The sequence below is a fragment of the Thalassophryne amazonica genome, chromosome 23, assembly GCF_902500255.1.
Source record: "Thalassophryne amazonica chromosome 23, fThaAma1.1, whole genome shotgun sequence".
NCBI classification, from domain to species: Eukaryota; Metazoa; Chordata; class Actinopteri; order Batrachoidiformes; family Batrachoididae; genus Thalassophryne; species Thalassophryne amazonica.
Genome location: NC_047125.1, coordinates 17,617,948 through 17,739,843, shown reverse-complemented (window position 1 = coordinate 17,739,843; position 121,896 = coordinate 17,617,948). Strand labels below are relative to the sequence as shown.

At 40.1% G+C, this 121,896-nt stretch overlaps 1 protein-coding gene across 2 annotated transcripts; it reads left to right on the top strand.

The window, feature by feature from the left end:
- The first annotated feature begins 266 nt into the window (after nt 1-266).
- On the top strand, nt 267-61,610 carry LOC117505139 (inactive ubiquitin carboxyl-terminal hydrolase 53). Of its 2 annotated transcripts, XM_034164687.1 has the most exons (17): nt 267-585; nt 14,682-15,283; nt 19,875-19,967; nt 20,046-20,180; nt 20,939-21,049; nt 24,343-24,425; nt 24,677-24,761; nt 25,683-25,829; nt 29,070-29,219; nt 31,681-31,849; nt 39,063-39,206; nt 40,018-40,164; nt 48,350-49,121; nt 49,837-49,895; nt 59,740-59,812; nt 59,888-60,606; nt 60,697-61,610. In XM_034164687.1, exons 2-17 carry the CDS (start codon nt 15,143-15,145, stop codon nt 60,771-60,773), a joined length of 3,105 nt encoding a protein of 1,034 aa, XP_034020578.1. In that variant the 5' UTR covers nt 267-585; nt 14,682-15,142; the 3' UTR covers nt 60,774-61,610. The 2 variants fall into 2 exon arrangements, with proteins under 2 accessions (XP_034020578.1, XP_034020579.1); XM_034164688.1 differs by lacking the exon at nt 267-585 and having other exon boundaries at nt 14,671-15,283.
- Nucleotides 61,611-121,896: the final 60,286 nt, after the last annotated feature.

The following is a 121,896-nucleotide window of genomic DNA, read 5'->3' as shown; positions in this document are numbered from 1 at the left end:
TTCTTAAAAGTCCATTTATTTGACATTAAATAGATGACGCAGCCTCCTCGCGCCATGCATGCATTTATTTAGCAGTAACACAGTTGTAAAGTGAGCACTGTGGTGGGCTGGAAACCGCAGCCCCCTGCAACATAATCAAGACCCGTGCAGGCGGCTGCCAGCAGCTTGGCGCTGTGCGTGTGGCACACTGCAGTAAATACAGCGTGGGGAGAGCCGAGGGGCGGGGCTTCGCATGGCACCGCTCTCATCCAGTATTTCAGGTGGCCGATTGAAGCAGAGCTCAGTGCCGCCGCGCTTCACTCCAAACCGGAATCCGTCGCGACGATTCCCGCTTCCACAAGGGGATTTATCAAGTAAACCGTGGACAGCAGCGCGCAGATAACACTTTTAAAATCTTTTGGTTCGCTTTTAGCTTCCAGCGGTTCTACAATAATTACCTTTTCACCACCCCCATTCGTCCGGGGTTTTTTTTTGTCCTGTTGAGCACTGCTTCGAAACTCTCACCGAGAATAGAAAATCTAACTTTTTTTTTTTTTTTTGCCAACACTGGAGGATTAAAAAGAAACCGCTTTTGGACTTTTCGAGGTGAGTGTCTCATGATGTGACTGAAGTTTAGTTTTTGAAACTTTAGATAGTTGTTTTTTGTTGTGGTTTGTAAAGGGAAAAAAAAATCGTGGGGCGGAAGCTTCACCTGAAACTCAGGTAAAACTCGGAAGTTCGGTAGGCCAACAGCCTCACGAAGCGTAAAGGTGTTGCTTCTGTCATTTAAGACCGTGTTTCCCCCCTCTTATTTAATTAGCAAACGAATTTGGTGTGGCATTCAGTTTCTCATTTAATATTGAACTGTGTTCGGATAACAAGGTCACGTTCAAAAACAGCAGCTAAACTGACACGAACCTGTTTTTTTTTGTTGTTTTTGAGTGGGGGCGGGGGTGTTGTTGCAGCCGATTTGTTGTTTACACCAACAGAAATGCTACAGTAATTTTAGGTACACTCGGTGTAGCTTTTCAGAACATTGTGAAACATCATATTTCTAAGAATGGAAAAGATTCCCACTTTGGCTAATAATAATGCATAATTATTTTCAAGTATTATGCTTTTTTTTTTTTGTAGCTTACATTTAAAGGACAAGCTCACTGTTTGTTTTTACAACAATATTCTCGATACTCACCCCAGGTGAAGTCACCCCAATCCAGCTGTCCATGCTTATTATTATTATTATTATTATTATTATATTTTTTAATAATTAAGAATGACTAGATTAAAGTGAGGGACCTGCCACTGTAATGTATAGAACTGGGCTTTTTAACTGACAGTTACATTCGTCTACCTTAAAAACATCATCTCACAAACAAAACTTGAGTAAGAACAGTGTATTATGCTGCTGGTGTGTATAAATAATTTATGACATGAACATGTCAGAATTGAAATATTGCGTTACTAGAGTGGGGTGACTTCGCCTGGGGTGAGTTCTCAATGGGGTGACTCATCTACAGAGAATGTTGTTCAGCTCTTAATGAACATAAACTGCATTGTTCATAACCTTAAAACTGCATTGTATACGTCTTAATGTGTTTTTTGTGTTTTTACGGTTACTTCCACGTAGATTTCTGGTGGATTATTGTATTTATTCGCAGTCTACTTAAGATACTGATGTAAACAAGCTGACTGGAGACAATGTTGAAGACCAACACAGGGTCGGTACCCCACGTGAACTGGTATAAAAATGCACTGAGCTTGGTTGTATTTCTTTTTAATGTTATACCACTGTCATGTCTATAATTACAAAAGAAACAATATCAGAGGTGAGCAGAGCACTCAGACTTGATTGCGAACAGTGTTTCATTATAACTGCAAGAAAAAAAACACTGATTAGTGTTTATATATATATATATATATATATATATATATATATATATATATATATATATATATATATATATATATATATATATATATAAGCTAGTGTATAACTTAATTAATTCCTTCTGGAAAATAGAAAAAAAAACATCTTGCATTTGTTTTTGAATTGTGATATTTGGACCCTTCAAGTTAGATTTTCTATGAACTCATTGAATGAAACAAGAGGGGAAAATGCTTTTATCAAAACTGTACTGTTTGAAAGTTGGCAAAATGTGTAGACGACCTTAAGTAACAATGAAATTTTGGTAACTTTAGCCAATAATGTTGACATTGGCTTTATATTGTTTAAGAGATGCAGGCGAATCAGTCTGTTGAAATGTTAGCAGCTGCTTCCAAATTTTCCTTTCTTGCATTTTGAAAATGCATAAGTATTTTTTATATTATTTATTTATTCTTATCTTGCGTAACATTGTGTCCCCTTTAGAGATGTAAACTTTTTGCACCAGCCCTCTTATGTTTTCCAGTGTTTATTGCTATTGTGTAATTTTTGCAGACCCTTTGTATAATGGGACAAAACATTCAGCAGTTTATAGAGTTCCTTCAGAACTTGCTGGCAGGTGGTAATCCTTGTGGACCCAGTGAACTGGTTTCTCTAACTGGCTCCGTCAGACCCCAGCAAGACCTCATGTTCCGTAAGCACTGCCATGATGAAGCAGTGAGATCATCAGCGGTTGCAAAATGCCTTGCGGACGTTGCGCGCCGTCATACTTGCATGTTGCTGTGGAACCTTACCACCAGGATGGTGAGGTAAATATGGAGGCATGTCGAAGAACCGGTTTTGATAAGAAGTTTGTTTTTGTTTTCTAGGCGATGGCGAGTCTTAGTTCCGAGCTTTTTTTTTGTTGTTGTTGTGAGCAGAAAAAACTAAAAACATCATATTTCAATACTTTCTGAGAAGCAGGTTTTTTTATAAACTTTGAAATCCTATTAAGTGTAGGATTCTGCAACGTGCGCTTTTGTTTTCATGTCCTCTGCAGGAGAGAATAAGGAATAATGATTTAGTGGTTGTGGTGTGGATGACCCGGGAGTTTCAGCCGAGGTTGAGCACTGTGACCGTGCACAAACCCCCAAAGCAGGAAGCCCACACAGGAAACGGCGGCTGTACTGCTGCCCAAAGGCGTAAGCCGTGTCTGACTGTGTAGTCTCAACAGATAGGTGCAACTTGCATTCACCATTAAAAAGCCATTAATACTTGATGTTGCCTTTTTTGGGGTTTCATGAGCCTAAATTTTGCTTTAATGCTGTTTTTCTCCCACACCACTATGTTTGCATTACACCAGCTAATAATACCTCAAGCAGAAGGGAGAAAACATGTGAAATTTGCTTGTTCAACTTCTTTTACACAGAAGTTGACATTTTGTTTCTGTAGCAACAGTAATTATTTTTAAAAGCCACCAGTTTCTGTCTTCCAGCAACTCTAGCATTCAAGGTTAGAGAGTATTTAAAATATAATAGCCTGTGTCTAAAAAAAAGTCTTTGACAACTGGCATGTTGGGTCGGAATGGGGGAATGTTTTCAGTAAAATGGTACTCATTTAAATTTTCATGTGAAATATACAGTGTTTTCAAAAAGTTAAATGTTACAATTTTATAAATGTAGTGTTTATTTTTTCTTTTTCTTAATCAATGGGCCAACTAATTATCAAATTATATATTTATATTTTTTTTTTAAAAGAAGGTTATAAAGCTATTGGGCTATTGAAGAATAACAGACGGCTATATTTTTCTACAAAATTAGAAAGTGTCTATATATTTGGTGCATAGCTGTATCGTCAATAAGAACACTTATTTTATTAAAATTGTTTTGCAGACATATGTAGTTATAAACCTAATATTCAAAATTTAAAGATGATGTTAGAAGCCACCTGGTATCAGAAGAAATATGTTTTTATTTTTCAACTTTTACATATTTAGATTAGATAAGAGGGAGCTTTATTAATCCCTTGAGAAGACTCCCTCAGGGAAATTGGGGTTCTAGCAACTTGCATAGCAGCACACAGGGTAAGAAGCACACAGAGTATCAAAAGTAGAAGTAAAAAATAAAATGCAAAATATAAATACCAGATACTGGCTACTACTTTTCCTCTCTTTCCCGCCCCCTGTCTTCCTGTTAGTCCTCCTCCCTCGAGTGAAGGGTGTATCTGTAATATTTCTAAGTATGTTCCTAATTGTATTGCTGGTTGTTCTTGGATAGCACATGTCTTGGCTGCTATAATACTGTGGTGAGGTATTGTACAAGTTCCATCTTACATATTGAGTTGGTGTGACTCAATTCACCACTCTTTGATTCATCAGATCCTCTTGTTATTACTGCGTAACGGAACAATTTGAGTCATTGTTAAATACGTTACTATCAACAGATCACAAACTGATAAATGATGGCATCATGCTCGCTGCCTTCACACAAAGATGCCCACATCACACTGACTCAGGCGGCTCCGTCAAGCTGCTGATGTGTGGCATGCTTTATGGGGGGGAGTTCTAAAAGTTTGAACATTTTGCCTTTGAACAGAAAGAAGAGATCTTTGTTTTTTAAAAAGCAAAGCAGGACATCCTGACCCCTTGCAGCAAAATTTGTACAGAGTTAAATAAGTGCTTTGACTTGTCTTGCCCTGCATTTGCAAAACGGTCTCAATTTGGTGATCCTGAAAAAAACACTTTGTCAATATCGTCCCAGCTTTTTTTCATTTGAGGTTGAAGATATCAAAAATGATAAAATGCACATAACAGATATGAATGGAAAGAGGGACAAACTGTCAGGGACTTTGTCTGCATAAGTGCTTGTGCTATTAGAATGTGGTTTGTGTTATATTGAATGCTGTTTAATAATGCATATAAGCTCAAATGTTAAGCAGATTTCACATCTTTCATTTCAAATTAATATTGCCATAAGAAAGATCTTCTCCATGTTTGAGAAAACAACCAGCCACCATTTGGACATGAGGCAAGGTAACATTGTGACTAAATGTAACCTTCAGCAGGTGTTGACACCGTATTTTTCATGTCCAATTGGATAATGACACAGATTTATTAAAGTTGCATTGGCCCTTGTGTCTTTATGATGGAGATCTTTGAAGTGCTTTAGTTTAATCATAATAAACAACTAGATTTGCAAGAAATATGAAGTGCAGCACCATCTACTGGTACAGTTCCACCAAATTTGGCACTGTGGTTCTAATGGAGGCCATCCATACACATGTTAAATTTCATGCCATTCTGTTATCCCGTTAATGGGAAAACCCATCATAAATTAAATAGATGTGCACATGGTCAAAGTCAAAGCTATGGAAATTGCAAACAGAGGAACGTAATTTAATGTTTTAATGTTAATACAATCCAACAACGCACCCATGTGCCTGAAATGGTGTAGGCAGAAGCAAAAGCTTATAAATGCCCACCCCTTTAACCAAAAAGTAAAAATATACCTATAAATTAATCACTGAACTAAAATTTGAAACTCAGAATAGGCTCACTATATCGATCACAGCGGTATGTTTTCCTGTGGTTGAACTTGACCCCAAGGATCGAAGGTTATTTGCCTCAACATGGTTTTTGTTCATTATAGCATCACCTAGTGTTTTTTACCAGCCATTTGTTTGGATATGGTGACTTTTTCCTGACATCTACCAGTCCTGTAAATTTCACACTTCAACTCCACCTGGTTTGTACTGCCCAGTCACTGTTTTCTACCTAGAAAAAAAAAATCACAAAAACAATAAGGTCCTACTAAGGACCCTATTAATGTGCTTATTTAAAAGGTCAACAGAAGCTAAGAGGCTCTGTGTGCGTGTGTCATAAAGCAAGCATCTCCTGTTTGAAGCTTATTCGCTGTGACAAGTCTGTGTCCCAAAGGCAGTTTTTCTTCTTCTGTAAACTCTGCCGTTCCAATTCAGTTGCATGTCAAGGAACTGTGCATTGCTTTATATTGATGTCAATCTAATGGTTGAAATTGCTGTGAAATTGCTTTTAATATGTGTTCAAAAAAAGAATGGCCTAAAAACACGAAATTCACTTGAACATGCAGACAATACTGTTGTCTGCATTGTTAAATACAGTGGAGGGAAAACTATGGATTGTGTTTTCTCTTAAAAAATCATTACACTGAATTGAATTACACATTCAGTTTTAGAAGAGGAAGTATGGATTACAAGATGAACAGTGATGATTTTTGACTCAGAAGTAGTACATTCCTGACACAAACACACACAAACCATTTAAAATAGAATTGATACTGTTTTAATAAGAAATCTATCTCTAACTCAGATTGTAATGTAATGGGAATACTCATTGAATAAGTTATAGATGTATGTAGTATAGGCCTAATAAGAAAAGACAGAAGGTTCTGTGGACTGTAATGTGTGCAGATAACATTAGGATGTGAGAGGAGAGCATGTTGAGTCTGGCTTGGAGACATGGAGATACACTCTGGAGAGAAGGTGAATGAAAGTCAGTAGGGTGAAGATGGGGTGTGTGTGTGTGTGAATGAGAGGGGGCATGTGGGATAGTACAGTTATTGGCTTGAGGTGGTTATTTTTGAGTAACGAGGATGGGCTGGTTTAGGTATGAACATATCACAGGCACAGTACAGATCAGACGGTTTGGAGAGAGGTGAGAGTGGGATTGTTTGGACATGTGCAGAGGACCCAAGGTATATAGGGAGAAAGATGCTGATGATGGAGCTATAAGACAGGGGGTTGGTGTGACAGAGGTCGATGCAGTGGACAGTGAGATGAGACTGATGAGCCGCTGTAGTTTACTATGTTCTGCCATTAATTTCAGTAGACTGCACTGATGTTATTTATTGGGTTGTGCTGGTTATAACTGGAACTGCCAAAGATTACTTGCAATGGCTAAAAGCGTAACGTTCGGGGAAATCAACGCTATTTAGTTGTATAGGTCCATATATCAATAAATAAACTGCTTAAACCTAGCAAATGCATTGAAAAGCGGTGTTGGCATATTAGCTATTAGCATCTGTTCTAGTGCATTTTCATTGAGTTCACAGCAGTTGCGATCCTGACATTGACTGAAAAGAACACTAACAAAAAACAATACGTTTGTTCAAACGTTGCCACTTTTTATTTTTTGAAAGACTTCACAAACATTTGATGTTTGGGTTTTTTGTGGGACGAGTGAAACCTAATGTTCAGCATGGCCGTATTCCATGCTGATCAATGCATTTGCTTGCATTGAAATGTCATTCCAGTCCTACTTTTAAATTGGGGGCAAAAATTAAACTAGATGTGGCACTTTTTTTTTTAAAGTGTCAATGATAGGGTGACCATGTTTTGATTACCAAAGACCAGGACACAATCTGGCAATGAGACACTCAATGATACTTGAGGTTTACTCAAAGATGAAAAACAATGAAAACCCGGACATTTTCATCACTTCATAAAAAAAAAAAAAAAAAAACCCAGGACGGCCAGGACAAGACGTGAAAACAGGATTATTTGGTCACCTGAGATAATAACTAAAGAATCTGTTGTTTTAAAGAAAACGTGCGTTTGTTGAGATCACAAAATGCTACCCGTTGCCCTTTACCAAGAACATTTTGCTTTTAAAATGTCACTGACATGAAGTCAGCAACTGCCAATTTCTCTGAGACGAGGGGCCAGTTTAACATAATGGAAGTTGGCGGTTTTTCATGTGGAGTACTATAATGCAATTGATTTTCTCAAACCCGAGGTGGGGAGAAGCCGTATTTACTCGGACGTTGTCAACCGTGTCACTATATAAAGCATCCATTAGTTCATTCGAACTTATTTATGTTAAGTCATCTGGACACGGGAATTTGTGGAGAAAAATTTGATTTAAACAGCTGCTATCAGGATATGATGCAAATTTTACATTTATTTATTTATTTTTACTTCCACCAATGTAGTTGGAGGAGGTTATGTTTTCGCCCCGTTTGTTTGTTTCTTTGTTTTTGAACAGCCTGGAGACCACAGTTTTTCATATATTGCTAGGAAGTTTTTTGATTGAAGATTCATATTTTGATAAGCAAGATTTCAAAGTTAAAGTCAGGAAAACTTTAAAAAATGGCAAAATCCCCATCTTTAACATTGAATGAATTTTCAAAAATTCATAACACTGTCAAAAAATGATCAAACTTTTTTATATTTGAGAGCTTTATGTAGGATGGTGTCCTTTATCGACTGACAAAGTTTGATCTGGATCTGATCCAGATGACACATTTTGTGGCCTCTTATATTTAACATTGAAAACACTAGTTAATGTATATTTTACATTATATCATAATCAAACATGCCCCAATCACTCTCATATGTGAAAGAAAGGTGCAGGCTGGCACTCACACTCACCTGACAAAGTGACAAATCTGATCCACATTGTGGATTTTGTGGACACTTAAATTTGATATTGAAAAGCCTATTTGGTGTAAATTTTGCATTATATTTCAATCATTTTTCAGTCATGGATTTACCTATACCACCAAAATTGGATGGAGGTTCCAATTTTATGCCTGTTTGTCTATCTTCCAGTTGTCAGCTGGAAACCAAGTGCCAAAAAGCAAAGAGAAATTGTGCATAGTAGACCTGCCACAAAAAATTATTTTGAAAATCGGCTAGTCACAGATTATTTTTGCGGTTAGTTGACTAATCGGCTCAAACATAAATTCAGACTTATCACACCAGCCTGCGGCTGTTTTTGTCCTTGAATGTTGCTATTGTTTATTATATCATTTAATTAATTATTTTACTATGTTATTGTTGGCAATATTGTTTTCATATATTCATGCCAATCAAGCAAATTGAAATTGAGCAAGAGACTGAACTCATCGGTTGTATCATATTTCTTTTCCATCATTGTGGTGAAGTGAGATCAGTCTCATGTCAGTCACCAGCATCTTCAAGATTGCTTCAGTCAGAATATTTGCTTGCAGAGGTATGCAAAAACATTAGCGTTATCATTTTCCTATTCAGACATGACATCGCTGTTATAACTTTACAGCAAACACATAATGTATGCTAAGGCTAAAGAAATGATCATCGTTAATATTAATGTTTACAGCTATAAGCAAGTATCTCAATATAGGCGTTCATGTTAGCAGCTAATTAGCCAATTAGCTTCCCGAGATACTTAGCTTACCGAGACGGCTGTCCCTCGTCAGCATCAGCCACAACGTGTTTCCTTCTCAGATGCTCCTGCTTCGCCATTGTACTGCGGTGGAAGGCACGTTCTGTCTTGCAGATTTTGCATTGCATATTTTTCTCTTTAATTTGGTTTCAAATTTTCCCAAACTTTTGAGCGCGTTGCCAGCTAGTCATGATATTGTTTGGGCATAACTTTTGTGGTGACATCACAGCTGACCCGGATTACCACTACTGCGCATGTACGTCAAGGACAGAAAGGCAGTGGAAGGTGCGGTGGCTTTGAGAGAAAAACAAAGCTTTCGTTTATTAAATTAGTCGCAGACTATTTTGATTGTCGACATAATCGTGACGAGCTGGCTAATCATGGCAGCCCTCGTGCATAGTTGAGATAACTAATGTTCTGTGAAAAGTATCTGGAAAAAGAATTCAGAAACTGAAAAAGTTGAAAAAGTGCATGAACTAAATACATACTCCTGACGTTTGATCATATCTAATTTAGCTTATGAAAAGTCACTTCTAACAGGACTTTGACCTTGAAAATTTTTCCAAAGTAAAATTTTGTAGAATTGTAAGCTAGTGTTGGTGGCTATCATGAAATCTGTTATCATATCTGCTATCATGAAATCATGCCTAATATCGCCCCTTCGCCATGAAATTACGTTCTTCCTTTTTACGGCTTTAATTTTGTCATATCATCATGAAAATTGATACACAGATCAAGCATGACATCCTCTTACAGTTCATAGGGGCGTCGCCCATGGGTGGGGCAAAGTGCTTCAATAGCGCCCCCTTGAAAATTTCAAAAAAGCCCTCCCCATAGGGGTTTTTTTGGAGTAGGGAAATGAAAATTGGTGCACATGTGTGACTTGCGTAGACGTACAAAAAAGTCTCTTGCACCATTGGTCTACTCCCAACAGGAAGTTGACCATTTTGAATTTTCTTGTCATTTTGGCGTGATTTCCATGCGTTGTATTTGAACAAACTCCTCGTAGGGATTTTGTCCACTGCACTTCAAATTTCTTTCCCAGTATCCAGAGATGATACCGATCAAGTTATCAAAAGCTTTTCTCTATGTCAAAGGGTGTGGCTGCTATGGTGCCGCCATTTTGGCCCTTTGCCATGGAACATCAAGTCATGATAACTCCTTCATGCTTTGCCTGATTGACTTGAAACATCACATGTGTGATGACAGTTGGCCCCTGAACACACCTGGCCCCTCTGTTTGTGCTCTGATCGCACCCTAGTGGATGAACCATCAACATGTCATAACTCCTTCATGCATTGTGTGATTTGCTTGAAATTTGAACTGTGGGATGAATGGTTGCCCCTGTATGCACATGCTCACAAGGGGACACGCTGGCCTGGGTAGGCGGTCGCGCGGCCCGTATATGACTGCTTACAGTCTTTTTTTTTTTTTTTTTTTTTTTTTTTTTTCTCCTTCATTAACCATTTGGCTCCATGCTAACAAATGTCAGGTCTCAGCACCTGGATAAAGGTTTGATGGACCGAGTTCCAGCATATGACAATGTGATGTCATTCATGAAGATGATCACTTTCCATTTTCTCCTTCACTGGCAAAAGTATTAATCTGAAAACAGCCGTTCTTAAGCAGCAGTGGGCTTACAATATTTGCTTTGAAATGCCAGGGAGGTGAATGCAGCCACAACTAGGACGTGTTGTAAAGATGCAGGGTTGCAACATCACTGCGATTTGGGGATTCTTGAAATAACAGGATTGTAAAGTTGTCTGACGGGTTTCGGCTGAAACTTGTGCTCGAGCTAGAGAGTGTTGCAAGAGTGAAGTTTCATTGTTTGTGCAAACTGGGGGCAGAATTTTTTTTTTTTCTCTTCTCATGAGCAACACACAGGTCTGAGGTTTGCTCTCTTGAGATTATTCATTGTGGATGGCTCAAAAAGGGGGATAAATGTATCACACAGGAAAGCCTTGCTCATTTTTACCCAGTTCTGCTTCGTCAACAGTGGAGCACATCAAATTTGCCGTGATTTCAACTTTCCATAAAGTCACAGGAAACTCCTGTTGTTGTTGTTTTAAAATGGCTTAAAATTCCCTCCGATTAAAATCACTCCACACTCACAGGATGGCTGTATTTATCTCTCAGGGCATTAATAAATTTAATATGCGCCACATCTGTTCCAATGGCTCACTGAGCACAAGCATATTCTTTGTGCGACCTCTCAAAGTGTTTGTTGTTCACCAACACTGTCATAGGTGCACAATGCACGCTCACTGCAGGTTTGGACAATTCCACAGCTGTTTGGACTCTTCAGAGTAGGGCTGCCACAAACGACTATTTTGATAGTCGACTAGTCAACGATTATTTTTGCGATTAGTCGACTAGTCGGATCATATGTAATTTCCTAAATTAAAGGCCTGCAGCATTTTCCAAGAAATGTCGAGATGGAAACATGAACATTTCCAAATCAATGCCTATGTCTTAGACTTCATTTACATCAACCATTCAGAAATACAAACAGTGTGGTACTTTTATAGTAAATCTGTGTCAGGTAGGCAGTTCTCAAAAACTGGAAGGAGACAACTGAGGGAAGTCACCAAGACATAACTCTGGAAGAACGTTTGGCTTCTGTGAGTGAAGAAACTGGGAATAGTGCAATTTTTTAAATTTTATCTTCATTTTACATATAGTCTCAACTTTTTCTGATTTGTGGTTGTTTCTGTTGCATTTCTAAAATTACAGAACTGCTTTAAAGAAAAGTGTGAACATTTTAGTGTTTTAAAACTTTGTGGAGCAAACACCAAACTCTTAGAAAGAAGGAAAAAATACCCAGATGTGCAGGCAAACTTTGATATAAACTGAACAGAACAATGCAGGCTGATTTGACTCCCCATATTTTTTGTATAAATAAATCAGAATAAAATAAGAGGTAACTCACTTTGAAATAATTAAAACATATAGCTGCAGCTTATAATAACTTTGAAAAATAACAAAAATTAGCAGCTTGTATCTTTATTCTGACTCATTCATTTTAGTGTGATGAAGTAATTTTTAAGTCATTTTTTTCTCCTTATTAGTTATATTTTGTGCTTGAACACTACATTAAGCTTAAGATTGAACAAATAAATACCTTCAGAAAATAACAGCTCTTAAAGTTCAGAGTTCTCACCTGCTTTTTGTGATCTGTGCATCTGAACATCACAGCGGGTTTTTACCCATGTATGTGCAATTTTTGCTCCGTTAATTTATTTATTCTCATTTTAAAGGATATTTAACTGTTTATTTCATGTTATGATCTCATAAATTCAGTATACGACACGCACATGGTGTGAACAGGACGGTGCCATCAGAACCCCACGAGTAGAGAAAGTGCAGAGAGAAGTAAAGGCAGCTCCATGGTTAGGTTCGTTTTTTTTTTTGTTTTTTTTTTAACATGTTCACTCGGGTTAAAGTTCTCTCTCTCTGCTCCGCACTCGCTGTCTCACCTGCACTGATGGTTCTCAGCAGAATGTAACGTCTTGTGCCTCCGTTCAGGAATCTTCCTCCTCCACCCCTCCCTAGCAGTCTACAATCAGTTGACTCCGCATGCACACACACACGCACACCCGATAGCTCCTTCGGTAAACTGCGCATTTTAAACGGCTTTGAACAAGACGGCCACTGTTTTAATCGGCGTCTTATCCAGATTTGAACGTCCAAATGACGGCAGGACGACTCGCTGCCTAAAACTATGAATTGAGAGAAAAACAAAGACTTAAATAAAATAAACGACTCGTCAAATATTAAATTAGTTGTCGACGGTTTCAATAGTTGACGTAGTCGTGACTAGTCGACGAGTTGTGGCAGCCCTACTTCAAAGTACTTGTGCAGTTGTTGCTTACATGTAAATAAAAATCTTTTGTAAGTATGACCTACAAAAGCAGTGCTACATGGAAATATTTATGCAAACCTGTTTGGTGTCGCAGACCGAACAGTCCGACCCTAAAAATTGGTCCGCCCTGCCTCCACTACACATGCGTCATTTCAGAGCTCTGAGACAGTCTCTTCACCCAAAGCGATCAAATGGATTAATGGGATTATTAACCATCAGATGACAAGATAAAACCTCTTAAATCATTCTAAAGTCAGTTTTAAGCAGAAATGAGGTGGAATGACCGATGTACAGTGAACGCATCAGCTAGCAGCTTGTGTAGCTGCTGCACTCGATTGCTTTCTCCATCTTTTATGATGAAATAATGCTCAATTTATGTGGAAATGATTGTTGTACAAAAGCTTCTGATATCTTTTGCCGAAATAGATGATGACTGGAGTGCAGTTTTAAGCAGAAACGAGGTGATAATTGGTGAACCGTGGCTAAAGACGCATGCGCAGTGAAGGCAGGGGGGGACCGTTCGGTGTGCGACACCCGAACTGAATCTCTTGAGTTGGCTAACAGGCCAATATGTCTGTAAAGTGTCGGTGATATTTCACAATACAAGCAGTGTTCAGTTCAATGGCCAAATGACAGAATAGGAATTGTTGTGAAAGCTTTTTGTGATTTTTAATATGCAGTAATAGTTAAAATAAAGTCTCAGTCTGTTTATAGTATTGAAGGAAACGCTATCAATGTTCACATTTGATCAAGACTGTTTTTTTTACAACCTTAGACTTCTTCATGCACAACATAAGTCAGAGTTGATTAAAATTTTATCTTGCATCAATATCAGCTACGGGCAACAAACTTATTTTTGTAATCTTATTAATCTCATGATTTTTTAAAATGTTTTTATTTGTCATGTTATCCTTTGGTTAATTCAATAAATTAACCACATTCCCTCTGTCAAGAATTTGCCATGCTTTATGACCCCCCACGTGACCCTTAATTGGAGTAAGTGGTTGAAGATGAGTAATTAAATAAATAAGCCATTGTACCAATAATTTTCAATGCCTTTTTTTTTTTTTCATCTAATGGATATAAAACGACACATTAAAAAGGCAGTCATGGAAAAAATATGGAACAATATCTTGCAGGAACGTTTGCCGCCTCTTGACACAAAAACGGTGACAGTAAAATTATAATATTTTATGTAGAGCTACAAGTAGTAATTATTTTACTGTGTGTTAGTTGTTTTGTAAATAAAGTGGTGAACGTGTTTTCTAAACCCAAGATAACATCTTCAAATATCTTCCTTTGTACATAACCCAAAGATATTCAGTTGACTATCAAAGACGGGTAAAGAAAACAAACAGAATATTTGCTTTTTAAAAGCTGAAATCAGTTTAGGGAAAAAAAATACCGCTCAAAACAGTTGGTGACTAGTTCAAATGTTGATATTTAATTGTGGCTCTAATATAGTTGTTCTTTGTTTTCTGTGACTCTTATGACACTTGAAAATTTGTGATGTTGGAGTGTTAATGTGCTGGCTGAGCTTGAGCTTTGTGTGTCTTTGCTGCAAAGGCTGGAAAAGTTAATGTACAAACTTTGTTGTCAAGTGTGGGAAGTGCAGTTTGACATTCAACCTGGAAGAAAACAGGAGGGGAGTTTTTTGGCGGGTTTACACTCTGGTTTCTACATAACCATGTTTTGCAGAACTGTTCCAAAAATGTCCAGTGAATGGATCAGTTAGAAACATGAGTGAAATTGTTATCCAGAATGTGCCGCCTATTTATTAATTTTTCTTTTCATTACAGCTTCACCATTTCAGATACCCAGTACCATGAGATTCCAGGACAGAACTCCACAATGGATAAAAATCAGAGGGATGATTGAGTGCAGCTGACGTTCACAACCATGTGGGAAACCTATTTGCGCATTTTTTTTTTTTTTTTTCTGAAGCCCTTCTGCAGCTTTGTGTAAACCATTAAGACCAAATGATGACTGAGACATGATTGGATTCTAACTCTTTTTTGTGTGTGTGTTTTAAAGTTTTTTTTTTTTTTTTTTTTACTGATTATTTTATAAGAAGCGGATCAAGTAAAAAGACACTGCGTGTGAGCTGAAGAAAATGGACTCGAAGCCCATGTGTGAACAGGCAGACGGTGCAGCTCATGGAATAATGTAACCCCACAGATTTGAGGAGTCTGTTTCAGGACCGAGTCCAAACCCGTCCTGCTGACTGTCCCACTTGTCTAAAGGCAGCCTCCACTACTCAATGGCATGGACCAAGTTCTTCAAGAAGCGGGGCAACCTTGGGAAATCTTACCAACCAGGGAGCATGCTGTCTCTGGCCCCAACCAAAGGACTGTTAAACGAACCAGGCCAGAACAGTTGCTTCCTCAACAGTGCTGTGCAGGTGAGTTCAAACTCACAATCACACCAGGTCCGGTTTCATAAAGCAGTCGAATACTTTAGTCTGCTACACTTACTTGGTCGATTAAGCTTAGTCGCCCAACATTAGCCAATTTACCTCTGTTTCACATAGACAGCTAAACTTGTAGATTAGCTGTCTAATGTTAGTGGACGCTTTTCATGGACATAAGTGGCCTCGCGAGTGCCATTGCCTGGAAACGCCTCCAATGCGCGAGAGTTTTGTTTACTTCTATGTTGGTTGTCTGCTACAACCATGGCCGGAACTGGCCCTTGAGAAGTGCTCCAGGCCTTGGTGTCCTTACACATCTGCAATGGGTTATTCCGGTCCTGGAACACCCACTCCCGCCACGAGGCTCTCCTTCCTTGCTACTCCATCAAGTGGTGGTACATGATAGCCACCATTTTTGGGTATGACGCTGAAGTTTTGTTGACTAAAATAAGATTGGCCTCCTCTGTAGCAGGCTAAAGATTTTAGTCGGCTAACACGAAGCTTTAGCCGACTAACTGCTTTGTGCGATTAACAGCAAAAGATTAGTCAACTAAACAGAATTAGACCGCTTTATGAAAACGGGCCCAAGATCACATCACTGGCAAAGAGAACATTGATTATAGTGGAGCAGACAACTGTAACAATTGTTCATTTCTGGAAACGAGCACCAAAATTGGCACACATAATCTTCAGACATTAGTCTTTTGAAAAATCTTAGGATCCACTTGAATTTTCAATAGGTGGCCAGGTAGGGGTCAATTGAAGAATTGCACAGGGATCAAAATTGAAAAATGTTCCAATCACATTGAAAGCTATACCACATTATGTGTCTGATCACAAAGATTCCAGAAATGTATAGTTTGGGCTATCTATGATAGAATGTTATTGAATGGTGACAAAGGTCAGTTTCAGTTTGTACAGTGGTCAAAAGTTAAAGTTGCTCCAATTTTGGTAAAAAGTGGTGCAAATTATTGGTTGAACTAATAGAATTAATAAATGGAATAGTTTAGACTGTGTTAAATGCTTGGTCTGCAAGGTAAAGGTCAAACAATCTTGATGTCCATTGCATTCTATGACATGTGACATATGCTACCCTGTAAAGTGATAACTAAGCATGACACAAAGTGCAAACTATTCCTTTTTAAAGCCTTATTAACTCAACCAATAATTTGCATCACGTTTTACAATATTTTGAGCAACTTTAACTTCTGACCCCTGTACAAACTAAAGCTGACCTTTTGTTACCATTCTTGCTGTTTTTACCCCATAACTCCATAACATTCAGTCATAGATAGTCCAAACTATACCTTTTTGGAATACCTATGTTCAGACAAATGTGGTATAGCTTTCAATATGATTTGAATATTTTAAATTTTGACCCCTACCTGGCCGCCTATTGAAAATTCAAGTGGATACTCAGTTTTTTCAAGAGTTAAGGAGTATTTGTCCCACATTTGGTGCTTGTATCGCCATTTGAAGGATTCCTCTGTAAATATTCTGTTATCTGCTGCACTACTCAGCCAAAAAGTAATACTGAACTTCTGTACTTAATACGCTGAAACATTGTCAGAACTGTTGGAAATCAGCTTGGTGCTGAATCATTGAGTTTCAGTTTCAGGATTTTTCAAACAAACGTCATTTTGAGTCAGTCTGTTTATTTTTATTATTGTTATTTTTTAATATCTGAATTGATTCCACCAAAAATTGTGTTGGCATTGACAAGTCAATGAACTGGGGTTTCTGTGTAGGCTCTCAGTTGTCCAGGTGGTTTCCATAGTAGAGAAGCTTGAATCTTCGACTGGACTGGGTTGCTTGACGCGAGGACATTTCGCTTCAAATCGCAGAAGCTTCCTCAGCTAAAATTCTTGCTCTGGAAGTCTGACTTCTGTCTGACTCTTGTAGAGAAGAATAAAACAGAAGCCAACAAAAGCTGGAGTTTTAAACCTAACCAGACCCCTCCTAGTGAGAGCCAGACTGCTATAGGCTAGTGACTAAACAATAGCTCTAATTAGCAACTATTGTGCTGTAGTTAGCACACCTCATGGTAATGAGTCATTCACGTCATCAAGGGAGCTATCAGAAAGGCATCCATCCCATCATTAGAGGGACAGCTGTCCTGCCATTAGGTGTGCTAACTACAGAACAATAGTTGCTAATTAGAGCTATTGTTTAGTCACTAGCCTATAGCAGTCTGCCTCTCAGTAGGAGGGGTCTGGTTAGGTTTAAAACTCCAGCTTTTGTTGGCTTCTGTTTTATTCTTCTCTACAAGAGTCAGACAGAAGTCAGACTTCCAGAGCAAGAATTTTAGCTGAGGAAGCTTCTGCGATTTGAAGCGAAACGTCCTCGCGTCAAGCAACCCAGTCCAGTCGAAGATTCAAGCTTCTCTACAATGAACTGGGGTAATTTTTTAATTTCCTGTTCATAGTACACTGAATGCAGGGTGTGCACTTAAAGAAATGTATGTTGCTTATTTCAACTAACAGTTGATAGTGTCCTTGGGCATGAGGACAGCAATGACTGTGGCAAGGTGATATTTGACTCCAGTGACCTTGACCTTTGCCAAAACACACTTTAGGGGCAATTCTGTGGTTCAGTGTCATTCACATATCAAGTTTGGTTGAAGTGTGCCAAAGTAAATGGGAAGGGTGGGAAGAGATACAGAGAAAATAAAATTTTGTCCTTTGATCCCAATGACATTGTCCTTTGCCTAAGCATATACTTTAAGGGCAATTCTGGCATCAACCTACATACTATCAGTGGGCGATATGACGTAAGTTAATAGCATGGTATTTTCAGTGTTTGGATGGTGGCAGTATTGCAGGTTCTGCCTTTAATAATTATCTTATTTGAGCAAGAGTTTAACCCTGACTATTTTCCTTTTCAAATCTGCTCTTTCAAAGTAAAGATTTAGACAAAAGCCATCCTGAATCAAGGATATTTACGGCTTTGTAGCTCACGAAGGCTTAAATGAGCGTACACCCAACGCAAAAGTCTGCTAATTCACACAACACGATCACAGTTTAACCTTTTCCATGACTATATTGTGTCTTCTTGTGAGAATGGCTTTGCCAGTAACATCTGTAAGAAAGTTATTTAACAGATGTTGTGACTCACATGTGGTGCTTAGCATAACAGCAGCAGCTGGGCGGCGGGGGTGGGGGGTGTTAATGGCGTCACACATGTCCTGATGGTCACAGCCTCAGCGCGTCATCAGACTGGAATATGATTTCCAAATGAATGGATATTTGGTGTTTTATTTTTCATTGTTTTGTCAGCAAATGATAAAAAAGCTGTGTTGAGGTTTTTACGCAATCCATATCACCGTGATGACTGTGACACAGGTGTGCTGCCAATTAGAACAGTATATGCACACAGCAGCTTTGGTGGAAACTGTCCCAAGCACCCCAAAGGAGGAGTGAAATGAACAAACACATGCAAACATTTGTCAAAGCTTTGCTCTGCTAAAATATGTGGTCACATTTCAAAGCTTCGTCACCATCTGTCAGCACTTCGCAGCAGTTCATTCATGCGCTTGAAGGTTGCGTTTGACTCGTGGCTGCCGAGTCGGTTCCCTCTTCCAGTCAGCCCGCAGTGGAGTCACTCTCAGGGAGACTCTGACTCACACGGTGACACCACTGATGAACTGTTTGAGGAGGATTGTTACTTTCGGCTTTCTTACCGTCCTGTTACTTTCGGCTTTCTTACCGTCCTGTTTAAATGACCTTGGAGGCTCTGTCCTGAAGCATAAGTTCCATACACCATATGAAATTAACTGAAGCCCCTTTCACACCAGGACTGTGCAGAGTTGCATTGTGCTGGGGTTGTGCTTGGCAGGAATGTGCATAGGGGGAGAAGCTTGGCTCCATGACACTGTTTTTACAAATAAGATTCGGTACATTGGGAAAAAGTGAGAATACATCTTTTCCAGGAGTTAATGGACTTTATTTAATGTACCAGTATTGTAAGAGAACTTGAGGTGAAGGTAGAACTGCAGCCGGCGACCGTGTGAGCGATGGGTCCGTGAGGAGTTAGAGTGGACGTGGAAGCTTGGCCCGCCTCTTCTTCTTTGATGGTTTTGAAGCTTCACTGCCAGCAAAGTTCAGTGGGATGAATAAAATCCAGCAATGCGGATATGTACTGACTAAAGAAAGGAAAAAAAAAAAAAAACCTAAAAGGATTTTTTTTTTTTTTTTTTTTTTTTTGTCGGACTGGCGTAGGGTGTGTACAGTAGCGTACTGTCACATACACTCACATACAGTAGCGAAGTGTTGTCTTCTTGTCAAGCATTGACTTGTGTCCGGTATGTACTTCGAAAGTCAGCAAAAAAATTAAAGATGTTTAATTTTTTGCGTCTCATGGACTCCTTCACATCATTATGCAACTCTACGTTGGCCCGGTGTGAAAGAGCCGTAAGTCTGTATTCATATTCATCAACTAGATTAGCACTCATAATAGGGTGGAGATGATTTTGAATGGGACCACTTGCAGCGTTCATTTTCCACTCCAAAATGTACTGTAACATTTTCAATCTGAGCATCCTATTCCTGGATTTGTTCCTGTAACTGAAGCCTTAAACATTTTCCAGGTACTATGGCACTTGGACATTTTCAGGCGAAGCTTGAGGCAGCTACCTGGGCATTTCTGCCAAGGAGATTCCTGCATTTTTTGTGAACTGAAGGTAAAGTCCAATGAGCAACATATTATTATAATTTTGGCTCTTTGTTGAAAACCATACTGAATGAGTTCTTCTTTTCAGGGAATTTTCTCCCAGTTCCAGCACAGTCGGGAGCGAGCCCTGCCTTCTGACAACCTGCGTCACGCCTTGGCGGAGACCTTTAAGGACGAGCAGCGCTTCCAGCTGGGCTTCATGGACGATGCTGCTGAGTGCTTTGTAAGTTTCTGTGGCAACCAGGGTGTCCTGAGGGAGGGAGGCTGGCGTGCATGTTTGTGCGCTACCACTGCGATGCAGTTCAGGGTAATGCACTGCAACAGACTGTTTGGCGAGGTCACCAAAAGAGCTTCTGTGCCTCCCGTCAACCCCTGCCACATTTCCACCGAGTATCATCGTGATGTATTACATAAGCACCCGAGTTGTTTGAACCTCATGCAGCATTAGTCCTGCTCAGTGTTCTGACTCAGTCATGGTCTTTACACATCACTTCAAATTGTTCTGCACCTGTTTTTTTTGACCTGCAACACCTGGTGATATACAGTTATAACTATTGATTAGCAACTTTGATTTGCACAAACCGTCGTTACATTTGAGGTTAAAGTGCACATGTTTATAGGAAATTCTTAATCCTGCACCCATCTTCACCCTTGAGGATTCATCGTGTAACACGTTGGCAGTGGCATGAATGTACGTCAGGATTTATCCAGTGTCAGATTAACCGGCTGTGAAGCTGCACCCTGTAACCTTCTGCAGCTTTACCTAGCAGACTTAATTTTTTTTTAATAAACTCAAGTGCAGCCACAGGAACAACTTCCTTGTTAAATGTTGTCGGGCCTGTCGCAGCATACTTTGCCCCCTGGAATGTTGATGTTGGAAAAGATGAATTGACATTTCCTTCTTGGTTGTGACACTGCTTTCTTGCAGCAAAGTTGCAAATGCTCTGCGCTGCACATGATGGATGTCTTATTCTCTTGCAGGAGAACATACTTGAGAGGATCCACCTTCACATTGTGTCCGAGGAGACTGATGCCTGCACTTCAAAGATGTGCATCACGCACCAGAAGTTTGCCATGTCATTGTATGAGCAGGTCAGTCGGGGTTAAGAAGTATTAAATACAGTTAGATTATTGCAGATTGTGTGTTTATGTGGTTGGCTTGTTTGTCTCTAATATTATGGCGCTGCTCTACCGTGTCTTTGTTCCAACTGCGTTTACACACCCCACAGTGTTGAGAACCCACAGTTTCCAAACTGGCATTGGGATTAAGCAGCACGGATAGACGGGTTTATGAATCACTGTCTGAGGTAGTAAAAATCCAATCCGTCATGTTCTGCTGCTGGGTCGCCCCAGTGGAATTGGGAAGATGTTTCTAGTCACACTTCTCAAAGCTGCCATGGTAGCAGATAAATGGCATGGCACAAATCCCGCCCTGCCCTGCATCCTTGACTCTTAGCACTGTGTCTGTCCCACTCTGTTTTTATCTGTGATGCATGGTCGGGTGAAACCCAAATATGGTCAGGTCAAGGCATTTTTAATGAGGAGTTTCTTGGTCACCAGAAGGAAGTTGTAAATTCAGTACTTAAATCGTTTGTTTGAAAAATCTGAATTTTTGGAGAGATGAAAAGGAGAGTAGTTAGTTGTATGTCATGTTGCATTTTATTTAAAAGTCAGGGTGATTGGTGGTCCTATGCTTTATAATGTTAACTTTCAGACTTGATCATTTGGTGTAGCAGATAAGAGAATATTTACAGAGGAATCCTTAGACATTGCTCTTTTGAAAAAGCAGGGTGTCCACTTGAATTTACAATAGGCAGCCAGGTTTGACTTACACAGAAGTCAGAATTTAAAAATACTCCAGTCTTATTGAAAGGTATTCCATATTATTTGCCTGATCATAAAGATTTCAACATGGTATAGTTTGGGCAATCTATGACTGAATTCTAGCAAAAATGGTGAGAGAGGTCAATTTCAGTTTGTACAGGGGTCAAAGTTAAAGTTGCTCCAATTTTGGTACAAAAGTGGTGCAAATACTTGATTGAGCTAACAGAATTAATAAATAGAATGGTCTTGACTGCATGGTCTGCGACGTAAAGGTTAAACAATGTCAACGTCCATTGGATTTTATGACGTGGGACATATGTTACCCCAAATATGATAACTAAGTATGACACATGATGCAGACTTTTCCTTTGTGAACCCTTTTAACTCAACCAATAATTTGGATTTTCTTTTTTTTTTTTCCAAAATTAGAGCAGTTCTTAACTTTTGACCCCTGTCCAAACTACAACTGACCTTTGTCACCATTCTTGCTGTTTTTACCCCATAACTCCATAACATTCAGTCACAGATAGTCCAAACTCTACCTTTTAGGAATCTCTGTGATCAGACAAATAATGTGGTGTAGTATCCAATATGATTGGAGCATCTTTTAGATTAAGGCCCCCGTGTAATTCTTCAATTGACCCCTACCTGGTTGCCTCTTGAAAATTCAAGTGGACACCCTGCCGTTTCAAAGGGCAACGTCAAAGGTGTATTTGTGCCAAATTTGGTGCTTGCATCACTATTTGAAGGATTTTTTTAAGTTAACCCACTGCACTAATTAGTGTGTTGCTTTATAAACAGGAATCACACTTTCTGATCTTTTTAAATGCCCTGCTGTCATATTGATGGGTTCCAGGACATTATGTCATCATGCTTGCGTGTGTGGACACAAACTTCTGAACACTATAAATCATTAACAACACATGACCGACACTCGAAACCTTTTCCACAGGCACAGACTTTCAAGTCGATATGGTGATGAGATTTATCTCCAGGAAAGTCTATGCATTGTTCAATACAAAAATGCAAAAGAACATTCTGCGCATATTATACAGGCATGGCTACAGAAGAAGTGGAAAGATACTGGGCTGGCCTGTCCACCTTCCTGACCTGTCCCCATTTGAGAATGTGTGGGGAATTTTTAAATGAAAAAAGCAATTATGACAACCAGATGTGTTTGCAAGAGGAATGGGACAAAATGACACCTAAAACGCATCATTGGTTGTTGTCCTCAATGCCAGAACCTCGACTGGAGACATTAGAACGTAGTAAGTGCTTTAGCATCCCAACCTTTTTGGAATGTTTTGCAGGAATGGATGCATATTAACAAATGAAATGAAGTTGGCCACACAAAAGATGAAATATGTTGGTTCATACTGTCTGCAGTGAAACATAAGTCAAAGTAAAATGTAAGAATTGGTGTCACTGTGGGGTGTTTTTAAATTTGCATATTTCATATGTCTCAACAATTTCTCACTATAGGTACCCTGTGGGGTGTAAATTAAATGATCAGTATTATTTTTTTTTTTGTTGTTGTTTAGGACATACATATCATTGCATATCAATGAGGACAAACCTTATTTATTATTTTTTATGAACAAGTAGCATGGTAAAGTCTGCTTTTTGTGTCAAAGCACGACGGTATGAACGCTAATTTCTAGGCAGTGTAAAGTGCCACTTTTGAGAGGTGATGGACAAGTTGTCTGCCTGAGTTTGTCGCACCGCATTTTAGGGATGTGAATCTTTCAACAACTCACGATTCAATTAGATTCCGATTCTTGGGTGACGATTCGATGCAGAATCGATTTTCGATGCAAAGAGCTCTGAGAAATAGTTATATTACTTAAAAATGTTTATGTTTAAGAAAATGCAGCTTTACAAGGTTAATCAAGTGATTCTAGATGTAAATTTACTTATCTGCTTTGCTCGTTTGGAGTTGGCTGGCAGTTTAGCGAAGCGCTGGTCAGTAGTTGGCAGATACCGCTGCTCCCCTCTTTTAGCTCCGGGTGATGTAGCATGTGGGCTTTTGGATTTGAAGTGCTTCTGAAGTACTTGACTTTCATGTTGCAGATTTTGCACACTGCATAAGTCATGTCAAGCTCCTTCTTACGCAGCAAATAATAAAATCCAAAATGCGCCCAAACATTTGCCTTCAGCAAAGACGGTGCTGGCTGAATTAGCTCTTCGTCCGCCATGCTAAGCTACAGCCACTGAACTCTGCAGCTCACGAGTGTTTGAAGCATGCCGGACCACCCATCTCCCTCGCGGGGACGCTGTAGTACGGAAGCCGTTGCCTGACAAACAGTACACGTAGCGATGATTCTTGGACATTTTGGATAGATTCAGAATCATAATAAATAAGAATCGCGATTTGGACGTGAATCTTTTTTTTTTTTTTTTTTTTTTTTTTTTTACAAACCCATAATATGTTTCAAAGCACCGAAACATCTGAGATCACTCCAGAATATCACCAGTTTACCGAGCCTTACATTTGTAATCCACGTATGAAGAAGGGGGACTTGTTTTGTTATAATAAAAGTTTTTTGTTGTTGTCACTGCAGTCTGTGTGCCGTAGCTGCGGGGCCTCTTCTGACCCACTGCCGTTTACGGAGCTGGTGCATTATGTCTCTACCACCGCACTCTGGTAAAGCACAGGCAACATGAAACTTCCTGAGTTTCTCACATTTCAGCTGTCCTGATCTGCTCTCTTTTCACCGTTTGTGACTTTCTGCACATTTATCACGACTCTGTCCCTTCAATTTTTTGCTGACATTTGACACGGTGCACTTCTCCTCCCTCCCACCCACCTCCACCCGCCATATGACCCAATTTCCATTTTTCTGTCTTATCTCCTTCTTCACTTTGCTCTGGATTTTTTTTTTTTTTCTTTTTCAGTCAACAAACACATCAGCACAAAGATGAGTCTTTTGGGGAGCTCTTACAAGCAGCAAGTGCCATTGGGGACCTGCGGAACTGTCCAGTAAGTTTTTAAATGTGGTCCACTTACAAATCCAGTTGACAATTTAACAAGTCCTGTAGAATTATTTTGGACGCTTCTGTAGAACAGTCTTTACAGTCTGACGAGAGTGACAGCTTTGATTTAAACAAATTTCACATACATTGTGAAACTCAAGGAGTTAGTTGAACTCAAACCATTTGAGGAAACCGATTGCCTTAAACTATTTGAGTTTGCCAACTTAAATAAAATAATTTTTAAAAATTTAATTATTAGTTTTAGTAACTTAACTATTTATAGTTAATTAAACTTATGTAAATTTAATTTGTTTTTCCAATAAAAAAAAAGTGACAAATTTCTGCTTAAAAAAATTTGCATTATATTTTGGACTAGATTTTTTTGATGCATTCTTTGGTTTACTTGTTGACTCTGCGTTTTGTTATGACTGCCCATTCGCTCTTCCCTTGGACGCGAACTCTGGCATGGAAGTCGGACTCTCTAACCAGAAGGCTAAAACCCAGGGCTTTGGCCTTATGATCAGAAAATTCTTTTGAGCTGTTGGGATTGAGGTTTACTAGCTACATCTGCACAGCGATACCTGCTGGCCTCCGTTACATAAACTCAATTAAAATGAGTGAATGGAATGCACTGGAAATACATCACCAACACTTAAATGCCCCAAAACTTTAAATGCACTTAAAGGAACTGAGTTGTTATGACAACAGTTCATTTTTGAGTTAGTTTAATTAATGGAAATGAGTGACTATAACTTTTTTCAAAGTATGTGTGACATTAAGTTAATTATTGTATTAAAATGGAGTGTTCAGTTTAACAGTGTAGGCTTATGGTAACAGTGCTGGTTTCTGAGTTCGTCTACTTGGTAATCAGGTGATATTGTTTGACAGTAGTACTGCAGATTTATTTTCGTGTCTGTTCTTTTGCCAGAGCAACTGTGGCCAGAAGATCAGGATCAGACGGGTCCTTATGAACTCCCCACAGATTGTTACCATCGGTTTTGTCTGGGACTCGGACCAGTCAGACCTGATTGAGGATGTTACCCGGTCACTGGGACCCCTTCTCAGCCTCTCTGGGGTAAGCATAGTCTTCCAATATGAAGGAAATTATTTCTCTAGGTTTGAGGGATTGCTCAAAAATTCATGGATCAGTTATGAAAAATTTTTGTGAATAGGTTGGTCATAGGTCTTCTGACTAAAGTAACTCACCTCTTCATGAAGTGGTGAGTGGTCAGGTCTGGGAACATGCAGTGGAACTGTGAGTCATCACCTTCACCACATTATGGGCATGCTCTGAGTCCTCGGTTGGCAATGACCCTGGCAGACAACCAGGCTGTTCCCATCTCCCAAATGCAGCTATCTATCTGCTGTAGCTAGGTAATGCGCAGGCATCCTCTTGGCCTTTTCAGGTCGGTCGTCAGCTGACATTCAGCCGTTGTAGTTGATGCTCCCACACAGTGCAAGTAGGATGCCTCATTTCAGTTTCTCTAAGTAACAGCTAATTTGGCACAAACACATTCCAGTGGTATCCAAGAGTCTTCTGGAGAGAAATAGTAAAAAAGATATTCACAGTTAGACTGTTTCACAACTATGCAGTAAGCTGGGAGGCACTGGACCTTTGTTCTCTTGAAAAAGTATCGGCATGACCAAAAACCTGTATTCAGTGATCTCATGACTCCATCAGCTCTTCACTTTCACTTCTCTGTTTCATTGATATGAATGTCACTGTTGAGATAAGTGAATCACTCTACATTTAGGTGCATGTCTTGTGACAGAATCCAGGAAATCATTGAAAGCTTGGTCTTGAACCAGGACAGTCGCAAACCCAGACACTCCAACTCTTGTCAGCTTCTCACGTGCTGAAGTCAGGACATCCATTGACCCAACACCCAGGCCATGCAAACATTTAACAGAGTCGGAACCGGAACATGTCCTAGATGAACACAAGAATTCACTGGGAGGAAGTCAGACCGCCTCCAGTCTGCACACACAGCACCACAGTAATTGTGTACAGGCTGGCTCTGATGTCCAGCAGCTTAATGAGGATACTGTGAATTCTCAGTATGTCCCACATCGTAGCCAGTTTAACCTGACTTTTTGAAACACAACACCGCCGGTAATCATGCTTGCTTTCAGTGAGTACTTGAAGAGCTGGGTTGCGGTTGATGGTTGACTTCTTGGGCATGAAGTCATCTGTTTCAGACTGAATCGTGATCCTTGGAAGTACCTTACCAGGGAAAATGAGCAGTTAATACCCCTGTACTTGAGGGAGTCCAGGCAATCACCCTTTCCAGAGAAGGACAACATGTTCTCTCTTTCAGTCTGTTGGGATTATGCCTGTTTCCCAAATGGAAATGAAGATTGTTTGCAACATCAGGAGAACAGCATCTCCAACTACTTGTAGGAGGTCAGCGCCAATACCACAGATCTTTGCTGCTTTATCCAAAGTAGTCGGGAAGGCAGCTATTGTCTTCTTGCAGTTGTGATATGTGATGCCATAGTACTCTTAGTTTGTTGGACTGTAGTGTTTTAGTTCCTCTTTAGCCAGTTAAGGGTCACTGGATCATAGAAGGTACATCATCTGTTCACAGCTGCTTCAACAAATTCTTCCTTCTCTCATCTCACTGCTTTTGTGACTATAGAAGGAGCTCCGAATATCACCCACAGGGCCCACGGAGATGAAATGCCTGTGAATGCACTTCACAATAAAATCCTTTGTTGTGAAACCGAATTAAATAAATGTAGTTCTGCTATTTAAAGTTGGTCTTATCGCTGTAAAATACAGAATGTCCAAACCAGATTTTATTATGTATAAAACCTGATGAAGGTGAGAGGAAAAAAGCATGTTTATTGTTAGCAACAGGAGTTCTGTGAGATCTGTGCAGGGCTTCATGTTTCAAAAGTTCTGCTTTTTCTTTGGCTGGATATTGGATTACAAAACACACAGAAGACTTTTATACTTTGAGTGAAGCTTTTCATCTCTGTGCCTGTGGACACACACAGGTCAGAGTGTCTGAACAATAAAACGGCGTGAAAAATCTGTGTTAAAATAAATCTGGTAAACAGTGCACAGTGTTATTTCTTCTAACTGGAGTTTCACATTGACAGACCTAAAAAGAATGTTTAAATACAAGATCTTTGGAAATTATAAGTGTAAGACTTATCCAAATCAGTTTTGTGGTTCATGATGTTGTGATCATCATAATAATTATTATTATTCTGGAAAAGAACAAGACCAGAATTATTATTATTTATTTTAAATAAGTCATTTGATTTCCTGATATTTTGACTTATTTTTCATTTTTTGACTTGTCATGGGTGAAATTAGAATTTGATTTTAGCACGTCTTCTGGTTGAAAATATAACTATTACAAAACGATTTATTTTTTTGTGCAAATAAACGTACGTGGCGCATGAAGTGGGGGATTTATTTCTCTGTGAGGCGGGGCTGTTGCGTAATCAGTCCAACGCCCAGTTGGTTCACGCCTCTAATCAAAAAGCTCCTGCTGGCCACGGTCAGCTTGTCAAAAACTCCTGCTCATGTGCGTGTTTGAGAGAACATGTGGGATGAGCAGACATCACAGGAGTGGAGAGGAAAAAAATGTTTAGAATTGTATTACACACTGTGGTTGCTGCAGTATTTACTTTCCCACATGTGGCTTTGGTTGTCTTATTTGCACTCAAAAAATTATTTCTTCCTGCATTTATGTACCTGATTAAACTATGTGCAATGTTCACATAAATTGAAACAAACATTTGGCACATTTCCAGTAAATATCCCTCAGTAGCCTGTTTGAATGTGATGACTTTGTTGGCTCAGTTTAGAAGAAGAGGGCCAAATCAGTGCAGTTCAGCTGAGGACAAGCTCTCATGCCTGACACGTTACATAACTTCTCTGATGAAGTTTAGAAATCTTTTTCTTGACTGCTCCCTCTTGAGCTCTTCCATTAGCATGAGAAGAATTTGTCCAGTAATGTGCCAGAAAAGCCTTGATCCATTTGTGAGCATACCATGTGACTCGATTTAACAAAGAAAGTCTTTTGCACATTTGGAGTAAGCACAGAAGTAGAAGAAAGGTTTGTATGTTTTTGCTATTGGACCAGAGCAGCTTAGAAATCAAGCGTTGCCTTTAATGGCGCCGGCTCACTTGTACTTATTGTTGAATCGTGCCCCCTCCTCCAACGCCTCAAACCATATTCCTTATACGCACACGGAGTAACTGATTCCACTGGTTGTCAACATCCTTCACTTGGCTGTATGTTGATTGTAACCGTTGATGGCAATGAGTAATTGGCGTTGTGTGCCCGTGCGGTCGCAGCTTTTCTACAGGGTGACAGACGAGCACGCCAAAAAGGGAGAGCTGCTGCTCGTGGGGATGATCTGCTACACCAGCCGCCACTATTGTGCCTTCGCCTTCCACACCAAGTCCGCAAAGTGGGTCTTCTTTGATGACGCCACAGTGAAAGAGGTGAGAAAGTTATGACGCAAAGCTCTCCCATTGCAGCCCCCCACCGCAGAGGAAAGCACATTGATTTGCCCTTCACGATCCCATGTGTTGATTAGGTTTTATAGCCCTGAAGAAGCAGTTAACCCCCCCATCTCCAGTTGCACTGCAGTTCCACAAAGACTATACTCACAAAGTACTGCAGTAGTGCCACCGGTTAAGTTGACATGTGGCTGAGGCTGCCTAGTTACAAGCTGTGAGGGGAGTTTATTTTCATTTGTCATCTGTTCCCCTTTTGTTTTCTGCACATTTGATTCATTTTGTGAGTGTGTACACACACACACACACGCACACACGAGGCAGAATTTTTGCCTCACACTTTTCTCCAGGACTATGGCGCAGCAGCTGGCTGGCTTTGTGTCAGTCCATCAGCAGCTTGTGCTGCATGTGCAGCCCACCCCCAGTTAAGATGGAGGATCTACTGTTGTCTGCTTCTGCCAAGTCCATACCTGGAAGGAAACTTGGCAGTCTTTCTGCGACTGCCCAAGTTTCATCCACGAAAAGAACTACTGTGGCATGTGACGTACAGAGCAATAAAGCCATTATGCTATTCATCTCACTGCTGAGTAAACTGCAGGTGTTAAAATGTCTCTTAATCAAAGTTTCTCAGGACTTACTGGGTATCTGGATGGGGAATATACAGCCATTTTTACCAGGGATGGTTATGTTGAAGAAAACTTTATGCATATGTTAAACAGTGTTGCGTTTGCCGTTACCATTGCGATATATGGTCATAACGGCTATGGGAAATGCTAACAGCGCTTGATGTGTAGTTTGAAAGGAGCATTCCATTTTGACAAGAAGAAACCTTAAGCTGTCCAGACTTCATTGGGTGGCAATATGCTTTGATCATTCTATCAAGAAAGGGTTGAAAAGGCAGAATGACAAACCTACGTTAAACTTTAGAATGGCTAAATACAGCCATGTTGGCACAACAATATCTGATTTATTCCAGTTTGCTTCACATCCAGAAATCTGGAAATTGCAGCAAATGTTCATTTTGGCTATCTGGTTGAGGCTAATCATTAGCAGTTAATGCTAACTGTTAGGGATGCCACAGCTGTCAACAATGTCAACCACAGTTGGTGCATCTGCATACGTAGTACGCTGAAGTACCATTGCATACACTAATGCTATATGCAGTTTTTTTTTATTTGCCGATGCATCAGATTGACGCAATGACAGGCCTAAGTAACTAGTATGTACAACATCCGATAATTTCCAACAACTTGATTGTCCAACTGTCTGGATTTTGTGAAAATCCCAAACAATTTATTTCTGAAGAGAAAATGACACCAAAAACTTGCAGCTAACATGTCTGAATCCAGATCCACATGTATGACTTGCCCTGCTGCCTGTGTTCCCTCTTGACCTTTTTAACCATCTCTCCCTCTCGTGCTTCCCCCCACCCCATTCCTTTCATCATTTGTTTAATTAAGGAGCACATGAGCATCTGTTAGCCCGCAGCCTGCCTTTGTGGTGCCTTTGTGGCGAGACGCACACCTTTCACAGCTTAGCTAATGTGATTGTACAATTTTGGCCTCAGTTGTTTTCAACATCCAAGACAAATTAAACTGTGCACAAATTTGGGAGCAGTTGCATTGGTGGAATGTTTTGTATCACCGGTCAGGCGTTTTTTTTTTTTTTTTTTCTCTGTTAGACTGTGGTTATAAATAATGTTCCCATGTGGGAACGCAAGCAACCAATCTTGTACAAAGTCCTTTTCTGAATTGATCAAAGCCATTGATTAGCACTGTGAAAATACGTGTGATTAATATAATTATTGGGTCACCCATGAGAAAGTTCTTTATGAAGCCTCTTTTATTTCTCTTAATTCAGTTGATTTGTACAACAAATTTAGTAGACAGGTGCAGTACTGTTCAGACAGTGTGTGGAACAATGTCTGTACCTATAATCATAACAAGCTGCTAAATACTCGTATGACATAACTTTTCACTCTAAGTACATAATTTATTTTCGATGTACATAATTTACATAATACATATGTACATAATTTATTTTTGCAGAAATTAGATTTTATCAGGTTTTTCCCAGTTGTTTTTTTTATTGTTTATTGTGGACTGACCATCGGTATGTGGTGTCATTACCCGGGTCATCTACTGCCAAAAATATTAAGTTTGAAAATGAGGTTTGTAATTCTGTTGTAGTAGTAATAATGTCTAGGCTACTTTTTCCTGGAAGAAGTGTTCCTGCCTTGCATATGAGGTTTTCCTGGTCACCTGTTGTTGAATACAAGAAAAGGACCAACCTTTTTTGTTTTTTCTTTCACCCAGAATTTTTATCCTAAGTATTTACAGAGTATGTACATGTCAGATTATTGTTAGATTTTCAGATTGTTATGTAGTCTTACGTCTGTTAAAATTGCAGCTGTGTTGAGCGCTTCGTGTTCATTCTTCTTCTCCAGATTGGCTCCAAATGGAAAGATGTGGTCTCCAAATGTATCAAAAGTCAATTCCAGCCGCTTCTCCTCTTTTACGCCAATCCAGAGGGGAGTGCAATCATTACAGATGACACCTCGCGACACAGCAGCGGCCGTTCAAACCACAAGAACCCTGTTAATGGTGAAGTGCCAGGTATGACATTTTATCTCCCAGTAAATGTCCCCATGTTGTGTACATTCTCAATTTTGCCTTTTTATTTGTCTCACAAAATTATTTAAAACTGTCAGCTATTACATGAAAAATGGTTTCGTGAATATTATACATATTCCAAACAGTGTTGCCAACTGATTTGGATTACATCCAGTAAGACTGAGTCATCAAATCAAATCAATTTTATTTATATAGCGCCAAATCACAACAAACAGTTGCCCCAAGGCGCTTTATATTGTAAGGCAAAAGCCATACAATAATTACAGAAAAACCCCAACGGTCAAAACGACCCCGTGAGCAAGCACTTGGCGACAGTGGGAAGGAAAAACTCCCTTTTAACGGGAAGAAACCTCCAACAGAACCAGGATCAGGGAGGGGCAGTCTTCTGCTGGGACTGGTTGGGGCTGAGGGAGAGAACCAGGAAAAAGACATGCTGTGGAGGGGAGCAGAGATCAATCACTAATGATTAAATGCAGAGTGGTGCATACAGAGCAAAAAGAGAAAGAAACACTCAGTGCATCATGGGAACCCCCCAGCAGTCTAAGTCTATAGCAGCATAACTAAGGGATGGTTCAGGGTCACCTGATCCAGCCCTAACTATAAGCTTTAGCAAGTAGAGAGGGTGTCTGTCTCCCTGATCTGAATTGGGAGCTGGTTCCACAGGAGAGGAGCCTGAAAGCTGAAGGCTCTGCCTCCCATTCTACTCTTACAAACCCTAGGAACTACAAGTAAGCCTGCAGTCTGAGAGCGATGCGCTCTATTGGGGTGATATGGTACTATGAGGTCCCTAAGATAAGATGGGACCTGATTATTCAAAACCTTATAAGTAAGAAGAAGAATTTTAAATTCTATTCTAGAATTAACAGGAAGCCAATGAAGAGAGGCCAATATGGGTGAAATATGCTCTCTCCTTCTAGTCCCTGTCAGTACTCTAGCTGCAGCATTTTGAATTAACTGAAGGCTTTTCAGGGAACTTTTAGGACAACCTGATAATAATGAATTACAATAGTCCAGCCTAGAGGAAATAAATGCATGAATTAGTTTATCAGCATCACTCTGAGACAAGACCTTTCTAATTTTAGAGCTATTGCGCAAATGCAAAAAAGCAGTCCTACATATTTGCTCAATATGCGCATTGAAGGACATATCCTGATCAAAAATGACTCCAAGATTTCTCACAGTATTACTAGAGGTCAGGGTAATGCCATCCAGAGTAAGGATCTGGTTAGACACCATGTTTCTAAGATTTGTGGGGCCAAGTACAATAACTTCAGTTTTATCTGAATTTAAAAGCAGGAAATTAGAGGTCATCCATGTCTTTGTCTGTAAGACATTCCTGCAGTTTAACTAATTGGTGTGTCTTCTCTGGCTTCATGGATAGATAAAGCTGGGTATCATCTGCGTAACAATGAAAATTTAAGCAATGCTTTCTAATAATACTGCCTAAGGGAAGCATGTATAAAGTGAATAAAATTGGTCCTAGCACAGAACCTTGTGGAACTCCATAATTAACCTTAGTCTGTGAAGAAGACTCCCCATTTACATGAACAAATAGTAATCTATTAGATAAATATGATTCAAACCACCGCAGCGCAGTGCCTTTTAATACCTATTGCATGCTCTAATCTCTGTAATAAAATTTTATGGTCAACAGTATCAAAATTACTAGTCATTACTAGTTAAAGTTAAAGGAATACTCGGCTCAATAGAGCTCTGACTCTTTGTCAGCCTGGCTACAGTGCTGAAAAGAAACCTGGAGTTGTTCTTATTTTCTTCAATTAGTGATGAGTAGTAGGATGTCTTAGCTTTACGGAGGGCTTTTTTTTTTTTATAGAGCAACAGACTCTTTTTCCAGGCTAAGTGAAGATCTTCTAAATTAGTGAGACGCCATTTCCTCTCCAATTTACGGGTTATCTGCTTTAAGCTGTGAGTTTGTGAGTTATACCACAGAGTCAGGCACTTCTGATTTAAGGCTCTCTTTTTCAGAGGAGCTACAGCATCCAAAGTTGTCTTCAATGAGGATGTAAAACTACTGACGAGATAATCTATCTCACTCACAGAGTTTAGGTACCTACTCTGCACCGTGTTGGTATATGGCATTGGAGAACATAACAAAGAAGGAATCATATCCTTAAACCTAGTTACAGCGCTTTCCGAAAGACTTCTACTGTAATGAAACTTATTCCCCACTGCTGGGTAGTCCATCAGAGTAAACGTAAATGTTATTAAAAAATGATCAGACAGAAGGGGGTTTTCAGGGAATACTGTTAAATCTTTAATTTCCATACCATAAGTCAGAACAAGATCTAAAGTATGGCTAAAGTCGTGGGTGGACTCATTTACATTTTGAGCGAAGCCAATTGAGTCTAATAATAGATTAAATGCAGTGTTGAGGCTTTCATTCTCAGCATCTGTGTGGATGTTAAAATTGCCCACTACAATTATCTTATCTGAGCCAAGCACTAAGTCAGACAAAAGGTCTGAAAATTCACAGAGAAACTCACAGTAGCGACCAGGTGGACGATAGATAACAAATAAAACTGGTTTTTGGGACTTCAAATTTGGATGGACAAGACTAAGAGTCAAGCTTTCAAATGAATTAAAGCTCTGTCTGGGTTTTTGATTAATTAATAAGCTGGAGTGGAAGATTGCTGCTAATCCTCCTCCTCGGCCCGTGCTACGAGCATTCTGGCAGTTAGTGTGACTCGGGGGTGTTGACTCAGTTAAACTAACACATTCATCCTGCTGTAACCAGGTTTCTGTAAGGCAGAATAAATCAATATGTTGATCAATTATTATATCATTTACTAACAGGGACTTAGAAGAGAGAGACCTAATGTTTAATAAACCACATTTAACTGTTTTAGTCTGTGGTGCAGGTGAAGGTGCTATATTATTTTTTCTCTTTGAATTTTTATGCTTAAATAGATTTTACTGGTTGTTGGTGGTCTGGGAGCAGGCACCGTCTCTACGGGGATGGGGTATTGGAGAGATGGCAGGGGGAGAGAAGCTGCAGAGAGGTGTGTAAGACTACAACTCTGCTTCCTGGTCCCAACCCTGGATAGTCATGGTTTGGAGGGTTTAATAAAATTGGCCAGATTTCTAGAAATGAGAGCTGCTCCATCCAAAGTGGGATGGATGCCGTCTCTCCTAACAAGACCAGGTTTTCCCCAGAAGGTTTGCCAATTATCTATGAAGCCCACCTCATTTATTGGACATCAATCAGACAGACAGCCAGCAATTCAAGGATAACATGCGGCTAAACATGTCAGTCCCGGTCCAATTGGGGAGGGGCCCAGAGAAAACTACAGAGTCCGACATTGGTTTTGCAAAGTTACACACTGATTCAATGTTAATTTTAGTGACCTCCGATTGGCGTAACTGGGTGTCATTACTGCCGACATGAATTGCAGTCTTACCAAATTTACGCTTAGCCTTAGCCAGCAGTTTCAAATTTCCTTCAGAGTTGCCTGCTCTGGCCCCCGGAAGACAATTGACTTTGGTTGCTGGTGTCGTTAACTTCACATTTCTCAAAACAGAGTCGCCAATAACCAGAGTTTGATCCTCGGTGGGTGTGTCTCCGAGTAGAGAAAAACGGTTAGAGATGTGAACGGGTTGGTGGTGTACAGGGGATTTCTGTGTAGGACTACGCTTCCTCCTCACAGTCACCCAGCCGGCCTGCTTTCCCGGCTGCTCGGGATCTGCTGGGGGACAGCTAATGGCGGCTAAGCTACCTTGGTCCACACCAACTACAGGGGCCTGGCTGGCTGTAGGATTTTCCAAGGTGCGGAGCCGCGTCTCCAATTCGCCCAGCCTGGCCTCCAAAGCTACGAATAAGCTACACTTATTACAAGTACCATTACTGCTAAAGGAGGCCGAGGAATAACTAAACATTTCACACACAGAGCAGAAAAGTGCGGGAGAGACAGGAGAAGCCGCCATGCTAAACCGGCTAAGAGCTAGTAGCTGCGCTAAGCTAGCGGATTCCTAAAAACACACAAAGTGAATAATGTGTAAATAATTTAGAGGTGATTCAGCAGAGGGAGTGCTTTAGTTAAGGCACGTGAAGATTACACTGTGAAACAAATCGTTATCTAGTTTTCTAGGTCAATCTAACTACGCAGATTAAACAGCCAACAGATACATCAAAACACCGCTGTGCTCCGGAACAGGAAGTGATACAATACCGCAGTGAGAGCCAACCACCAGTAGAGGCCTGTCATGGTTGAGTGTTTGCTTTTTGTTGTCAAAATTGGTGGAAGCAGCAGAAAATGGTTTATAAAATAAATGGTTTAATTCTAATTATAAAATGGTTTAATTTGTGTCCATTTTGAAGTTGGTCAAAGAATTGAGATGGGTTTTCTGGTAATACTTAGATTGTGGAGGTCCTGCAACTTATTTATATTGGACATTGGTACATTGTTATGGTTTTAACAAACTTTTTTTCTTGTAACTTCATTTGTTGATTTATTTTTGGTTAAAAGATTTATCCATTGGCTAATTTACCAATAGGTCAAATTATAAATTCTACCAATGATTTTTAACCTTATGTTCAAATATTTTATCATAACAAGTATTATGTGTACAATTTTTTTTTAATCCCAGCAAAAAAGGATATCAATTGACAAAAAAGATAGCCAGTTGGGTGTTTAAAAAAAATTCCTCTTCCTGAAATGATCATGTTCATTACTGGTTAATGTTTATTATTTTCTGATTTCGTCCATTAGTTGTTTGTTCCATAAAATGTGAGAAAATGGTGAAATCTATCAATCGGTGTTGAAAGCTCACGATGGTGTCCTCAAGTATTTTGTTTTGCCCATAACCCAAATTCAGTTCAGTTTGCAAACTTTATGCTGGATCCTCTTCCTGATGCAGCTCATTACATGGAGAGTAGGCAGGGGTGGTCTTTAACTTGGAACCTTCTGCACTGAGCACGCACAACCATTTGGCCTCCACTGACATCAGAAAATTGTTGATTAATTTAATATTTGATTTAATTGTTCTGTCTCTGTCAGGTTGAGATGGCACATTTGCCTGATGGGTCCAATTTAAAATAAAAAAAAACAAAAAAAAATTGGTTCAGGCTCACTTCACAGATCACTGTATTTGCGAGATGTGATGTCGATTTTCTTTAATGTTGTCTGCTATTACTAAAACACGTCGGTGTACCCACGTCGGGTAAAAATAGTTCTGGTCTACACAACTGGAAATTTGGTCATTCTTGGAAAGCTTTCAAAGGCACAAAGGTCTAATGTCTGACTGTTGGTTTCTTTGTTTTGGTGACCTGTAGTACACCCATTCAGTAGCTCCATAAACATGAGACTGTGCATCACTGTACCTTATGGTTTGTTAAACATTGACTGTTTCACACACTTGTCGTTTACTTTAGAGAACACGGACAAACTCGGAGAGAAAAGTCTCTGTTAACTTTTGAGACAGACATTTTCACTGGTTTGGAAAAAAGTTGGGGGTTTTGCACTTTATGTGGTACATTTTCAGACATGCCACCCAGTATACTTTTTCATGTTGTACAGGTTTCTGTTCATAGAGGGAAAACAGTTTGGTTTAAATGGAGGGTGCATGAAACGGCTTATAGAAGGACTTTAGGCTATCTGAACTCATCACCCATCAGGAGTTCACACCCCATTTTAAAGGAATGTACATTTGTTGACCAATATTTGTTTTCTTGACATTGTGACAGTTGACCTGTTAACAAATATATTTGTATTGTAACCGTGGATTTCTGGTGCTCCCTTGGCCAGGTCACTCTTAGCAAAGTGATGGTGGAAGGTCTTCTGATTTGTTTAGAAGAAAACCCACTGCAGACCAGATTAGATTAGATAGAAATTTATTAATCCCTTGGGAAGACTCCCTCAGAGAAATTGAGGTTCCAGCAGCATTGTATAGCAGCACACAGGGTAAGAAGCACACAGTGTCAAAGTGAAAATAATAAACAATTTGCAAATATAAATACCAGAAATACTGCTCACTGCTGGCTTACTGGCTCATATTGCTGTTCCTCTCCTTCCCATCCTCTGTCTTCCTGTTACTCCTGCTTCCCCCGAGTGAGGAGTTGTACAGGAAATTGTATTGCATATCGTTTCCCAAAAGCATTGTGACTTCATAGGCTTATCAAAATTGTTGTGGGTTGAGTACATCCTGAGTTAGTCTTCAGAAGCTCTAAACCTGCAGTAATAACCACAAATTACATTTTTTGTGTGTGTGTGTGTGTGTGTGTGTGTGTGTGTGTGTTGCTTCATTCAGTGAAAGTTTAACATGACCGCTAGTACCCTGAACCGGATGGATTTCAATGAAACGTGGCACACTATAAGATGATGAGAATCTATCATTCTGTTTGAGGTTTTCCAGAAAGGTTTCTGTCATTGTCATGATTGTTTTCAATCTGGGAGCATTATTGAATTGTAAATATTTTGATCAAAATGGGGGAAAAAATGTCCATCATCCTTTTTGGCCAGATCACCAAGCCAGATTTTGTGAATGTTGTTTGAAAAGTGCGATATAAATAAAATAATTATTCAGCACCATGGAGAGCTCTTTATATTTGGTTTAGCAAGAAGTGTATCAATTGTAGAAATGACTTTTAATAACATGTCTATCTATGAATAGCACTGTTTTACCATTTGCATACATTTTAATCTACTTATGTAAACTTACAATTCATGAAATATTTTAATTTAAATTGGTTTTATGAAGACAACTAATTTAAATTGTAACAAACATTAAAAATGTATCTGTTTTTAAATGGGACTTGCAAAATTAAAATCACAGACTGCATTAGTTGGCTTTACAGACAGTAATAAAATTTGTTTGAGTAACATTGCTGCTGTTAGGATTACATCGCGCTGGATTTGTTTGGTTGCTGAGGGTTTTTATCCTCTTTTGAGATCCTCCTCCATCTCTGGAGGTTGGCTGGACCCCAGGTCTGAGCTGTGGCAGCTGCTGACTGCCCACCAGACCTGCCAGGGTGATGGAGCAGACCAGAGGATACTCTGAAACCATCAACAATATTCTGTTTTATTTTCTAGTTTTAATTTATTTGTTTTTTGTTTTTTTCATTGATAGGTGCAGTTTGCCATTGTGGACATCATTACCCTGCAACTTGAATAACAAGATCAGTTGATTTCTTGTTTAATGTAATTTCCTTTTTATGTCGTCTTTTTGTGCAACTTGGCAGTTGAGTCTCCAGTTTCAGTCTTGAAAAATCTGGAACTCAAAAAAGAGAACCTCAGCACTCTGTTAGGCCAAGGCTCTTTCAAACGGAAGACGCCGTCAACCTTGAGCAGGAGCAGCGGACAGAGCAGCAGTGGGCGAGTACCAGGTATGAGACTGCTGTGCCATAAATTAGTTTGTGTGCTAAAACTGGGAAAACAATTTCCCTTTTCACCTCATGAGCTTGTATGTTGTTGGTGTGAATTAATTTCACTTGTTTCTACCACAAATACTTCCAAAGTCTAGAAAATGATCCTGTTTCTTTGTTGAGATTCTCAGTCATCCAAGTCATGGTATCAGAGTAGGTTGAGTTCAGGTCAACTTGACTTGATTAGTTCATTGAAGATGTTCAAAAGCACTTGGATCCTGTTTCTTTGGAGCTTTTTAGTTTCTGAGAACTAGTTTGACAACATTTGGATTGGAATTTCGATCACAATCTTTTCTGGTAGAAACTGCAATTCTACCAGATCACAGCTTCTACTTTGAGGTGTGTGTGTGTGTGTGTGTGTGTGTGTATGAAATTTAAAAGGTGCAGACAGTCATGTTTATTGCCAGGTGACTTTCTAAATTAGTTATGTTTTGGGGCCTGTAAGGTAACGACCTTAACGATATCCCGTCACAACGTGACTGTCTGTTACACACCTGATAGACCGGTCCAGCTGAGACAGTTTCAAGTGTGGTGACAGTAAATGACATTGCAACAATTCTTCAAACTCCAGGCACAAATTCAAAAAGGGATGTGATAAAATTCTCTTTAAATTTATTTTGGTCACTGGATTTTTTTTTTTTTTTTTTTTTTTTTTTTTTTTTTTTTTTGTTTAACTTTAAACCCCGAACCTGTAATTGATACAGTGACCTGTTGTGGTAAATGATCTAACTTTTCACCCCCCCCCCCCCCCCCAAAAAAAAACTCTTAACAGACCGATTCAGCACCGCTGATCCCAAGAGTCACCTCAGAATGATTTCAAGAGAAGTTGCACAGAAAGCAGTAGATTTGCGAGGGATGATTCCAGCCAGAAGAGAACTTGACCGAAGTGGCCAGCGGAGGCCCGAGCTGCACAGCAGAGGTCAGTTTGTCCAGTTTTAGGCTCCGTGATACAGAAAGAAGCCTGTATGCTCCACTAGGCTTTATGTAACTCTCTATTTAGGAGCAATGCGTCAGAAAGGGGATTAAGAGCTGATGTCTGTGCCCACTTTGATCCCACTTGCTCGTATTCACAGTCACTGGTAATGCTCTCTGTGATCCACACAACATTTCCGAACAAAGCATTCTTTCTCCTTTCTCCACCAACTGAGTTTTTGTGGGACATCCTTCTCTGTAAACTGATTTGGACTCCTTTTTACAGTCGAGCACTGTTGGTGCTGTAATAAATGACAAAGCTGGAGGGAAACTCCACTGTGAAAGCAAGCATTAATATAAAAGTGATCTCTTACTGTAATGATTTTGACAAGTTGTGTTTTGTCCAAAGCAGGAGAAATTCTTTAACACACCACTAGAAATGTGCACAGTAGCAAGAAAACATACACAGCAATATTTGAAGTGATTTACGTCTGGTACGTAGTCAGCAAAATCCAACACAGTACAGACTCCACCTCTAGTGGGCTTCCATCCAACAGCAGATACTTGTGTATAGTGTCAGACTGATGGCTGAGAACACGACTTTAACAAAGGCAGTATGTCGCAGTCATTCATGTACTCTCCGCCATAAGATCTGAAATTAAAGATTGGAAAACAAAAAGCAAAATGTAACTTGCGCCGATCTGTAAGTTGCATTTATTTTTGAACATGGTTTTACTGACTTATACAATAAGAAGCAACATGAATTTAATCTACTCATTTAGCTATTTGTAATGCAAACAAAGCGTTTGTGAGCAGAAGCTCATGCGCTAATTAATGTTATTGTATGAGACAAAGAACTCAAAAGTAAACCGCTTCATAACATCACTGAACAGACAAAAATGTCTCTTCAAAGATAAGCATGCGCACATTTACCTCAGTAAACCTAGTTGAACATTTCCTATACATTTTTAAAACATTATATTGAGCCTTATCTTAGCCTAACTGTGCTGAAACATTGTGCCATTCTAAAATGTAGCCATGACTGGTGAAGCAGCAGTTCTCTGAAACAGTCTCTCCAGTCATAGTCACTGAACCTTGTAAACCATTGTGTTTTTGAAGACATCTGCTTTTAGCACAGTAGAAAGGTGGTGAAATTGTAAAGGTGATGATTTAGTTTTATTAAAGGGGTGAGTTTGAGCACAAATCATGCTGGGTTTCATATTTGTACCCTGTCATAAAGTATGACTTTTTATTTATTTATTTGCATTTAACATTGTGTCAGAGCTTTTTTGTATAAATAAGCCTTTTTATTTTCAATAGACTGTGATTAAAGACATGCCAATGCCCGAAAGTATGAGTACTTCTCATAAGTATAACATAGTCTGTCGTCTTGTGGAAGGATTTAACCTTTGAACATTTTTAATATTTGCACAGGTGTGAAAATGTTTTTGGATATTTTAATTTTTTAATTTTTCTTTATCAACTGTGGTTGCACAGTTATTTATACACGTGTGAGCTGCCTCTGTGTGTACACCTTGGGAGACTATTGATTCCTGGTGTCTATAATTTACACCTTCTGCCATCATCTTGTAGCCCCTGCTGATTCAGTGTCCTTTCCTTCACTTTCGGACGTTTTTTGTTTTTGTGTGTGTGTGTGTTGTTTTTTTTTTTTTTTAATTGGGTTAAATGTAGTGTCTGTTTGTAGAGTCTGTTTGCTTGAATAGAACAGTGTAAATAAAAAAGCATTTTTCCCTTCTATTTGAACACAAGAAAATACAATGGTGACAAATTCTAAACATTTGAATTGTAGAACAAAGAAGTTTGTCTTCTGCTATGATGAACTTATTGGTTGAAAAATTCAAAATGTAAATTAATTTTGCCATGGTGGTGGGTCTGAAAAATTAAACCAAGGCTATCATCATCCAGAGGATTTTAGACTTTTAGGAATGAAACAAACATGCAGATCAACTTTAAATCCTGGCTGTTAAATTTGAGCCTCCTTCCTCAATAATGATATAATGATTAAACCATTGATTCTGGTAGCATGAACATAGTAGAAATCTTTCCTAAACAGGAACCTGGCTTGTGGTGATGCAAAATGTTGCTCCTGATGCCTTACTTCCTAATGTACTTTCTTATATATTTATTTTTTTAATGTTTAGTATATAGGTTGATATATACAACCCCTGGCAAAAATTCTGGAATCACCGGCCTCGGAGGATGTTTATTCAGTTGTTTAATTTTGTAGGGAAAAAAAGCAGATCACAGACATGACACAAAACTAAAGTCATTTCAAATGGCAACTTTCTGGCTTTAAGAAACACTATAAGAAATGAGGGAAAAAAAATTGTGGCAGTCAGTGGCAGTGGTTACTTTTTTAGACCAAGCAGAGGGAAAAAAATATGGACTCACTCAATTCTGAGGAAAAAATTATGGAATTGTGAAGAACAAAAGAACGATCCAACACATCACTAGTATTTTGTTGCGCCACCTCTGGCTTTTATAACAGCTTGCAGTCTCTGAGGCATGGACTTAATGAGTGACAAACAGTACTCTTCATCAATCTGGCTCCAACTTTCTCTGATTTGCTGTTGCCAGATCAGCTGTGCAGGTTGGAGCCTTGTCATTGACCATTTTCTTCAACTTCCACCAAAGATTTTCAATTGGATTAAGATCCGGACTATTTACAGGTCATGACATTGACCCTATGTGTCTTTTTGCAAGGAATGTTTTCACAGTTTTTGCTCTATGGCAAGATGCATTATCATCTTGAAAAATGATTTCATCATCCCCAAACATCCTTTCAATTGATGGGATAAGAAAAGTGTCCAAAATATCAACGTAAACTTGTGCATTTATCGATGATGTAATGACAGCCATCTCCCCAGTGCCTTTACCTGACATGCAGCCCCATATTCAATTCAGTTCAATTTTTTTTTATATAGCGCCAAATCACAACAAACAGTTGCCCCAAGGCGCCTTATATTGTAAGGCAAGGCCATATAATAATTATGTAAAACCCCAACGGTCAAAACGACCCCCTGTGAGCAAGCACTTGGCGACAGTGGGAAGGAAAAACTCCCTTTTAACAGGAAGAAAACTCCAGCAGAACAGGCTCAGGGAGGGGCAGTCTTCTGCTGGGACTGGTTGGGGCTGAGGGAGAGAACCAGGAAAAAGACATGCTGTGGAGGGGAGCAGAGATCGATCACTAATGATTAAATGCAGAGTGGTGCATACAGAGCAAAGAGAAAGAAACAGTGCATCGTGGGAAACCCCCAGCAGTCTACGTCTATTAGCAGCATAACTAAGGGATGGTTCAGGGTCACCTGATCCAGCCCTACACTATAGCTTTAGCAAAAGGAAAGTTTTAAGGCCTAATCTTAAAAGTAGAGAGGGTGTCTGTCTCCCTGATCTGAATTGGGAGCTGGTTCCACAGGAGAGGAGCCTGAAAGCTGAAGGCTCTGCCTCCCATTCTACTCTTACAAACCCTAGGAACTACAAGTAAGCCTGCAGTCTGAGAGCGAAGCGCTCTATTGGGGTGATATGGTACTACGAGGTCCCTAAGATAAGATGGGACCTGATTATTCAAAACCTTATAAGTAAGAAGAAGAATTTTAAATTCTATTCTAGAGTTAACAGGAAGCCAATGAAGAGAGGCCAATATGGGTGAAATATGCTCTCTCCTTCTAGTCCCCGTTAGTACTCTAGCTGCAGCATTTTGAATTAACTGAAGGCTTTTTAGGGAACTTTTAGGACAACCTGATAATAATGAATTACAGTAGTCCAGCCTAGAGGAAATAAATGCATGAATTAGTTTTTCAGCATCACTCTGAGACAAGACCTTTCTAATTTTAGAGATATTGCGTAAATGCAAAAAAGCAGTCCTACATATTTGTTTAATATGTGCTTTGAATGACATATCCTGATCAAAAATGACTCCAAGATTTCTCACAGTATTACTAGAGGTCAGGGTAATGCCATCCAGAGTAAGGATCTGATTAGACACCATGTTTCTAAGATTTGTGGGGCCAAGTACAATAACTTCAGTTTTATCTGAGTTTAAAAGCAGGAAATTAGAGGTCATCCATGTCTTTATGTCTGTAAGACAATACTTCAGTTTAGCTAATTGGTGTGTGTCCTCTGGCTTCATGGATAGATAAAGCTGGGTATCATCTGCGTAACAATGAAAATTTAAACAATACCGTCTAATAATACTGCCTAAGGGAAGCATGTATAAAGTGAATAAATTGGTCCAAGCACAGAACCTTGTGGAACTCCATAATTAACTTTAGTCTGTGAAGAAGATTCCCCATTTACATGAACAAATTGTAATCTATTAGACAAATATGATTCAAACCACCGCAGCGCAGTGCCTTTAATACCTATGGCATGCTCTAATCTCTGTAATAACATTTTATGGTCAACAGTATCAAAAGCAGCACTGAGGTCTAACAGAACAAGCACAGAGATGAGTCCACTGTCCGAGGCCATAAGAAGATCATTTGTAACCTTCACTAATGCTGTTTCTGTACTATGATGAATTCTAAAACCTGACTGAAACTCTTCAAATAGACGATTCCTCTGCAGATGATCAGTTAGCTGTTTTACAACTACCCTTTCAAGAATTTTTGAGAGAAAAGGAAGGTTGGAGATTGGCCTATAATTAGCTAAGATAGCTGGGTCAAGTGATGGCTTTTTAAGTAATGGTTTAATTACTGCCACCTTAAAAGCCTGTGGTACATAGCCAACTAACAAAGATAGATTGATCATATTTAAGATCGAAGCATTAAATAATGGTAGGGCTTCCTTGAGCAGCCTGGTAGGAATGGGGTCTAATAGACATGTTGATGGTTTGGAGAAGTAACTAATGAAAATAACTCAGACAGAACAATCGGAGAGAAAGAGTCTAACCAAATACCGGCATCACTGAAAGCAGCCTAAGATAACGATACATCTTTGGGATGGTTATGAGTAATTTTTTCTCTAATAGTTAAAATTTTGTTAGCAAAGAAAGTCATGAAGTCATTACTAGTTAAAGTTAATGGAATACTCAGCTCAATAGAGCTCTGACTCTTTGTCAGCCTGGCTACAGTGCTGAAAAGAAACCTGGGGTTGTTCTTATTTTCGTCAATTAGTGATGAGTAGAAAGATGTCCTAGCTTTACGGAGGGCTTTTTTATAGAGCAACAGACTCTTTTTCCAGGCTAAGTGAAGATCTTCTAAATTAGTGAGACGCCATTTCCTCTCCAACGTACGGGTTATCTGCTTTAAGCTACGAGTTTGTGAGTTATACCACGGAGTCAGGCACTTCTGATTTAAAGCTCTCTCTTTCAGAGGAGCTACAGCATCCAAAGTTGTCTTCAATGAGGATGTAAAACTATTGACGAGATACTCTATCTCACTTACAGAGTTTAGGTAGCTACTCTGCACTGTGTTGGTATATGGCATTAGAGAACAAAGAAGGAATCATATCCTTAAACCTAGTTACAGCGCTTTCTGAAAGACTTCTAGTGTAATGAAACTTATTCCCCACTGTTGGGTAGTCCATCAGAGTAAATGTAAATGTTATTAAGAAATGATCAGACAGAAGGGAGTTTTCAGGGAATACTGTTAGTCTTCTATTTCCATACCATAAGTCAGAACAAGATCTAAGATATGATTAAAGTGGTGGGTGGACTCTATTTACATTTTGAGCAAAGCCAATAGAGTCTAATAATAGATTAAATGCAGTGTTGAGGCTGTCATTCTCAGCATCTGTGTGGATGTTAAAATCGCCCACTATAATTATCTTATCTGAGCTAAGCACTAAGTCAGACAAAAGGTCTGAAAATTCACAGAGAAACTCACAGTAACGACCAAGTGGACGATAGATAATTACAAATAAAACTGGTTTTTGGGACTTCCAATTTGGATGGACAAGACTAAGAGTCAAGCTTTCAAATGAATTAAAGCTCTGTCTGGGTTTTTGATTAATTAATAAGCTGGAATGGAAGATTGCTGCTAATCCTCCTCCCCGGCCCGTGCTACGAGCATTCTGACAGTTAGTTTAAATGAGTCAACACCCCCGAGTCACACTAACATATTCATCCTGCTGTAACCAGGTTTCTGTAAGGCAGAATAAATCAATATGTTGATCAATTATTATATCATTTACCAACAGGGACTTAGAAGAGAGAGACCTAATGTTTAATAGACCACATTTAACTGTTTTAGTCTGTGGTGCAGTTGAAGGTGCTATATTTTTTCTTTTTGAATTTTTATGCTTAAATAGATTTTTGCTGGTTGTTGATGGTCTGGGAGCAGGCACCGTCTCTACAGGGATGGGGTAATGAGGGGATGGCAGGGGGAGAGAAGCTGCAGAGAGGTGTGTAAGACTACAACTCTGCTTCCTGGTCCCAACCCTGGATAGTCATGGTTTGGAGGATTTAAGAAAATTGGCCAGATTTCTAGAAATGAGAGCTGCTCCATCCAAAGTGGGATGGATGCCATCTCTCTTAACAAGACCAGGTTTTCCCCAGAAGCTTTGCCAATTATCTATGAAGCCCACCTCATTTTTTGGACAACACTCAGACAGCCAGCAATTCAGGGAGAACATGCGGCTAAACATGTCACTCCCGGTCTGATTGGGGAGGGGCCCAGAGAAAACTACAGAGTCCGACATTGTTTTTGCAAAGTTACACACCGATTCAATGTTAATTTTAGTGATCTCCGATTGGCGTAACCGGGTGTCATTACTGCCGACGTGAATTACAATCTTACCAAATTTACGCTTAGCCTTAGCCAGCAGTTTCAAATTTCCTTCAATGTCGCCTGCTCTGGCCCCCGGAAGACAATTGACTATGGTTGCTGGTGTCGCTAACTTCACATATCATCAATGACTGTGGAAATTTACATATTCTCTTCAGGCAGTCATCTTTATAAATCCCATTGGAACGGCACCAAACAAAAGTTCCAGCATCATCACCTTGCCCAATGCAGATTCGAGATTCATCACTGAAGATGACTTTCATCCAGTCATCCACAGTCCACGATTGCCTTTCCTTAGCCCATTGTAACCTTGTTTTTTTTCTGTTTAGGTGTTAATGATGGCTTTTGTTTAGCTTTTCTGTATGTAAATCCCATTTCCTTTAGGCGGTTTCTTACAGTTCGGTCACAGACGTTGACTCCAGTTTCCTCCCATTCGTTCCTCATTTGTTTTGTTGTGCATTTTCGATTTTTGAGACATATTGCTTTAAGTTTTCTGTCTTGACGCTTTGATGTCTTCCTTGGTCTACCAGTATGTTTGCCTTTAATAACCTCATGTTGTTTGTATTTGGTCCAGAGTTTAGACACAGCTGACTGTGAACAACCAACATCTTTTGCAACATTGCGTGATTTACCCTCTTTTAAGAGTTTGATAATCCTCTCCTTTGTTTCAATTGACATGTTGGAGCCATGATTCATGTCAGTCCACTTGGTGCAACAGCTCTCCAAGGTGTGATCACTCCTTTTTAGATGCAGACTAACGAGCAGATCTGATTTGATGCAGGTGTTAGTTTTGGGGATGAAAATTTACAGGGTGATTCCATAATTTATTCCTCAGAATTGAGTGATTCCATATTTTTTTTTTTTCCCTCTGCTTGGTCTAAAAAAGTAACCATTACTGACTGCCACAATTTTTTTTTCCTGATTTCTTATAGTGTTTCTTAAAGCCAGAAAGTTGCCATTTGAAATGACTTTAGTTTTGTGTCATGTCTGTGATCTGCTTTTTTTCTACAAAATTAAACAACTGAATGATGAATGAATGAACATCCTCCGAGGCCGGTGATTCCATAATTTTTGCCAGGGGTTGTAGATTCCAGAGTGCTTTAAAAGTAGTTCCTCAAATATTGACTTTAAATGAGCTTAAACCCATTTAAGTGACTGACAGCACTTTAAAAATTGTCATAAAAAGTTCATGTTATTCTACTTGAATCTGGTTTAAACAGTTTACTATTTAGTAGTGTTATTAAAACCAGTTCCAGATGAGCTGAGGTTTGGTTTGAATAAATTTTATTCAACAGTGCAACATTTTTAAAATATTAATGTTCCCTTTTTTCTGGATCAGCAATTACTGATTTTTGAATATTCTGTGATTGTCTGCTATTTGTTTCAGCACTAATCGTAATGACTGGTATTGTTCAAGGTCTTAACAAATTCTGTGTCTAACTTTAGATCCAGGATACGACAGGACCTACTCCCGTTCTGTGTCCCCTCCAGAGAACGGCTTCAAGCAGTACCTGGATACTCGGCTCTACAGCAGTCAAGGAAAAGGCCCCACACGGACTGAGCGACTGCCACACCTTAGCGGGCGGACTTCCCATGATGGCTCTCACTCACACTCAAGGGTTCAAGTGCTACCCAGTGTTCCTAGTAACACCGGTGGCCATCACAGCCGAAGGCTAGACCAGGTCTCCAATGGGTATGATACAGACAGCAGCCAAGAGTCCAGAGAGCGCTCTGGAAGTGTAACGAGCTGCCGCAACAGATCAAATCGTCCATGGAAGCCAATGCGAGAAGCATTAAATGTAGACAGTGTTATAAGTGGCAGGATCGGCGGGAATCCAGTAAGTCGGGAACAAAGACATCCTAGTAGTCAGTCACCCCCTCGTGAACGACATGGAGACAGGGACCTTTTGAGAGAAGACTGGGAAGAACGCAAACCAAAGAGCCTCATGACCATCTATGAAGATGAGCTGAGGCACGAAATTGGTGGCAGCCGGAGCTCTCTGGAGTCAGACTCTCGGGGCGGATACGGTGACAAAGACCGCTCAGAAGGTTCAGCGGCGCTTAAAATCTGCAATGACAAGTGGAAGATACAGCGGACTGAATCTGGATACAAAAGTAGCGACAGAATAAGTAACGGGTCTGCAAATCTGGACTCTCCTGTTGTCGAGAACCTTTCCTACAAGGACCTGCAGCCAATACCCGAGCTGCATCTGGCCAGGTAAAAATTTACACTTTTTTTTTTCACCTTTTCAACCAGCTTGCTCATTATATATTATGGAATCTATGGACCTTTAAATGACCACAAATGTGAGAAAACCAGTAAATCGTATGTACTGTGACATATGGAATATTTGCACAGTTCTCAGTACATGTAGAAGTAATGACTCACCAAAATGTGCGTTCTGGTGTATATTTACTGTTGTGTTGGAATTTTTGTTTGGTGTAAGTTTTTGCTGTGTGGTCCTTGTGTTTAAATGTTGCACTGTCTTTACACGCACCATTAAAAGTGGTGTCGTTTCCAAATATGTAAGCATTACACACTGTTCCAAGAGGCAGTGTCTATTTATCATCATGGCACACAAGTCAAATACAAGGAATGTTGTTACACCTGACTGTCATTGGGTGGCATTGTTTTTCCAGTTTTGGTTGGTTGATCATGACCTTCATTTTTATCTTGTCAGAGAAGAGAGGCCGGCATGTTGCCAATTCCGTGTTTAATTTATTGAAAATAGAACATTTTTTTATGTTTTAAAAACACCATTTTTTTCCACAAATGGATGGTTTACACTGAGTCTAAGTTGGGGTTGATAGCACGTCACACTTGTAAGTTATTACTTATTGGAAAAGACAAAACTGTATGTTGACTTGCAACAGAGGGTCACATTTTGGTACATATTGTTAAATTTTAAAATTGAACTTTTTTCCCCCTGCAGGGATTATGTCCCTCCAAAAAGAAATGATTTGAAGAGTGACACATTGTACTCCACCAGCAGTAAGTAACTATTTCATTTTACATTGACATCTACTGTTTGTAATGTGGAAGTAGGTGGTACTGATGAATTTCACTGTGGTTTTGTTTGTAGAAAAATGTTCAAATTGCATTCAATCTGTCAATTCCATCCTTGGGCCGGTGAATATAGTAACAAGGGCTGGGATGATACACTTTACCTCCCAGTACGAAACCTGGCAAGAGTTATGCAGATAAGAAAAAGTTATTGTTGATAAATGGATATTTGGCCTGTTTTTTTTTTTTTTTGTGTGTTTTTTTTTTTTTTTTTTTTTTTTTTTTTTATTGGAGTTATAAAAGTATCTTTTTTTTTTTTCTGGCATGGTGGGCTTCTGAATAGCCTGGTGGGCTGCCAGGCCGACACTTGCGTAGGTGAAACACTAAACAACAGGGATTAAAGTTCTACATCTGGCAGGCAAATTGACGGATTTCCTCAGTTGGCCTGCCAGAAGGCTATATAGGAGATTGCAATGAGAATTAAAAATAATAATGGTGGGGAGGGGGGAGGTTCTTATTAGATCATTGATTATGAGCTGCAGCTGTGTCTGTTTACTGTTGTAGAGAGTGGTGTTATATCCTGGGCTTGTGAGCTTTTGCCACGGCGGTAGTCCTGTCCCCGACAGGTCAGCACATATCAAACAGGTCAGACCTGTCAAATGCATCTCAGTGTTTGATGCACCGAATCCACTGTTCTGTGCAGCAGCTCCTAGTTGAAAAAAAAAGTTCCCGTCGTCTCTCTGTCTCACAGCGAGCAACGAGCAGCACACCCAAAAGACATTTTTACGCTTTTCAGTCCTGCTCTGACTGTTTTTACTATAGTTCTGCATGAAGTTTACTGGATGAGCCATATAAAATAATTTTACTTAAACTTTTCTGCATAACTAAAGTGAGATGTAAATATCTTTTTCTAACATAATGTCTAAGTTTGGACGTTAAGAGATTTTAATTGGTATTGAATGAAGTAAAAGCTGTGGAAAAGTTAAAATGTGTTTATCTTGAAGTATTTGAATAATGTGTAGGTTAATATGCTGCCGCATGAGAAAAGAGCAGCAATGGTTAGTGAGTGGAATATAATCTTGTTCAGTGTTTTCTGAGGTGCTCAGTCGAAATCGAACACCATGTTGTGCCTCTTCCACGGCAAGGGCCGCTCTGGGCTGAACAGCTGAGTGTCTGGTCAACCCAGACGGCTCCACATTGCTTAAAAAAAGTAAACGAAAGCTTTTTTTTTAAGTCTCCAAAGGGCTACAATAGGACAGCTTGAGTTAATCCTGAATGAGGCGGGTGACAAGTTAGCTTGTGGGAGGCCGCCTAGCTATTTCCAGTCAGGCAGAAAATGCTGTCACTGGGCCCTTTTGAAAGGTGGGATGCAGACGCATTGCAGTTTGCAAACACGGCAGGAATTTTGAAGTTCCAAAGAGCCATGAGGGAAAGTACGGTGGATTTTACATTGTAGTCTTTGCTCTTTTTATCTTGGAGCCAAGAACTGTGACTACCCTTCTCTGTCCGTTGGACATTGTTACGTTTGACTCCGAGTGACCTAATTCATATTAAATCACTCAAAATTATTCATTTACTTACAAGTAATTACAGTGCAAGTGGGTAACAACCTCTGATGGTTCCTGTGAGGTTTATTTTACAGGGTTAAAAAAAAAAAAAAAAGCTGTTGCATATTTAACATTCTACTGTCTGCAAATTGCATTGAGGAGCCGCAGTAAACATCTCCGATGTGACTTTGGCTCGAGTTCAGCAGCGGTAGCCTGGCAGGAGCTGCAGCTCCGGGGGAAGCCTGAGCAGGTTTTCACAGTCCGTTAAATTCAAAAATCGTTCCTGTAGAGGCGATTCTGACAGCAGTTGACTTCTCAACCACGTGCATTCAGGGACAGAACAGTTCCTATATTATTCATGATGAACGTTTGTCCTTGTTGCTCAGACAACTCAAGTGATTAAAAAAAGTAAGCAAAATGCCTGTAATGTTAATAATAGTTTAAAGGTCACAGCTGCCAGGAGACGGGTGGGATTGCTAGAAACTTTAAAGTGTTGTGCAAAGAATAAATCACGCCTTTGTTCTGTTTACCCTGAATGGTTGCGCTGCCCCCATAAACTACGTTGACACTTCAGAGCAACACTCTGAACACTTATTGTTGTTGTATTTACACTTTGTAGATTTTGCACAACTGGTCTTCGTATCAAAGCGCAGACAGCTTTGCTCCCGTGTTTAACACTTATTAACATTGTGTTTGGATTTTGTGTGTTAGCTGACTAAGTGGACTCACACGTCCTCTGAGTTAGTGCATCCAGAGCTGTAATGCCACTGGCTCTGCAGCTAAGAATTTTCATAAACCAGAAAGTATTTGGATATTAAAAAAAAAAAAGACTCAAGATTATTTATTTTTTAAAGTAGTTGAGTAATTTAACATCCGTAATCAATTCTTCAGTTGCCCCTGAACAGGACTGACTTTCATGGGATCAGCATGCATTTTTACCCGAGGCCAAAATATGACCATTGGGTATTGCGAAGACTTGGCGTCTGTCTGTCTGTGCTCAGCATAACTCCAGTCCCTTTAATGCCCAGGTCTTCAAATTCACAGGGAACATTCTTGAGACACAGACCTTGGATAAGTTCAAAGATCGCTAACCTCAACCTATTTTAAGAAGTCAAAAGGTCACATTCTGTTTTATTTTATGCTCATACAGCTGAGGGTATTTTAGCATTGCGTTATACATATGTTTTTACTGTGGCATTTAGTTTTGTTTATTCCTATTTGTTCTACTCCCATTTCGTCTACACTGAAATTCCCATTTCATCCTAGGCAAAATTCCCATTTGGTCTACTCTCATTTGGTCTAAACTCATTTTGACCACTATTCCCATATCGTCTACTACCCAAAAGTGTTGATCTTATAAATAAATCAAAGAGGAGTGATATTGCCACATGAAATTTTCTAATAACATGCTATTGGAGGTGTCAAGTGATTTGCTAAGGTGTGGCTTGCAAACTGATATTTAACATGTGAAATAAATACTGTAAAAACTAATAACGTGTTGTTGTCATTTAAGACATAGACAGTGGAAAATAAACAATAAAATAAAAACTGTGCTTTTAGACAAATGGAGACGACATGGGAAAGCTCTCAAAATAGGGTGTAGATGAAATGGGACATACATACGAAATGGGAAGTTACCTTTAGTTTTAAAGGGGTCTCACAGTGTAAAAAAAATTATTTCCTAGTGGAGGAAGTCTGATATGAAACTCCAACTATAACTAACAGTTATGTTCCTCAATTCTATGATTGCGCATGTCGAAACTACTTTAAGCAAAGATTTTGGACAAAAATTGTTCGATTTACACTTTTGTGAAAGACAGACCCCTCACCAGTTTGAAGATTTTATTTAATTTTTTTTATTAATTAATTTTTCTTTGCATTTCTTTTTTTAAGTGGGGGAGGGGTGCCATAATAATAATAATAATAATAATATTATTATTATTATTATTTTTTTTTTTTGTGGTCTAAAATTTTAGGTTCCTTAAACCTTTGCACAGTAATTTATGTATAGACTAATATAAATTTGGGGTATGCCGGCTGACAGTGAATTGGGTTTGAAAACACTTCCTGTTGCTCTTCTGGCTTTTTTTTTTTTGTTGTTGTTGTAATTGCGCTGTTTATTATTATATTATTATTAGGGCCCGAGTAGGCAACGCCCTACGAGGACCCTGTTGTAATTGCGCTGTTTATTATTATTATTCTCACTTTTGAAATCGAAATTTCGGCCTCTTCACATGCTCAAAAACTCACCAAACTTTCCGGCTGGATCCGAAATTCGATATTTTAGGGGCGTCGCACATGGTCGCAGCGAAATAGCGCCCCCTAGAAATTTTCAAAAACCCGTCAGCATTGTGCTTTTTTCATCGTAGCCTCACGAAATTCGGTTCACATATTTACCATGCCAGGATGCACAAAAAAGTCTCTTACTGTCATGGTGGAATATCGACAGGAAGTCGGCCATTTTGATTTAAAGTTTCGATTTTGAGCAAATTTTTGTCATTTTTGGCCATTTCCACTACTTACATTTGAACGAACTCGTCCTAGGGATTTCATCCGATCTTCTTCAAATTTGGTCAACATCACAACACAATGGTTATCAAAAGATTTTAATTAAGTCAAAAGGCGTGGCTGCTAGGGGTCGTCAAACTTTGGCGAGCTTTTGGGAGCACGCCATTTCACTTCGAACGGCTGTCACGCCCACATACTTCATCGTAGATCCTTCAAACTTGCTGGACATGATGAGGGCTCCACCCTGAACGTCTACATATCTTATGTTCCCACCTCCGCCATAGCGCCCCCCCGGTGGTGGCGGGAAGTGTCCTATTTTTAATTTAAGAGGTCCTGATGTCACATACTTAACCCAATCAACTTCATTCCACTTCTAAAACATGCAGAACAAATTGGTGAACGTAGGCGATGAACGCTGTGAAGTTACAAGTAACGGCGTCCATATGGCGGCGTGCCGAATATTGCCCATTCACCATGAAATTACGTTCTTCCTTCTGACAGCTTTAATTTTGTCACATCATCATGAAAATTGATACACAGGTCAAGCACGACAACCTCTTACAATTCATAGGGGCGTCGCCCATGGGCGGGGCAAAATGCCTCAATAGCGCCCCCTTGAAACTTTCAAAAACCCCTCCCCATAGGGTTTTTTTTGGAGTAGGGAGATGAAAATTGGTACACATGTGTGACTTGCATAGACGTACAAAAAAGTCTCTTGCACCATGGGTCTACTCCAAACAGGAAGTTGGCCATTTTGAATTTTCTTGTCATTTTGGCGTGATTTCCACATGTTGTATTTGAACGAACTCCTCCTAGGGATTTTCTCCAATGTACATCAAATTTCTTCCAGGTCACCCAGAGATGATACTGACCAAACATTATCGAAAGCTTTTCTTTATGTTGAAAGGTGTGGCCGCTATGGCGCCGCCATTTTGACCCTTCGCCATGGAACATCATACTTAAACAGGTACTGAAGTCACATAGTTAACCCCATGAACTTCCTTCCACTTCTAAAACATGCACAACAAGTTGTTGAACGTAGGCGATGATCACCGTGAACTTACGAGTAACGGCTTCTGTGTGGCAGCATACCAAATATCGCCCCTTCGCCATGAAATTACGTTCTTCCTTTTGACGGCTTTAATTTTGTCACATCATCGTGAAAATTGATACACAAGTCAAGCACGACAACCTCTTACAATTCATAGGGGCCTCGCCCATGGGCTGGGCAAAATGCCTCAATACCGCCCCCTTGAATATTTCAAAAACCCCTCCCCATAGGGGTTTTTTTTTTTGGAGTAGGGAGATGAAAATTGGTACACGTGTGACTTGCATAGACGTACAAAAAAGTCTCTTGCACCATCAGTCTACTCCAAACAGGAAGTCGACCATTTTGAATTTTCTTCTCATTTTGCAATGATTTCCACATGTTGTATTTGAACAAACTCCTCCTAGGGATTTCGTCCAATGCACTTCAAATTTCTTTGACAGCATCCAGAGATGACACTGACCAAAAGTTATCGAAAGCTTTTCTCTATGTTGAAGGGTGTGGCCGCTATGGTGCCGCCATTTTGACCCTTTGCCATGGAACATCAAGTCATGATAACTCCTTCATGCTTTGCCTGATTGACTTGAAACTTCACATGTATGATGACGGTTGGCCCCTGAACACACCCAGCCCCTCTGTTTGTACACTGAGCGCCCCCTAGTGGATGAACAATCAACATGTCATAACTCCTTGATGCATTGTGTGATTTGTTTAAAATTTTAACTGTGTGATGAGTGGTTGCCCCTGCATGCACATGCCCACATGTGGTCACAAGAGAACACACTGCCCTGGGTAGGTGGTCGCGCGGAACGAGGGCCCGTATATGACTGCTTGCAGTCCTAGTTTTTTTTTGTTTTTTTTTTTTACTGGCGCATTGTGAAGACCTGCAAATTTCCATGTAAGTAAAATTGATGTTGAGGAATTTTAAGTACTACAGACAGCAGAATGCTAATCTGCGCTTGACAGCCACAGAACTGCAGAGTTGTGTTGTTTCGTTAGCAAACGCTTCAAAGGGCTGTCAGGACATCTTCCACGTACAATTTCTCCAAACCTAGTTAGGTTGCTTTCAAGGTCTGTGTAAGAAATGCATTTGTTACCTCTGGGAGTTTCACAAACTGGCAGTTGGAATAATTGAAATGATGTAAAATCACTTCTGTGTGATTTGTCTTTTTCCTGTGATCGTTTAAGTCACCTGAATAACATTTTTTTTAGGGGATTAAACAGCCTCGCTCCTTGTGGAATCATGGGTCTATTTTCGATTTTTACATCCAAAATCAGGTCTCTGTGTTCAGCGGTGTTTAAAATATGATAATGTACAAGGTTGCACATGAGGCATCAATTATACAAGCTTCTGTTTGCATGCGAGTGCAGTGAAAAATTCACCATAATTAAGTTTCCAGTGCGGCTTTCAGGTGACTTGACTTGGAATGTCAAGAAATTTTTGTGTCACAGTCTGCATGGAATTATGTTGTCATGCTTGCATCGGTATGTGTGGACACAAAATGTCAGCAACAGTAAATCAGTATACCCGATAACTTGCAGGTCAGGTACCCCAGGGAAGTAGATGAACCGATTAGAATTGAGCTGTTGTGTAAATATATTTGCATGTTAATGAGGACAAAGTGGTTATTTATTTTTAAATGGCTGAAACAATAAAGAGCAGACACTTGGTGCTTACAGCATGAGTTGATTAGATTTGAGGTTTGTTTGCTTCATTTACTGTATTTACTGAAGTATAAAGCTTGCATGAATGTGATCCCCCGCACTGGCAAGCAATCCTCCGTGTCATTGCGTAAACTGTGAGGTTGAGAAAATTTTTAAATGTTCAAAATTTCTGCCACGCATAAATTTCGTGCCACTTGCATGAACTAGCCATGAATATTGACACAACGAATTGTGTGCCAATGCGGGGATCAAATTCAAGCAAGTATCAAAGTGACTTAAGTCTTTTTTTTTTTTTTTTTTTTTCCTGTACACAATGAAAATGGTCCACCAAGATAAAAAATAAATATAAAATGTTAAAGTACTCTGTTTCTGATCCGCACCACACAGTGCAGTACCAACCCGAACCACTGGGTGGAAATGGGGCTGTCGGCATACGCTGGTTAATGGTCAAGGTGTGACAGCTGCGCTAATTTATTAGATGTGCGCCAGCATTTTTAATATGGCCGACATACGAAGGCTAAATCGTCAAGGGCCTTACGATCCTCTTGTCTTACATACAGTTTGTACATGTTCAATAAAGCCCCTCTATCAGTCAGTCAATCAAAAACAATATGTTTTATGAGTGGAAGTTGTGCAAATCAAGGAATATTTGCAGATCACCCTGTGTGCATTTGCAGGTATTGAGACAAATTTAACTTCATAGCAAGTTAGCTTCGAGTTAGCGGAAGTTAGCATGCACATGAACACTTGCAAAATGTCTTAAATGACTCCAGAGGTATTGTCAGGTTATAAAAACAGCGTGTTCAGTATTAGAAGTGTTTGTTTCTCACTAGCTTTTACACAATATATGACAGAGGATATGTTTACACAAAAACAAAACGGAGTTTTGCAGCTTGCTACCAGCCTGTGATGTCACCATGCTAACATCCACAAAATGTCTTGTAAAGTTCAGAGGTGCTACTTGGTTCCAAAAACAGCATTTTCATTTTTAAAAGTGTTTATTTTCATTTTTAGAAGTGTTTGTCTCGCTTGCTTTTAAATAATATTTAAGAAACATATCTAAACACGCAAAACAAAGCGATTTTTGAGAGAACAGCCACTGACATCACAGTGCAGCTCTACTATGATTGGCTGCCAAACCAGCCATTCAAAAAAACTGCAACAGCAAAACTGAACAGATTAAAACAGAATGTGACATTTTAATCTCTTAAAATATGTCAATGTTAGCCATCTTTGAACTTGTCAAAGGTCTGTGTCCCAAGAATATTCCCTGTGAATTTGAAGACTCTGGGAGTAATCAGATTGGAGTTATGCTGTGCACAGACGGATGAGTGCAAAGCCTTCACAATACCCGATGGCCATATTTGATGGCCTTGGTATTTATATAGATCTTTCCCAGAAATTAAAGTACAAAACAAAATAGACTACTAATAAAATAATAAATGCTAATAAGAAAAAGTACACCAAAGCAGTGCATAAAAATATATAATCAGATGGGACACACAGTACTTCCATTCTGAGGCTGATAGAAATTGGTTCTTGTGAAGATAAATTTTAACAATAAATACTAGGCGCTTGATACGTTCACCATAGGTGCCCCTGGAAAATAGATGATTACATTTTTGGGTTGTTGGGTACATATATTTGCATACTATTGAGAATTAAGAGGATTTTTAAAAAAAAGGCTTTTTAGGGTGACTTGACGTGAACCAATTATCGTGTGCCTCAATTATATTTTTCTGCCTATTAATTATAGGTTTGTGCTGTTTACTTTGTATAATGGAACAGAACCATATTTTATGTGGTTACTGCCCAAGAAAGTACAAAAGGTGCACAGCAGAACACCTTGAGTCCATTTGTTTTTTTTTGTTTTTTTTTCCCTCCTGGTATTTGCAACAACAGTGATAACAGCATTCCACAGTAATGACTGCTCTGCAGATACGGGCCAGACCCTGAACCAGAGGAATTGAAACCATGTTTTCCATTTAACTCAAATAATTTCAACGGTAACATTCAACAACATGCTCGCCTTGTGTAACATGTCTGCCTGCATAAACCACCTTGTTTTCATATCGTCACGCTTGCTTGCCAACATTCCAGATCAACTGCATCAAGTTGTGCATTGCCACATGGATTTAGTGGCTTAAAGATGCAACAGTGTTGTCGAGGGGATCTGGAGTCGGACCTCGCGTAATCGCATGCCAGCGCAAAGGATTTAGCCCGTAATGCTTTGCGAGAAGGGCAGCATGATGGTTTAGTGGTTCGCGCTGTTGCCTCACAGCGAGAAGGTTATGGGATCGATTCCCAACTGTGGCCTTTCTGTATGGAGTGTGCATGTTCTCCCCGTGTTTTTGTGGGTTTCATACGGATGCTCCGGCTTCCTCCCACGTCTAAAGACAAGCAGATTAGTTGAATTTTAAACTATAAATTGTCCGTAGGTGTGTGTGTGCTGTCCAGGGTGCTCCAGCCCCTCATGACCCCAACTTGGATAAGCAGTTGAAGGTGTGTGTGCACTTTGAGAGAGCACACACATGGAAAAAAAGGATCTGCTGACACATCACAGATGGTCCTCTCACCCACGACACTCTCTCGCTTTCTCGTTTTCATCTGCCCCAGGCCATGGAAATCACACTCACCCTGTCAACTTTACCACCATGCATCCACACACCTGTTTTTAAGCATGTGTTTCTGTTGATTTTTAAAAGGCAGGTGACCGGGTTCACTGAATTTTCATCCGTTCATTCAGTGTGCTTATGGTTTCATTAGTGAGCTAACTGAGTCAGGAAATGAACTCAAATCCCCTTTGAGGGGCCACGTTCTTTAGGTGGATCAGACTGTGCGGTACACAGGGGGCCTGAGGACTCTGTGCCAGACTAGCTACTTTGATACTTCCCCTCTGAGCAGCAGGCAGACGACCCCACCATGACCCCTGTTAGATAACATGGAGATATATACAATATAAAACATTGTAGTTCCAGTAAAAAGAACAACCAAGGTCTACTCGTTACCAAGGTGTAGTTGTGGTAATAACATGAATCATTTACAAGATTTTATTACTGTCCAGGTGAACTTGCAAGAAAGTCCACAGATCTGCAAGACTTGAGACCAAACATCCTGTCCGGTCAACCCCTACAAAGGTAAAACAATGCTTAAAATACCTGTTTTATAAAAATGGTCAATTGGAATACTAATTTTTGTTTGTGTTGTGACAGAAAAAGGGCTTTCAGATACACTCCTGGGATCTTGGAGAGGATCAGTGGCCGAGACAGCGATCAAGAGGAAAATGTGGACAGCCCTGTGAGCCCCAGGCCTCCTTACTTGTCAAAGACCAGCAGCTCTGAGTGGAACAGCTCAGACGACCTTGCTGGTCCCTTTTCTGAACAAGAAGATGCAAGTACTGTTCCCCATGATGACACGTTCTCGCACAATTATCCCCCACGTTTACCCCCCAAGACCTATCTCAACAGTCCGACTGCCTCATCCAACACCCACTCCCAACAGCCGGACACATACAGTGAACCGAGAAGTGGTTTGTCCTCCTGGTCTCGCACCACCCTTCGTAGGTGGATTGAGACCCCCGCTGAGCACAGGCTTTCATCAGATGCCAGCTCTAAGTCAGGGTCATCAGACCAGGAGAGAAACGATCTCTCAGCCAGTGAGAGTGACGAGAGGTTACCCAGTCCAAACCCTTTAAACATTGATGGGATGGACTCCTCTGCTCAGACAGATCGGGTTCTTCCCACCACTTACTTTTCAGTGGATAACTGTATGACGGACACCTACCGGGCCAAATACCACAAAAGGCCCGGCGCGTACGTGATGCCCGACATGAAAGTGGAGGACAATTCTTCATCAGGAGAGAGTGATGTCGAAGAGACCTCGGTACCAGATGTTTCGTCTCCAGAGCCTTCCAAAAACACAACTGAGACAGGTATCTGAAACTGTTACAGACCTGCTCAGTGCTTACCAGACTTTTGTCTTCATTCATTTGTTGATTTAATTCTTTGTTTTTGTTTTTCAGGCTATTCCACCACTAAGACGGTTGCAAAATGGAACCCAGTTACTCCAAAAGGACTTGACGAACATGGTTTCCTTTGATTTTTCGAGAAGAAACCTCATGTGACCCAAGAAGTGGATGCTAGCATCAGCTGTAATGCACTAGGATCGCTCCAGTTTGACTCCTGCAGTGACGCTTACAGTGTCAGAATTGTTGAGATAATGAGTCTTAATGCCAAAGAGACTTCTCCAGCTGTGAATCGCTGCGGTAACGCAGACAAACGTGGCCCGATAGCAGTAGCACCGTGGTGACATAGGCGCTAAAGAGTGACAGAGTCTTATAGATTTTGAACCGAGTTTGAATTTGCACCAGATAGAAGGGCACTTGATGCTGTTTGTTGACTCCATGTTTTGGACTTCAAATGTGGTTCAACTACTGAGGAATGCGTCACAAAACGCCACTTTACCCATGAGAGATTAAGATTCGCTGTATGGATCTTTGTTCAAGCAGTCTTACTGGAATTTCCATATGTGGAGTGTGCTGCTATTTAACAACTGATGGGAACGTGTTGAAGAAAACGAAGATCGTGCTAGCATATACAGACGCGCTAACCGCAATTTCATTAATATGGCTTGGCAGCAGCCTCGCATGTCGGCATAACGACATCCAGAGTAGACTGTTTTCCGTTCCGTAAAGCCGGCAATTCCTGGAAAACCTTTATCGTTGGTTCCATTTATCCCCCTTTCCATTATGTTGAGCTGTTTTTCACATAATGTAACTTTTAAGCAGAAATAGTTTCCAGTAGTATTCAGAAAAATTCAATCAATCAATTTTATTTATATAGCGCCAAATCACAACAAACAGTTGCCCCAAGGTGCTTTATATTGTAAGGCAAGGCCATACAATAATTACGTAAAAATCCCAACGGTCAAAACGACCCCCTGTGAGCAAGCACCTGGCGACAGTGGGAAGGAAATACTCCCTTTTAACAGGAAGAAACCTCCAGCAGAACCAGGCTCAGGGAGGGGCAGTCTTCTGCTAGGACTGGTTGGGGCTGAGGGAGAGAACCAGGAAAAAAACATGCTGTGGAGGGGAGCAGAGATCAATCACTAATGATTAAATGCAGAGTGGTGCATACAGAGCAAAAAGAGAAAGAAACACTCAGTGCATCATGTGAACCCCCCAGCAGTCTAAGTCTATAGCAGCATAACTAAGGGATGGTTCAGGGTCACCTGATCCAGCCCTAACTATAAGCTTTAGCAAAAAGGAAAGTTTTAAGCCTAATCTTAAAAGTAGAGAGGGTGTCTGTCTCCCTGATCTGAATTGGGAGCTGGTTCCACAGGAGAGGAGCCTGAAAGCTGAAGGCTCTGCCTCCCATTCTACTCTTACAAACCCTAGGAACTACAAGTAAGCCTGCAGTCTGAGAGCGAAGCGCTCTATTGGGGTGATATGGTACTATGAGGTCCCTAAGATAAGATGGGACCTGATTATTCAAAACCTTATAAGTAAGATGAAGAATTTAAATTTTTTTTTCTAGAATTAACAGGAAGCCAATGAAGAGAGGCCAATATGGGTGAGATATGCTCTGTCCTTCTAGTCCCCGTTAGTACTCTAGCTGCAGCATTTTGAATTAACTGAAGGCTTTTCAGGGAACTTTTAGGACAACCTGATAATAATGAATTACAATAGTCCAGCCTAGAGGAAATAAATGCATGAATTAGTTTTTCAGCATCACTCTGAGACAAGACCTTTCTAATTTTAGAGATATTGCGTAAATGCAAAAAAGCAGTCCTACATATTTGTTTAATATGCGCATTGAATGACATATCCTGATCGAAAATGACTCCAAGATTTCTCACAGTATTACTAGAGGTCAGGGTAATGCCATCCAGAGTAAGGATCTGGTTAGACACCATGTTTCTAAGATTTGTGGGGCCAAGTACAATAACTTCTTTGTCTGTAAGACAATCATGCAGTTTAGCTAATTGGTGTGTGTCCTCTGGCTTCATGGATAGATAAAGCTGGGTATCGTCTGCGTAACAATGAAAATTTAAGCAATGCCGTCTAATAATACTGCCTAAGGGAAACATGTATAAAGTGAATAAAATTGGTCCTAGCACAGAACCTTGTGGAACTCCATAACTAACCTTAGTCTGTGAAGAAGATTCCCCATTTACATGAACAAATTGTAATCTGTTAGACAAATATGATTCAAACCACCGCAGCGCAGTGCCTTTAATACCTATGGCATGCTCTAATCTCTGTAATAAAATTTTATGGTCAACAGTATCAAAAGCAGCACTGAGGTCTAACAGAACAAGCACAGAGATGAGTCCACTGTCTGAGGCCATAAGATCATTTGTAACCTTCACTAATGCTGTTTCTGTACTATGATGAATTCTAAAACCTGACTGAAACTCTTCAATAGACCATTCCTCTGCAGATGATCAGTTAGCTGTTTTACAACTACCCTTTCAAGAATTTTTGAGAGAAAGAAGGTTGAGATTGGCCTATAATTAGCTAAGATAGCTGGGTCAAGTGATGGCTTTTTAAGTAATGGTTTAATTACTGCCACCTTAAAAGCCGTGGTACATAGCCAACTAATAAAGATAGATTGATCATATTAAGATCGAAGCATTAAATAATGGTAGGGCTTCCTTGAGCAGCCTGGTAGGAATGGGGTCTAATAGACATGTTGATGGTTGGAGAAGTAACTAATGAAATAACTCAGACAGAAAAATTGGAGAGAAAGAGTCTAACCAAATACCGGCATCACTGAAAGCAGCCAAAGATAACGATACGTCTTTGGGATGGTTATGAGTAATTTTTCTCTAATAGTTAAAAATTTTATTAGCAAAGAAAGTCATGAAGTCATTACTAGTTAAAGTTAAAGTTAAATAGAGCTCTGACTCTTTGTCAGCCTGGCTACAGTGCTGAAAAGAAACCTGGGGTTGTTCTTATTTTCTTCAATTAGTGAGAGTAGTAAGATGTCCTAGCTTTACGGAGGGCTTTTTTATAGAGCAACAGACTCTTTTTCCAGGCTAAGTGAGATCTTCTAAATTAGTGAGATGCCATTTCCTCTCCAACGTACGGGTTATCTGCTTTAAGCTGCGAGTTTGTCAGTTATACCACGGAAGTCAGGCACTTCTGATTTAAAGCTCTCTTTTTCAGAGGAGCTACAGCATCCAAAGTGTCTTCAATGAGGATGTAAAACTATTGATGAGATACTCTATCTCACTTACAGAGTTTAGGTAGCTACTCTGCACTGTGTTGGTATATGGCATTAGAGAACATGAAGGAATCATATCCTTAAACCTAGTTACAGTGCTTTCTGAAAGACTTCTAGTGTAATGAAACTTATTCCCCACTGCTGGGTAGTCCATCAGAGTAAATGTTATTAAGAAATGATCAGACAGAAGGGAGTTTTCAGGGAATACTGTTAAGTCTTCAATTTCCATACTATAAGTCAGAACAAGATCTAAGGTATGATTAAAGTGGTGGGTGGACTCATTTACATTTTGAGCAAAGCCAATTGTCTAATAATAGATTAAATGCAGTGTTGAGGCTGTCATTCTCAGCATCTGTGTGGATGTTAAAATCGCCCACTATAATTATCTGAGCTAAGCACTAAGTCAGACAAAAGGTCTGAAAATTCACAGAGAAACTCACAGTAACGACCAGGTGGACGATAGATAATAACAAATAAAACTGTTTTTGGACTTCCAATTTGGATGGACAAGACTAAGAGTCAAGCTTTCAATGAATTAAAGCTCTGTCTGGGTTTTTGATTAATTAATAAGCTGGAATGGAAGATTGCTGCTAATCCTCCGCCTTGGCCCGTGCTACGAGCATTCTGGCAGTTAGTGTGACTCGGGGTGTTGACTCATTTAAACTAACATATTCATCCTGCTGTAACCAGGTTTCTGTAAGGCAGAATAAATCAATATGTTGATCAATTATTATATCATTTACTAACAGGGACTTAGAAGCTTTCCCGGCTGCTCGGGATCTGCCAGAGGGAAACGAACGGCTGCTAAGCTACCTTGGTCGCACCGACTCAGGGGCCTGGCTAGCTGTAGAATTTTCCACTGTGCGGAGCCGAGTCTCCAATTCGCCCAGCCTGGCCTCCAAAGCTACGAATAAGCTACACTTATTACAAGTACCGTTACTGCTAAAGGAGGCCGAGGAATAACTAAACATTTCACACCCAGAGCAGAAAAGTGCAGGAGAGACGGGAGAAGCCGCCATGCTAAACCGGCTAAGAGCTAGTAGCTGCGCTAAGCTAGGGGATTCCTAAAAACACACAAAGTGAATAATGTGTAAATAATTTAGAGGTGATTCAGCAGAGGGAGTGCTTTAGTTAAGGCACATGAAGATTACACTGTGAAACAAATTGTTATCTAGTTAACTAGATCAATCTAACTGCGCAGATTAAACAGCTAACAGATACAGCAAAACACCGCTGTGCTCCACAACAGGAAGTGATACAATACCGCAGTGAGAGCCAACCACCAGTAGAGGCAAGCCATCTACTGCCTTCTAAAACAAGCCATCTAAAAATTGTTGTAGATTGCGGAGGCTTGTTTTGATATGTTGAGTACGATATTGGCAGCGACTGAAAACGAGTTCCTAAAGGTCTGCACAGGAACAAAATGCTCATCTTTTCCGAGCCGTGTTGGCGTTGACAGATTACGCTTGATTGGCGTCTCCAACACTCCTGCTTGTTCTTTTGCACCTGTACAGTCGGCATTTGGTAATTTATTTTACAATCTAATGTGCCACGAATCTCTGATAGCCAGCGTGCCTGTCCGGGGGCGGTAAAGTAACGGGCAAAGATGAAGTAGTTGTTTATTTGTACATTGTCTGGCACATTTACTTGAGGCATGCTTCTCACATGCACACAGAATCCCATCATACCTTTTTTTTTTTTTTTTTTTTCTTTGTACTGTATTCTTTTTACACTCTTTTTTTTTTTTTAAGTCAAGCAGATTATATTTCTTAAAATCAGCTCAAGGTTTTGCAGTACATCTGCAGTGGTAGGACCTGGATGTGAATGATTTAGTGTCATCTACTGCTATACAGTTGTGGCTTTTTATTGTTTTTAAGGGAATATTAAATCTCATGACCTACTTTTGTTTTTAATTAGTTTTTTCGAACAGAGGAAGTGGGTCATAGTTTCCAGTCCTCTACAGAATCTGATGTACAGTGCCTTTTGTGCTTTTGTATGGCAAAACAAATTGGAACCATGATTTGTACAATTCATTTATTGTGGAGATTTTATTGTAACATTTTATTTTTATTGATGATATATAAAACTTTTATTTAACCACATCCATGTGTCAGGCTGTTTTTACATGAAAAACTGGACAATGCAGACTTGTTTTATAGTCATTATGCTAACACTGAAAATGTTTTGAAATTGATGTTGTCTTTTATGGGGTGGGGTGAAATACATGTTGGGGATGAAAAAGTGTTTTGGTGCCATCTGCTGTTGATGTCAACCTTTAGAAGAATGATTTTTATTTGGGACAGGCAGAATAGACATTTTATTGAGCCATTGCATTGACATTGAGAACAAAGACAATTATCACAAAAAGCTAATGCAATTTTTTTTTCCCCAATCAATTAATGAATGAAATAAAAGGTACTACAGAAGTTGTGATGATTACAGAATGCCTACTTTAAGATTCATGTGTCTTATTGGAATTTTGCTCAATGAATCTTGGACACCGGGCTCACCTGTCATAATTGACCTTTGTTTTTGTCACCTTTTATGGTCAACAAGTAAAGAATTGACACCCAAATCTCGCTTATTGAAGAAGCAGAGCAAAATTAAAATGTTCACCCTTTCTTCCTCCAGAGGGAAGTAGAGGACTTGGTAACCAATTTTGCAATGACAGAAAATAAGCTCTAATTTGAGCTGTTGAGGAATGTTTTCCTATTGAAAATCAATTGGCCTGAATGTCAATATGAATTTTTATTTTGAAACACTTACTGCTGTTTGCTACATTCCATAAACTGCAACATTTCATTACATATTTTTAAGGTGTTTGCACTTTTGGAACAGATATATCCTTAATGAAAACCGCCACTATGTTAACTTGTAGTAAGTGACATAATGAGAGATTGAATGTATAAGCAACTGTGGGAAGGATGTGCATGTGGAGCAGCCTGTGTTAAGAATAACTAAAAATGCCATACTGCATTTTACAGGTGGCTCACTTCCGAACACACTAAGGTGAGACTCTAACCAGTAAATTTACACTCCTCTGGTCTTGACCGACAGACCAAGATTGTGAATACAAGGGACGGAATGAGGTTCCTCCACTGGATATCTGGTCTCACTTAGGGACAGGGTGAGAAGATTAAATATCCAGATTGATTTGATGCTTCTTCACATCAAAAGAAGCACACTGGTTGCTGAAACATCTGGTGAGGATGTCCCCATGACACCCGAGCATGAAACAGATGAAAGTCTATAACTCTTATTGGATGGGACACCCCTTCATCACAGATTACTTGCCCAGCCAAGGTTGGGATTTGACAAAAGTTTCTTGTCCGGTAGATATTTAAATGTATTGAGGTTGCGTCTCCATCTATTATTCACGACTTAACATGGACAGGAAGAAACCTTCAGCAGAACCAGACACGAAAAAGAGGCAATCTGCTGTGACCAGTCGGGCCACTTCAGTTGTTTTCCAGACTAAAAAGGGGTAAATGTGTCCTGCCTTTCAATCCTCTGCTCATCACTGCAAGATCCATCTATCCCAGTTGGTAAAATCTTCGCTGTCTCCTGGAGCGTGTGCGTGAGAGTTTCTTTCCTCCGCCATCCGTCAGAGCAGGCCTCAGCCTGTCAGCGTGGGCTCCTCTTCTGCAGCTGCCGTACTTCATTAGGAGCCATCAGCCGAGCTCAGTGCTCTGCTGTCAGAGTCAGACTTCTGTTTTCCCCGTTTCTCCTCCCCGTGCTCCCGCTCTCTTTCTGTCTCTGTCTCTTTGTCACAAACTGTCCCTGGAGCTCGCTCACATCCTTCATCCTCATATGATTTCTCAGAGTGTCAGCTCACTCGCGTGTTCTTTTCTTGCTTAAAATTTCCCCATGCCCTTGCTTTGCACCATCTCTTCTCGCTCTTGCTTTCAGGAGACGCTTTTTTTGTCCCTCCTTCATAATTCCTTTCAGTATAATCCTTAAACATTGTCTTGGAATGCTGCCATCATGATTTTCTCTCACACAGGATATGTGGGTAGCATTCTTTTTAAAATGTATTTATTAAAGTACATTACAGTCTATTTTGTCTAAATGTTATAAAAATGTGTCCTGTTACATTTGGGACACCGACTTCATGCAAAAATCTTTAAAAGCTTCAGGAAATATTGGCTAATGTCTGCACTCGCTACTTTGTAGCTGCTGCGTTGTCATTATCATTATTAATAATTGACAGTTACAATTATGAAAGTATTAATTAAAATCACTAAATGATAGTTACTCAATGAACACACATAAACATAAAACATTATTAGTTTAAGAGACATTTTAAGACAGCTACATGCTACTTGGCCAAGCTAGCTTGGAAACCCATTGTAGTTCCTGACCAAAGCTAACATGGCGTTAGCATAGATATAATTGAAAAAATACATCAACGGAACAGATTTTTACAATCCTGTAGTTTTTCACAACTCATTCCAAATTATAATGATCTGTTTTTAGAAAAGTTTATAAATTGACTGGGCAGGCTTATATACAAACAGATTAAATATATAGCCATATATTGCTCCTGTTTTGGACATTGTGGACCTCCATTTGAATAGACAATGTAGAAAAGTTTCAAATATGTGTAAGCAAATTGTAAAACATTGATTTATGGCTTTGAATTATCTCAACCAAGCTATGTTTTTAAAACTTTAATTTACATTACAATTCATATTTATACTCTTATTCCTTGCACATTATTTGCACAAAAGTCTTTGAATTGATGGCTTATTGTCATCGTTGATAACTTATGATTCACGGTTAAACCGCTTGTTTGCTTTAGCGCCCAGTTATTTATCTGATTTAACAATTTATGAGCTAACAGGCAATTAGCAGCCTGTGCAAAATAAATACTTTGCAGTGTTTAAATAACTAAACTTGACCAAGACATTATAACTTCAAGATTCTGCTACAATTTGCCTAACTAGTTGTTTTATTAGATAGCATATAAAAATGTTAGCTGGTTTATTTAATCGCTTTGATATTTATCTCATTTATTGTATCTGTTCAGGGCAGGGGTGGTGGCCAAGTGGTTAACGCGCTTGGTTTCAGTTCAGAAGGTTCAAATCCCACCCCTGCCACATTTCTCCATGTAATGTGGAGTTGCGTCAGGAAGGGCATCCGGCGTAAAACCTGTGCCAATTCAACATGCAGATCCACCTTGGATTTGCTGTGGCGACCCCAAGTGCAAACAAGGGAGCAGCCGAAGGGACTTATTGTATCTGTTCAGGTATTTGATGTTATATTTTTAATTCCTGATTGTAGGTTGTATAAAGCTTATGTAGTTGTAATTTTGTTTTACATAAATATCTATCTATCTATCTATCTATCTGATCATTTTTGGGTAAACTATCTATTCTGTTGTAATTTTTTTTTTTTTTTTGTCTTGGTTTGTTGTTTGTTATGACATTAGTTCCAGGTTTATTTGTGTGACCTGCAGCCACTGCTTGAGTTCAAAAGCAAAACATCTGATGACTTTTTTGTCAGTTGTCAGAAGGGGAAATTTACAGGGAGTCCCTGAAAGCATCATCAGAAATGCTCCAGGTGTCCTCCATTAAGGATGATCACGTGATGACTCTTGTTTTCTTATCATATACTGGGGGTTTAACTCATGAACTTGACAAAATATGTGTCAAATTCATGATTATTATACATTTTTAAAGGATTAGGAGGCACTTATAAGTTACACTATGATGAAAACAAATGTGATGTCTTTTTTTGGAGTTCAGTAAGGTTTGGATGGAACCTGGATGAAAAATTCAACCACCAACAGCGAGACTCTTCAACTGGTGAGTCATTGTGTGTTTGTATTGTCTCTCTGTGTTGCCTGGATAACCACAAAGTTCATGATTTTCAATTAGAATCTTGTAGGATTTGTGTGGAAGCAGGAAAAGCGCAGGTGAATCCAATGACATCAGTAATGAACGACATTCTCTTGAGGTGAACTTGTTTCCCTTGCCGGGCTGTTGCCAGATCTTTTAAGAGAAACAAGCCCTAAAGGCAACAAACAACAAAAAAACAAGTTCTTCCATAAGTTTCATATCTGATTTCATGAGGTGATCATCCTGTTAACTAAAAAACAAAAAACAGAAATAATAAAAAAACCCCACAAATTCAGAGAAACATTTTTTCAGAATGTTTATTTTTCTGTATTAATGAAGTCATTACAACATTAATTCAGAAAATAGTGATTTCTTTTGCGCTTCCAAAGCCGACTGTTGTTTTTGGAAGGGTGTTGCATGCTTCTGGTGTCAGATGAAGGCCTTAAACTGCTGAGCAGCATTAGAAATGGCTTTATCTTGAGTTTGGATTTGAATCAGTGTTAGAATTTGTTGTGAAATCCATGCAAAGTTTGGAAATTTGGACAACTGGTGCAGTGCCTGTCGGACATTTGTATTCGTGTAGAAACTTAAGCAGATTTTTCATGGATGGTCGTATGAGGTTGTGCTTGAAGGCGTCATGATTTAGACCGGCTCTGGGCGTTGATTCTTTTTCCCTTCACGTGCCCCAGCTTTGATTTATTAGTTGTTTATTCTGTTATGTTTTACGTTGTCACTTTTCCTTGTTACTTTTTATACTTTTAGCCATTGTTCAGTTCCATTCTAGTTTTGTTCAGCCGGTTTGTGTTTTTGTTCACTTGTTTATTTTGCTGTTCTCATTTGCGTTATCAGTTATGCTGTAATGTCGGATTTGTTTGTTGTTAACATGTAGTCACTGTTTTTCTTCTTGTTTGTTTAGCCACTTTGTTTTCTTAGTTTTTGTTTAGCTTTAGTATGTATTCTGATTAGTTTTCATGTTGATGCCCAGTTCTTTGCTGTATTTTACTCTGGCCCTGGTTTAGGTTTTAGCTTGGTTTGTAGTTCCTCGTTTCCCTCACACCCATTGTGTTCTCACTCCACATCACTGCACCTGCCTTGTGTCTGTCTCTCACTTTGTTTCTGTCTGCTTTGTGTTTTCATTCACTCATGCTCTTGGCACCTGTTCACATATCTTTGTCTTTTCTTCACTCCACCTTGTGTTGGCCTCCCTCACTATCTTGCATCATGCTTAATCTTTGTTCACTGGTCACACCCCTTTCTAGATTGTTCCTCACCTGCACCTTGTTAACTCCTGTCTTATTTAAATGCCTCCTAGCCACCACTCCCCTGCCAGTTTCTTTGTGTGTACACATCCTAGCGCTTGTATTCAGTCCTGTTTTACCTAGCCGTGGTTTTGAAATCTGCTGTGTTTTTGATGGCGCCTTTTGCCTCACCCCTGAATCCCGTTTGTTCGTGCCACGAACCCCTGCTTAATTATGACTGCGTATTTGCCAGAACATTGATTTCAATATTTACCACCCTAATGCAGAGTATGGAACATACTCCTTCCAGGAATTTAATATCATCGCCACACATGTTTTGTAAGTAATCATAAGCTAGAAAGCAGTCCTACAGTGCTTTTTGGTGACTTGACTGTTGCTTTACTGATATAGAAATCCACTGCTTACTTCAAAAAGAGACATAATACCAGCTTGTCACATTTATTTTTTCCCACCTGATCTCTCCTTTTGCCTATTTGTGATTATTATTCGTCTGCTTTCCGCTTAAGCGTATCGCCCTGATGAGTGTGCACACGTGCATGCACAGCCCACAGGCTTGTGTTCTTGATGTCATCCTGACAAGCAGTAGGAACAGGATTACGGGTGGAGGCCCCTTTACTTGAGGCAGGAGAAAGTGTGAAATCTGATTGCTTTGGAAGATTTAAAAAATGGGACCCTGTGAAGTCACTGGAATCCTAAATATGAACAGACTGAAGACGTACAGCAGTAGGGTGTAGTCTGTTCCAGGGATTTGGCAGTTTTTCAGATTTGGGAGGGTAGCTTAATAGAAGACAGAAGACTGTGGGCTGTATAGGTGGCAGTATCTAGTTTTTGCAGCGCCTTTATGCAACTTTAAGTTTCGTTGCTGCACTGCTAAAATGTCCCGAAGGAAGCTGGAGACGGAGGATGTTAAAACGTGTTTATCTCCATGACATTGACTGTCATGTCTTGTGACAGATTTGTGCGTTTGGATCCACACTGCCTGCGCATCATCATTCCTGACCAAATTATTTGGTTGGTAATGGCCAAGATGGTGTCATCTTCTTCTTTATGAAGGCAAGATTTGTTGAGTGACAACCGATAATTGTTAGCATTAGCTGTGTGTGACTCCATGTGCTAACGCTTGTCGCTAATGTGGAATTGCATATGTCAGCACTAATCATGGTAGCCGCGTTATTTAGGATAAGATAAATTTTATTGATCCCACAGTGGGGAAAAATCACGTTGCAGAAGCAAGAGTCGTACAGTAGTGAAGAAAAAAAAATTACATTAAACAAAGGTGACTAAAGTATATTGTAATGTTTGCTGGTGGGTGCATAAATACTAATGTGAACAGATGAAAAATAGAATATGTGAGTATATATGTATAGGTTTGTATAGATATGGTCAAATTATTGCACAGTTGTGCATGTAATAAAGCACAAAAAGTAGCCGAATCCGTATTTCATAGTGCAAAATCAGCAGGTGGTTATCTGCTAAAAACATTTTAAGTTATTACACAGTCTGAATGCGGTTGGAATAAATGACTAGTCAGTCAAATTATTGACAAAAAACAAATGTTTATAGGCTCCAACGGGCCACTTGAGCCTAGCCAAAGAGAACAAACTGACACAATTTGATAACAAACTGGTGAGATCCTTCTCACAATTTGTATTTCAAAAAAGTGTAAAACTTCAGCCATTTTTTTCACAACTGTAAACTGCGCTTGTTAAGAAAAATTGCTGTCCTTCCTTCTATTCATATGGCAAAACTTTCCACATCCAAGAACTGTAGAACTTTCAAAATTTGAATTTTATATGTTAATACTGAGAGGTCAAAGATCTGGTGGCTTAAAAAAAATCAGAAATTTCTAAACACTTTTTTTTTTTTTGATTTTTGTTTTTACTGGATTTTGGGTTTCAAGTAGGAAAAGTATCGCCCATGACATGCTGGCAAAAACTGCTCAAATGTGCGGCAAGATCTTGACTGTTGATTCATTTGAGAAGTTACTGTTTGGTGAAAATAAGATGAGACGACGGCCAAAAATCAACTTACAGTTGTGTCCTTCACCCTTATGGGCAATTTTCTTGTATGATAATTACGCTCGAATTTTAATTATTCCCATTTTTTTTTCCCCAAATGAATGCACCCTAAAAACAACAGTGATGCAACAGATTGCACTGGGTATAATTTGGGTAAATAAATTGGCAGTCTGAGTTTGTTTGAGTTGCATTTCAAAATAAAAGTACAGCTTGTGCAATGCATTGAAATCTTTTGTTAAGTAAGTGAAATGAATGTAATTGTGGTGTTTATGTATAGACACTGGATGTCCTGGGCTGGATTAGATATTTGAAATGCAGAGAATTACTTTGACACTGTGTTTAAAAAAATAAAAAAATAAGCTGAGGATTCAAAGCAGAGAAGATAAAGTCAATACATTTTAAAAACGTGAGTGGGTTTATTCTATGCACATGGCAAAACCAGGGTTAAATTTGGCATTTTGTGCTAAATATCATAATGTTAGATTATAAGATTTTACAATATTTATATATATTCTACTTTGTATACATGCATCTGTAATATTGTTTCAAAATATCATTCACAAACTACCCTGTGACCTGATCCCGGATAAGTGGGTTGAAAATGAGTGAGTGATTCACAAACTGTCATCTTGTTGCAGCAACATAATGCATCAGCAGGGGGCAGTGATGCATTATGAAGTTGTTGCACTGCAGCCTCAGGTTGTGTATGTAACAAAGTCCTCTTGTCTGTTTCCACCACCTGTGTGCCTCTAAGTTGCTGCGTGAAATATAATGACTTGAACAACCGCACGGTGGAAAGCGCTGTCTTTTGGGAAGCAGAAACGGATGTGGCACCATGTTTGGATTCCTCCCCTGTCAGGCTTGAAGTGGAGGAGAGGTGCCACGCCAGTCGGGCACATTTTAAGATGAGTCCCATAATGCTGCTCATGTCTGACTGAAGTACTTCAGAGAAGATGAGTAGGGAATGCCACCGCATCCTCGGCAGCACTTTATTACCATGTTCTTGCCCCTGTTTGTTTGTTTTTCTGTTTGTGAACAGCCTGGAGCCCACAATTTTTCATATATCATTATGAAAATGTTACTGAAGATTCATATCCTGATAGGCCAGAACTGATTACATTTTCAAGGTCATAGGTCAAAGTCAGGAAAAATCTTGGAAAATTGGAAATATCCCTATCTTTAACACTGAAATAATTTTCAAAAATTCATAACTCTGTCAAAAAATATCATTTCTTTCATATTTACGAATGTTGTGTAGGAAGGTATCCTTTATCGATTGGCAAAGTTTGATCCGGATCTGATCCAGATTACAGATTTTGTGGCCATTTAAATTAACATTGAAAACCCCATTTAATGTATATTCTACATTATATCATTATGATACATGCTCCAATCACTCTCATATTTGAAAGTGAGATACAGACTCACACTCACTATCACCTGACAAAATGTGATCCGTATCTGATCTAGATTGTGGATTTTGTGAACATTTAAATTTAATATTGAAAAGCCCATTTGGTGTACATTTTGCATTATATCTCAATCAAAAGTGCCTCAATCTCTCTCATTTTTTATCTATATTTTGTATAATATCTTAGCTTATGAAAAGTCACTTCTAACAGGACTTTGACCTTGAAAATTCTTCCAAGGTAAACATTTGTGGAATTGGAAATTGTCAAAGGTTTTTGCGGTGCTCAAGTTAAAAACGAGCATCAATACTCAAGAAAATGCACCGAACTTAGTTTGGTTTCATCAAGTTTCCGACTTTTTTTTAATCTGTTCTCGTGCACCAACCTTGTCGTGACATTTTTGATCTGCAAGATCTCTTTCGTGCACAATAGAGCGAATACAAAGACTAGGCCAGAAAGACAAAAGTGAACTTTAAAATCACTTTGGATTGTTTTGTGTTGTGATATGAAAAATGTAATTGGCTCCTTATTTGGCGAAAGAATCTTTTAATCGAGACCACACAGAATAGTTTTTAGTCCTGCAACCCCGACCAGGTCCATTTTGAAGACTTGGGGATTTTGCTTGTGCACATTGAGAATTCTAGTAACGAAGCCGGTAACTGAATTTTGTCTACGTGCTTCCTGATTTTGTGTTAGTTCAAGGGCCATGTCAAGACAACAATGTCCGACAGTACAAATACTGATTCGCTGCATATTTTGGTAAGACTACCAGCTTGCCACGCCCTCTCTCCATTCTTGAAGAGTCACCTGTTCAGGCCATGCTATGCGTGTTTTGCATACCGGCTCAGTGAGATGCGACACAGAACACGGCAAAATGTTATTTTAGGACTACATTCTGCTTGCATTGACTTAAAGTATGTTGCTGCATGGACACACAAAGAACTGTGTAACTTTGCAACACGGAACTCCCACCATATTAAAATGTGAAACAAATAAAACACCTTCCCTGCTTTGCATTGTTGCGCAATCAATACTAATATAAAGCCTTTCAAAAGGGCAGCGAGTTTCTGATTTCAGCTGCTGTCTAAGATGATGCCAAGAACGTAGGTGTTTATTTTGCAGGAGCTTGTTGAAAACCCGCGCCTTGCAGTAGAAATGGGGCGTGACACCTCCTATACCCGTACATCCAGGCCCGTCGCTCTTGTAGTTTCCCTGGAAACCATTTCTGCACGCGCTGTGACTTCCAGGCTGGCCGGCCACGGATTCAGGTGGAGACACCAGCATCTTTGTGGGGCGTTGGGGAACCAGAAAGCAGTGAAATATAGGAGTTAGAGCCAGAGGAGTGTTTGCAAATGGCTGTGAATGCTGCAGGCTTATATGTGTTGATAACCGTGGATTAGCTCTGCCTTCTCCCCTGAAGCCGGTTCGACTGTGTGAGCCCTCTTCTCACCAGTCACCTCTCTGTGCAGAGGTTTCCATGCATGCACAAAGAACAGGTGCATGCACGAGTGCTATATTTTGTTTCGCTGTAGTTTATTGCCATCTTCTCCATTAATTTGCAGCACAGGAGGAATATATTGCACTGTATCCAACCTTGATTGAGGTTAAAGAAAAGGGGGGAATTTGTGTATTAGCCATTTAAAAATGCTCGCCTTTGTTTGGCTTGAAATTGCTTTGTTTGATGCTAAGGAGGGAATCGACCTTATCTTCCCCGCTTGTTTACACAGACCATGAATGCAGATAATTTCGTAATCAACATCCTCGCAGATTTGTGTGAACAGCTTTGGTTGCTAGGATCAGAGTGACATTGTGCAAGCAGACACAATTAATACTCTCAAAAGACTTTTGGTGTGCGTATTGACTGTTTTCTCCTCTGTTGGTTCTCTGCAAGCTGCAAATTAAACTTGTCATTTTAAGCTGAGCCTGTCCAAGTATATTTACACAAACTCTTACACTTACTGTTAATACGCTTAATATGGGGAATGTGGACTCATATGAGGGGTAGTACTTTGTGTGCATTGTGAGGGACTTGTGGTACATGTCTCTGGGCATGACCGAGTGTGCAGATGCCCCTGTGTTGAGGATTCCAACAACTGGCTAAGGGGTTGCCCACATTACATCTAGCTTTTGAGAGGTGGGGTTAAGTTATTGGCATGGTTGGTTGATAAACGGGAACCAAGGTACTTGGAGTGCAGTTGGTATGATGACTTGTGGCACCAGCTCAGGCAAGCCATAACTACAGTTACAGGTTGTAAGATGATGGAAAACCAGTTACAAAAACTACTACCTGTACTTTGACTTTCAGAGGGGTGCTAAATTACGACTGGCACCAATCTACAGTGTCTCCAAAGGTGTCTTGCCAACTAACAATTTTACAAGTTAAACTTTGCAGTAGTGTTCCCATGACAAAATGGAGAAAGACCTTGATTTTCCAGCATTTTTCCAAGTTAATTTTCATGAATTTGTTTTCTGAAACTGATAACTGATAAGTTTCATGCTATCCACACTTTATCTGGTCATGCTACCTGCATCTGATGCTAAATGTTCGAATGAATGTTTTCTTGAGCATGGGCTCTCATTCTAATACGCCAATTTAATTTCCAGTAATCCTGGCATTTTTTAAAATTCTTTCCTCACAATCGAGGGGTACATTGTTGTCTTCTTTTAAACTCTCCTCGTGTAATTCTTCATTTATTCTGACACCACATGCAACGTAATTGCTTTTGGTGCTATGGTTTTGTATGACTGTGAACAGATGATTGAGAAGAGTTTTGATTTAATTTGGGCACAATTTGGCAGAATGATAAGGTTCAGCCAAGGACCAAGTTTATGGAGAAGTCAGTTCAAATTCAAGGTCAAAATACTGGCCCCCGTGCCTAGATTGAGGAATATATGGAATAGTTCTTCCATGGAATTGGGTAGAGATACACCTCTGGTATTAATTTGAAGGCGTATACAACCCCTGGCAAAAATTATGGAATCACCGGCCTCGGAGGATGTTCATTCAGTTGTTTAATTTTGTAAAAAAAAAGCAGATCACAGACATGACACAAAACTAAAGTCATTTCAAATGGCAACTTTCTGGCTTTAAGAAACACTATAAGAAATCAAGAAAAAAGATTGTGGCAGTCAGTAACGGTTACTTTTTTAGACCAAGCAGAGGAAAAAAATATGGAATCACTCAATTCTGAGGAAAATATTATGGAATCACCCTGTAAATTTTCATCCCTAAAACTAACACCTGCATCATATCAGATCTGCTCGTTAGTCTGCATCTAAAAAGGAGTGAACACACCTTGGAGAGCTGTTGCACCAAGTGGACTGACATGAATCATGGCTCCAACACGAGATATGTCAATTGAAACAAAGGAGAGGATTATCAAACTCTTATGAGAGTAAATCATCACGCAATGTTGCAAAAGATGTTGGTTGTTCACAGTCAGCTGTGTCTAAACTCTGGACCAAATACAAACAACATGGGAAGGTTGTTAAAGGCAAACATACTGGTAGACCAAGGAAGACATCAAAGCGTCAAGACAGAAAACTTAAAGCAATATGTCTCAAAAATCGAAAAATGTACAACAAAACAAATGAGGAACGAATGGGAGGAAACTGGAGTCAACGTCTGTAACCGAATTGTAAGAAACCGCCTAAAGGAAATGGGATTTACATACAGAAAAGATAAACGAAAGGCATCATTAACACCTAAACAGAAAAAAACAAGGTTACAATGGGCTAAGGAAAAGCAATCGTGGACTGTGGATGACTGGATGAAAGTCATATTCAGTGATGAATCTCGAATCTGCATTGGGCAAGGTGATGATGCTGGAACTTTTGTTTGGTGCCGTTCCAATGAGATTTATAAAGATGACCGCCTGAAGAGAACATGTAAATTTCCACAGCCATTGATGATATGGGGCTGCATGTCAGGTAAAGGCACTGGGGAGATGGCTGTCATTACATCATCAATAAATGCACAAGTTTATGTTGATATTTTGGACAATTGAAAGGATGTTTGGGGATGATGAAATCATTTTTCAAGATGATAATGCATCTTGCCGTAGAGCAAAAACTGCAAAAACATTCCTTGCAAAAAGACACATAGGGTCAATGTCATGGCATAGGGTCAATGTCAATGAGCAGATCTGATTTGATGAAGGTGTTAATTTGGGGGATGAAAATTTACAGGGTGATTCCATAATTTTTTCCTCAGAATTGAGTGATTCCATATTTTTTCCTCTGCTTGGTCTAAAAAAGTAACCGTTACTGACTGCCACAATCTTTTTTTCTTGATTTCTTATAGTGTTTCTTAAAGCCAGAAAGTTGCCATTTGAAATGACTTTAGTTTTGTGTCATGTCTGTGATCTGCTTTTTTTTCTACAAAATTAAACAACTGAATGAACATCCTCCGAGGCCGGTGATTCCATAATTTTTGCCAGCGGTTGTATCACCTTTTTATAATGGGTGGGTCACCTTTGACTTTGGGTGGTCTTGATAGGTACATCTCAAGGTTATTGCTGTTGAACTCAAACTGTTTGGAATTGATCTGGATTGAACATGGTGGAAAGAACTGATCAAATATCAAAACCCCACAGAACCACATATACGTATTATCCTGTATTTTTACTGAATCACAAAAATTAATTGGCTTAACTGTCAAACATGAAAGTAGCCGGCATCACACTCTGAGCAATCCTTCTTGTTTATTATTATCATGAATAATTGATCATTTAATAAGTGTTATTGTGTAATACACCTGGTCCTTTTCAAAAGGACTCAAACTGAACTCGTAAACCCAACTATGTCGAGTTAAAACTACTTGCCCTTGTAATCTTACAGATGGTAAACATCTTAATTTTCATTAAGCTTCTTTACGCTGTGATATTATGATTAATGTTGTCATACTGTGCTTAATAGGAACAGTTGCAATACCTGTACCACTCAGAGAATAGTGGCAAATAATATACTTCACATGTATGCAGTTGTAGATAGAAAAATGGTTATCTTAATCAGTGTAAAGACTGAACAAAATGGAAATGAGATTATTGCTTCTTAAAAACTACAGATTAGTCCGCATTTATAGAGTATGATGGTATATAACACCCAAAATGATGTTTTATCACTTGAAGTTACTTACTATGCTTTTAGATTATCATAACGAGGTAGCTGTCAACAGTGAAATTGAATGAGAAGTACATATTTTCGGGAGTGATTGAGGAGGACAAAATTTTTATTTTTTTAAATATATTATTAATGTTAAGTTCTGCCTCTTGAAAACCAGGATTCAGATGGAATACCCCTTGACTTGTATTTTGCGTATTCATCTACGACTATAAGCAACAGGTTTGAGGTCATGTCTCACAGCAGGCTGCACGCAAGGTTCTTGAAATGCAGCACTATCACCACCTGGTGGACATTTACATTTATGCAGGTACAAAAGAATTTTGCTCAGTGTACTCATGTGTATGTGTCTATAGTTGGCCATTCTTTTTCATGTTATACAGGTGGTTTGTGTGTGCTGTGAATGTTGGATGCTAGCAGCTGTTTAATTTCAGTGGTTCATTTCATTGTTTATCTTGATTTTGGCATGCTAAATGTTTTTGATGACTCTCTCTCTTTATATATATATCCCCGCGACGTGTGTTTTCATTTAGCAGTTATTGAAGCCAACATGATGCTTATGTGTTTTGTTCGTAGGTAAAAGCACTACTGCATGTACTCTGACATTTGATAAAGCTGTGCACACAGTTGCACAACAGCCCTGCTGCTGTCATTGAATTAATTTATTTTAGATTTCATAAATATGACCTGTGATTGCTGGTTGTCAGCTGGGGGGGGGGGGGGGGGGTCAGTCAGCAGCTGATACATGAAATGATTGGGAGAATGCAGCGTGTTCCCATTATCTTGTCCCTTGCGTTGTAATTATCACTCCTGCTCTTTCTGCACCACTGCTCACATCTCTCCTCGCCATTGTAATCGTGATTGACTGGTGCGGCGGCCAAAACAGCGCAGTCTGAAAAGGCATCAGCCACACATCTCATCACCGCCCTGCCATTTGATCTTCTCCTCTTCTGCTCCTCGATCTCTCCAATGCCCTCGTTGTTTCAGGTTGAAAGGAAGTGGCACCCAGACGATGTGAAGACGTGCTTGCAGATGAGTGCAAATACAACGTGTCAAATTGTGATTTAAAAAAAAAAAAAAAAAAAAAAACTTTAATTATGCATCTCATTTAGCCAGTGCACAGTTTCATAGTGCATGTGTGGGCTGCATGCATCAGTTTGAATTTGATATGATTGACACACGTGTCAACAAGCTGCTTATTTTGAGTTGTGAATATGAATTTGCTGTAGATGTCCGTTACAGGCAGTCTTAGCAGTTTGGAACAGTTCTTTAGAAAATGATGTGCCTTACTCAGCCCAGTCTCGAAAAGCACCCCATTTTCGTGGCACTGCCACAAACTCATAGATTAATGTAGTTCTTATAATGCCACCCCAAACTGGCGTGAGACTGGGTTTGGTTTGCTCAGGTTGCTGAAGGCTCCTGCAAGAGTCAGAATACGGAATGTAGCATTAATGTCAACATGGCTGCCAGTATCACCACTATGGAAGGTTCTCAATGAACATGTAGTAATGAATTTCCTCATAATATAAACTCGGCAATTTTCAGTTTTCTCCATCAGTGATTAAAGTTTTCTCAAAATACTCGATTTTCAGGTTTGGTCCATACGGTGTGTTTGCTTGAGGGTCACACTGTGTGCTGTTGGAGGGGCAGTGACTTGTACATGGATGTGCCACATGAAGTTTGGAAGTGTTGGTGGCATATGCAGTCATAACACATACTGTTGGGGGGTGAGGGGGGCATGCACCACATGCTATTGGTGGCAGAGCAGTTGATTGCGTATGCGATTCCTCCACACACTTTGGGTGTCGAAATCCAACCCCTCGTGTGTGTTGTGACACCGAGGTAACTGATCAAGTAGGGGATTGCCTGTTGGAGTGAAATATGCTGTGGACCTTCTGTACCCCGTGGCTGCTACGTTAACCATGAAGGCCCAACAGGAACCCTGAACACGGGACGGCTAACAGGGCTCTGGTGAAACAAGAAGTCTTCAATGTCACAGCAGGTAGTGGAGTTGATGGCTTCTAACCCAACAGCTACAAAGACTGCAGCAGGTCCTCAGACCCTGATCATCTGGGATTTCTCAGCCATCAGACCAGGCTGGTGATCTGTCAAGGACCATGTGTGTGTTGGGGTAGAGATTCTACATTAAACAAACCCACGCACAGGCATCTATAGATTGACCTTGGCTGTAACCCCATCCAGGAATTGCTCTGGGGGTTGCCACGATGGCTCCCCATAATTTGTATTTCTGTTAATAATGCCATGAATGCTTAAATGCTCCATGCAAACATAATGTAATGTGCATGCTAAATTCTGTAATCTGAGAATTTCAGAACAATTTGCATATACTGTAATGTAAAATGTTCCCGTGTGTCATGCCAAGTAAGAAAATTTTGACTTTGTTGGCATGATAATGCGTTTTACTTTAACTTTGTACTATCTCTGTACACTTTAGAAACAGGACACTCAATGGCTTCTCGGTCAACATTTCTACCGAACTAGCAACAAAAATTTAACTGTTAGCTTACCGTTGACCTCCAGTTGGGTTGATTTATTTTTAGTGTACACATGGTCAGAATTGACACAAAATAATAAAAAAAAAACTTCTGCAAAGCTAACATTTTCATTATTGGATTAGCTTTTTAGCTAACTTTGAGAACCTTCAGTGGACCGATTAGCTTCCGCTAACTTTTTTGTTGTTGTTGTTGGTAAAGTGAGTCAAGTTTAACGGTCAGAAATGTCTGTAAACCCTAAAATCATATATGTTAGTTCCTGTCTGTTGTGTGTCTGGGACAGTCTGTCGAGTGCAGCTCCCTCGTCGAGATGGGCTTCCCGTGGTCTGGCGACGATGTTCTACTTTAAAGACAGTGTGTACATGCAGATCTTTACTTTTTTGTACTCATTGCTGTATTTTTATGTAAAGTCAAAACTTACGTGGGTTTCTTTGGTGGGAGCACTCAACATGATGGGTGTGGTGTAGATTTTGCCAGTTGCGTTGAACGCAGTCCGAAGTGGCCGTGACCAATTCAATATGAAATGTTAGCGGTAACTTCTGCTAATTTTTTTTTTTTTTTTTTTTTTTTTTTTTTTTAGCGGTTTAGCGTTATAAAAGTTAGCTTTTCAGACTAATGGTGATCGAAGCTTTTTGGTTAGCTGTGCCCACCATTGGTCTTTAAAAAAAACAAACAAAAAACTTCATCCTACTTTTGGCGGTCACATCACATTCTGGAGAAAACATCTTGACGTGTCTTCTGTCACTTCCACAGTGTGGCCACCACATTTAAACACCCTGTGCACTTCACTCTGGATGGTGCTTTGAAATTCCAGACGGCGTCTTTCTCCGCGACAGGTCTGAATGATGCACCTTGTCAGTGAAGGAAGTTCATCAGCAGCCACTGAGAGTGCCATCGATTGAGCTGCCCTGAGCCCCGCCAGGTAATGGATTGGATTTATCCCTCTCTGGATAAGACTTGTGCTTGGACGTGAACACGCATCCTTGCATGCACACATGCACAGCAGCATTCTTTTTTTTTTTTGCACACCTGCCGCAAATGTTGCTTCAGCACGCAAAACGCAGGGACGACTTATCTGAACGCGTATGGCATTGAAGCAGTTGGGATCAAAGGCGGTGATGTATTGTCAGCAGCTGCATGGGTGCGGAAAAAAACAAGACAAGAAGTCAGTGCTTTGATAGATATCAGGACATTTGTCAAGCATCTGTCTGTGCTTATTTTAAGAGTGAGAGATGAGTATCATCAAATCCATATTCTGAGGAGGGGAAAAAATGGCTCCAAGTTGATGGAAGATGCCTTTGATGTGGAAGAGTAACAACGTAGTTCAAAAAAAACTTTTTTTTCTTGTTCTTCTGCCACATTTGTTGTTTTCTCAGCAAATATTAAGCAAGTCGTCATCAATAAACTGTTTGGAGAGCCGTTAAAGTGGTTCTAGTCTCATTATGTTGAGGAGAATAAACAGAATGGAAGATGTAAGACACTCGATTAAAGTGCCATTCCACTTGCTTCTTTACATTTGAAAGAGGCCATGCATCAAAAATGTGTCCAACCAAAGATGAGCATAGTTGAAGAGAGTTAATTAGATTAATCTGTTCACTGGGAGGTTTACCTATGATAGTAATAAACTATTTTTATTATTATTTTTTGTAATGTGGTTCAAGTAAAAACACCTGACAGCAATCCATCTTCTTTTTGACCTCTGGGAAATCGAGTATGCTTACTGCTTTTTAATTTTTGAAAGCTTTAGAAATGTACCCCCAAAATGCACTCGCTTATCTAGCTGTACACTCTGTACAGCTAGATAAGCGAGTCCATCCCCTCCACTATAGCACGATAACTCAAAAACAATAAATGCTATCTTCTTGTAACTTATCAAATTAAAAGGCCACATAATGAAGATAAAGTGACTGTAATTTGATAGCTTGATGCACCAGATCAATCCAAGAAAATAACTTTTTCATTTATATAATGCACCTGCTGAAGACAGATGGTAGATGCAGGAGGGATGATGAAAATTAAGAGCAGGCGTAGTTGAAGATGCATATCTCACTATCATTTGAACCCCCCCGACTCCTACTAAGACCTTTATACTATTTTCATCAAACTTTATGTGGATGACTGCAAACTCCAGAATTCACCTTCAAGGGTTTATTTTGGCAAAGGTCAAGGTCAGTGGGCTCGAAGGTCAAACAAAATCTTTCACTCTGATTTTTACCAAACCTGGCACTTGCATAGAAATGAGTTCTAGAATTGCCAAGATTTCATTTCATTGATTTATTTAAAAGACAGTACATATTAATGAACATATGAATATGTAAATATGTCAGATTGTAGCCATAGGCTAAATTTCCACCTGTAGTCTCTGGCAGACTGATGTAAAAATTAATAAACAGGATGAGATCAGATTTGCCAAAGGTCAGTCATTGGAATCAAAGTCATGTCTACCTGTCTGATTTGTGCACTGCTCCTCAACTCAACCTTTATTTCTAAAGCATGTGTAAAACAGCAGTCGACCAAAGTGCTCTACATAATTAAGAAATGGGCACCAAGTTACCCCCAATCATAAATAAATGAATTCAAAATAGCAATTACAACAGGCAATCAAACAAATAAGACAAAGTAAAATAAAGAGTAAAAAGTAGTAGGAAATTATTAAATTTACTTTATTTCCATAGCACCAAATCACAACAAAAGCTGCCTCAGGCACAAAACGCATAAGTAAGGTCTAACCTTATCAACACCTAGAGCAAGCACACAGGCAACAGTGGTAAGGAAAAACTCTCTCTGTTGATTTAAGAAAGAAACCTCAAGCAGACCAGACTCAAAGGGGTGACCCTCTGCTTGGGCCATGCTACCGAAAGACTACAAATAAGGTATAATTCCTAATAATCCTCCCAGGTCCTTTGGCTGATTTCTGATGAATTTATCATTTCATTTGATATATCAGCCTTCATTTTGGTGAAGGTTGAGGTTGTTGAGGTTATCTGTCAGATTGCTGTAGTTGTTACTGTCTTCCTCCCAATCAGTACAGTTACCTTGTATGTATCTTGAAATAAGCTTCTCGGTTCGTTTCTATTCGGAAGCATTGGTCTGGTGGCCTAGTTGGCCATCTGACCAACACTTCACTCTCACAATTAAGAAATCACTCTCCCAAATTAATACATTACACGTAACACAGGAGTTGAATGATTCTTGGGTATGACTGGATTTCCAGGTTTGGGGTAACTCACAATTTAGACCTGATATTGCTACAGTGGCTTTCTTTGTTTGACTAATTAGAGGCCATCTTACATACCATCTGTGGTTACCATGTGCCATCAAGCTAATTGTGGTTGGTGCATGATGTCAAGCTAATCACGTGTGGTAACCATAGTTAGCTTTGTCTTGAAGATATTGTTGGTCTAATGTACCATGTCAATATAATGATGTCTGGCTTAAGTTGTCTAGAAACATTTGGATAATATTCTTCACTGCTCCCTTGAATAAATAAGTTTTCCAGTTTAATTATGAGTAATTATGACTTGTTTTTCAACTACTGATGGCTGTGGACAGGGATGCGGTTACTTGATAGACCTCGCTAATGTGCATAGTTAGCACTTGCAGGCAAGCTAGTCACAGTTAGCATTTTCTTTCATTTGGCCCAGAATCTGGAAAACCCTTGGATGTCTTGTTAATTATATATTAGTCTGGAGATTATGTGAAGAAATAAAATGTTCAGTTGCTCTGTAATTTACCTCGTACCATTAATGGTGTTTTTAGATGGCATTACCGTAGACAGGGCTGGAGTTACTGGTTGAGAGCCTTGATGAACCTTGCTAATGAGCACCCTAATTGCAGTTAGCATTCAGCAATTAGCAGATTTTTTTAAGTTGGCCAAGAATCTGGTAAGATGCATAAACATTTTAATTACTGCTGTTGCATTGGACGTCTTGTTTTGTATATATCGGAGTTGGTGGATTATTTGAAGAATTTAAATTTTCAGTTCAGATTTAATGACTGGGAGTTGTTTTTAATAGTGTTGATGTTTTTAGACTACAGATGGCGACGGTCCGTCGCAGTAGCAGGTTCAGAACCTTGATGGCCCTCACTAATGAGTCTTGATGACTAAAGCATCTGTCGATATCGAATCCAGCTCGCCATGTGTGACGTGTCATCCGCCGTCTGGCCTCTAGTCTTCCTCAAGCCTCAAATGGCGGGGTTAACTTTCTAATTAGTCTACAACCCTGTTGTCCTCAGAGGTTCTGTATCTTTTGCGCTGACCGTGAACCTACCAAAAGCACTCTCTTTCATGGGTGGTAACTTGCTTTTGTCAAGGTAAAGCTCTACCAGAAAGAGCCGTGACCCGTTCAATAAAACCAGACGTGGATCAAAGGGATTTATTCCACCTTAAAGGTCAGTTGTAGAGAATGTAAGATATAATGCACGACATAGTTTCTGCAAGATGATTTGTCTGATTATACAACGTTTTATGAGTGCTATAAAATGTCTGTGATTTCATAGCTGTAGGGTGGTCAGTATTTTACTAGGATTTTCACGCTATGCTCAATAAATCTAAACTGCGCCATTTATCACACTCTTCTCAGGAATTGTGAAGTGTATTATAGAAGTTATTGGGACTAAAATACCTTGATGTTTTTGGATCAAAGGGTTTAAAAGTTTTCGCTTGGATTGAGAGTGGGAAATCTTGCCATTACGACTCTTTGAGACTTTCTGGCGACCACGTGTATATAGCTCGCCTGTCGACTTCACACTGTTTCAGTTGTGGAGGGCTCTTCATGCGCCTTTTCACTCGGCGGAAATCAGAAAAAAATAAAATGAGCGAATGCAGGCAACTCGACATAAAAGCTAATGAAGCACCCACATACCCGCTGTCGTGAGGTAATGAGTGTACTTAGCTGGAAGGGAAAGGACATCTCCAAAGGATTTTCAGTGTGTGCCCACTACCCCAAGTGCTTAATCATGGTGCTTGATTATGAGCAGCCATTAGACGCCTGTGAGTCAGCCCCACTCATGCACCTCAAGGAATTACGCCGTGCCTGATTGAATTCAACATCCCCCCACCACCCAGTTCTGCTGTATGTGAGCATGCCAGCAGAAGCTTTTCCTGTATTCGTTTTCTTTTAAAACAGCTTGCAGGCTCCCCCCACTTTTGGTATCATCTTTTATTCAAATGGTTGTTCCCATAATAGAACTCGCTTCCAACCGTAGGCCATTAAAAAAGATGGACAGCAGGGCAGCTCATTTAAAGTGAAGCCAAAGTGTTTGTGGCCTCCTAGTGGTTGGTTGCAGTACAGTGTAACCTTGCGTATTGTATGCAAGTGTCTTAAAAGTGAGAAGTGTTTAAGTGTCATTGTATGTCGTTTATTCACCCACAAATGCTCCCAGTAGATTATTCATGGAATTTGGGGCGCCAGTTTCGCCAGCCACGATGGAGTGGCTACTCCCCCCGTTCCCCTCCCGTTAGAACCTCATTTCCTCATCCGTTTTCTTTGATTTATTTATTTGCATCTCCCATCATGCCACTGTGTCACTGGGCACACCTGCTTCATCCAGCTGTCAATTACAGCACAGAATTACAGACTGGCAAACAATTAGCGTCCGCCTCACGCACTGGCCCGCGCGGTAATGAGTTTCCCCAGTTATTGATCAAAGTCACAATCACACTTGAGCCCACAGCTTCCCAATTATTATTATTTTATATATATATATTTTTTTTTTGGTTATTCACAAACCATCTATGTTGAGCATCATGAGACCAGTTCTGCAGTGATGGCGGCAGTTTTTCCACCCCTCCAAAAAAAAAAAAAACATGGTGCCATGTAGCAACGGTTTCAGAGTGACATCCCTTCCCGTTTAATCCCAAATAGCAAATCAGGGCATATTTTGAAGCGATATAGTAACTTTTTGACCCATCTTTGTCCATCTTGAGCAAACATGGTACACATAGTAATTACACCCATCATCCACACCAGATTTGAAATCAAGGTCCAGTTTTTGAACTGTTCAAAACTTGCATCCCGATTCTTGAAATCGTCGATAGCACATGGCAACGTTGGGGTATTTGTAGTCTTAACGGCTTCAGTCATGTTCCAACGTCTTTAAATAGGGGTATTCGTAGTGACTATGGCTTGAAATTTGTTTTATTGTGCTCTATCGGGGTAAAAAAATTAAAGCTGAAGCAGCATTTGTTGAGGTTTTTGTTAAAAGTTGAACAGCTGGAGCTCCTTTTTTTGTTGTTGTTGTTGTTGGGTGAGTTGGCAGTTCTATACTTTATAAGCCAGCCAATTGCCAGGTGTGCACTTCATATACTAATCTGTTAGGAGGCAAGCTGCATTAAGCATTTCATCCCATTTTCGCATTTTTTTTGGGGGTGGGGGGGGTCATGGGTGATTATAGTAGAATGGCACCCTGTGGAACAGTCTTGTTCAAAAGGAATTTGAAGTTGTTCCCAATGGCTGAGGTTCAGAAATGGGCATCTTGTAAGAAATATGTTGGAAAATCTTTTAAAAAAATTATCAGTCAACACTGGAGAGTTTGTTGAGAATAAGCAAAAGCCCATAATGGAACATGCTGGACTACCTCCCCCAGTAGTGTCAACCTCCTTGGGCTGTTGGTTGAGATCATTTAATCAAGCCTTCACCTGGGAAGGAGCTACATCTACTTCTCATTATGCCGGTGTCGAGACGAGTTGTTGGGTTTGCGGCAGATATCAGCCAAATGACAGTTTGTTTTTTTTCCCCACTGTTGCACGTAAAGTGCAACGAAGCATGAGGAGCGGCATGACAAGTCGAGCAAAAGAACATGCCGCGCACAGCCGCGCGTGCCATTTGGTGCTGATAGATGCCGATTTGCACGACTGACAACCTGCTCCCAATCAAACTTTTTCAAAATTACTTCAGCCACATTGAGGCAGCCTGTACTCGTATTCATATGAGAGAAGGTATTGGCGTCAGAGAGCGCGGACTCGCGCTGGGCGAAGGTGGCTGTATTGTGTAGAGAAAAGGTAATGAATTAATTTTGGTCCACGGCTCAGCAGTGACGACAACTATGTTGACTAATGAGGAGAGGAAGCCGTGGTAATGGAAATCTAAATGATTAAACTCTGTTTATGAGGGGCAGAGTCCGACTGCAGGCGACTTTGCGTGGTCTGGGGTGTGTGAAAAGTTCCAGCAAAAACCTTCCTGTGCTAAGAGTTGGCATACTCATCCATCAACAAAAAACGGTGGTTTCAGAAAGTGGAAGCAGATCACACATTGTTGGGGTTGGCTGTTCTAAATTGAGAGTGTTTGATTGTTAAATTAATTGTCTTTATTTTTAGGTTTGTTTTGATTTTGGTGTTTTGATAATGTGCTACTATTACCTTCGCCATGGAGGTTATGTTTTCAACGCAATTTGTCTGCAAGCACGATTCTGCAAAAAAAAAAAACACAAAAAAAAACCGATTTGACCCATTTTTCTGCAAATCTGGTGGAAGGCAGGGGTAAGGGCTTAGGATATTTTTCAACATTTTGTTGAATTTTTGAAGAGAGAAGTGTCTGTGCATTATCCATTAGAAATTCATAAAACTATTAGAGAAAGTGTGGGAGTGGTGGAGGTCCCATACCCCACCCTTCCACCAAGTTTAAAGAAAATCGGTTCAGTAGTTTTTGCATAATCTGACCAAGTACCTCAGGCCTTTTTGAGGAAGAGACCTCAAGCAGACCAGACTCAGAGGGGTGACCCACTGTGTAAGCCATTCTAACCATAACGGGGATCAAAAGCAAAGTACAACTAAGAATTTCAAACATGCAAAATTGGGAATAAAACAAAAGTGGGCACCCTTCATCTTCATGTACTACTCTAGTTTATGGAAATGTTTAATTGTTAATCACATTGTATAATCAATAGCAGAAAGTGCTATACAAACATAGTGTATTTTTATTATGTCACTAAGGACGTAATAAAATCATTGGCATTTTTATTTATGTTTGACTGATTGTTAGCAGGATTACGTCAAAACTACTGCACAGATTTTGATAAAAATTTCACCATGGATAGATATTTGGCCATGGAAGACTCCACTGAATTTTGGATGTGATCCGGATTTTGCATCAAGATTTCACTTTATAAATGCTTTGAAGGATTATCTCAAAACTACTTCATGGATTCTCACTAAATTTGCACCACAGATGGATATTAGGGCATGGAAGACTTTTGAATTTTGGAGGTGATCTGGATTAGCGGATGTCAGAAATTTCAGATTCCTTTTGTTATTATTGGTATTGCTATAAAATGTGTACATGTACATATTTTCAGATATTTAATACTTTTATTTTCACATATGTTGGGCTTTTGAGAGAACAAATATAGCAAATGACATATTGGCTGTAGTTAAAAAGCCTATATCAGTATATAGTGTCGCCGCTAATTAGCGAAGCTAACTTTTACACTTGATATGTCAATTCAATCAGCAAAACAAGGACTGGCCCCTTTCACTTATTTTTCCTTTGCTGCAGAATAACTCCAAGAGTTTTTAAAAGTGGCACAATTATAGTAATCACCCCATCTATCCGTCTATCCATGAGTATTGTAAGTGTAGTTCTGAAACCAGAATTTGAAGATCTGCATGAAGGAAAATTATCTTGGTCTGACATCTTGAAGAGATCGTTGCTCTGCAGTGTGCCTGGCAATTACACCTATAAAGACACGTTGGGCTCCTCAGTACAGCCGTTGACTTGTTTATTTCGGGCATTTCAACAACTATGATTTACGATTTGCTTGTCTTTTGTCCTGGTGGTTGTATGTGACATTATCTCAATGTGCATTTGGTGAAAAATTGAGTTTGAAAGCTTTTTGCCAAGGTCCATGTAAACATACGTCTGCAACTGAATTTGCTCGTTCAAGCAATTGCAGTTCGTGTCTTGTAACGCAACGTGATCGACGAAGCGCTGAGCGTTGGCGTCCAGGCTCGCTGTAGCTGACAGGCGGCGTGATTCACGGCGACTGCTTATTAAAAATGATAGTGTTTATTTGCCTTTTAAAGTGGATTTCATCAGTCAGGTCTCTAAATAATATGTAGCGCTGACACAATAAGTTATAGCTTCGTAAAATAAACGGTTTCAGTGGCTCACTTCACGTCGTCTCTTTGTGCCTTTCTGCAGCCACATGTGTGCGTGCATGCATTACGTGCACCTGTGCATTGCGTGTGCGCGTGCATACACATGAGCCTGTCTGTATGGACCAAACAGATATTTTTCGAATGTGGAAAAACTCATTGCCAAAAAAAAAAAAAAAAGCAGTGTGTAAAAACCAGGCTGCGCTCCGTCAAACTATTTCACAGTGTCAGCACAAATGCAGCGCTCTCTTCACTTGGCAATGAAATTTATGGCCATTGATGACTGATTGCATTTCTCCCCCTCACATACTCAGAGCCTTTTGAAAGTAACCCAGCAGCACATTAATTTCTCCGAAGTCATCATTTCGAGTGCAGGGACTGGCTGGAAAAATAAAAATGCAGATTAAGAGGGAGCCTAGTTTTCAGAGTTCTTAATGGCGTCTGCGATAAATACCCCTAAATTGTTCAACATGTCTTTTCTGGAGATGGACTGAAGTTTGCCTACTTGACTACTTTTCTCACTTAATAAACCACCAGCATGTCAATATGAATGTCCAAATTTGTTGCTGGCGTGGGGGACGAAGGTCAACCTCAGTGCATGGGAGCATTTTCAAGAATATCTGTATGCATTGAGCGGAACCACTGAGGTAGACGTGTTGGCTAAAAATAAGCCTCTAATTAAAGGTCTGATAGCCCTTCTTGTGCATGTCTTTTCTCACTGTTCCCGCTGAATCGAGCAGCGCTCAAGCAAAGACGGTCAAAAAGACACTGATTAACCTGTCATATTCCAGACAGGTATCCATTTGGCTCTTTAATCAAAGTCTATACGCCATGAAATTGACATTTTCAACCCACCGAAATACCTCATGGGAAGCATCGAGCTGAACTGATGCCATCTTGTACATCAGCGCACTTGGAGCTGTTCCGACCTGTACTTTCATTTGTCGACTTTGTGCGTCAAAGCTTTGAGAGACCCTTTTTGTTTTCTAAGTGTACATCCAAAAGTCAGACGGGGGTTGAAACATCCACATTGGAATGACTGAGATCCTTCACTGGATACACAAAATATATCTGAGGTTTTCACTTTGCTGAGTAGCAGCACAGCAGAAGACAAATTTGAGGTCAAGAAAGTTTAGAGTGGACTCTGGGAAATGTCAGACATCTGTGATTGAGCTCCAACATCCACATGAACTCGTTAACTTGTCTATTTTGCCGGGGCCCTGATTTACATCTCGTTCCATCAACCTGCCATTGTGAATAACGAATTACATGGTTGTTGCGGTTCCAAGTTTTCTGTTATGTTGTCACATTCTGTCAGTTGTGTTGTCTTTAATTCAATTTATTTATATAGCGACAAATCATAACAGAAGTCGTCCCAAGACTCCATACACGAACAAGGTTGAGACCGTACCCACCTCATGAGGAAACGCTTTGATGGTAAGAAAAGAAAAAAACCTCCGTGTTTTTAATTCGAGGAAGAAGCCTCAAGTAGACAGATTCAGTGGGTTGACTATCTGCTTTGGCCGTATTGACAAGTAAAACACAGAACTGTCAGATTATCCAATGAAAGAAATGTTGCAGCAAAGAAACCCTATAATCTTGTGATTGTGACAGATGGCCAAAAGGATAAACAGGACATGACGACCAGAGTCCAAGTCACATCTAAAATCAGTGGTTGCACTGATGCCAGATCAGTTATTGGAATTAGGACGTTCCCCAGTTCTAATGCAGAGCCTGATGCATATTCAAACCCCTGACAAAAATGCCCCCAAATCTCATAAGCATGTTCTGGGCTTCAATGTAGGCTATAAGCAGATATCTGGTCTGTCTTAGTATAATCGCTAGAGCAGATGGTCACCTCATTGACTTTGATCTGCTGGAAGTATCTTCCCTTAAAATAAGAACATGCAGGGAGTTTTCTTGACAACTGCTCCCTGTGTGTTTGCTCATGGGCTTGATAAGGGCCCATTCACGCTATGATGTGAAGTGGCTGACACTGCCTGACATAGTCTCAAAAATCTCTGTGAAATGCCGGAGAAGGCTAGCTCCGGGGTCCAAATTTCCTGTCTTCAACTCAGGTCATCGTACAGTAACTCAGCAGAGGGTGATGTTACACTGATGAAACTTGATGTTAGTCGATGGTCCACTGACTTAGTATAGGGTGAAGTTCAACTTTTGCTGTCGGAGGGTGGTACTCCACTACCATATCTGATCGTTGACTCAGTGTTTGTGACGTAGCATATATAAACTTGATGTAATGCTGCAATTGCGTCACTTGCTACTGGTGCATTGCTGACACAGGTTCTACATATTGCTTCACATTTCTACATACTACTTCATGCCCAAAGGATCCAGAGGAGGTGGTGCATCCAGTCAAGCCTCCTACGTTGGCTAGCAGAGGCCGGTGGAGGCCAATGAAGCAGTAACGGCGTACTAGCGGTGATGTAGTGGTCTTGTCAACGTTTTAGCATAAACTTTGACGGTTTTTACGCATGTTGAAAATTTTCCCGGAACCACGATTAACATCAGCATTGCCCGACTGACATCTACTTAACTACCACATCTCTAGCTTTTGGTCAGGTTTAGTTCAAACTGAAGTCGAAAGCCATGCATCACTCAGGCCTTCTGTGAAGTCAACACATTGGGCCACACTTTCAGGATTGTCCTCAGTTTTTCCTATTTCTCCACCACTTCAATCTGTGCTTCCTCACTCCTCTCTCCTCCTGCGTCTGTGTCCTTAAGTCGCAGAGAGTGTGGGCATGGTTGTTTTGATGCAGGATTTGATAGATTTGTTTGCTGCTGCATTCATTTGCTCTGTATCAGGGAGCTGACGGGCCGTAAAATGAAAATTTGCCGTAGATTTTCAGCATGGCTGTTTGGGGGCAAATGTGAAGGAACTCCCCGTGCATTCCAGATAAATATTTTTGTATATCTTAAAGCAGACATGTGCATTCAGTGCCTTGACAATTAACATGGCCTGTGAAGTTTTTATCGGCGGGAACTTTGTTTTTGTAATCCCAAAAAAGTACGATTGATGTTACCCAAGAGGTGTTGATACTGGGATGAGAAACACGACTAGTTTTACTTCCATTGTTGCTCTTATGAAGGAACCTCATGATTAAAAAATGACAGTTATGGATAGAGTCCTGCTTTTCAGGTAATTAGATTAAATGAAAATGCATGTTGTCGTCTCGCCATGCCTGCAGCCTCTAATTATAATTAATGCGCTGCAATCATTTTGGAGCATCTCGTTAAAAAACAAGTCAAACGAGATGCAAAGTCAAACACCTTCTTTTGAAAACTGGGAACCAGGTGCTAGAATTTTTTTATTTTTTATTTTTTATTTTTTATTTTTTGAGTTGTGTTGATGTTGCCGGTATGGTGGCAAAAATAAAGTGCAGTGTTTTCAGAATATTTTAGAAAGTGGTAACAGCACGCATAAGATGCAAAAGACCTTTTGTGCAAGATATTGTTGAAAAACAGAAATGGCCATGATCTTTGGCGGCAGTTGGGATCTTGTTTTGTTCATGAGCTGCGTGAGGTGAAATCAAACGGGCTTGGTTACGCCACAAGGAAGGTGCTTGTGGAGAACACAGCGCCCCATTGCTCTTTCTACCCAGGTGCCCAGCTGGTGTCACGGAGCACGTCGGATGATGGAGCACTCTTATTTCGTGTTGAGAGAGTGCCGAAGGTGAGAGTCGGCCGCAGACCCAGTTCTTTAATCCTGGTCAGGTTCTACCATCTTGTTCAGCAAGATAAATGGGAGATGATAAAAGTGAGATCACACACACACATCCTGGTGCTGCATCAATAAACAAACACTTTTACTAACTTATGGAGGCTTCATGGAATATTAAAAAGGAAATTATGAACTAGCAGTTCAGGGAAAAAAAAAAACAGCTAGTACACCTCAGAACTATCGCGCCCTCCTTGAGAGACTCCTTTGTGATTATGTTAAGCGTTTGACACAACTTTTTATGTTTATGCTTGGGTGCTGAAGCATAGACTGCTGATATGCTATACAAAGCCTGCATGATGTCACCCGCAGGTTTTTTATAGAAACCCGTAGCAGCCGATATGAAGCTCGTGTCTGGGTGTTCCATGGTGGCAGTGGCGGCAGATTCTGGCTACATACCAATGAACTCATCCAGGCATCAAAAGATGGAGTGTGGGCAGTGGTGAAGCAACCTCAGCACAGGCCCCAGTGCAAGATATATTGACGGGCCCTATGTGCATGTTACTAGTTACTAGGCGTACGTGTGCAATGCACATGCATGCACCTACACTATGAGGTCGATATAGATTTTTACCAACAGTATGTTGGATATTATAGTCAAATAAATGACCTGAGTTGTTGTTTTAGAAATTTTTTAAGAGGTCAAGAATCTAGATTTAACACCCCAGCTGTGAATCGCACAGCAGTCTGCAGCCAACATACCTCATCATCGCATCAGACAGCAGGGGAGAAGCTGTCTAATTCATGGCGGTGCTGAAATGACTACAAAATCATTTTTCTTGTAAAGTCAAGCGTGCACCTCTACATGATAAACCTTAAGGCAAGAAGAGATAATAAAATGAAATGCAAGGGTGATGTCGGTGCACCAAGCTTAAAGTCGTAAAAGACATAATGCAGCTATTAGCAAATGCATGCAACCAATAAGAGAGCTGAACATTATAAAGTTTTAATAAGCTTGCATCAAACAGCCCGATAAGACTTTGCGATATGACATCTTTGACCTAATGCTGTAGGTGCAAGGGACAATCACAGCAGGACATTGGTTTGCAGCTAAAGATCACCTTTGTTTTGTTGCAATGTGTTTGCATCATCTCAGCCAGTGGTTGGAGACATTTGCATGGTTGTTCTTCTTTACTCTTCAATGTCACCACCCACCCAGGACAGGGTTTTATGCCAGGCAGAAGCCCAGAGTAGAAACGGTATACACCCGAGCCTATTGCACGTTTTCTCTCTTGTGAAGAAAATATAAAAGAAAGCAATTAGCTGGGTTTCCTTTGTGCTGAAATTTGTCCACATTTCTCAACACTTATTAGAAATACTGAGTGTAATCTGTTCCCTTGTGTTCTCGGTTAAGCTTTTTTCTATGTGCAGCAGAGACTGTGTTAATTTGGGAGGATTCCATGTCAGCACATCAAAAACTGTCTATGTAGTTTGATTACCCACAGTTCTTTTCTCTGCTGTGCACAGAAGTGATGCAAAGAAAAAGTTTTGAAATGACAAATACTGCCATAAAATATCAATACTGTCCAGACAGTTGGACCGTATTACCCAGCAGTAATGTCTGACAAGCCTTTCCTGGCACTTTCCCCAGTCACACCTCTGGAGCAGGTCGCATTGTATTTTTGAAGATACAAAACCACTCAGGACAATGTGGTTCCCTCTGGAAAAATGTCAAGTAGCGTCAGTTTGTCAGAGCTCTTTGGCGTCGCTGTACAGTCCAGGATGGTACGCAACCTTTGCAGAATTGGGTTTAATATAGCGGCAGAGGTGCTTCTAAATTAACTTCAACCGTCATTCTCGCAGTCTCTGTAATCAAAAGGAAGGACAGCATTACTTGGGAAAATTACAGAAAGCCCATTTCTGAGCAAACTGTTCCAGAATATGTTGTACTAGTACAATCCCTGTGGATAAAACCCCTCATTTAATGGTTTTATATTCACTCGGTTTTTTGGTGGTTTTTTTTTTTTTGATGGCTTATGCTGATTATTTGTTTGACCGTTTCTTAATATGGGTATTTGTCTGCATTTGTTTCTTATGAAGGACATCTACCAACATTGGAATTAATTACAAAGGGGGTATGATTGGCAGTTTGATTATTCCTGTGAGTGGAGGACACGCCCCCACATTATTATAAACACCTCAGTCTTTCCTTATACTAGAATGCTTCAGACACCCTGCAGAAGACTTTGACTTTGAAAGATTGGTAACAAACTGTTAATTAACTTGATACTTTGGTCTCTGCATCAATATTTTATTTTTTTAATCGGCACCTCCCTAACATAGGTGTGAGCTTCTATTTTGTTATTTTGAAGAATTTTTAGGATTGTAAAATCTGGTTTAAGTGCTGTCCAAGCGTGCTTCTGTGATGGTCACAACTCTTGTCAGGTGTGCTCCAGGTGGACAAACTATGGGAGACAATTGGAGCGAATGTCCAACACCTGAGATAGTCAGAGTCTCATCCCAAATGACATCTTACAAGAGTGTTCAGCATCACAAAAGTGTGTTTTATACGGCCTGTCAAAAAAAAGACATTTGGGTCTATTTGCATTGATCATTAAGCTTTAATTTTATACGCCGATCACAGGACATCACTTGAGGATTGAAGGTAAATGTTTGAGGTTCAATGCATTAAAACTGGGTGATTGGTTTAGGAATTGTAACACTTTATTTATAGACACTAATATTTAAGAAAATAAAAACTGGCTTCTTGGTCATGTTGTTAGAACCTCATAGGGTCTGTTAAACCATCATTACAAAAATGAAAACAGGATTGTTACTCAGCAGTTCATGAAGGTCAGCTCCTCAAAAAATCACCAATAGGAGGCCAATGCCCCCCACAGACATCAGAATTCTAAATGATACAAAACATAGCATGATGGTGAACACCATAGACAAAGACTATTTTTTTTTTTTTTTTTAATTATGAGAATTATAACAGAAACTGCAATGTGTTATTTTACAAATTGAACATCAATGTCAAAAGGTAACTAATAGGCTATGTGAAGCCTGTGATAGTCACCATGGGTAAGTGCAAGACTCAAATAGTCATGCTAACTAGTCCATAAGCCAGGAGCCAATTTTGCCCAAATTGGTACCACTTAAGGAAACTAAATGACACTTACAATCCAGGCCTACACAAAATGTATGGTGGTGATCCCAGGGTGATAGCTACAGCCAGGTATGGATCAATGAAGGTTTATAGTGGGGTCAACATTTTAAAAGGCTGTAATCATTTGTATTATATACCACATTATTTGTCTAATCATTGCAGTTCAAACTAGAAGCACTCAGAGAGTGCAAACCTCCGCCAAGGCCATGGGGTCACTGACGCCATAACATCTACATGCTGTGGAATCATTGAACCTGAAAAAGTCTAACAGTGATGTTTGCTCAGTAGTAAAAAAAAGTTTCATCTGCTGTGACTGGATAGCATGTATCCTTAGCACTTGGCATCACAGTTTATTGCTACTTGCACCTTTCCCAGAAGCTGCTGTCATCTGAGCACTGATATTGATATGGCATGTGCTTATAGACTAAAACAAATAAGAGACAAAACTCAATTTATTATTCAACTAAACTGCAAATACATGAATTTTTTTAACATTTATGAAACACTTTTCTAAACAAGGTCATAGGGTCACTGACCCTAAAGAGATTCCCTCCTTGGCACAGTGATCTATTTCTTTTTGTCTCTTTCTCTAAAATTGTATATAATAATTAGATTATTAATATATAAACAAAAATAAATTTAAGAAATATTACAATTCGAAAACAAATGCACCCGAACGTGATGACAGCTGCAACTGCTTAATGCTAACTTTTAACATTGAAAATGCCATAGACATGCTAACGCGTTATCATCGGGATCCGGATCGTGATCCGGCTCACCACTAAAATTTAATAATTTGTTCCTCTTGTCATTTCCAACCACTCCACAAAGATTCATCAAAATCTGTTCAAAACTTTTTGAGTTATCCTGCTGACAGACAGACAGACAAGCAAACGTGACCGAAAACATAACCTCCTTGGCAGAGGTAATAAGGCAATGTTTGGACCATCTATGGCTGAATGTTATGGGGCAAAAACTTCAAAAATGGTAATGAAGGTTTATTTCAGTTTGTACAGGGGTCAAAAGTTGACGTTTCTCCAGTTTTGGTCAAAGTGAGGCAGATTATTCCTCGAGGTAATAGGATAAATCAATAGTTTTGATTGTTGAGTACTTGGCCTCCAAAGTAATGGTCAGACAAAGTCAACATCCATTTTATTCTTGACATATGTATCCTTCCTCATAACGTGATAACCTAGCATAACAGATAGTGCCAACTATTCCTTTTTAGAATGCTATTAGCTCAACCTATAATTTGCGTTGTTGTTGTTGGCAGTTTCCTCGCTTGCGAGGATAGTGGGAAGGCTTTTTTTTTTTTTTTTTTTAGTTTATTTTCTACAAGCCCTCTGGTGACCTGTTACACTTGGGGCAAATGAACACTTGAGTAGGCTGGGCTTGTGCTGCTGCCCGCTCTTTCTGCCTTTGACGCTTCTGGCGTGAGGCCTCACTTCTTTCTGCCTCAAACTTCAGGCTGGCGGATTTGATGTTGGAACGCCAGCTGAGTCTATCTGTAGCTAGATGCTGCCATGACTGATGCTGAATGCCTGCAAGGGAGAGCTGTTTCTTCAGCTGGTCCTTATAGCGCTTTTTGGGGGCCCCTTGGTTTTGTCTCCCTTCCTTGAGCTCACCAAAGAGAATTAATTTCAGCATGCGTGTATCATCCATCCTGGCTACGTGACCTGCCCAACGAAGCTGTTGTTTGAGTATAATAGACTCCATGCTGGGCAATTTGGCTCTGGTAAGGATGTCCTCATTTGAGACGTAGGCCTGCCACTTGATCCCGAAGATGTTTCGGAGACAACGCTGATGAAAGCGTTCCAGTAATCTGATCTGCTGGCGATACAGAACCCAGGTTTCAGCTCCATACAGGAGGGTAGGGACCACAATGACTCTGTAGACCTGCACTTTTGTGGAAAGGCACAGTGCATGATTCTGCCAGACTTTCTTTGAGAGTCGACCAAAATAACTGCTGGCCTTGGCAAGGCGACTGTCTAGGTCCTTGGCAACAGATGCGTCATTTCAGATAACACTACCAAGATACGTGAAGTGCTCTACTGCATTCAGGCTGGTACCCTTGATGTTGATTTGGGGTGGGGTATATGCTGTATGGGGGACCGGTTGATATAGCACTTCTGTCTTTCTCAGGCTGATGGTGAGGCCGAAGGCTCTTGCTGCTTCAGCAAAACAGTTGACAATGTGCTGCAAGGCTTGCTCCGTATGGGTGACGAGGGCGCAGTCATCTGCGAAGAGCAGCTCCATGATTAGCTGTTCTGTGATCTTAGTGTGGGACAGAAGGCGCCGCAAGTTAAACAGACTTCCGTCGGTTCTGAAGCGGATATAGATGCCGTCTGTCAAGTCTTCTTTGGCCTCACGAAGCATCATGCTGAAGAAGATGGAGAACAGAGTGGGCGCGAGGATGCAACCTTGTTTGACGCCATTTGAGATGGGGAAGCTGGTGGACAGAGTACTTCACTTGTCCCATCTGGCCTTCATGCAGCTGGTGGATGATGGTGAGGATCTTTGGAGGGCAGCCAAGGCGTGCAAGAATCTTCCACAAACCCTCACGACTGACTGTGTCAAAAGCCTTGGTTAGGTCTATGAAGGCTGCGTAAAGGGCCATGTTCTGTTCTCTGCACTTCTCCTGGATTTGTCTCAGGATGAAGATCATGTCGGTGGTTTCCCTGTTGGCCCAAAATCCTCACTGACTCTCTGGAGTATTTTCATGCGCTATGGTAGGGGTAAGCCTGTTGAGCAGCACTCGAGCCAAAATCTTACTTGCTATTGAGAGGAGAGTGATGCCCCAGTAATTAGAACAGTCAGACTTGTCGCCCTTGTTCTTGTACAGGGAGACAATGACCGCATCCTGAAGGTCATGTGGAACCATTCCCTTTTCCCAGCAACTGGAGAAAAGAATCTGAAGCTTGTCGAGGACTGCCTCACCTCCATTTTGGTACACCTCTGCTGGGATGCCATCTATGCCAGGAGACTTCCCTGGATTCAGCTGCGTGGTGGCCTTTCGGATCTCTTCAAGTGTTGGGGGGTCATCAAGTTCCCATTTCACCTCCACCTGGGAAATCTTCTCCATTGATGACTCTTGCACAGTGTGCTTGTCACTGAAGAGGTTTTCAAAGTGTTCTGACCAACGCTGCATAATGGTTTCCTTGTCCGTCAGAAGGGTGGAGCCGTCTGAGGAGCGCTGGGGTGCTTGCACTTGATGTGCTGGCCCATGGATGGTCTTAAGGGCTTCATAAAAGGAGCGCATGTCTCCGGCATCGGCATGTTGTTGTGTCTTCTCCGCAAAAGCTAGCCACCAGTCGTTCTGCAGTATGCGGAGCTTGCTTTGCAGTGTGGAGCAGGCATTTCTGTAAGCAGTCTTGGCAGAGTGGTCATCAAGTTTAGCTAAAAGTCTTGTGGCATGCATGTTTCTTTTCTAGTAGTTCCTGAATCTGTGCATCAGACTCATCAAACCAGTCTTTATTTTTCCTGGCTGAGAAGCCCACTACGTCTGCTGCCGTCTCCTGAAGGATGGTCTTTAATCTCATCCACTGTTGTTCAGGGTCGTCAGGCAGGCCTTCTTCTCCACCCAGTCTCTCCTCTAGTTTGACCTGGAACTCCTTTTTTGTGTCGTGTCTTGCAGCTTGTGGACTTGTAGCTTCTTAAACTGTGGGCCTTTCTTCTTAGGAGGGGGCTTGAAAGTGAAAGCAATCTTGGAACGGACCAAGCGATGATCCGTATAGCAATCACGCTGTCGCATCAGAACGTAGTCCAGAAGGTGCCAGTGTTTGGAGCGTGGGTGTCTCCAGGTTGCTTTGAATCTCTCTTTCTGTTGGAACAGGCTGTTGGTGATCGTCATGTGCAGAGCAGAACTCCAGCAGCAGGCGGCCATTGTCGTTACAGTTGCCTATGCCATGTTTCCCTAGCACGTCCTTCCATACATCAGAGTCGCGGCCCACTCTGGCGTTGAAATCTCCCATGATGAGGAGCTTGTCCTGGGTGTCGACGTGCTGTAGAAGGTTGTGCAGATTGCTATAGAAAGCCTCCTTAACTCCGATGTCTGCCTGCATGTTTGGGGCATACACACTAACAATAGTGGCAAAATCCTTGTTGTTGATGGGGAGCCGGAGTGACATGAGTTGGTCAGAATGTCCAACTGGCAAACTGTGTAACCTATGTGCTATGGCGCTCTTAATCATGAACCCGACCCCTGAGAGTCGACGATCTTCTTTAGCCTTCCCTGACCAGAACAGTGTGTAGCCTGTGCCTTCCTCGGTGAGTGACCCTTGGTCTGCAAATCGCACCTCGCTGAGTGCAGCAATGTCTGTCAAGCCTTGCTAGCTCTTTGGCGACTAAGGCTGAGCGTCTTCGAGGATGATCGCTATTGTCTGAGTCCATCATTGTGCGTACATTCCAGCACGCAATTTTCAGGTTCTTTGTTTTTCTTTTCGCACCGCGTGTAGTGATGCCCGTTGGCAGCGGTGAGCCAACCGGGTCTAGTGAGACAAGCCATGTTTAGACCACCTTTTCTAGGTCTGTCTCCATGTGGAGCAAGCAGGGCTATCCCTAAACAGAGCTGCTTGGTCACCCAGGGCCCTGCCGGATGATGCTGTTGTCTCGGGTCAGCAATCAAACGACCATAGTTACTGAGCCGCCTGCATGCAGGATCGAGACTGCAGCTCCCAGTGCCATCATGCGCCTGCTGTTTTCGCCTCTTCCCATCGCTGCAGGGCTTTCCTTCCCGCCCGCGCTCGTTGCTTAAAGTGGGGATCAGCTCGCGCACACCAATTCCACTCTAGGCAAGGTGGCACTCCACAGTGGCACAGACAAGCTGAGATGGCTGTGGCGACCACCAGGCTGTAGGTTTTACATCAGTGACCTTCTCCTAGCCTCTGGCTAAAGAGCCTTCCTCGGAGGCACGGGGGCAGTAATCCAGGCTGGGGGTTTAACATCAGGGTTTTCCTTCCCCTAGGTGGACCGCCTTAACGGGGCTAATGAGTCCCATCTACCCACTGCTATAACCCAGTCAGCTGGGAGGCTCGTGATGGCGGGAGCGCCTAGATCCCGTATAGGTCATGGACCTACCACTGCCATAATTTACATTACTTTGTAACAGAATTGGAGAAATTTCACTTTGGACCCCTGTACAAAATTAAATTGACCATTGTCACCATTTTTGCAGTTTTTAACATTCCTGTCTGCATCAGCTAGTAACTTATGCCAACAACCATAGAGGAAAAATGATACCCACTATATGGCCAAATACATGGGGAAATGTAGAAATGGTAAAACTGGAATTAGAACCAAAAAAGGGATAATACATGTGGCTGGAATTGGTGCGAAAACATGGTACTGCAAATTAGTGACAAGATTAAAACACTATTCAGGAAAATTTCGGAACATCGTTACAGAATCTCCATCAAAAGCATGGCATGCTGAGCACTGGCATCTGCTGGATGGTTCATGAATGTACGTCATTGTCAGTTTTAGATTTCATATTTAAAGGCTGCAGTTGGTGCAAGTCCTGTACGTACATGATCATGTACTTTTTGTTTTTCCCCCTCCAGGAGTCTCTTCAAAAGGCTAAACATAAATAACCAGTGCTGTTGAATTTGACTTGCTCAATGGACCCACTGGTTTTGGCCATACCTGAGTAGTCGCGTTCCATCCATCTTTGGTCCATCCTTTTGTATCTTCCTCAGTCTCGCTCTGTCTCTTCTTCCCTCCTGGCTTGTACCATAAATGGATTTTCATGCATCATCTCTGCGGGTGTATTAGAGTTGATGGAGTGAGGAGGATGACGAGGATTCCAGTCACACAACTCCTGCCGTGTACCTTCATGCCAGTAAACTTTTCTCATTTTCGGATCCTTTCTCACCAACCTGTCCTTGTTTAGATGGTTTCCCTCATATACAGATGAAACTCTGTTCCCATAAGGCAGGCTTCAGCATATAATTGATGTGAAAACTGTACTAAACAGGCGAATGATGGTACATCAACACTATTAACTGCAACCAGGTAGTAGGGGGGTGATTGAGAAGTTTTGAGCCTGACCCTGAAAAAGTATGAGGTGAGTCTCAATGTTTTGCCTTTCTCAGTCTTGCCTTGTAAATATTTGGATGGTAGTCATTTTTAAGAAATACAAATAGCATGGTACTGTATGATAGATCTGACTGGCGTAGGCACTTCTCAATGCCTGAGTGACCATCTAAGAAGGACAGTAGTGAGTATAGCCACCGAAACACCCAGGATGACTTTGAAAGAGTTGAAAGCTTCTGTGGCATCTGATGTGTTGCATCACAGTTATATAGCTACACTGTTGATATGACCCATGTTCTTGGTTGGTGTTGACTGCATTGTCAACCTACCAATGCCTAGTATCAAATCAGTACAATGTGCATCTGGAAAGGGATAAAACTTTAAATTCAATCTCTGAAATTCCTTCAAAATATCTTACAATCTGTATTAATGTTGCCAGACAGCTACGTCTCACTAAAATACAGCAGTGAATAAACGTTAGCGTCAACGAGCCATAGATTTAGTTTCACAAAAACACCTGAAAAGAAGACATTCCAATCACACCTTTTTAAAAGCACTCGCAATCTACCTCCTTGAAAAGGCTCTTGGATTATTAAATTATAGTACCAACACAATTTGTATGAGATCCTTAAAGGCTTTTCAGTTTGTTATGCCTGTCACCCAAGGCCTCTTTGTCTTAATGCTTTGGCTTTGAATTACTGTCTGCTTCAGTTTTGCTATTTGGAGAAGACTTTCTTTTAATCTGACTAGCGCCAGCTATGAAAAGCTTTTCTCCCCTCTGTGCCATCAAGAAGAACGGGAACTGATATTGTTCCATTTACGGCAAGTCGGCTTCTCATTTGATTGCTTATCTCTTTTATTAGGTTGATGCTATGACTGGCATGGCTTCGTGGCTTTCATTACCCATTTTTATGCTGTAATATTCTCTCAGAATTGTTATCATAGGCGAGTTCATCTTGTCGTGTTTTTACGTGTGATTGATTTGCGGGTTGCTGATCTCGCCTTCCACCCCGTGCTCGCTGCCAACTTGGCAGGTCGACAAGGTTACTTATTCACAGGTGATAGACGTTTTTATTAGGAGGGGAGAATGCTTTAAAACTTTAAGCGCAGGCATCTATCTGCGGTGCAGTGTGTTACGGCCAAACACCTGACATGCCCGAGCCCATCCGTCACCAGCTGGCCGACGGCTGAAGTTCTGCCCGTTTGCCCTCCTTGTCAGCCTGAAGGACAAAGGAGCGTTGAAGTCAGCAGCTAGAGAATGAGAGAGGAGCTGAGTGTTCACCGCAGAGGTAAGGCAGTATGTCTTAGTATTTACAATACCTTGATCACGAGCCTGCCCATCAGTTTGACCCTGTACGTTCTACTGGACGTCAGTCTGCTTTGCTTCATATTGGAAGGGCTTTTTTGGTTGGGCTGCAATGAATACACCATATTCCCCAACCATAAAATTACGATGGCACTTGCTGTGGCGAACTACATTGCTTTTCTGTTTTTCTTGAGCTGTAATATATAATGTATTGTTGGCCAGCTCTGGCTCTTTACTTGGTGCGGTACCTTGCTCTTGCTATGGTCTATGGGTTGATGGGAGGATGGGTTGAGTCCATAGGGTCAGAGGTTCAGTTTCTTAATCTGTTCGAAATTATCCATGTGCAGTTGAGCACCTTGCAGCCTGAAATGTTAAGCATTTGTTAAGAGAATGCACCTCATTTACCATGTTTTTAATCCCATATTTGTTTATCGTTGCTCATTTGCTAGGTCCCTGCAGCTCTATTCCTTTCTTTTCTGTTGCTCTTCAGCACTCTCCCACTATATATTCTGTCCATCCACATCCCACACTCATCTTTATCCGCTTATCCAAGATCTGGTCACGGGGTGTTTGAGTCTATCCCAACAGTTACAGGGTGTGAGGCAGGGTACAGCCTAGACAGGATGCCAGTCTGTCACAGGGCCACATACAGACATAATGGTCCTTCAATGAATTTAAAGTTTACACTCATATGTAGTGGAGGTTCCAGGAGGAATTCACTTTTGGAACTGGAAGGTCCCCTGGTCAAATAGCTGCAAATAATTGCTCCATTGTGTTAGTCGTTATTATTTCATGTTGTTACTTATGTACACAGTTGGTTGTGATGTCAAGTTTCAGGGAAAAGCAGCTTGCTACCATCAGCGTAACTTGTACAAAGTTGAATGACGTACATTCTGTTGACTGAGTTGTGCTGAATAAAAGTGGCACTTGTGGGGTTGTCCTCACCAAAAAGACAATCTCTCTGGAGCTGTCCATTTCTGTGGTAAGTATTTCAACATTGGTGTCAGTGAGTGAAGTTTCCTGCCTCCTCTTCAGAATAGATAGAGATAGTAAAGCTGGAGTGAGCCATTATACTGCTGACAGAATGAGACTTAAGTCTTACACAGACTCTTGGGCCCATTTGGTGTCGGTTTTTATCCCTAGATTCCATAGCGTGAAGTGGATAAGGGTTCATGACTCCTCCTAGATGGGTTGCCAGTCCATTGCAGGTTAATTCCCCAACCAAGGGTGGTACTTATTTACAGCTGGGTGTCCATTATGTGTCTTGTCAAGGACAACATGAGTGGGAATCAAACCCAGATCTACATATTGTTCATCCAACTCCTTGTCCTACTGAGCTAGCTACCTGCTCTAATGCTTCTGACAGAATGGATGGGGAAACTATGTTGGGTAAGTGAAAGAGTTCCTCCTCCCATATTGCATGGGTTGCTCTTGATTCCAGGAGAACTACTAGTCCATGACTCCAACACTGCCAAGGTTGAAAGAATCTGGCCACCTTGGCTGTGAAATGCTCATTGCCGCTTTCTCAGGATGAGCTGGCAATGTGTGTGTCTTCTTGCAAGGATGGGCACCAGAGCATCAATCTTGTAGGGTGTGTGACACAGAAGGGGTACTCACCAAAAAAGCACTCCTTGTCTAGTTGTCCATTTCTGTGGTCATCAGTGCCACAATATATTGTTGTCCACTACATCACCATAAATACAATGGTTCATTGTAATAAATGCTCAGTCTGCAGTCAGTTGCAATAAAGTCTTATGGCGCCAAGTGTGAAAGAATGCCCAAAGCAGTCTTTTACACTTTGATGGACTTTACTGCTGCTGCAATATTTTATCATAAAATGAATAGGAGGGAGTCGTCCATATAGAATTGAACTTGTCCATTTTGCTCTTGGGCACAATTGGGTGTAGATTTTCAACTGGCTCAGATCAAAACCTGCAATTCCCCTATGAGCTTGTTGATTTTGCTGCCATCTCCAGCCTTGATTCATAAAAGCCTCAAAAATAAATTCCATTACACGATAACAAATGAAATAACAGAACTATGAATATGATCGTTTGGGGTTCTGTTGGATTGGGAGACATCTGTGTTTTGCCTAGCGGCACAGACTCTACTTTAATGTACAATTTTACCCACGTAATGAATTTCTTTTCCACTGCCAATTGTGATTGAAAATTACACTAATGTTTACAAAGATGACTTAAGGTCCTCACATTAGGCCACTAGTTTGGAAGCTACTCTTGGCGACTGTTCAAATTTCTCACTGTGCGCAAAAGTTATGTTTTTAAAATCATATATTTTCAGTATGGTGTTACTATTAAAAATGGTATCTTCTAGTTTACCGGGCTATAATTTGTTGAACTGGACTTGAAGAACTACTCCTTAAGCATTTGGTTCCCAGTTGGAACACTATGTACACTTTGTAATATTTATCCACTGTGAAGTTTTTCTTCTCAATTGCTTAATGAATTTTAACCTTGGCTCCAAGGTAAATATGTGTAATTTATTATTTTGCTAATTACTATTTTAAACCTATTCAAATCTTCAACATTAAACCTGGCAGTTCCCTTCATCTTTATAGGCCAACTAAATGGTTTGTTCCTGGGCCTTCAATTATTCATTCACATTAAAATTTAAATCACTGGCTCTTGGGTATGCAGTCGTGGGGGTTTGGAAAAAAGGCTATTAACATTAGATGATGTTATCTTTAACTGTTCAGGGACATTTAATGTCTTTTATTTGGCAATACATAAAGAATAAATTGTTTCCCTCTGGAAAATATGTTACTGGTGCTTGAAATTTGTGACAGTTGACATTAAGTTTGAATGCAACTAACAGTTAAAAGCATTTGGACAGTCAAGAAGAATGTCATCTAGAATTTGTTGCTTCATGAGGCACCAAGTATCCCCACAAAACTTTGCTGCAACCACCAAGTGTTTGCTGCTGGTGATGTGTTTCTGCAAATTCTAGACTTTGAAGCACAGTTGTTTTGTCAAATAGTGCTTTCTTGCATAAGTTTCCAACTTTACCTAAAATCTGCAAATAATAATGCAGAAAGTACAGCAGTTTAGTGAGCACTGTCACCATCCTGGCCTCTTGGGTTGTCGCAATCCTTTTGGGAATAACGTTTTAAAAATGCAACTGAAGCACCAAATGTTGGAGTGGACTGTCCAAGAAGGTGGAGTTAGAAACCTCAAATGTGTCAAAGAGGTTGACATTATTATAAACGGTGTGATGTTTGTCCAGGGATGAATCTCAAATCTTCACTGGCTTTGATTCATCATTGATGAGTCTTTTGCTCTGAGTAGTGCGCTTTCTGTATTGGCACTTGTTGGGGTGGCGGGGGGGTATTTGTTGTGGGTTTGCAGGCAGCATCAGCAACTCTCGGGTAATGGAACTGTCATTCTTCGTCTCTCAGATAAGAGTCGTCTTGGCTCTTTCTGTCCTGCCACCCTCTGACATATTAAATGGCTTATAAATTCAGGTTGTGAAACTATTAACACATTTTTCCTTGATTGATTGTTGCTTTGCTTTATTATCCAGTAACTCCAGCAACCAGGAATTTATTTGCATCAGTTTGTAAAATCATCAATGTCTGGTTTGCTGGTATCCTACAAATGTAATGGAATGGCTATAAATTCTGACATTCTTGTTAGTGTCCATAATAGCTGTAACGCGTGAATTCCTCCGCACGTCTTTTCATGACAAAAAACTCCTGTAACAGTGGAATGTGCCGTTCATTTCCAAAGTAAACGCTTTGTTGATCTGAGACGTCATCTGACTACCACAGAAATGGCAGAAGAGTTTGACATCAGCACTTTTTCGGTATTCTGTGTGATTCCCCATAAGATCTTAACCGAAAGCCATCTGAATTTTCCAAATGGTTTCCACCTGGCTGTCTCTCACACTTTATGAAAAAATTTTAATGAAGCAAAGCGGCAGTCGATCAGCCAATTTCCTGACAATGAAAATCCGACGAGGGGGCTGGACCACTTCTCCCACAAGGCGTGCTCACAGGCGAATGACGCAACCGACAGGCGTGAAAAAACTCACGCATGCGCACGAAGGTTCAAGCTTGGCTGATACAATCACACATGATTCAAATCCATATAGTTTTTGCAAAAAATAAAAAGGTCCGTTACTTTTCTAACAGACCTCGTATTTCACACTGAGATTCTGGGGAATGGAAGTCTTCAACTTAAAATGCATCTAACAACCATTTTTTTTTTAATTTTATTTTTTGATAAATGGACCCCCCATATCACCAAGCCCAACATACCACCACTATTACTTCAAAATTATGGCAATCCTTTGCAATAAGGGTACAATTATTAATGCGGTAATAAACATTAACAGCAAATTAAGACTTGACTGTGTTGCTTAATCATTCATACATTCAAGAACTATTTTATACATTTGTATTTGTTTATATTTTATACATTTATAAAGATACTGAACATATTTATCAATGATTACTAAACTGCTAATTATTGCTTTATTACAGCATGAACAATTCATTAAGATCATTATAAAATATAAAGATCTAAATGTTTTAATATAAGTAACTTGGTGATGACTTTAGAAACTAAGGGATTGCTGTACTTTTTTTGCAATCCCTGGAATTACAAAATTTGTTTTGCTTTGAGTTTGCAGCTATTAAAACCAAAATGTTTTGTGGAGGCCACTCAGGCCAGCCATGTCCTCATTTAGTGTTCCCTGTATTCAGGTGAGTGCTGGAACAGCTTTCATCAATCGCGCTGTTATCTGATTTGGCACCTGGTTTGATCAGTTGGTACAACATGCTGCTGACATCCCCAATAAATAAACCTGGAAGAACTATCCGTCCCATCTGCCCCTGCATATGTCATTTGATGTTAGACATTGGGATAAGGGCTTCATTTTACAGAGTCCCAATAAGCACATTTAGCTGCCAGCTGGTTGGAATAAAGTCATTTAGAGGCTAATGTATGAATGCTTTTTCACATTGAAGAATGCTAATTAATTTGATTTATAAAACTGAAGCTGTAATCAGATTTACTAGATGGTCTTTAGGCGGTGATAACTTTTAACTTGATTATGAATTGCATCACACAAACACTGTACTGACAGAATGCTGAAGATGTTGAATTTAACTGGGCAATTGTTGTCCATGATAACTTACCCCCCCCCCCCCCAAGTTATGTGTGGATTAAAAGGGGACTACAATAAGGTGTAGATATGTTGCACAGGGAACTCAGTAATTGTATTGATTCCAGTAAACCTCCCTTGGATAGTGGCAACCCCTTCTACTGAATCACTACTATGAACTCTGGTAGAAGTTTTCTGGATGACCAGCTGATTTTTTCCATGTGTTGCTCCACATATGATGTTTTTGACATTAAAAGGGCAGTGTCAAAGCAACGTGGGTTGCACTTACATGTCGTCACTGCTTGCATTCAGGGATTTACATTTGATGTTAACCGCTGAATAATCACAACAACATACTGGAAACATTCTACTGTTAACCACAGATAGTAAATGCAGTTGCGCCAACTACAGTGGCACTCAATATGACTTGCCAAAGGTGAGCCAGTAATGAAAGGCATGCTGATAATGTCATTGGCCCACTATTTTGGTATGGTCTAGAATGGAGCCGTTTCTTTCTTCCATAGTATTGTCACGTTGATCTACCATAGTAGCTAATGTGGCTGTTCACCGTTGAGCAACAGATTTCTTGACGCAGCCAAAGACTGGCTAATCTGTGTCAAAACTGAGGAAAAAAATTCCCAGCATATTGGATTTATCTAGAAATACAGCTGCGTGGGAGCATATTCCACCATCTTGGATTATCTTTTTGAAGCAACCAACCAACGTAAATCACGCTGCTGTCACTCGGATTAGTAGTCACTGTGCTGAATCACTCGACACTTATGCTGACCCCACTTAGCTGGCGTCAAAGCGACCACTTGTCACTGTAAAATCGCCTGCTGATCACTTTACCGCTGTCCTTTGCAACTAATTTGACCAACCATCACACAGAGGTTCTTTGTTTGGTGCTTGTGTGATGTAAGTGATAGCAATGATCATAAAATGATTATATTCTGGGTAAGCACTTTTGTTTTTGTCCTGTCTGATTCGAGATGCTTTGAAAGACGGCCTTTCTGTGTTAACATTTGTGAATTATTCACATTGATTTACAGATCTCTTCCTGCTATACGCTGTTTAGTACCAATCGACTGGACGTTCTGCGTGTTTTTGTATGTGTGTGTGCGTGCATATATACGTATATGTGTGTGCGTATTATATAGGCACTGCTTTTCAATTACATTCCCATTTGCCTCTTCACCTTGGGAGATGAAGAAGACTTCATTATGTGCCCTCTTGCACAAAGAAACTTCCATTTTCTTGCAGATTTTCAATATGTCTTAAGCTGTGATGGCCTGCACATCCTTATTTCTTTTTTGTGGAGAGAATGGGGATGATAAAAGTGCACAGGAAATCCTTGCCTTTTTTTGTTTTTTTACTCACACAATGTGCGCTCATTACCTATTATCTACTCTACCGGCAGTTATTATATATATTTTGGTATAAACAAGAGATAACTTTAATCCCCCATCTTCTTCTGCAACCTTGGTCCAGACCTGGAGCTTTAGATAATGAATACAATTAAGGGCTGGCTGTATTAAACCTGCTGGTAAACAGTGGGTTTAGAGCTGCACAGTGTATGACTTGACTGTTTTTAGGGCAGAATAAGCTGAGATAACAGACTGTTTCCATGAGGGAGATGACATTTTGACAGAAGAGATTCCCTCCACCAAATACAGTGGTGGAGGCAGAGTTTATATACAGAACTCCTGCTGAAAAAGTCTGTGTGCATTCCATTAATTTGTACATAATTAGACCGAATAAAAGATATCAATGCTTTTGTCAATTTCCTATTCATTTAACAGTGCATGCGGTGTCATATAATGAAAGACCTTCAAGGTTATTTTTGCAAATGTAGATTTTGTTTCTTCAATGTATTTTATTTGCATTATGAGTATGGTTAAATTAATTGCAACTCTCAGTTGCAAAAAATTGATGCTGCAGTCTGTGCATCATCCATAATGCACCATGCAGTGCCTCTTCCAGCCACTAGGTGGCATAAAGTAAGAACAGTGAGCTACTGTTTGTCCATGAAACTGCTTTGTAGGTAAGACCATCAAGGCAACTGCAAAGAAAGTCGCTAAAAAGTTATGTTGTAACGTGTTTTGGGGTGCAGAGGCCAAACTCCACAAGCAGAATGTGTTGACGCAAGACTATAAAGTATGTAACATTACAAAGCCGCTGCATAGTTGCCAGCCAGCAGTACTACATTAACTCAGCTCATCTGGTTTACTTATAACAGTGTTGCAAAGAAGGGCCACTTAATATTGTGCTGGAAAGTCCTCTAGGTTTTTAAATATATGCGTAAAGATGCGATTATGCTAAGGGTTAGCAGTGGCGCTAACCCTAATAGAGGTGGTTAACATCATCTCATGCTAATGCTAACTGAATGTGCTGATGCACAAATGCTTACTGTGGTTAGCATTTTTCTAATACAGACATTCTGTACAAAAACATGATACAGTATAAACAGCTGCGCATTTTATATCTTGGAATATGCGGAAAATAACTGACATTAATTCTGCTTCCAACCTATGTATTTCCATGCTATCAGTACTTTATTACCTTTTGAATTATACTTTTCATCTGTATAAAATAAAATTGACAATGGGGTCAAGACTCTGATATCCTCTGGACAAAGAGTAATTTTGACCAAATATGTGGAAAGTAATACAAATTATTCAGTGTAAAATTCTTTATGTAGGTAGACATTGATTTGAGGAACCGATAAGTAGATTCAAGAAGGTATTCGTTTAGAGTTACTCACGGACTGCCTCTACGTAATCGCACAATAATGTTTGTGCACAATTAAAGGAAAAAAAGATCATCTTTCTGCAACAAATTTGTTTTGTTTTTTTGCACTTCTTGGGGACCTGGAGGGTCCACAGAGATTCAATCAGAAAGTCCAATTTGCCATGACCTGACTGTCCATCATCAGCGCCGCACGCCATGCATGAATGTTGACATTCATCCTGATCCAAAAGACTCGCAAAAATGGCAGATGTTCTCAGAAACCTCTGAAATTTGGCATTATTCAAATTTTCTTTTTCAATTACATTTATTAACACAGTGCCAAATCTCAGCAAAAATTGCCAGAAGGTGATACACATGAGCAAGTTTAAATTTTAGGGTGACCATCTGCTTTACCCTTATCAACAACTAAAACGAACCAAAGAACTGGAAGAAAATGCAGTGATAGAAATGTTGTAGTTGAGCATCAATCTATAATCCACTGCTCAGTGACAGCCTGGGAGGACAACCTAGAGGTGAAGACTGCAGTCAAGGCTACACCAATCTGTCAGAGATTTCACCAGTGCCAGATCAGCTATTGAAATTAAGTCACTCCTTAGTTTGGACCCAGATTTTGCTCCAAACCCTTAAATTCTGGGGTTCATAAAATTTCAGGTAGATGGTACACAGCTCTACCTCCTGGGCCCGGAAGAATGCGTGATGCAAGCTTCTCCTTTTCATGTGCCTAGATTGTCTATGGGCATATATTCTTCAATTGCCTGAGTTGACAGACAGATCCTTGTCAGGCAGAAGCTCAGAGAACGAGAAGGAGAGAAAGAGAGAGGGCAAATCCACCGTAAAATCTGTTTAAACAACAAAGCAGCACATAACAAGTTTGCCTGTCGTAGTCTTAAGACTATGGATACATTCCCCAGTAATTTGATGTTGTTGAGTTGGAGTCTTTCCCCCGTCAATAGTGTGACTAATAGAGTGATGCTGTGAGGGGAAAGGCAGTGATTCAGTGCAAGTTAATTATACATGATGGAGAGCAAACTGAATTTAAATAACACCATAGAATCGGCAGGCAAGAAAAAAAGTTCTCTGACCTGCTGACTTCTTTACCTTTGGAACACATGGCAATCCCATATTTTGAGAGCACACACCACTTGTCGATACCAAAAGTTCAAGAAGCTCTACCAAAGTGTTAGCCTGTTAAGGATTTTATATGTTAATAGCAAGACCTTAAAATGTAACCTACACATGAACAACAAGGCAGGGACGCGAGTGCAAAACTGGGGTTATGTTGTCAGATTCTGAAGACTTACAAAAATGCTGAGTTAATAAAAGCAAAGCAGTGGTTTTGCATGTTTTGTCCAGTCCTCTCTCTATATATAAAACCGTTCTACTACAGTTCTTTATATGCAGCCCAGTTTGAGAAAGTATCTGCTGATCAAATTTTGATGGGAACTGTTCCCAGAGAGAGGCTAAACCCGCTGCGTGAAATCCCCCGGAGGTATCGCTTCAGTCTCCAACCGCGCAGCCCCTGATGGCGCTCCACATATCCACAGCGCGTAGCATACTTCCTGCTTTTCTGACAGCTAATAACTTCACTTATGTGTGTGAACATTTCCGAAGAAGACAAATAACCATCCAGGTTGGGCCTCGGGGTAGACGGACTTGACTAAACCGCCACAGCTGGAGAGCAGCTTGAAAGCATGGTGTGTGTGTGTGTGTGTGTGTGTGTGTGTGTGTGTGTGTGTGGGTGTGTGTGTGTGTGTTATACACATTTCAGCATGGCTTCACAAAGGTGCGTGGAGTTGATATGGTTGACATGTGACTGTGGCGGCATGCCGTGGGGCCATTTTATCTGCCACGATAGAAGACGTCCTGTGGCACTTTTCTTATCTGTTTTCATTTTCTAATTTCCTCAGTGTACCACCAAGGTCCCCAGAGAGTGAGCACTTGTCAGTCAATGTGGGGACGTATTTTGCACTTTAAGTCCTGCACAATGCCATCCCATTGGGGCCTTAATCTACCTCGATATCAGATCATTTACAGTACGTCATAATATGCTGCCTCTCTGTCTTGTGCATTTGCTCACTTGCAGATTCCTTGCAAAAATGTGTCCCATAATGCAGTAAGTAATAATTGGACTACTAAATCTGAGCATGCAGACTGTGAGGTGTCATATATAAGGTTGCAGTTATGAATTCTGCATTGGTATGGGGTGCAGCAGTTAAGCTGTCCTAAATCACAGCGCAGTTTGCAAACTTATTACCTGCTTTAAGCCCTTTGGTGGACACTGATGCAGAAAGCAAAACCTGGCAAGGTTTTTATAGAATCTATAACAGTCGTTAGGAATTGTTAGAGCCATAAACCCCTTCCGTTAGGATTGGAGGGGACAATTTCCCCTCCCACATGTCTCTGAAGTGAAAATGAATTTGGAATTAAAGATGTGGTGTGCTGATTTGTTTTTGGTCTTGAAAGTTATTACATTTTGCTTGCAGCGCATACATCCAGGACATCGACTTTGACAGTTTGTGAAACAGTAAAAAGCACAATGTTACACTTGAGGACGGTGGGGGAACTGACTCTTTGAAATCCGCTGTTCCATTTTGTGCAAGTTTGGAATTTTTTTTTTTTTTTTTTTCTGCATGATAAAGTGTCTTATTCATATGACAGCAGCTTATGTAGTCAAGAAAGACGATTATAGGTTTGAATTACTGGATTACAGAGATAGATGTGCACACTATTTAATACCAGACATTGTTACATTGATGTATCACATTTGATATTTTGTGCAAAAGAAAAGGCTAGCAACAGCGAGTGTTGTCGTATGAGATTATGTGTTTGTGGTCAGCATTAGCATATGCAGTCAACTGTGACAACCACATCCAATGTTAATGGTTCGTCTTAAAGGTTAACATGACAGCATGCTAACCACAGATTATGCTGTCAGCATTTAACATGGCTGGGGTTTCTAGCCATTAAATGCAGTTAATGCGCTGGTGAGCCTTCATTATTCCGAAGGCCCATTGGTCCAAAGGTCCATCAGGCTGGATGTGAAGAGAGCGTAATGCCCGACTGAGAAACCCCTGAGTGGAGGAGGTGCGTAGATTTGGACGCCGGGAGCTTTAGCATTCATCTACTGCAAGGCCAGAAGCGCAACAAGGACGTGTCACGGATAACCTTTCAAATCCTGAGGAAGATCAGAGAACGGAAAGGTGCTGCTGCTATTTTGAGCAATTTTTTTATGGTGGAGCCTTCGGAAAATTGCATTGTCACCACTTCATGCTTAACTGGCTGACCAGCCTCCTTTGGGGACCTTTGGACCAATGGATCTTGGGAATAATGATCCCCAGCTGTGTTTAACAAAAACGCATATGCTAATGTTAGCCACATTGATGTGACTGCATATATGCTAGTCATGGAGTTGTCTTTAAATGCGATAAGCATGACGACAAATGCTAATGCTACTCGTGGTTTATGCAAACTGCTAGCGTTAAGCTTGGTTCAGATATATGGCTGTTATTTTCCACCAGTTCTTTCTGTAACACTGCCCCTCACAAAGTACAGACTCAAACTATTTCTCACTTTTAAATTTATTCAAAGTCACAGTGAAAATATCAGGCCTGGGTCCTGGAGAACTTCCCTCACAGACGAGATCCGCTCTTCAGAACTTTGAACAATAGCCAGACCAGCCATAGGCGTGACAGAGGTAGACCTTATTTTGCAAAATTCTTTCCTTATTGGTCCCTGTAGGTAGTCGAAGGAGGTCCCACCCCCTGCCCAAGACCCACGCAATAACGGGACATATATGATTTATAATGTAACCTAACTTTATCGTAAGTGGTAAAAACTGGCTAAACCCAGTTTGACATGCACATTCCAACAGAGAACAAAAGAAAGTAAGAATAAGAAATAAGAGTGAAAACTAGGAATGCAATCCTAAGTAAAATAACTACTTTAATACCAAAACAAGTTAGGAAAACAAATAAAGAAAACCATAACTGAACACACAAATATATCTAACATGGCCATTAACTGCAACTACATCATGTACACCAATTGTAACCCATAGCGCACTGCATCAGTACGCTACAGCGCATGCGGGCAAAATCTTTTGGAGAGATCTTTATCAAAGTTATGTGTTCTTTCCATCATTATTAAAGCAAAAATGCAGTCAAGAAAATTTGCTGACAGATGCAGTTTGTCTCGCTGTTAAACTTGGCTATCAGTAGGTCGCCAAGTTCCTGAAAGATCTGAAACATTAGCATTGAAAATGTGAACTTGTATAGAAAGAAACTCGGACAGGAACTCTGGAAAAATGTTATTGCTTTGACATTAAATCAAAACTTTACGGTTATGTTAAAATGACGAGTTCTTATATTTACTGAAGCATATGTTCCTCATCTTCATTATGGGACTGAAAACCTATTATTTCACTCAAAATATGCATGAATCACATCCAGTCTAAAGATCTGCATGCAGGTATGCATAAGTACATTTGCCAAGGGTAAACTGAGGATCAGCAGGTGGGCTAAATAAAAGCCACGTTATCGGCCACCAAAACAATCAAATTAAAGCAAATGACACCTTTTCAAAAACCCAGTGAGGGGTCTGTCAGCCTGATGGAATTGTAATTTCTCTGGACCATTTGGCAGCAACTTGGAACCCCATTTTCCTCGTTCTGCCTTCATGCTCACACTGACAGTGACATGATATTCCATATAAAAGGAGCCGCGAGGAGCGAGATGGGGTGCAAAAGTTGAATTAACGCGATCACAAATTGTCAGCTCGAAGGCTTTGCCAGGCGGGGTTTACAATATTTGTTTGTGCATTGCTGGAAGGTGTGTCGAGCTTGTATTTCAGAACTTGCATATAAACGTAGATTGTTGCACGTATGTTTTTTTTTTTTTTTTTTTCCGAATGGACATGCTTCTGCATATTCGAGTGCACTGGTTACTTTCTAAACCACTTGGGTCCTTCCCTCGGTCTCGTTCCGTCGGCACAGCTTCAGCAGGCTAATTATATCCGTCAATCACTGCAGTTATTTTATTTTTTTTCACCTAGCAGCCCTTTTATGCACTTGTTTGCTGCTGCCCACGCTGTCTGGAGCCAGATTACCTCCAGCCACGTACAAGGAGTGAAGGTGCGAGAAACTCCTCTATCTCAAGTTTGGACTCTAAAGTGATATTTTCTTGGGAGTGATTTAAGGCATTTAAGGTGAAGATGGATCACCTCTCCTGTTGGGGTCACCAACCTCCAGGAGCAAGGGGGATTGACCCCTGATTACAAATAACTTTTTTCAAATTAATAGTTTGAATTTTTATAATCAAATGTTTCACCCTTGTGTTGGCACCATGATGCAACACTGCAGTGGCTTCAGGATTGCGGCAATGTGATGTGTTTTTTTGTTTTTTAAATAAACTCCAAAAAGGTGAAACTTTGTAGATGCTAACAGCAAATAATCACGGCTGTGACCTTTTGTGTTGTTGGGTATGACAAGTATTGCATGGAAAAAAAAAAAAAATCAAAGAAGTATTTTTCAAGATTTCTCAAGCAAATTGGAGAACAAAACTTTGCAACAACTCAACTGTACAATGTAATTCTTCACAGGTTAAAATTTATAATGACAAGAAATACTGCTTCATGAAAACAAAGTGACACTGAAGGAAAATCAATGCAGTGTAGTGCACAGGCATTGCAAACAAACTATTGTATATTTTTTTTCTACCAGCAAACACTGGGGGTGGGCGGGCAGGGAGGAGTAATTGTGTATAGTCTGCTATTGGCAAGCATTCGTTCAGTTTGTAAGTGGAATATTTGTACATCTTATTGATCATTGTGACAAATGTCAACAAGCACAGTTGTTTTTGCAAGAATGTCATGATTTCATAGAATATAGTTTGGAATCTGTCACACACTTTAGAAAAAATTGTTTGAATGCCTGCTCATTCATGCTAAATTGACATGCCCTTGGCAGGTGTCTGGCTACCAGTATTTAGACCTGGGTTTACCTTCTGGTATAGGTACTTAAGCGGCCTTGGGTGGGGAAGTAACCCACAGCAGACTGGTGACCCATCCAAGGGGAATTGGAGACTCTAATCTTCTTCGCACTATGATGCCCGTGGACAATCACATGCACTGTATAGATCTTAATTCATTAGCCCGTGAAGCCATGATCATAGGAGACCAATATATATTGTGTGCAACATCCAGAAGCAAGCTAAAATGCGTCTTGTGAAAACATTTTTTTTTTTATATATATATAGTTTTTGCTTGGCCTTGTCTTTGGTAATTGTGAATCACCTTTCACAATACAACTTTTTTATACGGCACAACCTCACTCTTTATCATCAATACAATATTCTTTTTGTAACGCCCATTCGGGAAAAAATGTTAGCGAAAGAGAAGAGAAGCTTGGAATATGCAGTGAATGATCATATCACCTTTATTAGTAGATATTGATACATGGCACAAGTACAAATAACAAAAACCTAAACAAAATACAGATGATAAAATTAAGATAGGGGTACAAAATCGATTTATATCTAAAATGTCATTAAATTTAAGATTGTCATAGAAGCTATAACCATCTGCGACAATAATAATTAAAATATGCACCCGAGTCACTGTCAAATGCAATATTATGGGTCAAAATATCACCAAATTCATGACTTAACATGACGTAGTTAGACCCTGTAACCAACACTGGGTTCTTTAAGTCAGTTTTGGTTATTATACTGACAACTTCTTAAAAAAATTTAAAAAATCTTCTTTTTGGTTGTAATTACAGAAGATGACTGACGTCAATCGATAGAGCTGAAGATACTTTTGAGGTTATGAACTAAACTGTCCCACACTGTACCTACAGTAGCCAGTCCTCTGCGACTAAAGCTAACATTGGCTCATCCTGGCCATGCATGTTGCTAACTAAATCAATGGCCAACTTTTGTCAGTTGTCAAAAATTATAAATAATTGAGAAAAAATTAAATACCGCCTTTTACTTTTGTAATATTGTAAAATTTACACTGCATTTGAGCTTGATGAGTTTTTTTTTTTTTTCCCTTTTTCTCGAGACAGAGCAATTTTCTGAAGGTGTTGCTTTTGACTGTTAATTCTCAACATCAAGCTCCATAAATAATCCTTTGTCGCCTCCTGTCTCCTGCTTCTCATCAGTGGGGGCCAATGTTCAGCCAACAGCCAATTAGCGAAGATAACTTTTTTGTTGTTGTTGTTGTTTTGTTCAGGGATTATCTTTGCAGCCAAACTATTAGCAGATCAATTGGCTCCAGTCGCTTCAAGTCAGCTGACATATTTTTGAAAACTTTACCATTTAAAACATTTGTAAACCCTAAATTCATGCATGTTTGGTCCTTTTCGAGGTTGCGTAGGAATCCATTCAGTGAAATTGTCACATCGCGTGGAAGCTGCAGCATCAATTCAGAGGTGGCGGAACAGGAGGTCAAACCAGAGTAATTGTGTTAATGATATTAATGCAGTTATTTTCCATGTCTTTTGTCTCTTGTTCATTCAATACTGTCTGTACTTTGAATGAACTGTATGTTGAATGGAAACTATTGTTTAATTTCTTTTGTTCATTTGTTAATTTAATCCTAATCCAATATTGGCATGCTAAACCGTTTTTGGAACATTCATGTTAATGCTAAAAAGTTGAATTTTTTTTTTTTTTTTTTTTTTTTTTTTAGGTCAGTTGTAAGGGTTTTCAAGCCAAAAATAAATAAATAAATAAAATAATAAGAAATTCCCAAAACAACACTAAACTCTTATTATAAAATTTGGCGGTTGTGATACCTTTTAAAAAAAAAATGTTTTAATCTGTTTATCACTATCACAGTTAACTTCTCAGTTGGTGGATTAGTAGTATTCTGACGTTTGCAGATACTTGTTAAGAGTGCATTATACAACCCCTGGCAAAAAATATGGAATCGCCGGCCTCGGAGGATGTTCATTCAGTTGTTTAATTTTGTAGAAAAAAGCAGATCACAGACATGACACAAAACTAAAGTCATTTCAAATGGCAACTTTCTGGCTTTAAGAAACACTATAAGAAATCAGGAAAAAAAATTGTGGCAGTCAGTAATGGTTACTTTTTTAGACCAAGCAGAGGGAAAACATATGGAATCACTCAATTCTGAGGAAAAAATTATGGAATCACCCTGTAAATTTTCATCCCCAAAACTAACGTCTGCATCTAAAAAGGAGTGATCACACCTTGGAGAGCTGTTGCACCAAGTGGACTGACATGAATTATGGCTCCAACACGAGAGATGTCAATTGAAACAAAGGAGAGGATTATCAAACTCTTAAAAGAGGGTAAGTCATCACGCAGTGTTGCAAAAGATGTTGGTTGTTCAGTCAGCTGTGTCTAAACTCTGGACCACATACAAACAGGGGAATGTTGTTAAAGGCAAACATACTGGTAGACCAAGGAAGACATCAAAGCATCAAGACAGAAAACTTAAAGCAATATGTCTCAAAAATCGAAAATGCACAACAAAACAATTGAGGAACGAATGGGAGGAAACTGGAGTCAACGTCTGTGACTGAACTGTAAGAAACCGCCTAAAGGAAATGGGATTTACATACAGAAAAGCTAAACGAAAGCCATCATTAACACCTAAACAGAAAAAAACAAGGTTACAGTGGGCTAAGGAAAAGCAATCGTGGACTGTGGATGACTG

Coding starts and splice junctions, on each gene's coding strand:
- LOC117505139 (XM_034164687.1), top strand. CDS start 15,143: ATGGCATGGACCAAGTTCTTCAAGAAGCGGGGCAACCTTGGGAAATCT. Junction 19,968..20,045: donor GCATTTTTTGTGAACTGAAG/GTAAAGTCCAAT, acceptor TCTTCTTTTCAG/GGAATTTTCTCCCAGTTCCA. Junction 59,813..59,887: donor TCCGGTCAACCCCTACAAAG/GTAAAACAATGC, acceptor GTGTTGTGACAG/AAAAAGGGCTTTCAGATACA.